Source organism: Capra hircus, chromosome 10, assembly GCF_001704415.2.
Source record: "Capra hircus breed San Clemente chromosome 10, ASM170441v1, whole genome shotgun sequence".
NCBI lineage: Eukaryota > Metazoa > Chordata > Mammalia > Artiodactyla > Bovidae > Capra > Capra hircus.
This window is the reverse complement of record NC_030817.1, coordinates 20,938,732-21,082,910: the sequence shown is the minus strand read 5'-3', so window position 1 is coordinate 21,082,910 and position 144,179 is coordinate 20,938,732. Positions and strand designations below refer to the sequence as shown.

Below are 144,179 nucleotides of genomic sequence, written 5' to 3'. Positions count from 1 at the left end.
AACACCAATTAGCATTCAACCTGAATTTTCATGGCACTTTTTATCCTCATTTTTATTAAGCTACCCATCACTCAGTTCAGTTCAGTTCAGTCGCTCAGTTGTGTCTGACTCTTTGCGACTCCATGAATCGCAGCATGCCAGGCCTCCCTGTCCATCACCAACTCCTGGAGTTCACCCAAACTCACATGCATCGAGTCGGTGATGCCATCCAGCCATCTCATCCTCTGTCGTCCCCTTCTCCTCCTGCCCCCAACCCCTCCCAGCATCAGGGTCTTTTCCAGTGAGTCAACTCTTTGCATCAGGTGGCCAAAGTATTGGAGTTTCTGCCTCAGCATCAGTCCTTCCAAAGAACAGCCAGGACTGGTCTCCTTTAGGATGGACTGGTTGGATCTCCTCAGTCCAAGGGACTCTCAAGAGTCTTCTCCAACACCACAATTCAAAAGCATCAATTCTTCGGCACTCAGCTTTCTTCACAGTCCAACTCTCACATCCATACATGACCATTGGAAAAACCATAGCCTTGACTAGATGGACCTTTGTTGGCAAAGTAATGTCTCTGCTGTTGAATATGCTATCTAGGTTGGTCATAACTTTCCTTCCAAGGAATAAGCGTCTTTTAATTTCATGGCTGCAATCCCCTCTGCAGTGATTTTGGAGCCACCCCCCCCCCAAAAGAAGTCTGACACTGTTTCCACTGTTTCCCCATCTATTTGCCATGAAGGGTTGGGACCAGATGCCATGATCTTCGTTTTCTGAATGTTGAGCTTTAAGCCAACTTTTTCACTCTCCTCTTTCACTTTCATGAAGAGGGTTTTTAGTTCCTCTTCAGTTTCTGCCATAAGGGTGATGTCATCTGCATATCTGAGGTTATTAATATTTCTCCCGGCAATCTTGATTCCAGCATGTGCTTCTTCCAGCCCAGCATTTCTCATGATGTACTCTGCATATAAGTTAAATAAGCAAGGTGACAATACCCATCACTGCAGCCATGTAATTAAAAGACACTTGCTCCTTGAAAGAAAAGCTATGACAAACCTAGGCAGTGGATTAAAAAGTAGAGACATTACTCTGCTGACAAAAGTCCATATAGTCAAAGCAATGGTTTTCCAGTAGTCATGTACAGATGTGAGAGTTGGACTATAAAAAAGGCTGAGTGCCAAAGAACAGATGCTTTCAAACTGCAGTGTTGGAGAAGACTCTTGAGAGTCCCTTGGACTGCAAGGAGATCAAACCAGTCAATCCTAAAGGAAATCAGTCCTGAATATTCATTGGAAGGACTGATGATGAAGCTGAAACTCCCAATACTTTGGCCACCTGATATGAAGAACTGACTCACTGGAAAAAGACCCTGATGCTGGGAAAGATTGAAGGCAGGAGGAGAAGGGGATGACAGAGGATGGGATGGTTGGACAGCATCACCGACTCAATGGACATGACTTTGAGCAAGCTCCAGGAGATGATGAAGGACAGGGAAGACTGGCGTGCTGCAGTTCATGGGGTTGCAAAATCGGGACATGACTGAGAAAATGAACAACAACTCCGCAAATTACTGCAGAGGTTAGAGTACTGGCTTTAAAGTAGGTTTTTTAAACCCACTTTTATTGAGCTGATTTTATGTGCCAGGAAGTGTTCTAAGAAGAGACCCAGAACATGGGAGATAAATACAGGTTCCACATCCTTTGACAGTTAGTAGGAACATGACTGGGCTTCCCTGGTGGCTCAAGCGGTAAAGAATCTGCCTGCAACTGTAGGAGACCTGGGTTCCTCCCTGGGTTGGGAAGATCCCCTGAAGAAGGGCATGGCAACCCACTCCAGTATTCTTGTATGGAGAATCCCCATGGACAGAAGAACCTGTCTAGCTACAGTCCATGGCGTCCAAAGAGTCGGACGCGACTGAGCCTGAGCGACAAAGCACGGACACACAACCAGTCTCAAGTCCCAAGGGGACACCAGCTTGCCGGAACTAAATGGCTCGCACTCGAATTTCCGGGGGGAAGCTAGAGTGTGTTACTACGGATCTATTGCTTTTGCCTGCCGGAGGTCGATCTTAGAAAGAACCGGCACTGGGAGGCCAAGGAAAAGAGGCGAGTCAAGGACGTCTTCGTAGCGGAGCTACTGACATTCGGACGGCCACGCTGAGCTTGTTTGGCGTCTAAACGACTCGGACAGTTCAGTCATGTTCGCCTACGCGGTGAGGCGCGCCCTGCGCAAGAATAAGACCCTTCGCTACGGAGTTCCCATGTTGGTGAGCCCAGCGGAGGGTAAAGTGTGTGTTGGAGGCGGGTGGGGAGGAGGGATTCCGAGAGGGTGGGACCTCAAGATTGGCTGGGACGTGAGTGCGGTGAACCTGTAGTGTGTGAGGCCAGGAACCGCAGCCTGCGCTAGACTGTGGCTGGCCTTTAGGCAGTCCTAGTTTCCTAGTCACTCCCCGCATTGGTAGTTCTATCTCAGGTCCTTGTCTGACCTTTGGTAGTTAACCTGGATGTGCTTCTGAACCAGTTTTTAACCCGAACCAGGCCTTAGCTAGAGCCTGGATGATTACTAAACTCTCATTCCCCGACCCCAACCTCCCGTCTGCCACGCTACAGCTTGGATATAACTCTGATCATTGAAACTAGTTATATTCACTTAATTTAACTACAGTTTTGGGCATCCTCAGGTTTCAGTTTACTAGTGTGAATTGGCTTAATTCTTCCAGGGTTGTTATGAGTTAAAAAAAAAAAAACCTTGTGAGTTAAATGTAGCACAGTGTAGCAGCCCTGCAAAGATAGTCGCTGCATTATGGTTGATATTTTTAAAGCACCTTGCAAGTAGTTTTGGCGTTTCTTTGTTTGTATCCACTCCTACATGGAGTTCTCAGAAGATCCTGTTCGTCTTGAAGAGTCAAGTTAATGCTTAATACTTAACACCAACCGGAGTTGGAATCCAGTGAAACCACACTTTCTTTTCTGTTTGACCTTGGCAAGGTAGTTTGTTTCAACAAGCCTTGATGTCATAGTAAATGAAATAATTTAAATAAAGCAGGTGAACGTTTTTAAATAGTTTATTGCTTTTATGAGAATTTGGTACAGGAAAAGTTACCAGATTTTGCATTTAACCAGGACTAAAGGAAAGTAGCGACCTTAGAAAAGTAATGTGTTTTTTTTAGTTCTTTTTTGATGAATGTGGATTTCTTTTTAATCTTTAAAAACTCCTTTTTATCTTTTTAAACGTTTAAACAAAATCATTTATAAGACAACGCAGAATTATATTTGCGTAGCCAACAGGGACTGTGTAAAAACTATCCTCCTTGTGGATTCCCCTTCCACAAAATAGAGGTCCATTCAGAAACGTGATTGTCCGTGCAAGTTGAGGTCACCTGCATGTCCCACTGGAAGATAGTTTAGTTTTGTTTGTTATCTTTCAAAATCGTCAAAGCTAAGCTCTTAAAACCACTAGTATTAAAGTATAAAAGTACCTTCTAGGGATTCCCTCATTTGTTTTATAAGACAAGACTACCACAGTAGACTTCTTCCTAAGTGTATTTTTCTATACTGGTCTATACTGTGTCTATACTGAATCTGTACTACACTGGACCTAGGTCTATACTGTTTCAAAATGTGGGTCCTCTGTTGACTATATGGACCTTTGTCCACAAAGTGATCTCTTTGCTTTTTAGTACATTGTCTATGTTTGTCGTAGCTTTTCTACCAAGGAGCAAGCATTTTTTAATTTCAGGGCTGCAGTTACCATCGACAGTGATTTTTGGAACCCATGAAAACATCTGTCACTGTTTGCATTGTTTCCCCATCTATTTGCCATTAAAGGATGGGACCAAATGCCGTGATCTTCGTTTTTTGAACAATGTGTTTTGAACCAGTTTATTCACTCTCCGTTTTCACCTTCATCAAGAGGCTCTTTAGTTCTTCTTCGCTTTCTGCTATAAGAGTGGTGTCAACTGCATATCTGAGGTTATTGATATTGGAATAACCTTGATGGAAAAGTCTCATTGGAATATCTTGATTCCAGCTTGTGCTTCTTCCAGCCCGGCATTTTGCGTGATGTACTCTGCATATAAGTTGAATAAGCAGGGTGACAGTATACAGCCTTGACATACTCATTTCCCAATTTGGAACCAGTCTGTTGTTCCATGTCCAGTTCTAACTGTTGCTTCTTGATCTGCATACAGATTTCTCAGGGGGCAGGTAAGGTGGTCTGGTATTCCCATCTCTTGAAGAATTTTCCACAGTTTGTTGTGATCCACACAAAGGGTCCTAGACAAGTAACTAATTCTGTAGGGGAAAATGTTGAACTCAGTTCTCTAAAACCCAACAGTACTAGAGAGAGCTCAGATGATGCATGGTCTTCATCATATATCAGTTGGATATCCCAAATTTACTATATTACTATAGCATACTACTATACTTAAAGTTGAAATTATTTTCACTCTTTGTTGTCATTGTTCATTTGCTCAGTCGTGTCTGACTCTTTGTAACCCCATGAACTGCAGCATGCCAGGTTTCCCTGTCCTTCTCCATCTCTTGGAGCTTATTCAAATTCATGTCCATTGAGTCACTGATGCCATCCAACTGTCTTATCTTCTGTCACTCCCTTTTTCTGCCTTCAGTCTTTCCCAGCAGCAGGGTTTTTTTCCAATGAGTTGGCTCTTCACATTGGGTGGCCACAGTATTGGAAATTCAGCTTCAGCATCAGTCCTTCCAATGAATATTTCAGGGTTGATTTCTTTTAAGATTGACTGGTTTGGTCTCCTTGCTGGACAAGGGACTCTCAGGAGTCTTCTCTAGCACCACAGTTTGAAAGCATTAATTCTTTAATGCTCAGCCTTCTTTATGGTCCAACTCTCACATCCATACATGACTGCTGGAAAAACCGTAGTTTTGACTAAGTGGACCTTTGTCAGCAAAGTGATTTCTTTGCTTCTTAATATGTTGTCTAGGTTTGTCATTGCTTTTCTCCTGAGGAGCAAGCGTCTTTTAATTTCATGACTGCAGTCACTGTCCACAGTGATTTTGGAGCCCAAGAAAATAAAGTCTGTTACTGTTTCCATTTTCTCCCTATCTATGTGACATGCAGTGATGGGACCAGGTGCCATTATCTTAGTTTTTTGAATGTTGAATTTTAAGCCAGCTGTTTTACTCTCTTTTTTTTATAATCTCTTACATAAATGTTAGTGCTTGCTTCATAAGAATATTTATTCAACAACAAACAGAAGAGGACTTAGAGTACCAGGTATAGGCTAACAGTACTCTCCTTCCCTTCTTTCCCAAACCACTTGGAAAAGAGAATATATTTGTTGTTTCAATTTGTGCACTGCCCATTTAGTCCCCAGAATTTACCTTTCTAATCTGACCTGGTTTCTGCATACTAAAATTCCGACCATTTAATGTCTGAAGATGATTTTAGTATATTCATTGTTTGGAAACTATCGTCATAATCTAATTTTAAAACATTTTCATCACCCAGTTCCCTGGTGGCTCAGATGGTAAAGCATCTGCCTACAATGCGGGAGACCCGGGTTCGATCCCTGGGTCGGGAAGATCCCCTGGAGAAGGAAATGGCAACCCACTCCAGTATTCTTGCCTGGAAAATTTCATCGACGGAGGAGCCTGGTTGGCTACTGTCCATGGGGTCACAAAAAGTCGGACACGACTGAGTGACTTCACTTCACTTCAAAGGAATCACCAAACTCACTTGTAGCCACTTCCTGTTCTCCTCTACTCTTCCGTCTTAGGTAACCACTAATCATCTGTCTATAGATGTAATAGAATAGTACAATCTGTGGTCTTTTGTGAGTGACTTTGTTCACTTAGCATAATGTTTTCAAGGTTCATTCATCTAACGAGTATCAAAGTGTCATACCCTTTTAGTGACTAGATAGTATTCCATCAGTTGGAATATTGTCCATTGATAAGCATTAGGTTTTTTTTTTTTCATTTCTTGGCTATTATGAATAATGGTGCTATGAACATTCATGTACAGATTTTTATATGGATGTGTTTTCATTTCTCTTGGATAAATGCCTTCTAGTAGAATTGCTGCATCATATGATAGCTCCATGTTTAGCATTTTGAGGAACTGTCAAACTGTTTCTCAAAAAGTGCATCATTTTACATTCCCCCCAGCAACATATGAGGCTTCTGATTTTTCCACATTCTTATAAACAGTTGTCAGTGTCCACTTTTTAAAAATAATTAAACCCTTACAAGGAGATGTGAAGTGGTTTTGATTTGCATTTCTCTCCTGGTAGCTCAGCTGGTGAAGAATCTGCCTGCAATGCAGGAGACCCTGGTTTGATTCCTGGATTGGGAAGATCCCTGAAGAAGGGATAGCCTACCCTCTCCAATATTCTTGGGCTTTCCTGATGGCTCAGACGGTAGAAAATCTACCTGCAATGTGGGAGACCTGAGTTCGATCCCTGGTTTGGGAAGATCCCCTGGAGGAGGGCATGGCAACCCACTCCAATATTCTTGCCTGGAGAATCCTCATGGACAGAGGAGCCTGGCAGGCTATAGTCCATGGGGTTGCAAAGAGTCAGACACAACTGAGCAACTAAGCACAGCACAATGACTAATGATACAGGACATCCTTTCTTATGATTGATTATTGGTTATCCGTATATCTTTGAGGAACTGTCTATTCAAGTTTTTTGCCCATTTTTAAGAGAATGTGTTTTTCTTTATATTGGGCAGAGGTTTCCTTAAACACCTGGATTCAGTCTTTGTCAAGGGGCTCTATGTGCTAGGGCATTCCTTCAATACTCAGGCAGGTTACAACTCTGCCTTAAAGTTTTACTTATTTGCTCAGAGCCTCAAAGTTAGCCATTGTTGAGTGTGTAGGAAGGATCTTCTCAGAAATCTCCTGAACTTACACACAGCTATTGGCACGTGGACCATTCTGTTCATATGTGTATGTAACCAAAAGTAGGATCTGGCTGCTTGCAGCTCAAAAGCCAATAAAAAAGTAAAGTTAGTGGAAAGGAAATGTTGCTTTATTTTGGATGCCAGCAACATGGGTGAATTATTTCAAGTCCTAAAAGATGATGCTGTGAAAGTGCTGCACTCAGTATGCCAGCAAATATGGAAAACTCAGCAGTGGCCACAAGACTGGGAAAGGTCAGTTTTCATTCCAGTCCCAAAGAAAGGCAATGCCAAAGAATGTTCAAACTGTTGCACCATTGCACTCATCTCACAGGCTAGCTAAGTAATGCTCAAAATTCTCTAAGTGAGGCTTCAACAGTACATAAACCGAGAACTAATAGCTGTTCAAGCTGGATTTAGAAAAGGCAGAGAAAGCAGAGATCAAATTGCCAACATTTGTAGGATCATTGAAAAAGCAGGAGGGTTCCAGAAAAGCATTTACTTCTGCTTTATTGACTACACCAAAGCCTTTGACTGTGTGGATCACTACAAACTGTGGAAAATTCTTCAAGAGGTAGGAATACCAGATCACCTTACCTGCCCCCTGAGAAGTCTGTATGGACGTCAAGAAGGAACAGTCAGAACCAGACATTGAACAGCAGATTGGTTCCAAATTGGGAAAGGAGTGCATCGACACTATATTGTCACCCTGCTTATTTCACTTATATGCAGAGTATGTTATGCGAAATGCGGGGTTGGATGAAGCACAGGCTGGAATCAAGATTGCCATTTAGTTGGTGTGCTTTTACTTTCTCATATACTAAGTGTATAGTCTTCCCTTAGTTCATAGGTCTTTTATAAGAATTAACTGATACAATGATTGTGATCTGGTATTTACATCATAGGATCAAGTACAGGTATAAATTAGTGATTTTGGTATTTGCTAATATGCTAAAATGTTTCCCAGTTATAGTTTATACTACATTTGCTCTGAAAAAATGAATGGTAACTCACCAGGAAAAATAATCTATAGGATTTTGTATAATCTGCCACCCTTGGCATTTAGATAAGTAATATATAGGTATGCTGAATTCTGCCCTTCTATTTTAATTGTTTCTCTGTTTTGTTTCAGTTGCTGATTGTTGGAGGTTCTTTTGGTCTTCGTGAGTTTTCTCAAATTCGTTATGATGCTGTGAAGATTAAAGTAAGAACTCTCATTGGAGTTTGACATGTATATTTGTATATTTTGGTTTATGAGACATGGATACTTAAAATACTAAGCTGTCTGAATTTTATCTCGCTTTTTAAAAAAATATTTATTTATTTGGCTGCACCGAGTTGTAGTTGCAATATATGGGATCTATTTCCCTGAGCAGGGATTGAACCCAGGGCCCCTGCATTGGGAGTGTGGAGTCACTGGACCACGAGAGATGTCCTTTTGCTCTTTTATAAAACATTTCTTTAAAAGTTTTATATATATATATTTTAAATTTTTATGTATGTATTCATTTTGATTGTGCTGTGTCTTCATTGCTGTGCAGGGACTTTCACTAGTTGCAGTGAGCAGGCGCTGCTCTCCAGTTGTGGTGCACGGCTTCTGTTGTTGAGGAGCACGGGTTCTAGAGCACGTGTGGCACATGGCCTTAGTTGCTCCACAGCATGTGGAATCTTCCTGGACCAAGGATTGAACCTGTGTCCTCTGCTTTGGCAGGCAGATTCTTAACCACTGGACCACCAGGGAAGTCCTATGCAATTTTTAAAGATGACTTTCCATTTAGAGTTATTACAGAATATTAGCTATATTCCCCATGATGTGCAATATATCCTTGAGCCTTTCGTACACCCAGTAGTTTATACTTTCCACCACTTTACCCCTGTATTGCCTGTCCCCTGCCCCTACTGGTAACCACTAGTTTCTTTCTGTATTTGTGCGTCTGCATCTTTTTTGTTGGGCTTCCCTGGTGGCTCAGATGGTAAAGCATCTGCCTGCAATGCGTGAGACCCAGTTTTGATCCCCAGGTCGGGAAGATCCCCTGGAGAAGGAAATGGCAACCCACTCCCAATACTCTTGCCTGAAAAATTCCATGGACAGAGGAGCCTGGTGGGCTACAGTCCATGGGGTCGCAAAGAGTTGGACACAGCTGAGCAACTTCACTTTCTTTCACTGTTCCTTTTTGTTATATTTACTAGTTTGTTGTGTTTTTTTAGATTCCACGAATACATGGTATTTGTATGAATATGTGGAGAAAGAGACATAGATAATGGATTTACAGGGGTCTTTTTCATAGTTTGCTTTTATTGTAGGACTAGTTTGTTTGCTGTATTTGTGAGTCTGCTTCTTTTTTGTTACATTTACTAGTTTGTGTAATTACTACCAAATTCAGGTCTGTTGTTACAGAAGAATTCTGGTTAATTCATTCAAAAGTATATAGCTTTAGTTTGTGGCACACATCTGATACTTGTTTTTTTCCCAAGTACAGTTAACTCTGGAACAACAGAGGTTTAGACTGTGCTGCTCCACTGGTACCATGGACTTTTTTCAATAAATACTACAGTACTTTACAATCTGCAGCTGGCTGAATCCATGCTTGTGGAACCCACAGATATGGCAGGCCAAGTGTATATTTATTGAGGAAAATCCTTGTATAAGTGGACTCTCAAAGAACAAACTCGTGTTGTTCAAGAGTCAGCTGTATTTCATTAGCAGACCTCAGTAATGTTGGTGGGTAAGTAGAGTATTGAAAGCTTACTCAGTTTTTTCAATTAATCTTATGGTTTAAGAGAAATACCAATTCTAGCTAGTGTTAAAGACAGTATTAGAATAAATATTAAATTAAAAAGGAATATATGGTTTCTGTGAGGGAATAGACCAGTTATCAACTGAGTTTTAAAGTTTCTGTTACCATCCCAATTATTTTATTAAGGACTTTTTGCCCTTTTGCTCTAAGATGAAAGTTATAGTAATCTGACTTTTGGAAATGGGATGTCATATACGTATTTGAAAAATAATTGCAACTTTGTCATGAGTTTATCATGTCTTATATCCTACCGATAAAGATTCAAGAAACTGGTTCTTATAAAGCTTATAGCATAATCAAGGCTGTGCTGTGCTATACTTAGTCACCCTGTCATGTCTGACTCTTTGCGACCCCATGGACTGCAGCCCACCAGGCTCCTCTGTCCATTGGGATTCTCTCAGCAAGAATACTGGAGTGGGTAGGCTATCCTTTCTCCAGGGGAACTTTTGACCCAGGGATCAAACTGGGGTCTTCTGCGTTGTAGGCGGATTCTTTACTAGCTGAGCTACCCAGAAAGCCCCATAAGCAAGGTTGGGAGACTTCTAATATAAAAATGTATCCAAACATACAATATAGCAATGCCTAGTGAAATGCTAGATTAGAATTTTACATAACACATTGCTAGAACTTCAAGGAGAGATATATAGTTTAGATTTGGGAAAGGGATACCAGAGGTCTGCTAGAGGTATCAACCTTTAAATTAAGGCTTTAAGAATGATAAGAGTTAAATGATAGCTATGATGAAAATGATGAAAATGATTAGTATTATATAACATAGAGGGACTATTGGGCATATGGTCAGATTTTCAGTTTAGAACTCTCTGGCAAGAGTACAGGATGGATGGAGATTAGGGGAGCAAGATAGGAGGGAAGAGAGTGTTTCAGCTGGAGATACACCTGTTAAGATACTTTGGCAGTAATATAGATGAACAGTACTGGAATCTGAAGTAAAACATTGGCAATGACAATAGAAATGAATGGATTCTAAAAGAATTTGTAGCAGCAAGTTGATAGTGATATATACAGTATTAAAATCTAAATAAATATGGGATGACTTGAGGCTTTGGTTTTAAGGACTGGGTAAAGTTTCACAGCAAGGGAGAATGAGGGAGATTGCAATAACAGAAGAGGTCTAGAGGATGGGGTCAGAGTAAAGAGAACAAAATTGAGAGAAATGAGGTTAATTGAGAGGATGAGATTGGTCGAGGTCTGTGGAAGGAGGCTGAGAAGACAAAGATTAGCTGAGCAGGATCAGAGGACAAGACCTACTGAGAGTGAGAGGTCCAGGTTGGTTGATACTGAGAAGTCAGACTCCGGTGAAGTTGAGAGTCAGTGTTTGGGTAAGGTTGAGTTCAAACAAGGTTGAGAGGGTAAGGTGGACTAACTTTGAGAGGAATTGAGAAGATTGGTTGAGGTTGACAGGAATTACAAGGGTTGAGAGGCTGAGATTAAGGGAGAGTCAAGGAGGAAAATTCTTAAAGAGATGGGAATACCAGACCACCTTACCTGCCTCCTGAAAAACCTGTGTGCAGCTCAAGAAGCATCAGTTAGAACTGACATGAAACAACGGACTGGTTCAAAATTGGGAAAGGAGTAGATCAAAACTGTATGTTGTCACCCTGCTTGTTTAACTTAAATGCAGAGTATATCATGTGAAATCCTAGGCTGGATGAAGCACAAGCTGGAATCAAGATTGCTGGGAGAAATATTGATAACCTCAGATATGCAGATGATACCACCCTAATAGCAGAAAGTGAAGAGGAACTAAAGACCTTGGTGAAGGTGAAAGAGCTTGCTTAAAACTCAACATTCAAAAAACTTAAGACCATGGCATCTGGTCCCATCACTTCATGGCAAGTAGATGGGGAAAAAAATGGAAGCAGTGGCAGATTTTATTTTCTTGGGCTCCAAAATCACTGCAGATGGTGACTGCAGCAATGAAATTAAAAGATGCTTACTGTTTGGAAGAAAAACTATAACAAACCTGGATAGCATATTAAAATGGAGAAGCATTACTTTGCCAACAAAGGTCCATATAGTCAAAGCTGTGGTTCATCCAGTAGTCATGTACAGATGTGAGAGTTGGATCATAAAAAAGCTGAGCTGTTAAGAATAGATGCTTTTTAACTGTGCTGCTGGGGAAGACTCTTGAGAGTCCCTTGGACAGCAAGGAGATCAAACCAGTCAGTCATAAAGGATATTAACTTTGAATATTCATGGAAGGACTGATGCTGAAAACAAAGTTCCAGTAGTTTGGCCACCTTACATGAAGAGCTGACTCATTGAAAAAGACCCTGATGGTGGGAAAGATTGAAGGCAGGAGGAGAAGGGGGCAACAGTGGATGAGGTGGTTGGATGGCATCACTGAATCAATGGACATCAGTTTGAGCAAACTGCAGGAGATAGTGAAGGACAAGGAAACCTGGCGTGCTGTAGTCCATGGGGTTGCAAAGAGTCAGACATGACTTAGTGACTGAACAACAGCAACTGGAGGCAGAGGGCCAAGCTTCAAAGCCAAGTTGTGCCTCTTTGACAAGTCATTCAAACTCCCTGTGTTCCATTATCCTTGCTTTGATCAAATAATAATACTTAGGTCATATACTTTTTTGTGAGTTATAGGAAATAATAAATGTCAAAATATGTGGCATATAGCAGGTGCTTGGTAAATTTTTGGCTGCTATTAGTTGTAGTAGTGGTTATAGTACTATTGAGATATTAGTTGTCATACAATTTGATAGACTGTGGGGATTTTCCCACATTTTTGTAATCTGCCATGCCATCTGAGCCATGCTTATATTAACTTTTTAAATTGCAAATGGAATCTAACAAACTTAAGTAACTTATGGCTGCTTTTATTTTTCTACAGATTGATCCTGAGTTAGAAAAAAAGCTGAAAATGAATAAAGTGTCATTGGAATCAGAATACGAGGTATAGTGTGCTAATGTAGCAACATTCCTAGTCTGTGACTGGTTCTATCTGCCTTAAGGTAAATTCAAATTATTACCAGTACAGAAAAAAAATTACCTTAAATATACATTATTGGAACAACTGTGTGATTGTTTGAGAAGGCAATAAACATGGATCTATTTTTCATATATTATGAATAAATTCTGGATGGATCAAGAATTTAAAAATAAAAAAACCCAAAAGCCTAAAAATGAAATTTCTTTTTTGTGTTCTTGAGTCAGAAAAGCCTATTTAAATGTGATGAGAAATAGAGATGCTTTGAAAGTAAATATTCAAAGGTACCACCTAAAAAAAAAAGTGTAATATAAAGTCAGTAGGTAGATGAGAAATCCTAAAAATATTGTTTATCCTTATCATGATGAACTGATTAATTTAAATATAAAGAGCAAATCAGTATACAATTTCAACAACTCAGTTGGCAGTGGAAACATGGGCAAAACATGTAATGAGTTCAGAGACAAAGAAATAAATAGCATTTTTAAAACATATAAAGAGATGCTCAACTTATAATAGGAATATTAATTAACATTATAATGAAGTGTCATTTTTCCAGCTATCTGAGTAACAAAATCAAGGAGTTAATAGCATGTTTAATTATAGGATGTTGGGAAGGAGGACATTCTCCCTCTCTTATCCTATTTTCCCTTTTCTTTTTATGTGTGGTCCTTTTTTATTGAAATGTAGGCATTGGGAATAGTAAATATTGAAGAGACTTGTGAAGAGCGGTTGATTCTCATTTTAGCAGTCCAGTTATTGGCTGGTCATTTTGAGCTTGAATTTACACTCTGTAAGGGAGGATCTGTGGAAAGGCTTTGAGGTTTCCTAAATCCCCTGAACTTTGTGGGACTCCTTCTCTGAATTGTTTTCCCGAGAGGATCTTGTCAGAGCTAAAGACTGGACCACTGTGTCGTTTGCTATTTTTGTTTTAGTTGAGTTTGAAACTGGACCACTTTTGCGTGAAGTAATTCAGTCAGCCTTGCATCCCATCTAACAGTTATTCTTAAATTCTTTTGAGCACATATGTCTTACATTATCTGAGTGAAGGCCATTGTTCTTTCTTAAAAACGTTTTTTTAACTTTGGAGCATTTCATAACTATACTTGAAGATAACTTACTCTCTTCTTGAATTAGTAGAAATTTGTTCACCTTTGTAGATTTAAACTTTTGGTAAAGCTCTAAGAGAAATTTAGAGAATCATTATTCACTATTTCCCCATTATTTTCTCTTAAACTTCTAACTTGGTACCTCTCAGTATATAAGCAGTATATGGGCTATGAAGGGTTTGTCTGGAAGTAGATGTTCCCTATAGTTCTTTTAGAAACCATAGAATGTGAGAGCTGAAGAAGTCATGCAGACCGTTTGGTCTTGTCTTTTCATTATTACTTATGAGAAAATTAGTGCCCAGATAACTCAAATCACTTGCACAGGGTTATATAGCTTATTGGTAAAAGAGTAATGTTAAGTATCCAAGTGTCAAGATCAATTTATATCATTTCCTCTGTCACTGGATGTAAGCTGTCCTGTGTTCTCTGTGTTTCTTTTTCTATCTTGTTCAGTTAATTATTCCAGAATAACCAAAGCACATATATGAAAGTTACTGTCAGAGTGGTGTGAGAGGATAAAGAAATGTTTATGTTCTTCCCTTTTTCCCTGTTTTCATTCCTGTGCTCCAGAGGTACAGCTCACTAAAGATACGGTGATGCAAACTCTACGTGAAACTAGTTTTTATTGCCCCAGAAGGGCTTTGCTCACAGCCGCTATAGGGAATTGCTTTTCATTCTTAAGGCCAGGCTCATTTCTCAGGTGTGGAACAAATCATTGTGATATCTCTCCCTTCTAGCAGACTGTACAGTCTCCACCTGTGGTCTCTTCCTTTCATTTACTGCCAGTACCTGTGCTAATCATTACTCTTCTGGATCAGTGTTGAGGTGGAATTTCGTTTTCTCAGCTTCTTCCCTTTGTGCTCTCAGAAATAAAACATGTAAACTATTCAAGAAATATAAGTCAGAATGACTTGGAACAAAGAGGAACCACCTCACATAGATCAGAATGGTGATCATTAAAAAATAATCTACAGATAAATGCCGAATCTGGTTTAGAGAAAAGATAACCCTCCTGCACTGTTGGTGGGATTGTAAATTGGTGCAGCTGCTATGGAAAACAATATGGAGGTTCTTCAAAAAACTAAAAATAGAGTTCCCATATGATTCAGCAATCCCACTCCTGAATATATATCTGGAGAAAACTATAATTCAGAAAAATATATGTACCCCTATGTTCATAGTTGTATTCACAATAGGCAAGACATGGAAATAACTTAAATGACTATTGACAAATGAATGGGTAAAGACAATGTGGTACATATGTACAATGAAATACTGCTCAGCCATAAAAAAAGAATGACACCATTTGCAGTAACATGGATGGATCTGGAGATCATCATACTATGGGAAGTAAGTCAGAAAGAGAAAGACAGATGCCATATGGTATCACCTATATGTGGAATCTAACATATGACACAAATGAACATATCGACAAAACAGAAACACACTCTGATATAGAGAACAGACTTTTGGCTTGCCAAGGTGGGGGCAGGTGGGGGATGGAAGGGTTGCGAGTTTGAGATTAGCAGATACAAAGGATTATATACAGACCGTGTAAACCAGACCCTACCATATACGCACAGGAACGCGTATTCCATATTCTGTGATAGTCCGTCATGGGAAAGAATATGGAAAAGAATATGTGTGTGTACGTATACATATATATGCATAACTGCAGAACTTTTGCCATAGCAAAAATTAACACAACATTGTAAATCAACTGTAATTCAACAAAATAAAAATTTTTTAAAAAACTTGTAGATTCTGTTCCTTTTTTAATAGTTTTATTCTGATGAGGGGAAAGATAGGCAGTAATTTCAATAGCAAGAAAAATTTCAGATCCTATAAAGAAATATAATATTTCTTTAATTATTAAGCTTGACATGCAGTTGATTTGTTTACTAGAATTATAAGTGGGGGTCTGTTGAATTCTTTCTACTCATTTATTCAGTTAGGTCCTAGCCAAACTCACAGGGCTCCTATACTAATATTTATGCTCTAATTTTTGTGGCTCTGTAGAAAATAAAGGATTCCACCTTTGATGACTGGAAAAATGTTCGAGGACCCAGGCCTTGGGAAGATCCTGATCTCCTCCAAGGACGAAATCCAGAAATCCTTAAGACTAATAAGACAACTTGACCATGTTGATTCTGTTTTTACTTTTTAAATTTTAAATAAAAATGTTATCAACTGGAATTCCAACCATATACTCCTATCCAATGGAGAGAAAATTCCAGACCTGCAGAAGCCTAGATATGAGTAATTTGATAAGTACTCTTGATAAAAAGTCAAGTACAGGTTTGTATAAGGCCCAACTCTTCCATATGCAAATGAAAGTAACAATGTTGACCATATATATTTTACTACTCAATAAACATGTGAATATTGCTACTTAAAGAGTGTCCTTTATTCTACTCCCAACATGCATGCATGCTAAGTCGCTTCAGTCATGTCTGACTCTTTGCAAGCCTAAAGATGATAGCCCACCAGCATCCTCTGCCCATGGGATTCTCCAGGCAAGAATACTGGAATGGGTTGCCATGCCCTCCTCCAGAGGATCTTCCCAACTCAGGGACTGAACCCACATCTCTTAGGTCTCTGCATTGGCAGGCAGGTTCTTTACCACTAGTGCCATCTGGGAAGACTACCCCCTCCCCGCCCCCCCCCCCCCCCAATATTTCTTTTCCACCAGCAAGTAGGATTCCTGCTTGACAATAGTTGGTCTAGATCCAAATTTTAACAGTAATGTCAAGCAGAATTTTATATTAGACCTGTGTGGAAAATGATCAGTGTGGTGAGATTCTTGGTTTTAATTTTAATACCTCACATGACATGCTTATCAGTCTCCGAGGCATCACCTGATGACTGTATTGATACCATTAAAATGTGTTAAGAAACATATATTGTCCCAAGTTAAAGGAAAAATAATGAGGTCTTAACTTCCACCTAATATACAAAAAAAAATTGAAAAACTGAAAATTGATGTTCTTCTATCCATGAGAACGGAGGTACAGGATAAAACCGTCATCTGAAAACTTGAGATACAGACAAATATAGAGAATCTCCTCCAGTTTTCTGGAGGAGAAACCACCTGGAAACCCCTGCTGGGCCCAGCATCAGATAAAATACCTAAAGGGAAATTGACTAATTACTAGAGACTGAGCATGGACTAACTTGAGAGTTAAAAACTCCTGGAGATCAGGACAGGAACAAACTTTGACTTCCAGAAGCCCCACCAGCTTTTCACAGTGAATGTTGGAGAAAAATCTTGTTCTTCTAACAAGGGGAGGGAAAGTAACCATTTTGAAATATGCCCCCCAAATTCTCTTAACAAAATCCTGGTGTCAAAGGGAACTAACTCTTGGTAGAGCCTAATTACACTGGATTTTACCAGAGCATAACCAGCTGGCGTAAGAGAAATACCCAACTCTAGCCCCTACCAGCCTTTCTTTCTCACCTAAATGGGGGGAGAGGAGCATAAGAGAAATACCCAACTCTAGCCCCTACCAGCCTTTCTCACCTAAATGGGGGGAGAGGAGCAGGGAGTAAGACTGAGAAGCAGTTGTGAAGGTTACATACCAGGATCTCATGATTGGTAATAGACTAAGACCTAATCAAAAGACTAGACTGTTGCCATCCCACATTACTGCCACATCATCCGAGGCCTACTCAATGGACTTTGTTTTACCCAGTCCAGCTGGATATCATGACCAACTTTGAACAGCAACAACAAAAACTACACAGCATACTAAAGGACAAAAGGCACAGTTCTAAGAGACAAACCAAGCATGAAATTCAGATACATATATGGCAAGGATTGGAGAATTTAAAATGACTATGGTTAGTATGTTTAGAGTGCTAATGAAAAAAGTATACAACATGCAGTTGGATAATAAGCAGAGAGATGAACGTTCTAGGAAATCAAAAGGAAACTAGAAATCAAAAATGCTATTAACAAATGAATGCTTAGATGGAGTCATCAATAGAGTAGACAGGATTGAGGAGGGAAGGAGTGAAAAGGAGGGTTAGGATCCATATACCATATTAACACTAATCTGAACAAAGCTGGAGTAGCTACATAATTCAGGCAAGTAGACTTTAAAGCAAGGAAAATTATCAGGGATGAATCAGGGAGCACTACATAGTAATAAATGAGTCAGTTCTCCAAAAAGAACAATCTTTAATGTGTTTGTACCTAATGACAAAGCAACAAAATACATGGAGGAAAAACTGACAGAATTGCAAAGAGTAATAGATGAATTCCACTATTTTTGTTGGGGACTTCAACTGCCTTCTGCAGAAATGGACACGTCCAGCAGTCAGGAAATCAGTAAGAACCTACGTTAGCTCAACAGTACCATCAATCAACTGGTCTAATTGAAATCTCTAGAATACTTCTTCCAACAACAGTGGAATACATTCTTCTCAAACACACATGACATTTATCAAGACAACATTCTTGGTCACAAACCGCATGTTAAAAAATTTAAAAGAAGTTATACAAAGCATGCTCTTAAACCACAGTGAAATTAAGTTAGAAATCAGTAACAGAAAGCTACTTGGAAAATCAAATACTTGGAGATGAATTAATACACTTCTGAGAGAGTCAATTCCTAGGTAGGTTGATGATAAGTCCAGGGTTCCCAAGGAGGAGAAAGCAGTCCAGAGTCCTCGAGAAGGAAAAAGGGATCTGGGGCTCTCAAAGAGAAAAGGACATTCTTTTCTATGTTGCTTTGTCTTAGTCAGTATAACAGTGTATCCTGAGGATGTGTTTCTCCTTAGCAAGAACCTTCTGACTTATCCTGTCATCTTAAAGTGTATTTTATGGGAGTGGGTCTGGTAAGATCTTTCTATTCATTCTAATCTTGTTAATTTAAGATGTATGTTGTGGGAGTGGGTCTGAAAAAAGTGTATAAGGCCTTGATAAGACTAGCTAGGGGGCCATTCTCTGTCCCCCTTCTGATGTCTATATCAGAAGATTTCTCTGTCCCTTTTCTTACTTTAATAAAACTGTGCTACACAAAAGTTCTTGAGTGATCAAGCCTGGTCCCTGGACCCGAAGCTAAATCTTCAGAGATCACAAAACTGACATTGTTCACCGTGAGCTATCACTTCTAAATAACATATGTCACAGAAGTCTAAAGAGAAACTTAAAATATTTTGAAGTAAACGAAGCTGAAATACAACTTAACCAAAATTAGTTGGGTATAGCAAAAGCAGAGTTTTGAAGGAAATTAGTATCATTGAATGTGTGTATTAAAAAATCTATTAATCTAATGAAAAAGGAGCAAATTAAATTCAAAGCAAGCAAAAGAAAAGATAATAAATTAGAGCAGAAATCTATTGAGAAAACCAACAAAACCAATAGCTGGTTCTTTAGAAAGATCAATACAATTGATAAACCTCTAGCCAAACAGAAAAAAAAAAGAGAAGACACAAATTACTAGAAATGAAAAAATAGGCCATCAGTATTGGCCCTATAGATATTAAAGAATAATGAATATTATGAACAACTTTATGCCCCCAAATTTGATCATCTAGATGAATCAATTACATTTCCTTTCAATTCCTTGACATTTCATTTCCTTGAAAGACTCAGTCTGCTAAAACACAAGAAGAAATAGGTATTCTGAATAAGGCCACATCTTTTAAACAAATTGAATCAATCATTAATGTTCTAACACAGAAGACACCAAACACAGATGAATTCAGTGGTGAATGCTACCAAATATTTAAGGGAGAACTTATACCAGTTCTCTGCAACTTCTAGGAAACAGAAGCAGAGGAAATACTTCCTAACTCACTCTTTGAGGTCTACATTATTGTAATACCAAAGGCAAAGAAAGATACAACAAGAAAGAAAAACCATAGACCAACATCCCTCATGAAGATAGATGCAAAAGTCCTCAATAAACTATTAGGAAGACAAATCCAACAATGTATAAAAACAATTATATACCACAACCAAGTGGGATTTATCCCAGGTATATCTGGACTGGTATACAAGGCTCTATACAAGGCTCAACTTTGCTCATTATTAGAGAAACACAAATCAAAACTACAATGAGATATCACCTCACACCAGTCAGAATGGCCATCATCAAAAAGTCTACAAACAATAAATGCTGGAGAGGGTGTGGAGAAAAGGGAACCCTCTTGCACTGTTGATGGGAATGTAAACTGATACAGCCACTATGGAAGACAGTATGGAGATTCCATAAAAAACTAGGAATGAAACTACCAAGTGACCTAACAGTCCCACTACTGGGCATATACCCTGTGAAAATCATAATTGAAAAAGCCATATGTACCCCAGTGTTCACTGCAGCACTATTTACAACAGCTAGGATGTGGAAGCAACCTAGATGTCCTTCAAGAGATGAATGGGAAAAGAAGCTATGATACATATATACAATGGAATATTACTCAGCCATAAAAAGAAATGCATTTGAGTCAGTGCTAATGAGGTGAATGAAACTAGAACCTATTATACAGAGTGAAGTAAGTCAGAAAAACAAATATCGTATATTAACGCATATATGTGGAATCTAAAAAGATGATCCTGATCAACCTGTTTGCAGGGCAGCAGTGGAGAAACATACATACAGAACAGACTTATGGAAATGGGGGGTGGGACAAATGGAGAGAGTAGCATGGAAACATACACACTAACATATATAAAATAGAGAGCCAGTGGGAATTTGCTGTATGACTCAGGGAAATCAAACCAGGCTCTCTGACAACCTAGAGGGCTGGGATGGGGTGAGAGGTAGGAGAGAGACTCAAGAGGGAGGGGACATCTGACCCATGTTGATGGATGGCAGAAATCAACAAAAAACTGTAATTATCCTTCAGTTAAAAATTTAAAAAGTCACAGCATAGATAGTATTTTAATAGCATTGCTCAGCATTCTGTTAATAGCAGTTAAGCTTATGTTTCTTTGCTGTTTTTTTCCTGAAATCTTGTTTCGTGTAATACGTATTTTATACTAAAGTTGACTGTTGAAATAAAAGTTTAGAAGGAAATTTTTTAATGAAAAGATTATATCTGAATAATCTTATCTCCTCTGTAGACAGCAAAGTTCAGTGGGAAAGAATGCAAACTGATAGACCTAAATTGGAATCTTGGCTCTGTCAGTTTGTCAGATTACAAACTATGTAATCTTATACAAATTGTATAACCCCCTTGAGACTCCATTGCTTTGTCTGTGAATTGAAGTTTTGTTGTTGATGTCAGTTAACCTAAGTGAAATATGTATAGAACTCAGGCAAGGAAACATAGGTGATAAAAAGAGTGGCTACTACTATTGACTAGGAGGTTAAAAAATAGTCTTTACAGATGACAGATATTCTGTCCTAAATTACTGCTTCCAGTAATTCTCTTTTTAAAAAATTTCTCTAGTTTGTTTTCTGCCTTTTGACCCTTAAATAGTATTTAACTGGCTGGAAGCATCACCAAATGATAGAAGGCAAGTGGACAAAAGTTTTCTGAAATGGGATTTTTTATTTCCTCTAGATTGGGAGGGTGGAGATGAGACTTTGAGGACAAAAAAGTGCTGAGAGGCATAACTGGTCTGTGGTATTTCCAACAGAAATCATCCTAGTGTGGGAAAGCCTTGGAGTCACTGCCTATTACCAGTGGAGGGTGTGCTAAGACCACACAACACTGAATTTGGGGGTTCACCTCTTAATTAAGGGTGCTTCCTAGATGGCGCTAGTGGCAAAGAAGTCAGCTACCAATGCAGGAAACAGAGACACAGGTTTGATCCCCAGGTCGGGAAGACCCACGGGAAGAGAGCATGGCAACCCACTGCAGTATTCTTGACTGGAAAATGCCATGAACAGGAGAGCCTGATCTACAGTCCATAGAGTCACAGAATTGGACATGACTAAAGAGACTTAGCACCGCACACACACTCTTAAGTAAAGCCCAGCTCTGGTGAGGATGCACTCTCTACAGGGCCCCTAGCCTTCAGTTCTGGTTTGTTCTCTCTGCAGTCTCCCTTTACATATTGTGAGACCAGGAGATACCAGACTGGGTGAAACTGCCTTGGCTACTTTAGCTACTACATCCTCCTTGTGCAGAGCTGATGCCTGCAGCCCAGGAGAGCTGCATAAATTCTGGACTCCACAAAGAAGAGATCAAAGAAACTATAGAGGACAACAACTTCCACATCCCGTGCTTCTAGGAGCTGCCCATTACCGCTTTCTGAACTGGGCTTTACTCTCTCTCTTCATCTATATCCTTTTGCCTTCACACTTTGTGCTCACCTTTTTCCTACCCCTTCTCATCTTTTTCCTTGCCACTCAGGCCTCCTCCCATTAAAAAAAAAAAAATCAAATAAGCCTTAATGAAGCTGAAACTCCAATCCTTTGGCCACCTGATGCGAAGAACTGACTCATTTGAAAAGACCCTGATGCTGGGAAAGATTGAGGGCAGGAGCAGAAGGGGACAACAGAGGATGAGGTGATTGGATGGCATCACTGACTCAATGGACATGAGTTTGGGTAAACTCCAGGAGTTGGTGATGGACAGGGAGGCCTGGTGTGCTGCAGACCATGGGGTTGCAAGAGTCAGACATGACTGAGCGACTGAACTGAACTGTGTCATTGAACACTGAGAAAAGACGCACGACTTGGAGAAATTGCAGCACTTCACCAGCAAAGGTTCAGCAGTGAGGTTCATTAAGGCTCATTTGGTGATTTTTATTTCTTAATTGGAGGAGGCCTGAGTGAGCAGAATAATTGGAGTGTGACACTTCCAAACACACAGAAAAAAATCTTGACAAAATCCGTGTACAGGTGTTTACTCCTAACCAATCCTTTGGATATTACAACTCTGAGAAGGCTCCAAGGGCAGCTTTTGCTCCCTTTCCGCTGCCTCCCCTATCCTTCCCCATCAAAGAAGAGCAAGAAGCTACCACAGTTGTCACACTTTCCCCCTTTTTCCTTTGCTGTGCTCTGTTAATTGCTTTTTACCATGAACTTTCTCTGAAGTTCTAGAATGTGAAGGCCAGAGAGGCCTTTACAGATAGCCAAACAATACCATCCCACAGTCTTCAGCCACTGTTTCTGATGCAGCTCCAGAATATATTATCTCCTATCATATACTAGAAGAAAAAAAAATTCAGACTCTTCATCAATTTGCACAGCTAATAACTTTAGCTTTTCTGACAACTGTTGTAGGGCCTACGTTTACTGAAATGTCAGAGAGCTTCCCTGGTGGCTCAGTGGTAAAAAGAATCCACCTACAATGCAGGAGACAGGAGACGTGAATTCAATTCCTGGGTCAGGAAAATCCCCTGAAGGAGGGCATGGCAACCCACTCCAGTATTCTTGCTAGGAAAATTCCAGGTACAGAGGAGTCTGGCAGGAAACAGTCCATGTGGTTGCAAAGAGTAGGACACGACTGAAGCGACTGAGCAAGCAGGCTCACAGAGTTAGAGAATGTGAAGCTGACAAGCTTAAGACCACCCATCTTTGACTAAGATCGTCATTTTACAAAAAGGATAGATGAGGCTAGAGAAGAAAGGCAACATGCCCAATGTCACGTAGCTGGTTAGTGGAAGATTCTGGACTGAAATCCAGTTACCCTTCCAGTTAAAGACAGTCCTTCTGTTTACTTTCAGTTTAAAGGGTGAATGGGAACCATTAGTTTTTCCTAAGGGTGATAAACTCTGCATGTGTCTGTTTATGAATGTAGATGAGGAAACAAGCCTCTGAGAGCTGGTACAGTGTTTTTGACATTTGTAACAATGCGAGGTGAATATGTGCTTAGAATGCTTATCAAATGAATAGATGGATGTGTGTGAACAAGAAGGGGAGAGGCCATATGTGCAGTATTATCTATGACTCAACAAAAACAGACAAGCCAGGGACACATTAATGTTAGGGAGTGTGTTTGTCCCCCGAGTACAAGGCCTGGGTGAGGGAGAGCGTATCTGTGGGTAAGTGACGTCTGTGAGCACCAGGTGTGCGGGGAGTCCAGTCTGTGATCCCAGGATTAGCCTTACCCTCCTGGGGCTCCATTTTATTGTCTTCCTGAACATTAAATGACTACTAGATTAGATCTCTAGGGATTATCTCAGATCTATATCAGATCACAGACCTCAAGGACGGAATGGATTTCATTTTACTGACGTGTCTCGTGGTCTTGTGACACTGTACTCTTTTGTGTGTGTATGTGGAGGGGTGGGGAGAGTCTCTTGCTGAAAATTGTATTGGTTAGAAAAGGAGCATTCCTACCTCTTAACATCCAGTGTGTCTGGCTCCACTCCCAAATCCCAAGACCCGTCTCTCCCTCCTCTGTTCATAAGGAATGAGAACTTGGAAAAAAGCTGGAGGTTTCAATTTTGCACTGCTTGTAGCTGATGAGACAATCTTGAAATAACCTGTGAGCTGTTTAAATTTTTAGCACCTAGCTGGCTATTTATTTCATTTCATATCCCAGTCCATACCTAGTGAAATCAAAGTCCTGTGACTATTTATTCTCTCAACTGTCATGAACAGTAGCCTGAGCCACCAGGGATGCTCCCAACTTACAGACATGAGATTTAAATTCAGGTTCCAGCCCTTCTGCTCAGCTTGGTTCTGTGGTGCATTGCAGGGCACAGAGTCATACCTGGTGCTGGGGACCAGCCTCCTGATAGGCACAAGGTTACAGCGGAAGTATAAGTTCTGTGAAGGAAAAGCAATGGAAACATTCAATCTGAGGCTGCTCAGGATGAGGTGGACTGAAATACGGTCCCCAACTTTGGGAATTTTGCAAAGTAATCACAGATCAGTTTTTTTTTTAATTTATTTTAGTTGGAGACTAATTACAATATTGTAGTGGTTTTGCCATACATTCATATGAATCAGCTGTGGGTTTACATGTGTTCCCCATCCTGAACCCCCCTCCCACCTCCCTCCATATACCATCCCTCTGGGTCATCCCAGTGCATGAGCCCTGAGCACCCTGTCTCATGCACCAAACCTGAACTGGCGATCTGTTTCGTATATGATAATATACATGTTTCAATGGTATTCTCTCAGATCATCCCACCCTCACCTTCTCCCACAGAGTCCAAAAGACTGTTCTATACATCTGTGTCTCTTTTGCTCTCTCACACATAGGGTTATCATTACCATCTTTCTAAATTCCATATATATGTGTTAGTATACTGTATTGGTGTTTTTCTTTTTGGCTTACTTCACTCTGTCTAATAGGTTCCAGTTTCATCCACCTCATTAGAACTGATTAAAATGTATTCTTTTTAATGGCTGAGTAATATTCCATTGTGTATATGTACCACAGCTTTCTTATCCATTCGTTGGCTGTTGGATATCTAGGTTGCTTCCACGTCCTGGCTATTATAAACAGTGCTGCGATGAACATTGGGGTACACATGTCTCTTTCCATTCTGGTTTCCTCGGTGTGTATGCCCAGCAGTGGGATTGCTGGGTCATAAGGCAGTTCTATTTCCAGTTTTTTAAGGAATCTCCACACTGTTCTCCATAGTGGCTGTACTAGTTTGCATTCCCACCAACAGTGTAAGAGGGTTCCCTTTTCTCCACACCCTCTCCAGCATTTATTGTTTGTAGATTTTTGGATAGCAGCCATTCTGACCAGCGTGAGATGGTACCTCATTGTGGTTTTGATTTGCATTTCTCTGATAATGAATGATGTTGAGCATCTTTTCATGTGTTTGTCAGCCATCTGTATGTTTTCTTTGGAGAAATGTCTATTTAGTTCTTTGGCCCATTTTTTTATTGGATTGTTTATTTTTCTGGAATTGAGCTGCAGGAGTTGTTTGTATATTTTTGAGATTAATTCTTTGTCAGTTGCTTCATTTGCTATTATTTTCTCCCATTCTGAAGGCTGTGTTTTCACTTTGCTGATAGTTTCCTTCATTGTGCAAAAGCTTTTAAGTTTAATTATGTCCCATTTGTTTATTTTTGCTTTTATTTCCATTACTCTGGGAGGTGGGTCATAGAGGATCCTGCTGTGATGTATGTCAGAGAGTGTTTTGCCTATGTTTTCCTCTAGGAGTTTTATAGTTTCTGGTCTTACGTTTAGATCTTTAATCCATTTTGAGTTTATTTTTGTGTATGGTGTTAGAAAGTGTTCTAGTTTCATTCTTTTACAAGTGGTTGACCAGTTTTCCCAGCACCACTTGTTAAAGAGATTGTCTTTTCTCCATTATATATTCTTCCCTCCTTTGTCAAAGATAAGGTGTCCATTTATCTCTGTGCTTTCTATTTTGTTCCATTGATCTATATTTCTGTCTTTGTGCCAGTACCATACTCTCTTGATAACTGTGGCTTTGTAGTAGAGCCTGAAGTCAGGCAAGTTGATTCCTCCAGTTCCATTCTTCTTTCTCAAGTTTGCTTTGGCTGTTTGAGGTTTTTTGTATTTCCATACAAATCTTGAAATTATTTGTTCTAGTTCTGTGAAAAATATCGCTGGTAGCTTGATAGGGATTGCATTGAATTTGTAAATTGCTTTGGGTAGTATACTCGTTTTCACTATATTGATTCTTCCAATCCATGAGCATGGTATATTTCTCTGTTTATTTGTGTCCTCTTTGATTTCCTTCACCAGTGTTTTATAGTTTTCTATATATAGGTCTTTAGTTTCTTTAGGTAGATATATTCCTAAGTATTTTATTCTTTTCATTGCAATGGCGAATGGCATTGTTTCCTTAATTTCTCTTTCTGTTTTCTCATTATTAGTGTATAGGAATGCAAGGGATTTCTGAATGTTAATTTTATATCCTGCAGCTTTACTATATTCATTGATTAGCTCTAGTAATTTTCTAGTAGAGTCTTTAGGGTTTTCTATGTAGAGGATTATGTCATCTGGAAATGGTGAGAGTTTGACTTCTTCTTTTCCAATCTGGATTCCTTTTATTTCTTTTTCTGCTCTAATTGCTATGGCCAAAACTTCCAAAACTATGTTGAATAGTAGTGGTGAGAGTGGGCACCCTTGTCTCATTGCTGACTATAGGGAAAATGCTTTCAATTTTTCACCATTGAGGATAATGTTTGCTGTGGGTTTGTCATATATAGCTTTTATTATGTTGAGGTATGTTCCTTCTATTCCTGCTTTCTGGAGGGTTTTTATCATACATGGATGTTGAATTTTGTCAAAGGCTTTATCTGCATGTATTGAAATAATCATATGGTTTTTATCTTTCAATTTGGTAATGTGGTGTATTACATTGATTGATTTGCAGATGCTAAAGAATCCCTGAATTCCTGGGATAAAGCCCACTTGGTCATGATGTATGATCTTTGTAATATGTTGTTGGATACTGTTTGCTAGAATTTTGTTAAGGATTTTTGCATCTATGTTCATCAGTGATATTAGCCTGTAGTTTTCTTTTTTTGTGGCATCTTTGTCTGGTTTTGGTATTGGGGTGATGGTGGCCTCATAGAATGAGTCTGGAAGTTTACCTTCTTCTGCAATTTTCTGGAAGGGTTTGAGTAAGATAGGTGTTAGCTCCTCTCTAAAGTTTTGGTAGAATTCAGCTGTGAGGCCGTCTGGTCCTGGGCTTTTGTTTACTGGAAGATTTCTGATTACACTTTCGATTTCCGTGCTTGTGATGGGTCTGTTAAGATCTTCTATTGCTTTCTGATTCAGTTTTGGAAAGTTATACTTTTCTAAGAATTTGTCCATTTCTTCCAAGTTGTCCATTTTGTTGACATTTAGTTGCTGATAGTAGTCTCTTATGATCCTTTGTATTTCTGTGTTGTCTGTTGTGATTTCTCCATTTTCATTTCTAATTTTGTTGATTTGATTCTTCTCCCTTTGTTTCTTGATGAGTCTCACTAATGGTTTGTCACTGATCAGTTTTTGTGTGTATCACCTATGAGTTAAGGAAAAGCACAAAACGCTTTATTGGCAGCAAAAACATTAGGTTTAGAAAAGACAGAAGAACCAGTGATCAAATTGCCAACATTCATTGGATCATGGAGATAGCAAGGGAATTCCAGAAAAACATGCATTTCTGCTTCATTGACTATGTTAAAGTCTTTGACTGTATGGATCACAATAAAATGTGGAAAATTCTTAGATGGAAATACCAGATCAGCTTTCCTGTCTCCTGAGAAACCTGTATGCTGGTTAAGAAGCAACAATCAGAACTGGATATGAAACAACTGACTGATTCAAAATTTGTAAAGGAGTATGACAGGCTGAAGTTGAGTTGAAGTGGAATCATATAATTAGACTGGATGTTTTTAAGAGGGCAAATAGGGCTCCTGTAAGGGGTCATATACTGTCATCCTACATATTTAACTTATATTCAGAGTACATCTTGAGAAATGCAGGGATGGATGGCTGACAAGCTGGAATCAAGATTGCTAGGAAAAATATATCAACAACCGCAGGTATGCAGATAATACCATTCTAGTGGCAGAAAGTGAAGAGGAACTAAAGAGCCTCTTGATAAGGGTCTTAACCACTGGGCCACCAGGGAAATCTGACTTTGTATTTTTTTCAATGAAAAATTTTCTTGTAGTTTTAAAGAGATATATTTGACTTGCAGTACTGTGTAAGTGTATAGCATAATGATGTAACATATACACATCAAGAAATGATTACCACAATAGGTTTAGTAAACATCCATAGCGTTAAGATACAAAATTAGACAATCAGAAAAAGATATATTTTGCTTGTGATAAGAACTCTTAGGATTTATCTAACAACTTCCATATAAACCACACAGCAATGCTAATTATATTTATCCTGTTGTACATTGCATCTCTGTTTTTATTTACTGTAAAACTGGAAATTTGTACCTTTTAACTACCTTCATCCCTCCCCCAAACCATACTTCTGTTAACCACAAATTTGATCTCTTTTTTTCTATGAGTTTGTCTGTTTTGAGGTATAGTTGACCAACACACAATATTAGTTCCTGGTGTACAGCACAGTGATTCTGAATGTCTGTGCTGTTCTATATGATCAACCTGTTAAGTCTACTTACCATCTGTCACCATACAAAGACATTACATGACTGTTGACTAGATACTCCATGCGTGTCATACCCATGACTCATTTATTTTGTAACTGGAAGTTTCCACTTCATAATCACTTCTTTCTTACCTCCCCTCTCACAACGATCTGTTTGTTCTCTGTATACATGATGATGTTTCTGTTTTGTTATGTTTGTTCATTTGTCTTGATTTTTAGATTTCACATAAAAGTGAAATCATATAGTATTTGTATTTCCCTATCTGACTTATTTCACTTAGCATAATACCCTCTAGGCCCATTCATGTTGCCACAAATGACAAGATGTCCTTTTTTTATGGCTGAGTAATATTTTAGTTTATAGCTATATTGTATTATATATATATGGATACAATATATATACAACATACATGTTGCACCCATAGCTTGGCTGTTGTAAATAATGCTGCAGTGAACACTGAGGTGCATATATCTTTTCTTTTCTTTTTTTTGCATATATCTTTTCAATTAGTATTTTCATTTTCTTTCTTTGGATAAGTACTCAGGAAAGGAACTGCTGAGTTGTTTGGTAGTTTTATTTTTAATTTTTTGAAGGACCACTATAATGTTTTCCTTGTGGATGCACCAATTTATTAATGCATTCCCAACAATGCATAAATGTTCCCTTTTCTCCACATCTTGCCAACACTTGTTATTTGTTGTCTTTTTGATGACAGCCATTCTGACAAATGTGAGGTGATATCTCATTGAGGGTTTGATTTGAATATCCCTAATGATACCTGGGATTTCTTTGGAAGGAATGATGCTAAAGCTGAAACTCCAGTACTTTGGCCACCTCGTGCAAAGAGTTGACTCATTGGAAAAGACTCTGATGCTGGGAGGGATTGGGGGCAGGAGGAGAAGGGGACGACAGATGATGAGATGGCTGGATGGCATCACTGACTTGATGGACGTGAGTCTGAGTGAACTCCGGGAGTTGGTGATAGACAGGGAGGCCTGGCATGCTGCGATTCATGGGGTTGCAAAGAGTTGGACACGACTGAGCGACTGAACTGAACTGAACTGAATGATTAATGATGTTATACACCTGAACCTAATAGACTGTTATATGTCAATTATGCATCAATAAAAATTATTTAAAATATGCTGCTGGTACAAGGGTCAATATCATCTCTAAGTTCAGTTGTGTCTTTCATCTATAGAACAGTTTGATGACACATTGTTACAGACCAGTGTTTCTTAAGAGCTGTGAGGATAATGAGTTCTCTCAAGTAACAGAGGTCAGGGGCTGAATGTAAGAACCGGAATCTAGGGGATCAGAATTAGCATCAAAATTGCCAAGGCTGGAGAGATGACTGAAGGGATTTACCTTTTACCTACGGATTTTGAGGTGTTAACAGATAATGGTATCGCTGACAGTGTGGATCACAATAAACTGTGGAAAATTCTGAAAAAGATGGGAATACCAGACCACCTGACCTGCCTCTTAAGAAACCAATATGCAGGTCAGGAAGCAACAGTTAGAACTGGACATGGAACAACAGACTGATTCCAAATAGGAAAAGGAGTACCTCAAGGCTGTATATTGTCACCCTGCTTATTTAACTTCTATACAGAGTACATCATGAGAAACGCTGGGCTGGAAGAAGCACAAACTGGAATCAAGATTGCCAGGAGAAATACCAATAACCTCAGATATGCAGATGACACCACCCTTATGGCAGAAAGTGAAGAGGAACTAAAAAGCCTCTTGATGAAAGTGAAAGAGGAGAGTGAAAAAGTTGGCTTAAAGCTCAACATTCAGAAACTAATATCATGGCATCCGGTCCCATCACTTCATGGGAAATAGATGGGGAAACAGTGGAAACAGTGTCAGACATTATTTTTCTGGGCTCCAAAATCACTGCAGATGGTGACTGCAGCCATGAAATTAAAAGACGCTTACTCCTTGGAAGAAAAGTTATGACCAGCCTAGATAGCATATTGAAAAGCAGAGATATTACTTTGCCAACAAAGGTCCATCTAGTCAAGGCTATGGTCTTACCTGTGGTCATGTATGGATGTGAGAGTTGGACTGTGAAGAAAGCTGAGCACTGAAGAATTGATGCTTTTGAACTGTGGTGTTGGAGAAGACTTGAGAGTCCCGTGGACTACAAGGAGATCCAAGCAGTCCATTCTAAAGGATTTCAGCCTTGGGTGTTCTTTGGAAGGATTGATGCTAAAGCTGAAACTCCAATACTTTGGCCACCTCATGTGAAGAGTTGAGTCATTGGAAAAGACTCTGATGCTGGGAGGGATTGGGGGCAGGAGGAGAAGGGGACGACAGAGGATGAGATGGCTGGATGGCATCACTGACTCGATGGACGTGAGTTTGAGTGAACTCTGGGAGATGGTGATGGACAGGGAGGCCTGGCGTGTTGCAATCCATGGGGTCGCAAGAGTCGGACACGACTGAGTGACTGAACTGAACTGAAGGAAAACAGATGAATAGCCAAAAAGAGTGCTACTTAGCATCTACAATCAGAAGAAGGCAAAACTGGAGGAGCAGGAAACTGAGAAAGGTTGCACTCAAAAAAAAGTCATGATGCCTATTCAGTTCTTAGAGCAAAGCAGATTTTCAAATACAGAGTCTGTTGAATAAAGAGACTGCTGGGTCCCCAGGAGGAAGGATGTATCAACATTATGACAAATATATCATGTAGTGATTCTCTCAGTCCTTTACCCAAGAAACCTAAAACCATTTCCTTAGGAGACACTGTGGTAGGGATAGAGAAATGAGTAGAATTGAGAAGATTATTGGACACAGTACCTGCACTGATATTGATGCTCAGATTCCAAAGCATTATTGTGGACCCTGAAATAGTGGGAGCTTATGACATCAGGAAAAAAGTGGAGTTCTAGCTGGCATACGTTTTACAATGGGTTCTGTGCCCTGCAGTCCAGCCTAGCGGTCACATGTCTGAGTCCTCAGGTATGTAATTGGGATTGGTATCTTAAGTAGTGGGAATAATGTCCATATAAAGTTGGCATGTGGAATAAGAGCTATCATCATTACTATGCAGGTGGATGCCTCTGCCTCTGGCCAGGATAGTGAATCAAAGTCAATACTATGTTCATGGTGAGAAGGTAGACACAAGTGCACTATTCAAGCCTAAAAGAAACAGCAGCAGTTGTATTTATCACATCTCCATAGAAATCACCAATCCAGCCGTTACAGAAACTGTATTGATCCTAGTGAGTGATTGTAGACAACCAACGCTCAGAATGTCTTATTGCTGCTGCTGCTGCTAAGTTGCTTCAGTCGTGTCCGACTCTGTGCGACCCCATAGACGGCAGCCCACCAGGCTCCACCGTCCCTAGGATTCTCCAGGCAAGAACACTGGAGTGGGTTGCCATTTCCTTCTTCAATGTGTGAAAGTGAAGTTGCTCAGTCATGCCTGACTCTTAGTGACCCCATGGACTGCAGCCTACCAGGCTCCTCCGTCCATGGGATTTTCCAGGCAAGAGTACTGAAGTGGGTTGCCATTGCCAGAGGATATTAAATGGCATCAGGTGCATGGTGGCATCAGGTGCATCAGTCATTGATTTGCTAAACTTGTTAATTTCTATTTTGATCAGAAAAGAGCATCCAAAAAGAGTGTAGCATTCATATGTCATGGATAACCATGTATATTTTGTATATTTGCCTCCAGAGTCGTGTTCACCTTCCTGCATCTGGCATATTATCTGAACAGGTTTAGACTGTCTGGACATTGCAGAAGACATTGAACTGAATCATTATATCTACAGCATCATGAGGATGGGCCCAGGCAAACATGAGTTGGTTAGTTCATTGGAGGTCTTATCAGGAGATATACATTCTAAGGTTAGGAGACGAACCTTATAAAGATTCAGGGACAATTCGTATTATTGGAGTACTTCAGATTACAGGATGTAGCTCATGTTGGGAAATAGCTGAAGAGTAAAGGCAAATTGCTTCACAATGCCTTCCCTACCACAAAGAAGGTGATGTCTGATATATGCTGCTTTGGGTTATTGAAGCAAACATTTCACACCTGTGAATATGATGCTGGATGATAATAAAAGTGGCCAATTTTGAGGAAGAATGCAAGGCCAGAAAAGGTCCTGGTTTCTTCCTTGCCCATTGAAAACCTGAAGCCATAATTAGAGCTGTCAAGTATGGCACAGCTGATGTCTTTGACCCTGTTGGAAACTGGTGGTAGTGGTAGATGTGATGTGAAATCTATGACAAGCAGCCCCGAAAAGAATCACTATATAGGCCCTGGGGTTTTGAAACAAGGCCATGTCCTCTGCCTGTGAAGAAATAGCTCTTAGTGTGTTAGTGGATCCCAGGCAAAATGGGAGTTTTGTCCATGTGGCTCCATATGAGCACATATACTGAATCATTGAGTATCAGCTAGGTTTCTTTGGGTCTGTTAACTTACAAAATCAAAAGGTTCTGGCAGCAATTCACAGAAAACTCAAAACGGAACATCCAGTCTCAAACTCACACAAGAGAAGACATCTGTAAATTGTATGAGCAGGTATTTGAAGTCATCATACCACTCATCATTGTTACACCAGTGCACTTCACTCAGCTTCCCATGTGTGGGGTTTGCTCAGTCAGCAAAAGGAGGAATAAAATGCCTGACTTTGGTATATGAATGGGTAGGCTTGGTATCTGAGTTCAAACCAAACATGCAAGATTACTGCATAATATTCCTCTTCAGAGATGATTCTAAAAGGAGAGAAATAACAAAAAATCATATTCTCGGGCAGTTTTATGGCTAGTAATGTTGATTGTCTACCCTATGTGGAAAGTCCCTAATTTGACTATTTCAGGTGGCCAAGATATTACATAATATCATTTGGTATGATATTCTTTATTTCCATCCATGTTGTTGCAAATGGCAACAATTCCTCTTTTATGACTGAGTACTATTCTAGTGTATGTATATATACCACATCTTTGTTTTAAAGCTTTTTATTTTGTATTGGAGTATAATTGATTAACAATATTGTGTTAGTTTTAGGTATACAGCAAAGTTATTCAGTTATATGTATACATGTATCTATCCTTTTTCAAATTCTTTTCTCCATTAGGTTGTTATGGAATATTGAGCAGAGTTCCCTGTGCCATGCAGTATGTCCTGTGTACTTGTCAATCCCATACTCCCTAACTATCTCTTCCTCCCTATCATTCGCCCCTGGCAACTATAAATTCATTCTCTAAGTCTATGAGTCTGTTTCTATTTTGTAAATAAGCTCATGTCTATCATTTTTTAAAGATTCTGCATATAAGTGATATCATACGATCTTTCTCTTTCTCTGTCTGACTTACTTCACTCAGTATGACAATCTCCAGATCCATCCATGTAGCTGAAAGTGGCACTGTTTCTTCTTTTCAAAGGCTGAGTAAAATTCTGTTGTATATACTTACCATCTCTTCTTCATCTGTTCTTCTGTTGATGGACATTTCTGTTGCTTCCATGTCTTGACTATAATAAACAGTGCTGCAATGAACACTGAAGTGCATGTATCCTTTTGTACCATGTTTTTCTCCAGGTATGTGCCCAAGAGTTGGATTTTAGGATCATATGATAGTTCTATCTTCAGTTTTTTAAGGAGGCTCCATGCTGTTTTCTGTAGTGGCTATACCAATTTACAGCTTCATCAACAGTGTAGGAGGGTTCCCTTCCCTCCACAACCATTCCAGCATTTATTATTTGTGGATTTTTTCTTTTTATGATAGTCTTGCTGACTGGTGTGAGGAGATATCTCATTGTAGTTTTGATTTGCATCTCTCTAATAATTAGCAATTTTAAAACAGTTTTTCATGGCCATCTGTATGTCTTCTTTGGAGAAATGTCAGTTAGCTTTTCTGCCTGTCTTTTCACTGGATTGTTTTTGTTTTTCTGAAGATACCACGTTGCATTCAGCTTTGTTTGTATATCTTGGAGACTAAGCCCCTTGTCCATCACACAATTGGCAAATATTTTCTCCCAATCTGTGGGTTGTCTTTTTGTTTTATTTATGGTTACCTTTGTTGTACAAAAACCTCTGAGTTTAATTAGGTTCCACTTGCTTATTTTTGTTTTCATTTCGATTAAACAAAGAGATGGATTGAAAAATACAGTGCTGCGATGCAATTTTTATTTATTTTATTTATTTATTTTTAAAATTTTTATTTTTACTTTATTTTACTTTACAATACTATATTGGTTTTGCCATACATTGACATTTAAATTTATTTTTAATTGCAGGATAATTTCTTTACAATGTTGTGTTAGTTTTTGCTGTACAACGTGAATCTGGTATCAGGGTACATATATCCCCTCCCTTTTGAAGAGAGTGATGAGCTGGTCCCTGTGCTGCACAGCTGCTTCCTGCTAGCTGTCTGTGTTACACATGGGAGTGTATATGTGTCAGTGCTACTCTGTCAGTTTGTCCACCCTCTCCTTCCCCCACTGTGTCCACAAGTCCCTTCTCTGTGTATGTGTCTCTACTCCTGCCCTGCAGGTTCACCAATACTATTTTCTAGATTCCATATATGTGTATTAATAGACAATATTTGATTTTCTCTTTCTGACTTACTTCACTCTGTATAATAGGCTCTAGGTTCATCCACCTCATTACAACTGACTCAAATTCATTGCAGTTTATGGCTGAGTAATATTTAATTGTATGTATGTTCATAACTTCTTTATCCATTCATCTGTCAATGGATATCTATGCTGCTTCCATGTCCTAGCTATAGTTCTGCTATTAACATTGGGATATATGTATTTTTGAATTATGGTTTTCTCAGGGTATAAGCCCAGAAGTGGGATTGTTAAGTCATATTATAGTTTTATTCCTAGTTTTTAAAGAATTCTCCATACTGTTCTCCATAGAGGCTATATCAATTTACATTCCCACCAACAGTGCAAGAGGGTTCGCTTTTTTCCACATCCTCTGCAGCATTTATTGTTTGTAGATTTTTTTGATGGTGGCCATTTTGACTGGTGTGATGTGATACCTCATTGTACTTTTGATTTGCATTTCTTTAATAATGAGTGACGTGGAGTATCTTTTCATGTGTTTCTTAGCCATTTGTATGTATTCTTTGGAGAAATATCTATTTAGGTCTTCTGCTCATATTTTGAATGGCTTCTTGTTTTTTTTGATACTGAGCTGCATGAACTGCTTATATCCTTCAGAGATTAATCCTTTGTCACTTGCTTCATTTGCAAGTATTTTCTTTCATTCTGAGGATTGTCTTTTCATATTGTAGTTTCCTTTGCTGTGCAAAAGCTTTTAAGTTTAATTAGCTCCCATTTGTTTATTTTTGTTTCCATACTCTAGGAGGCAGTCAAAGAGGATTTTGCTGTGATTTATGTCAAAGAGAATTCTATCTGTGTTTAGAATTTTCTATGAATGGTATCAAAGTAAAGTAAAGAAAGTATAAAGTAAAGTCGCTCAGTCGCGTCTGACTCTTTGCTACCCCATGGACTGTAACCTATCAGGCTCCTATATCCATGGGATTTTCCAGGCAATAGCACTGGAGTGGATTGCCGTTTCCTTCTCCAGCGGATCTTCCCGACCCAGGAATTGAACCCAGGTCTCCCACATTGTAGACAGACGCTTTACCATCTGAGCCACCAAGTCATCTGCAAGTAGTGACAGCTTAATTTTTTATTTTCAAACTTGGATTCCTTTTATTTATTTTTCTTCCCTGATTACCCATAGCTAAGATTTCCAAAATTACATTGAATAAAAGTGATAACAGTGGACTCTTTCTGTCTTGCTCCAGATCTTAGAGGAAATGTTTTCAGGTTTTCACCATTGAGTGTGATATTAGCTATAGGTTTGTTATATATGGATTTTACTATGTTGAGGTGTGTTGCCTCTGCCCACTGTCTGCAGAGTTTTTATCATAAATAGGTATTGATTAATTTCAAGTTTTTTCTCTATTGAGATGATCATATGGTTTCTATTCTTCATTTTGTTGATGTGGTATATCACACTGATTAATTTGTGAATATTGAAAAACCCTTGCATTCCTGGGATAAATCTCACTTGATCATGGTGTCTCATCCTTTTAATGTACTGTCTTGGATCATTGTGCTTTTGTTTTCATTTGTCTCTAGGTGTTTTTCAGTTCCTTTGTTTTCTTCATTGATCCATTGGTTGTTTAGAAACATGCTGTTTTTTCTTCATGTTTATGTGGTTTTTTTATAGTTTTTTTCTTGCAGTTGATTTCTAATCTCATAGCATTTTGGTTAGAAAAGATACCTGATGTGATTTCAGTTTTTTCAAATGTGCTGAAACTTGCTTTGTGGACCAGCATGTGATCAATCCTGAAGAATGTTCCATGTATACATGAGGAGAGTGTGTATTCTGCTCCTTTTGGATGGAATGCTCTATAAATATCAATTAAGTCCATCTGGTCTGATGTGTCATTTAAGGCCTGTGTTTCCTTACTGATTTTCTGTCTGGATGATCTGTCCATTGATGTAAGTGCAGTGTTAAAGTCCCCTACTCTAAAAACAAAAATAATAATAAATAAAATAAAGTCCCCTACTCTTACTGTTTTACTGTTGGTTTTTCCCTTTATGGCTATTAGTGTTTGCCTTGTATATTGTTGTGCTCCAGCATTGGGTACCTATATATTTACAATTGTTTTACCTTCTTCAGTAGATCCCTTGACCATTATGCAGTGTCCTTTTTTTGTTTTGTCTCTTGTGAAAAACTTTATTTTAAATTCTATTTTGCCTGATATGAGTATTGTTCCTTCAGGTTTCTTTTTATTCCCATTTTCATGGAATATCATTTTCCATCCCCTCTCTTTCAGTCTGTATGTGTCTCTAGGTCTGAAGTGGGTCTCTTGTAGACAGCATATACACAGGTGGTCTTATTTTTGTATCCATTCATCCAGCCTGTGTCTTTTGCTTGGAATGTTTAATCCATTTGCATTTAGAGTAATAATTGGTATATGTTCCTAGTGGCATTTTCTTAATTGTTTTGGGTTTGTTTTGTAGGTCTTTTCCTTCTCTTGTGTTCTCTGTGTAGAGAAGTCCTTTTAGCATTTGTTATAAAGCTGATTTGGTGGTGCTGAATTCTCTTACATTTTGCTTGTTTCGAAAGCTTTTGATTTCTCTATTAAATGTGAATGAGAGCATTGCTGGGAAGAGTATTTTTGGTTGGAGATTCTTCCCTTTCATCACTTTAAATATATCATGCCACTCTCTTCTGATGTGCAGAGTTTCTGCTGAAAAATCAGCTGGTAACCTTATGGGAGGTCCCTTTTATGATCTTTGTTATTTTTTCCCTTGTTGCTTTTAATATTTTTTCTTTGTCTTTAATTTTTGTTAATTTGATTTCTGTTTGTCTCAGCACAAATTTATCCTACCTGGGACTCTCTGTATTTCCTGGAATTGGGTGATTGTTTCCTGTCCCATGTTATAGAAGTTTCCAGCAATTATCTCTCCAAATATTTTCTCAGGTCCTGTCTTTCTTTCTTCTCTATCTGGAACCCGTATAGTGGAAATGTTGGTGCATATAATGTTGTTCCAAAAGTCTCTTAGACTGTCTTCTCATCTTTTCACTCTTTTTCTTCATTCTGTTCTGGGGCAATGATTTCTACCATTCTATTTTCCTGGTTACTCATCAGATCTTCTGCCTCAGAACCTATTGATTCCTTTCAGTGTATTTTTTCTTTTCAGTTATTATTTTGCTCATCTCTTTTTTTTTTCTTTAGTTATTCTAGGTCTTTGTTAAACATTTCTTGCATCTTCTCAGTCCTTGCCTCCATTCTTTTTCCAAGATCCTGGATCATCTCCACTGTCATTATTTTGAAATCTTTTTCCAGAAGATTGCCTATCTCCACTTAACATAGTGTTTTGTTTTGTTTTGTTTTCTGGGGTTTTATCTTGTTCCTTCTTCTGGGACATATACTCCTGCCATTTCATTCTGTCTGACTTTCTTTGACTGTGGATTCCATTCTGCAGGCTACAGGATTGTAGTTTTTCTTGCTTCTGCTGTCTGCATTCTGGTGGAATGAGGCTATCTAAGAGGCTTGTGAAGGCTTTCTAATGGGAGGGACTAGTGTTGAGTAGAGATGGGTCTTGTCTCTCTAGTGGACGGGGTTGTGCTCAGTAAAACTTTAATCTGCTTGTCTGCTAATGGGTGGGGCTGTGTTCCCACCCTATTGGAGCCAAAGGCTGTTTGGTGGGGTTAATGGCAGGCTCTTGGGAGGGCTCATGCCAATGGATACTTCCCAGAATTGCTGCTTCCAATGAGTGTCCTTGACCACACATTGAGCCCTAGTCATCCCCACCTCTACAGGAGATCCTTCAATACTAGCAAGTAGGTCTGGCCGAGTCTCTTATGGGGGTCACTCCTTTTCCCCCCTGGGATCTAGCGCACATGAGAGTTTGTGTCCTCCCCCTCCAAGAATGGAGTCTCTATTTACCCCAGTCCTGGGAGTATCCTGTGATCAACACCCACTGGGCTTCAAAAGTAGATTCTCTGGGGACTCCTCCTCCTGCTGCTAGCCTGAGAAACCAGATGTGGGGCTTAGAAATTTCACTCCAGTGGGAAAACTTCTGTGGTATAATTGTTTTCCAGTTTGTGGGTCCTGGAATTTAAGTTTATCACAATTGAGTCCTTCTTATTGTCTCTCTTTGTCTTTGGATATAGGGTATCCTTTATTAGTATGTTCCAGTATTTTTTTTGTTGATGGTTGTTCAGCTATTAATTGTGATTTGGTGCTTTCATAAGAAGGGGATTATCCTGCATCCTTCTACCCTACCAGCTTGAGCTAATCTCCTACCACATCTTCTTAAACCAGTCATCTGTTGATGAGCACATGGGTTGTTTCGATGTCTTGGCTACCGAAAATAGTACTGCTATGGACACTGGGGTGCATGTATCTTTTCAAATTAGTGTTTGTTTGAATACCCACTAGTGGAATTACTGAATCATGTGGTAGTTCTAATTTCAGTTTTTAAAGGAACCTTCATAGTATATTCCATGGTGGGTGCAACCACTTACAGTGTACAGGGGCTCCCTTTTCCTTGCCTCTTCTCTAGCATTTATCATTTGTGGACAATCTGATGATAGCCATTCTGACAGTTGTGAAGTGAAACCTTTTTGCAGTTTTGATTTCCATTACTCCAGTACTTAGTGACACTGAGCATCTCTTCATGGGCCTGTTGGCCATCTGTATGTCTTATTTGAAAAAATGTTCATATAGGTGTTCTGCCCATTTTTTTGTTGGATTTTTGCAGCAGAGGTTCATGCTTGTCAAGAAGCATTCATCCTGGAAAAGGCGTGAACAACCAAGTAGGCAAAAGGATTTGGCCAGTCAACATTAGGCAGACTTTACCAGTGACCATCATGGAACTGGCACAGTGGGTACAAGAACAGAGTGGCCATGCTGGCAGAAGTAGTGGCTACACTGGGCTCAATAGCGTGGACTCTCATTTGCCAAGAAAGTCCAGTCTCTAAATGTCCAACTTGCCAACAACAGAGATCATTGCTGAGATCCTGAGAAGTCACTGTTTCTCAAGAAGACCTGGCAACTGATCCGTGGAAAGTCAACTGCTGTGGGGCCCTTTAATCTGGAAGGGCCAGCATTTGGTCCTCGCAAGAATAGATAGCTATTCTAGTTGTGATAAGTGGCCTTTTGTGCCTGCAGAGTCACAGCCAACATCTGTACTAAGGGCTTGCTTAGAAATGTATGATCTTTAACCATGGAATCCCATGTGGCTTAGCATGTAAACAATTTCATGACTTCCATGACTGAGGCACAGAAATAGGTCCATCCCAATAGTATCCATTGTTTGCATCACGTATCAAATATTCACTAGCAACCACATGCACACTGTGGTGCAACAACCTACAGAAGACACAGCAGAAAAACCAGCTCAGAAACAATATCCTGGAAGGATGAGTGCCGTCCTTCAGGGTACAGTGTCTATACTAAATCAAAGACTGCCATATGGTACTGTATATCCATTATGAGGAATATATGAGATCAGAAAGCAAGGAATAGAAGTTGGGTGGCCCTCCTTAACATAACTCTTAGTGAGCCACTGGTTGTTTTTCTACTTGTCCTCCCAGCAACTGGGTGTTCTCCAGGGCTTTAGGAAGTCCGTGGGCCACAGAAAATGTACTTTTGCCAGAGACACAGCATGAGTGCCATGGAACTGCAAGGTAGTGCCGTAAAAGCCTAGTCTGTAGGAGGAGGAGTCACCATTTTGGATGGAGTCATTGACCCTGAGTAGCAGGGGAGTTAAGGCTACTAATCCTCAGTAGAGGCTTGGAAGATTACCTGTAGAACCTAAGTAATACATTTGCCAGACTCCTGGGGCTCCCTTGCTTGGGGAATGGTGTGACTGGACTTGTGCAGCAATCTTCACCTGAGGGGTCTCAGAATCCTGAGAATAAAGATGCAAAATTTTTAAACAAACAATATGGAGAGTCCAGTGTTTTTTCACCATATATTCTACTCTGCTCCCTCTACTTTCTCCTTTCTTATACTCATACCCCGTGGGAATCTAAAACTACTAAAAGGTTGGCAGAAACAGTTCTCAGCAGTAGTGTTATATTGCTTATCAGGACTCCTCCAAGGTATGGGATAATAGAAAACAGCCTCATGCATGAGTTTTTGTTAAAAGAGAAACTGTGGCTAAAGTTTAAACATAGAACTGCTATTCCAATTCTTCCTCTTCCAAAAACCTGACCCTGTTTCATCTGGAAAGTGACCTGGTCTGCAGATGTTCTGTGATACACCTCAACACAATGAAGTCTTTACCATCTAAATTTTGATTCCATTGTTTGGGAGAAGTAGAAAAATTTCCAACACTGCCTAGCAGGGTCAAAAACAGAACCAGTACAAAAGACTTGTATACAGAAAATTATAAGACACCGATGAATGAAATCAAAGATGACACAAACAGATGGAGAGATAGTCCATGTTCCTGGGTAGGAAGAATTAATATTGTGAAATGATTATACTACCAAATGCAATGTATATATTCAATCAAGTCCCCATCAAACTACCATTTTTCACAGAACTAGAACAAAAAATTTCACAGTTCATATGGAAACACAAAAGACCCTGAATAGCCAAAGCCTTCTTGAGAAAGAATGGACCTGGAGGAATTAATCTTCCTGACTTCAGATTAAACTACAAAGCTACAGTCATCAAGACAGTTTGGTACTGGCACAAAAACAGAAACATAGACCAATGGAACAAGATAGAGAACCCCGAGATAAACCCATACACCTGTGGGTACCTTACTTTTGACAAAGGAGGCAAGAATATAGAATGGGACATAGATTGTCATTTCAAAAGTGGTGCTGGTGAAACTGGACAGCTACATGCAAAAGAATGAAATTAGAACACTTCCTAATACCATAAACAAAGATAAACTCCAAATGGATTAAAGACCTAAATGAAAGACCAGAAACTATAAAACTCTTAGAGGAAAGCATAGGCAGAACACTTAATGATGTAAATCAAAGCAAGATCTTCTATAACCCACCTCATAGAGTAATAGTAATAAAAACAAAGAAGTGGGACCTAATTAAACTTAAAAGCTTTTGCACAGCAAAGGAAACTACAAATAAAATGGAAAAAACAACCCTCAGAATGGGAGAAAATAATAGCAAATGAAACAACTGACAAAGAATTAATTTCCAAAATATAGAAGCAGGTCATACAACTCAACACCAGAAAAACAAATAGCCCAATCAAAAGTGAGAAAAAGACCTAAAAAGACATTTCTCCAAAGAAGACATACAGATGGGTAACAAACACATGAAAAGATGCTCAACATCATTCATTATTAGAGAAATGCAAATCAAAACTACAGTGAGATACCACCTCACACCAGTCAGAATGGTCATCATCAAAAAGTCTATTTAAAAAAAAGTCTACAAACAATAAATGCCAGAGAGGGTATGGAGAAAAGAGAACTCTCTTGCATTGCTGGTGGGAATGTAAACTGATACAGCCACTGTGGAGATTCCTTTAAAAGCTAGGAGTAAAACCACCATATGATCTAGCAATTCCACTCCTAGACATATACCCTGAGGAAACCAAAACTGAAAAAGACACATGTACTCCAATGTTTGTTGCAGCACTATTTACTATAGCTAGAACATGGAAGCAACCTAGATGTCCATTGACAGATAATGGATAAAGAAGCTGTGATAAATATGTACAATGGAATACTACTTAGCCATAAAAGGAAGACATTTGAATCAGTTCAAGTGAGGTGGACAAACCTAGAGCCTATTATACAGAGTGAAGTAAATGTAAATATCGTATACTGACACACACATATATATAGAATGGTGGAATATATGTGAAATCTTTTATATACCATAAAAGATAGTACTGATGAATTTATTTTCAGGGCAGCAATGGAGAAATAGACATAGAGAACAGACCAATGGACACGGAGGGAGGGGAAGAGGGAGAGGATGAGATGTATGGAGAGACTAACATGGAAATTTACAATACCATATGTAAAATAAAGAGCCAGTGGGAACTCACTGTATGACTTAGGGAACTCAAACAGGGACTCTGTGACAATCTAGAAGGATGGGATGGGGAAGGAGATGGGAGGGGGGTTCGGGATGTAGGGGACATTGGTGTATCTATGGCTGGTTCTTGTTGATGTATGACAGAAAACCACAAAATTCTGTAAAGCAATTATCCTTCAATTTAAAAAGTTAAATTAAAAAAACAGAACCAGTCAAAAACCCCTATTTTTTTCTTTTTGGTGTGGAGGTAAGTCCTCCTCCTGTTCTCATTTTTTTGCTTGTTTCTTTTTTGGTGTGTTTGTTTATTTATAATTTGGAGTTGGGGGGGCTGTAAATCTCTTGATTTTTTGGAGCCCCCCAAAATAAAGTCTGACACTGTTTCTACTGTTTCCCCATCTATTTCCCATGAAGTGATGGGACCAGAGACCACGATCTTAGTTTTCTGAATGTTGAGCTTTAAGCCAAATTTTTCACTCTCCTCTTTCACTTTCATCAAGAGGCTTTTTAGTTCCTCTTCACTTTCTGCCATAAGGGTGGTGTCATCTGCATATCTGAGGTTATTGGTATTTCTCCCGGCAATCTTGATTCCAGCTTGTGCTTCTTCCAGCCCAGCATTTCTCATGATGTACTCTGTATAGAAGTTAAATAAGCAGGGTGACAATATACAGCCTTGACATACTCCTTTTCCTATTTGGAATCAGTCTGTTGTTCCATGTCCAGTTCTAACTGTTGCTTCCTGACTTGCATATAGGTTTCTCAAGAGGCAGGTCAGGTAGTCTGGTATTCCCATCTCTTTCAGATCACTGCATATGGTGATTGCAGCCATGAAATTAAAAGATGCTTACTCCTTGGAAGGAAAGTTATGACCAACCTAGATAGCATATTGAAAAGCAGAGATATTACTTTGCCAACAAAGGTCCATCTAGTCAAGGCTATGGTTTTTCCAGTGGTCAGGTATGGATGTGAGAGTTGGACTGTGAAGAAAGCTGAGCACTGAAGAATTGATGCTTTTGAACTGTGGTGTTGGAGAAGACGCTTGAGAGTTCCTTGGGCTGCAAGGAGATCCAAGAAGTCCATTCTAAAGGAGATCAGTCCTGGGTGTTCTTTGGAAGGACTGATGCTAAAGCTGAAACTCCAATACTTTGGCCATCTCATCAGAAGACTCTGATGCTGGGAGGGATTGGGGGCAAGAGGAGAAGGGGACGACAGAGGATGAGATGGCTAGATGGCATCACCGACTCGATGGACATGAGTTTGGGTGAACTCTGGGAGTTGGTGATGGACAGGGAGGCCTGCAGTGCTGCAATTCATGGGGTCACAAAGAGTCAGACATGACTGAGCGACTAAACTGAACTGAACTGAACTCTCTTGAAGGTCAACCTTTTGTCACACGGAGGTCAGTATTTTTCTTTTGCTTTCTGAAGATCTTTGGACTGGCAGAAAAATAGGTATCTTTCCTAAGGTAGATCATGTGCCTCCTTTTACTTCAGACTTCTTTTTTTTTTTTACCAGAGAAACTCCTATTTTATTCAAACTGTTTGTCACATTTGCTCTAGATATATGATCTGCCAGAAAGACCCTTAGTCTGTTAATATCTTCTCAAAGTAGTATAGTCTTATTGAGTAAGATCTGGAATTGTAGTGGCCCTCTCTGGCTTCTTGGGGATGTCAGAGTTGTGAGTGTGGCCCCTTAAGAAGAAAGGTCATTAGAATTGCCATCACACCATGGGCATTCTACCTCAGTTTGAGGTAGGAGATCGATGGGCCTCTGGTATGGACAGCTGGTATTTGTCAAATGGAGTAAAACCGAAGCTTTGTTTTCTCCAAGCCAACCCAAGGAGAAAGCTAGTGGCAGAAGCTGAACTCTGCTGAAGTAAAGAGAAAAGGGGACCACTCCTGAAGTCAAGGAAAACCTCCCTGTCTGCACATGTGCAGGAAGGCTCCTTAGGGGTCAAAAAGGGTGGAGGTGCCACTCTGTAATAAGTGTGGACATACCCCCACAGGCGTGAGGAGTGGGATCCATCTTAGCAAAAACTTGCACAAGCATGCTGGAGAGGGTCCTAGGGCAGGTCAGGTATGAAAAAAGATAACTGGCCAAAAGTAAACAAGGACCCAGAAGGACTGTCTCACTTAAGTGATTTAAATCTCCTCTTACTGCGGTCTTCCTCATCAGAGAGGACAACCTCACGCTTTCTCTCTTTTCTCTCCCTGTGTGTATTTCTGCTTTGTTTCTGTCTTAAATAAACAAACTGTTTCTCTGTGTGCTCTCCCACTTATGCTGTGTCTCTAAGAATAAACTTTGTACGTGTGTTTGTATTCTAGAAGCATTCTTGCTTTCAAATGAGGGCTAGAGCCAAGGGGTCATTGCTTCTAGCCTCTAGTCACTGGTGGTCCAGTGGTGAAGATTTCTGGTTTTTCACTCAGGTTACCCAGTTTCAGTTCCTGGGCAGGGAACTAAGATCTCTTAAGACCACTCCCTGCTATCTCTCCAAAATCAAGCTGGTGAAAAGAAGCCAAGAAATGAAAGATTTTTGAGTAGATTCTAATATTCTGTGGCCTCTATTATATAACTTTCACCTTGCTGCTGTTTCTTCTGCTTTTTCCGTAGAAAAAGACCTTGTCTTTCTATGTCTTCATATGTTTATGTGTCTCACAACCCCACTCTTTTCTCAGCTTTCTCCTATCCTTACCTCTGTTTTCCTTTCTGCCCCCTTGATTCTCTTCTTTATTTTGTGGCACTCCCTCTTCCTTTTGTTCTGGAACTCGACCCTTTCTTGATATGCCACAGCCCTAGAAATAGGAAAAAAAAAATTTCTAGGGCTCTTTCCAGGTGTTTCTGCCCTTGTTTGCCTGGGAATAATCCAGCTAACTGTGTTAACTTGGCTGCAGTGACTTGATCTGACAGGTCTGACACCAATTAGAAACTGCTTTTAAGGAATACACATGTTGGGCCTTAACACAGGACAGCCATTTAAAAGTATGGCCTATACCTAAAATATCTAATGCTGTTCAGAAACAAAATAGACGGGAGATCACGCCTGTCCTCAATGTAAAACACTTTTGGTCAACATTTCTGGAGATAGCATGGTAACCGAAGAGAAAACCATACACCACTGAGTGTATGGTACCACAAATTAAACACCTTGAGAGAAGCAAAAGGTCTTCCACCAGTACAAAAAATCACTAAGATTATAAGTAGATCAGAAAAATAGAATTAAGAGAGGAAAAAGTGACAGGGACCACAGCTATCATGTTTTGGCAAATTCAGTTCAGTTCATTCGCTCAGTTGTGTCCGACTCTTTGTGACCCCATGAATCACAGCACGCCAGGCTTCCCTGTCCATCACCATCTCCCAGAGTTCACTTAGACTCACATCCATCGAGTCAGTGATGCCATCCAGCCATCTTATCCTCAGTCGTCCCCTTCTCCTCCTGCCCCCAATCCCTCCAAGCATCAGAGTCTTTTCCAATGAATCAACTCTTCGCATGAGGTGGCCAAAGTACTGGAGCTTCAGCTTTAGCATCATTCCTTCCAAAGAAATCCCAGGGTTGATTTCCTTCAGAATGGACTGGTTGGATTTCCTTGCAGTCCAAGGGACTCTCAAGAGTCTTCTCCAACACCACAGTTCAAAAGCATCAATTATTTGGCTCTCAGCCTTCTTCACAGTCCAACTCTCACATCCATACATGACCACAGGTAAGACCATAGCCTTGACTAGACAGACCTTAGTTGGCAAAGTAATGTCTCTGCTTTTGAATATACTGTCTAGGTTGCTCATAACTTTTCTTCCAAGGAGTAAGCGTCTTTTAATTTCATGGCTGCAGTCACCATCTGCAGTGATTTTGGAGCCCAAAAAAATAAAGTCTGACACTGTTTCCACTGTTTCCCCATCTATTTCCCATAAAGTGATGGGACCGGATGCCATGATCTTTGTTTTCTGAATGTAGAGCTTTAGACAACATTCACTTTAGACAACTTTTTCACTCTCCTCTTTCACTTTCATCAAGAGGCTTTTTAGTTCCTCTTCACTTTCTGCCATAAGGGTGGTGTCATCTGCATATCTGAGGTTATTGATATTTCTCCCGGCAATCTTGATTCCAGCTTGTGTTTCTTCCAGCCCAGCGTTTCTCATGATGTACTCTGTATAGAAGTTAAATAAGCAGGGTGACAATATACAGCCTTGATGTACTCCTTTTCCTATTTGGAACCAGTCTGTTGTTCCATGTCCAGTTCTAACTGTTGCTTCCTGACCTGGATACAGATTTCTCAAGAGGCAGGTTAGGTGGTCTGGTATTCCCATCTCTCAGAATTTTCCACAGTTTCTTGTGATCCACACAGTCAAAGGCTTTAGCATAGTCAATAAAGCAGAAATAGATGTTTTTCTGGAACTCTCTTGCTTTTTCCATGATCCAATAGATTATGACAATTTGATCTCTGGTTCCTCTGCCTTTTCTAAAGCCAGCTTGAACATCCAGAAGTTCACGGTTCACATATTGCTGAAACCTATCTTGGAGAATTTTGAGCATTACTTTACTAGCATGTGAGATGAGTGCAATTGTGCAGTATTTCGAGCATTCTTTGGCATTTCCTTTCTTTGGAATTGGAATGAAAACTGACCTTTTCCAGTCCTGTGGCCACTGCTGAGTTTTCCAAATTTGCTGACATATTGAGTGCAGCACTTTCACAGCATCATCTTTCAGGATTTGAAACAGCTCAACTGGAATTCCATCACCTCCACTAGCTTTGATTGTAGTGATGCTTTCTAAGGCCCACTTGACTTCACATTGCAGGATGTCTGGCTCTAGGTGAGTGATCACACCATCGTGATTATCCGGGTTGTGAAGATCTTTTTTCTACAGTTCTTCTGTGTATTCTTGCCACCTCTTCTTTATATCTTATGCTTCTGTTAGGTCCATACCATTTCTGTCCTTTATCGAGCCCATCTTTGCATGAAATGTTCCCTTGGTGTCTCTAATTTTCTTAAAGAGATCTTTAGTCTTTCCCATTCTGTTGTTTTCCTCTATTTCTTTGCATTGATCGCTGAAGAAGGCTTTGTTATCTCTTCTTGCTATTCTCTGGAACTCTGCATTCAGATGATTATATCTTTCCTTTTCTCCTTTGCTTTTTGCTTCTCTTCTTTTCACAGCTATTTGTAAGGCCTCCCCAGACAGCCATTTTGCTTTTTTGCATTTCTTTTCCATGGGGATGGTCTTGATCCCTGTCTCCAGTGAAGGGATGGAGCCAAAGCAAAAACAGTACCCAGTTGTGTATGTGACTGGTGATAGAAGCAAGATCCGATGCTGTAAAGAGCAATATTACATAGGAACCTGGAATGTCAGGTCCATGAATCAAGACAAATTGGAAGTGGTCAAACAAGAGATGGCAAGGGTGAACTTCGACATTCTAGGAATCAGCGAACTAAAATGGACTGCTGCTGCTGCTGCTGCTATATCGCTTCAGTCATGTCTGACTCTGTGCGACCCCATAGATGGCAGCCCACCAGGCTCCCCTGCCCCTGGGATTTTCCAGGCAAGAATACTGGAGTGGGTTGCCTTTTCCTTCTCCAAATGGACTGGAATGGGTGAATTTAACTCAGATGACCATTATATCTACTACTGCGGGCAAGAATCCCTCAGAAGAAATGGAGTAGCCATCATGGTCAACAAAAGAGTCCCAAATGCAGTAGTTGGATGCAATCTCAAAAACGACAGAATGATCTCTGTTCATCTCCAAGACAAACCATTCAATATCACAGTTATCCAAGTCTATGCCCCAACCAGTAACGCTGAAGAAACTGAAGTTGAACGGTTCTATGAAGACCTACCAGACCTTTTAGAACTAACGCCCAAAAAAGATGTCCTTTTCCTTATAGGGGACTGGAATGCAAAAGTAGGAAGTCAAGAAACACCTGGAGTAACAGGCAAATTTGGCCTTGGAATGCGGAATGAAGCAAGGCAAAGACTAATAGAATTTTGCCAAGAAAATGCACTGGTCATAGCAAACACCCTCTTCCAACAACACAAGAGAAGACTCTACACATGGACATCACCAGATGGTCAACACCGAAATCAGATTGATTATAGTCTTTGCAGCCAAAGATGGAGAAGCTCTATACAGTCAACAAAAACAAGACCAGGAGCTGACTGTGGCTCAGATCATGAACTCCTTATTACCAAATTCAGACTCAAATTGAAGAAAATAGGGAAAATCACTAGACCATTCAGGTATGACCTAAATCAAATCCCGTATGATTATACAGTGGAAGTGAGAAATAGATTTAAGGGCCTAGATCTGATAGATAGAGCGCCTGATGAACTATGTTTTGGCAAATGGACTGCTACTTACAAACAAAATCACCCTGTCCACACCCTTATCCCCAGCCCACCTATTTTCATCAAGTGTCTTTGGATCAACAAGAAGTTACCAGGTTAGCAAACCGTTATCCAACTCAATTTTAATAGATATTTGTGCAAAGAACAAATGCAAACACATGTTTGACAAGGGTATAGTAAACTGATTCTCAGATTTGTCATGGATTAAAATCCAGATTTCTCTACCAGATGAACCTCATGGATGAGAAGTGCTGCCTAAGAGAACTCTGTAAAAGTTGGGCAAATTATGATTAAACAACAATGTCCTATGTATAGTATAGAGAGCTATATTCAGTATCCTATGATGAGTCCTAATGGAAAAAATATTTTAAAAGAATATATATATATGTATATATATTACTGAATCACTTTGCTGTATGGCAGTAATTAACACAGCATTGTAGATCAGCTATACTTCAATTAAATGGAAAAAAGTGGATAAATGAAAGTGTCACAGGGTGGCTATCCCATTGATTCTCTACTGCTATATCCATCCTTCCTCTACCCCTAGGTAGCTACATCATCTGGATGCCAGATATTTTCAGAAAGGGATTTGATATAAGATCTGAGATATATAAATAGCATGAATGTAACACATCTCACTTATGAGACCTGCTTCTAACAGTCTCTTATGAAGCAATTGCATCCTATTTCCTTTTATGTAAATTTTTGTTTCTGTATATACATCAGGCACTCAGTTCTACCTGTACTTTTTAGACAGGTCATGCTTAGCCAAGTCCTATGATTTAATGTGAGATGCTATGACATTACTAACTAGGGGCTGCAAGAAGTAACATAGCAGTGATCAATGGCTTCTTGGTTGATGGTTTTACAATGTGTGAAGTCGCTCAGTCGTGTCCGACTCTTTGTGACCCTGTGGACTGGAGTCTGCCAGGCTCCTCTATCCATGGGATTCTTCAGGCAAGAATACTGGAGTGGGTTGCCATTTCCTTCTCCAGTGATCAGTGGCTTCTTGGTTGATGGTTTTACAATAAGAGATATCAAACGCCGAAGTCATTATACTTGAAACACTTCTGTTTTAGCACAACCCAAGAGAACAATGAGAATGATAGCGTCAGCATTTTTTAAGTGTCTAACGTATTCCAGGCCCCACTTAGGTCCTTTCTTTGGACCATCACAAAACTCCAGGAAAGTACATTTCATCTCTCAGTGTAAAATGTCAGATATAACCTTGATCCTCTGAAAGCCTATGACTTTGGGCAAGATCAAATACTTAGGGCTTCCGTGGTGGCTCAGTGTTAAAGAATCTGCATGTCAGTGCAGGAGACCCGGGTGCCATCCCTAATCTAGCAGGATCCCACATGACATGGAGCACCTAAGCCCTTGCACTAAAACTATTGAGCCTGTGCTCTAATAGAGCCCTGACACTGCTGCTGCTGACCCCACGCGCTCTGTGCTCCACCACAAGAGAAGCCGCTGCAATGAGAAGCCTGTGCACCACAGCTAGAGTGTAGCCCCCACTCTCAGCACCTCAAGAAAAGCCCGTGAAGCAACGGAGACCCAGCACAGACAAAAATAAACAAACATAATTATCTACTTAGCAGGCTGTTGAACTGCTGTTGATATTCATATGCCAATGACGCGGAATTTTTGATCTTCCTACTGTATCAGTGTGTCTTTTATTGGTATCTTTTATGTTTGGCTTGTTTAACACTATCAAAAACATGAACCAGTAACAAAAATTTGTACATAATCAACTAAAGAAAAGTCTAATAAACTACTAAACAAAAGTGCATACCAGTTCAAACAAGATGTGCTACAGGCACATCCATGAAACATTAGCAACCACAACATAAATAAGCACAGGACCTCTTGTTGGTGATTCTAACAGTTCCCATTATCACTGACCGGGATAGTAAGAGTATGACCAGATATAAAATATTAAATGTATATAACCACACAGACCCCTTTTAAATTGCCAAGTCATTTTATTTTAAAATAATAACTTCAGAAAAGTTACAGGATTTTGTAACTATCAGAGTGATTATCATTCATTTCTTCCAGTAGGTGCCAATGTGAGTTTCTCCATTTTGTGTCCTCTAGTCTGTATTTATTTGGCTTCAAGGGATTATTTTTCCAACAGTTTATTCTTCAGTTTCTCCTTTCAAAATATCTTTTACATAGTAAAGGACACCTATAACTGCTGTAAGCAAAAAATAAAAAAGAAACATGCGTAAAAGCAATAGAACAACTATTAAGTTTACAGTCTGTAGTTCCAAGGCTCGAATACGTAGTTTTGTGTCAGGTGGAGGGCCACTGTCTACACTGCTGCCTGGTCCTCTCTCAGTACAATTTGGTGGTTTCCAACCTCGCTGACAGTGACAATTTTTGTTATTGTTGCACACCCCTCTCTAATTGCATTTCTTGACATCGCAGTCAAAACCCTGGTCTTGAAAAAAGTACAGTTTTGGTCCTTACAGTATGCTCCTGGGCCACATGTTGCACCATCCACTACAAGCCCCATTTATGGCACGTCTGTCCCGAAGTGGGCATCATACCCAAAGCAGGTTTGTGGTGTAACATCCTTTACTACCAGAGAAGGCGATGGCACCCCACTCCAGTACTCTCGCCTGGAAAATCCCATGGATGGAGGAGCCTGGTAGGCTGCAGTCCATGGGGTCGCTAAGAGTGGGGCACAACTGAGCGACTTCACTTTCGCTTTTCACTTTCATGCATTGGAGAAGGAAATGGCAACCCACTCCAGTGTTCTTGCCTGGAGAATCCCAGGGACAGAGGAGCCTAGTGGGCTGCCGTCTATCGGGTCATACAGAGTTGGACACGACTGCAGCAGCAGCATCCTTTACTATTACTTGATGAAATGCAGTGTGCTCCCCACCACCAGGAATCTCCTTCACATTGCTACAGTGTAGCAGTCCACACAGAACATCATCTTGTTCACATTGTACAGGTTTTCCTCCTTCTCAAATCACCCTCACACCACAGTTTCCGACTTGGTCACCCCTGACATTCAATACGTCATAGCATGCTGGGACAGCATCTTTTATGTCATAGCCAAAGGAGGGCTTGACAGTGTAAATCACAGTCACTACAGTTTCCCCTCACACAAACAGCTGATGCTGTTCCTTCCTGTATATAAGTGTCAGCTGGACATGGGATTCCTTCCTGTATGTAAGTGTCAGCTGGACAGTCATGTGTCTTCCCATTACAGTATTCTGGTAGATCACAAATACCAAGAGTATCTCTGTACATATATCCAGGTTGAGCATATTTACACTTCATGCAGCAATCTCCATGATCACAACCACTGCCAAGGCTGAGGATACAACTGGTTTCGCAACATGAAACCTTACTACAGTCTTTTAAGGTGCCACAGTCACATTCTTCAAAATTATCTATTATCTTGTCACCACACCATCTAGCTACATAAGGAAAATTATTATATGCTATATTTAATGAGCTCAAACAAGGATCCCACATATGCAACCACTGATGAATAGCCTCAAAAGTACAATTGCTCATCATGTCTAGAAGACCAGGATTAGGAGCTATGAGGCACTGATATCTTTGAAAACACCGACAACCTGGAACATCATGAAATGCACCCATAAGACCTATTGCATGTGCTCCAACAGTAGCAGCTAAAAATATGTGATATCTTACAACATATAAATATGATACTCGCCAATTGGGGTTGCATATTCCATTATGGCTGCTATAATAGGAGGTCCCAGTGATCTTATGTCCTGTTAAAAGCAATGAAGTATCACGTGGTACATTTGCATAAAAATTCTGAGAGTTCCATAAACCAAACTGAGTCTTTGCCTCTGCAGTGCTTCTAAACCTTTGGAGATTCATCTGATCCCTCTGACTCCATATTGCACAGAGCACATATGAAAACCTGAAGTTGACCCTGGTAATAAATGGTGTGCAATATGTTGTTTATAATCACTATATTCTCTTATTACACGTGTCTCATTACTCTTCTGAACAACTAATGAGTTTGAAACTGTGTAGTGAACTTATAAGGCTTTCTGTGTGGCCACCACAAATACACAGCGCCTGCTCTAGGCATTTCAGAAATCATTGCCTCCTCATACTCTTGATTTGTATCTTTCTCTTCAGCCTCACATTTCTCATCCTCTGCTGCTGTTTTCTGTGTCACAAGCTGAGAAATCAGATGCTCAAATTTGGAAGAAGCCTCCAATGGTTTGATTTCGTAAGTGAAGTCATCCAGCTGCAGCATGCCACGCAGACCCCCATGGCAGGTGTCCAGGGTGCCCGTGGACCCAGGAACCCCTTCCAGGTAGCTAAAGTAGTAACAGTCTCGGGGGATATAAGGGTGGTTCTCCTGCATGGCACCTTGGTCGTTATCGGTGATAACAGGAAAATGTCTGGGCAGCAAGTTCTTCTTGACTCTCAAGTGAACCACATGTCTTTGGCCGCTGAAGCGAATCTTGTAGGAGAGCTGGCCTTGTCTCTCAATTCCACTCACTCTGTGGGACACCTTCCTGGGAATCACAATTTCAGAAGAAGTGAAGCGCCATCCTGGTGGGTCATGGGAACAGCAGGTTGGAGACAGGAAAAGCCAGAGCAGAGGCAGCCAGAGATCACCTCTCAGGTGGGCCTGGGTCCAGGCACGCCCCATGAGTGAGGAAGTGCGTGACCAAGGAAAGTGCACTGCGGTGGGAGGCAGGCAAGACTATCCCTGGAGCAGCAACTTTTAGACAGCAGGCTGGTCCTGAGGAGAGCAGAGGCAGACTGGAGGCTGGACAGCCCCAGAGAGGTGGGGGAGGGGGCGCAAGCTCTTACATAACAATGTGTCCTCATGAAGGGGAGGGGCCGTGCCAAGTGGTCCTAGGGGTCCTAACACAGGGGTGTTAGGGAAGATGAAACACAGCAGAAATGAGGGAAAACAGAGTGCATATCTGGGCTGAGTGGTTCCGTGGTCCTTCGGAAAAGCCACAGGGGAAGAATCAGGGGGCTTGGTGCAATTTTGAGACAGTGATTGACTTTTTGCCCTCAAACCAAAATGAGACAAGGCTTCAATTTGTAATGAAAATATGAAATGGAGAAGAGAGTGGAAGCTTCTTTTAGTCAGACTTTTGAGGAGAGAATCAAATTCTTTCATACTTTACAAACGTGGGATATGTTGAGGGTGATGAGTGGAACAGAACAATAGTGTCATGAGTAGAAATGTTAGGGTGGACAATAATAGTTCCTTATAAAGTTAAAATGATGCCTGCCCTGTGTCTTGGTGATTCTAGCCATAGGAAGTTGCCACAATGATTCTATATACATATTCATAACAGCATTATGCTTGAATTTATTCCACAGACTGGGAACAAGCAAACAGTACTGGACAGATGGATGACACACAAAGGGCCTATTCACTCAGTGGGAAAATCCTCAGTAAGTCTGATCAAGTTTCTGGTATGTGTACGATCATGGATGTATCTCATAGATAATATGATAACAGAAAGAAAGCAGACCAAAGAAGCTTTACATAGGACTTCCTTTGTACGATGTTCTGGAATAGTTCAAAACAATGTATGGGGAATAGAATTTTAATCAGTGCTTTCCTGATGTGAGGGAATGGAGGGAACTTCCTGGAGTGATGGGAAACTTCTGAATCTTGATTGGAGTGTGTTCAAGATGAACGTTTCCCTCCAGAGTCCACATGTTGAAATCCGACCCCCCACCCCAGGTGATGGTATTAGCAGCTGGGGTCTTTAGGAGGTGATTGGTGCTTTTACAAAGAGGCCTCCGAGAGATCCTTCAACCCTTCTGCCCTCTGTGTTTACAGTGAGAAGGTGCCATCGATGAACCAGGAAAGGGTTCTCCAGACACTAAATTTGCTGGCGTCTTGATCTTGGTCTTGCTAGCCTTCAGAACTATGAGAAATATTTTTGTTTATTAACCACCCAGCCTAAGGTATTTTGTTATATAGTATTCTCAACACCCTAAGACTGGACGGTACTTACAAGTCAAACCTCAACAAGCTGCATCATTAAATCTGAATATTTTATTGTATATGCTGAGTATACCTCAGAAAGTTGATTTACTTAAAAAGTTCTGACTTGAGCTTTTTTTAGTTCCTTACAGAATAATGAATCATAATCTGATCATCACTGTTTCATACATCTTTCTGCTTTCAAAAATCATTTCTGCATTGAATTGCCTGTAAATGAACTCAACTCAAACTAAGGAAGTTACCATGAGCAATTTATCTCGCCTGATTTCTCTTTTTGTGGATCATATCTTTAAGTTGGAACCAGTAATAAGGACATTAACATTTAGAAAAGAAGAATGTCCTATTGCATAAATGTGATGTATGCAACACTGAAGGATTTTTTAAAAATTAGTGCACTGTCTTGCCTGGAAAATCCCATTGGATGGAGGAGCCTGGTAGGCTTCAGTCCATGGGGTCGCTAAGAGTCGGATACGACTGAGTGACTTCACTTTCCCTTTTCACTTTCATGCATTGGAGAAGGAAATGGCAACCCACTCCAGTGTTCTTGCCTGGAGAATCCCAGGGACGGGGGAGCCTGGTGGGCTGCCGTCTATGGGGTCGCACAGAGTCGGACACGACTGAAGTGACTTAGCAGCAGCAGCAGCACCAGGAATATTCAAAAAGATACAAGTATGCTTGAACTCAGCTTGAAGTCAATTCACCATGAAAAGAATAGGTAACTTCCTATTTTTTAACTGAAGTGTAATTGATTTATAATATCGTACTGTTTTCAGGTGTACAACATAGTGATTCAGTATTTTGATGGATATATTCATTGGAAGTTGCTACCCTTTAAATATCCAATGCCAGATGCCACTCCCTTCTGGCACCAAAGTTTCCACAGAAAAGTCAGCTGATGGCCGTTTGAATTAGTGTTTTCCTTTTCCTCTTCTATATACCCAGGTGTGGAGTTTCTGGGTCATGTGGTGAATTCACTTTTAATTTCCTGGTAATCCTCCCTGCTGTTTCCCGTAGTGTGCCGGCTTACATTCCTAACAACAGTGCACAACAGTTCCCTTTCCTCTGTATCCTCACTAACACTTGTTGTTCCTGGTCTTTTTGCTGATAGCTCTTCTGAGAGGTTCATGAAGTCATATCTCATTGTAGTTTTGATTTGAATTTCCTTAGATTAGCGATGTTCAATACCTTTTCATCTGCATGTTGGCCATTTGTGTGTCTTTCTTGGAAAAATGTCTATTCGGGTCTTCTGCCCACTTTCTAATTGGGTCATTTCGTTTTCTATTTGATGTTGAGTTATTATATACTTTGCATGATAATCCCTTATCCATCATTGCATCTCCAAATAATTTTTCCCACTCAGTAGACTGACTTTTAGTTTTGTGAATAGTTTACTGCGCTCTGCAAAAGCTTTTAAGTTTAATTAGGCCCCATTTACTTATTTGTGCTTTTGTTTCTTTTGCCTTAGGAGACAGATTCAAAAGAATACTGCTGTGATATATTTCAAGAAGCGTTATGCCCATGTTCTCTTCTAAGTGTTTCTGTTTCTGGTTTAGGTCTTTAGTCCATTTAGAGTTTATTTTTGTATACGGGATAAGGAAATGCTCTTGTTGGTGTACAGACAGAAAAGTCGCTCAGTCATGTCTGACTCTTTGAGACCCTGTGGACTATACAGTCCATGGAATTCTCCAGGCAAGAATACTGGAGTGGGTAGCCTTTCCCTTCTCCAAGGGGATCTTCCCAACCCAGGGATCGAACCCAGGTCTCCCGCATTGCACGCGGATTCTCTACCAACTGAGCTGTCAGGGAAGCCCATTGCCAAAGCCCTTGACAAAAGTTTTGCTCTGCATTACTCCTGGAGGCCTCAATCCTCAGGAAAGGGAGAAAGAGCCAATCATTTTCTCAAAAACATTCTCGACAAACAAATCCAGGAAACTTCACAAGTCTGGGTAACCCTGTTATCTATTGCCCTCCTTAGCAGTAGAATAACTCCAAAGGATCCCTCGGTTTGAGTCCATATACATTCTTTCTAACATCAGACCTCCTTATGGACAGGGAAGCCCTAGGGCTACAGTAGTATGTAACCAAACTCTCAGTGTTCTCACAGGCCTTTAGGGAATTTGGCCCAGAAACCAACCCTCCCAGCCCTCATTCAGCCATACTATATCAACTTGGGGATAGAGTCCTTAACAGAACTTGGATGGACAGTTCTCCCAAGTCCCAGCTGGTTCCTATTTGAAAGGGACTTCTTCCAGTCTTCCTTTCCTCACCTACAGCCATCAAAGTTTCAAGAATCTCTAGCTGGATTCACCTCTTCAGGGGGGAGCCTTGGAAACTGCCCTCTGAAGACTCAAGCACTCCAGCATCCTACACCTCTGAACCACTTGAAGACCTTAAATTTCTCTTCAAAAGGACCAAAGACAAGTAACAATCGACCTCTTTAAAAAGATCCATGATCAACTGCCCATGTTGTGCTGCTGATATCGTGATTGTCCTTTCTTTCTTCCAGTCTCGTGCCCTCCTGTGGATGATCCTATCTCACACCTGTGGTACCTAACCTTGGTTGTCCGGTCTTCCAGAGGCCTGCACCAGGCATCATTCTTGACCAAATGCCCCTCAAACTCACTCTTGGGCTCCAGAATCACCGAGGATGGTGACTGCAGCCATGAAATTAAAAGACGCTTGCTTATTGGAAGAAAAGCTACGACAAACCTAGACAGTGTATCAAAAAGCAGAGGCATCACTCTGCCAACAAAAGTTTGTATAGTCAAAGCTATGGTTACTCCATCAGTCACGTACAGATGTGAGAGATGAAACATAAAGAAGGCTGAGCGCCGAACGCCTGATGCTTCTGAACTGCGGTGCTAGAGAAGACTCTTGAGAGTCCCTTGTTCAGACCAGTCAGTTCTAAAGGAAGTCAACCCTGAATAGTCACTGGAAGGATGCTGAAGCTGAAGCTCCAGTACTTTGGCCACCTGACATGAAGAGCCGACTCACTGGAAAAGACCCTGATACTGGGGAAGATTGAGGGTAGCAGGAGAAAGGGGTGACAGAGGGTGAGATGAGATGGTTGGATGGCATCATTGGCTCAATGGACGTGAGGTGAGTTTGAGCAAACTCTGGGAGATAGTGAAGGACAGGGAAGCCTGGTGTGCTGCAGTCCATGGGGTCCCAAAGAGTTGGACATGACTGAGCGACTGAACACCAACAAGCTCACTCTCACTCTCACCTTACCCTTCCTCTGTTCCACCACACAAGCTAAACCCTCCCAACATTCCTTAGACCCAGAGGAGTATTTATAGACCCTAGCTACTGCCCACAACCCATCCTTCTACTGGCTATGCATCTCTGGAACTAGCCTTCAGACAGTATTACTCTGGCCAATAGGAACTCAGTCCAATGTCTCAGCTTACCCAGATGCATCATTTGATTCTAGGACCACAAGCTTTAAGTTAGATCACATAGAGTCTATCTTTCTTCAGGTCCTACAAGAATGCCTAAATTTTATTCCTGTCATTCTGTCAACCCCACAACCCAGAAGCATCCTAATGAACCTAACCGAGGCTTTCATATACCCCATCTCCTTTCAGGGCAGTCACCGATGGGGGTATTCTGCCGGTAACATCTCCAACCATGCAACCATACTTTCATCTTGACTTTTCCCCCAGTGAGTGAACAACATTGGAAGAGCACCAACCAAACTATCCAAGCAGCAGTTAAACACAAAAAAACCCAGTCCTCCGAAATATCTCAGCTTTTTGGTCTTCAAAATACAGATGCCAGACAAACCCCTCTTTAATCATAGATACTGACAATACTTTCATTTCTACAGGATGGGTCTCACTAAATATCTCTGGTCACTCCTCACTTGTTGCACAATTACTGGTCTAGGGACCAAAAAAACCCACTTTTTAAAATTCTATGCTGTTGCCAGCATCCACAGGGGCAAATTGGGAGCCTCTGATCCATGTGGAGTCCGGCTGGGAGTCCCAGTAGCCGGTAACACCAACCCCCGAATTACACTCCACTCTGACTCATATGGAGCCAGCTTACCCCCATCTCAAGACCTCTTTTCCATGTGTGTGAGCTCAGCATACACGCGCCTGCCCCCACAGTGGAAAGGAAAATGTTCTTTGGGTTACATGCATGAAAATCTTTACCTGAAAATGTCTAATCATCTGAAGGCCTGATAGCCAGTTTTTTGTTTTGTTTTTATTTTTCTTCTTTCCAGAGCACACTGCCTTATTTCTGATTTCCACTTTGAGCTCCTTTCAGGAGGTGCTGAAGGTTAGCAGCTGCAGTGGCTATGATTTAATTCTTTTAGAGGCAGACAGCACGTGCCAGATTCCAGTTGGCAGGGCCCCTTCATGGCCAAAAATTTGACCATGGTTGGGGGCGTTTTATGGCCGTTTTGTCCTGTGGTGCTGGGAATGCGCATCTGCTGGTTTGGCAGAGGTCCCGCTGATAGGCAGCTCAGAGTGCTGTTCCCGGAGGAGGCCATGGGAGCAGCACAAGCTCTGGCCCATACCTGTCTCACTAGTGATCTCTTAGGGCCCAAGAGGACGTCCCCTCCGCTGCTGCTTCCCATGTCTGCACTCACATTATTACAATCAGTGACCCCATGTTTATTGTTTAATCCCTGTGTTGTGCCCAACTCTTTTGTGACCCTTATAGACTGTAGCCCACCAGAGGCCCCTCTGTCTATGGCGTTTCCCAGGTGGGAATACTGCAATGGATTGATATTTCCTTCTTGGGGAACTTCCCAACCAGGAATTGAACCCTTGTCTCTTGCACTGGCAGGCAGATTCTTTACCACTGAGCCATGTGTCTATCTATCTATCTATCTATCTATCTATCTATCTATCTATACATCATCATTTTATCAGAGGCTCAGTCACACACACTTGGTAGTGCAAGCAACAATTTTGCAAAACAGGCAATAAAAAGAAGTGAGCTAGCAGTAGTAGTAAGGTAAGAAGTAATAATTTAAGAATTTTATTAGGTATAGTCCAGGATACCCTAGGTCATCTAACTTAGTCTGTTAAGTAACTATTCAGTTCAGTTCAGTTCAGTCACTCAGTCGTGTCCAACTCTGTGACCCCATGAATTGCAGCACACCAGGCCTCCCTGTCCATCACCATCTCTCAGAGTTCACTCAAACCCACGTCCATCGAGTCGGTGATGCCATCCAGCCATCTCATCCTCCATTGTCCCCTCTTTCTCCCGCCCCCAATCCCTCCCAGCATCAGAGTCTTTTGCAGTGAGTCAACTCTTTACATGAGGTGACCAAAGTACTGGAGTTTCAGCTTTAGCATCAGTCCTCCCAAAGAACACCCAGGGCTGATCTCCTTTAGGATGGACTGGTTGGATAACAGACTCTCTCAAGAGTCTTCTCCAACGCCACAGTTCAAAAGCATCAATTCTTTGGCGTAAGTAACTGTAGCCTGGTGTTAATCTCCTGGTTGTAAATCGTGAAGCATCTGCTTTTACCCGAAGGTTGATGATGAAGTTAGGCTTTAGGGAAAAAAACACAAACAACCACAACTTAGAGTATCCCTTTAATAATGTAGTTAAATCTTGTTAACAGTATAACATAACAGCAAAGGACTGCCTGGGAAGTGAGTCTTAGTAGCACAGACCTTAATTAATAAAACTAGAATTTAATATTTAGTGAAACATAATTATTTCTAAAATTATGCTTTTTTATTAATCATAGCCGACTAGTTTGTTCTTAAAATAAGTTTGGTCCACTGACCATATGGGCTTTTTTTGTATTGACTCTGTCATAATTTTTCAGGAGTCTCAGACTAAATTCCCAAAGGCCTCTGAATGCCAAGAAGGTCATGCCAAAGGCCTGCCATCACATTTTTCTATCGGTCCCCCAAATATTTTGAGATATCTGTATTTTTTTAGGAGATGGTCTTTTTATTTATTTGATGAGGTTGTTCAGAACCCAAGTGTCTCCAGTTTCTGGAGGGACAAGGCAGAGAGTAAAGGAAAATGTTTGAATTTTACCCATAGGTGTAAAATACCAAATTGTTTTAAACCATAAGTAACTTGAGGAGAAGAGCTTCTTCATATCTGAAAGAAAAAAAGAAACCCACAAAGTTTATAAACCAGTAAAATGTCAGACAAAAGTCATGAAAGTTGCAACCATATTTAGCAGTTCATTTAATCCCCTGTAATTAATCTTTGTTCTGTCTATGGGGTCGCACAGAGTCAGACACGACTGAAGCGACTTAGCAGCAGCAGCAGCAGCAGCAGCAGCAGCAGCAGCAGCAGCAGCAGCAGCTGTTGCCCTTGCCTGATAATTGAGGATGATAGTCTAAAGAAGTTTGTAAAGTTTGTGTTAAGGCTTGTGTGATTGGTCCAGAGAAGTAGGTGCCTTGCTTACTGGAAATTATAGAAAGCATATCCCAAGCGGAAGACACATTGTTAAACATTTTGTCTGCGTCAGGGCATTAACCCTGTGCAGGCAAATTAAAAAAAAATTAAAAAATTAAAAAACAATGAGGTTCATCAGGGAGCTGGGAAAAGCCAAGCAGCTGTCTTAGATTTCCCATAACCCTGACTGTTTGATTTACCATTTTAAAATTCCTGATTTAGGAGTAGACTGTTGCCATGTTCTAAAGACATCAATACGACAAAAGTCTTAATTTTTGTAGAAGCAGAATGAACTTTATCCACATGTGCCATAGTCTTCATAGACCATTGTGAAATAATGCTTATTTACTTTACAAAGTAACAAAAGATTTTAAAAACAAATATAAATGGCTTAAAGGTAAGGAAATTCACATAGTCTGTTATCAAAAGCCACATTCCGAGAAAACTTTCTTCTCTTAGGAGAGTGAAAACCAAATTCCAGTCTGATACCAGGTTATATTCACTGTGATAACAATAGTTATTCACTTAGTCAAAGTAACAAAAGATTTCAAAGGCAGTCAACATCTTAAGAAAACTGTACCATGCACCCAACTTTTCTTAAGCAACCACAAACTGTTCTTTATATTAGCACTCTGTAGTTGGTAAACATAAATCACCCAGAGCTCTTCATTTTATTTTCATTTTTTTTCCTTAAAAGTTTCTTCACGTAAAGTGACTTTCCCTGTTGACAAATTTGCAATAGATGTAAGAAGAATGTTATACTTACTGTTGATGATTCTTAAGACCTGCCCATATTAATTAGATTAACTAACATTAATAGCAGGTCTTAATTTAATATTGACTATTTCCCAGTTCATGTGAACGTAAAATTCATTCAGTTTAATTTCCCTGTATTTAGAATTGTTTGATTTGTAAGCACTTTTCTTTAGGCCCATTAAATTAGAACTCATTTACAAAATAACCTCAGCAATAGGATTCAAAGACAAAGACACACACTGAGACGTAGATTACTCCACACAGAAAGAGATCTCATAGTTTTCCACTTGAGATTTTGTCTCTTTGCACTTGTATTTTCTTCCTTGGCTTAAAGTTCTACTAATCTGTCCAAGGCTGAAGTCTCAGGCAGTGGGGGCCGTGTATGTCAAGGATGTGATAACAGTTAACTTCAGGTTTTTCCCTAGGCATGTTTCTCAAGCCTGAAAGAAGCATTTTAACAAGCTAGCTTTCTCTAATTGCACATGCAAAAAGAACCGGTTTTGTAATTTCAAAAAGGTTTCATTTTGGCCAGTTTTCTCCAGAGTCTGAAGAATATTATGACCAGTCTTTTTCTTTCTGCATCATAGCCTCATAGCTAAAATTTAAATCAGAAAGTGCGGAAATTGGTTCAGATGACAGGTGCAGACTGACTGATAAGATGTTGTCCCCGGAGGGTTGACTCTCTGGGGAGGTGGGGGCTTAGTCCGATCAGAAGAATTGGAAGGAGTAAGAAACCATGAAGGAGTGGGGGCAGCTTGGTTTCCCTTCCTTCCTCACCACATGCCCTGAGAGGTAGGAGAAGTTAGAAGGAGACTTTTTTAGGATGTTCAGAGAGCTTTTTCAGGCTTCTGATTACAGACGCAGTAGGGGATGGGGAGATAAGGCAGCAACAGAAAGACACATACAGAAAGACACATGAGTCTTTCAGGTTTGGACTCTGACTTCCCGCCATGAAGGAGTTTAGTGTGCCAGTAAGAGGCCATTTTTCTTTGGCCTCTCAATTTGTGTTGGGGCTAGGAAAAGAAAATGAGCCTTTTCTTTTTGAGGTTTCCAGCATCAAATTTTTTTCCTGTTCCCCAGCAGCAGCAGAGTGTAGCTGAGAGGTGAGTCTGAGGGAGTCTCCCTGCCTCTCCAAAACCCATTCTTAGCCTATATGCCCTAGAATGGGGGTGCTGAGAGTCACCAGCCATAGAAAGGAATCCCTTTTGTCCCAGGGAGCCCTCCCTGAAACTGAGACACCATGTGACTAATGGCACAAATGGCCGATTATCCCAACAATCGTGTCAGACAGTGAGAGGTAGCTCCTGAGTGTGCAGCTAAGGCACAGACTGTGAGACAAGATACCATGCAACTCGGGCAGGAAAAGATAGGAGAGAAAGAGATTACCAGAACCAACCTGGTGCCTCACCCTTTGGCAATTCCCTGAAACATGGAGGCACTTTTTAGAATGACTCAGAGGCAACTCCCAGACTCCTGTGTATCAATCCAGACCAACGGAGGAAAAGTGAAAGTAACAGGGAAGACAGGCTGAGGGATCTGCTTTGTGGCTGTGCCAGGAAGGCAGCAGTCAGGGGTGAATGGGCTCAGTGTTTTGCTTGAACCCATATGTGCCTGACATTGCACAGAAACTGTCTATCTGGGGGCAGATGTCCTAGTAGCCTTGTCCATTCTGTGACCCCCTTATCTTGTCATGGGAGTATTCAAGTGGCAGGTGCACTAATGGCTTTTAAGTGCCTGAGCTGTGCTTGCAATTTTAATTGGCCTGGTCCTCAGCTTAAGGGAGAATGGGGAAAGGAGGAAAGGAGGGCCCTCACCCTTTTAGGTGGCAGTTACTGGGGCATAGTGGACTTGGGGCCTTTGGAACATGCCAGAGAGTACCCCTGGCCAGAGTTCCTCAATTGCTTCCACAGACACTAGCCTATTCACAAGGGGTTTGAAGAAAAAGAAATGAGAGAAGAAAGGAGAGTAGGGGAAAACTCCCCTGAGAATCCCCCTATGGGCCACTCAATGTTGTGATCTGTGCCTGGGCTGGAAAAAAATTTCCAAATACAGAGTATTTTAGAAAGGAATGAGTTCGTTAAGGAAAAGAGCAGAGAAAACGAGGGTGCTGCAAGCACACCGGGTGGCCTCCTGCCAGACCAGGGAAAGCTAACGCTTTTCGTAGGTTAGTAGCCAATTGTCATAGTCTCAAGACAGAGAAAATTCCTGCCAGAAGGGTGGCATTAGAGAATTGCTCAGGATGGGTATTTTTGTCTGTTATGGGGTCAGAGGGCTGGCTGGTTTGCATCAGGAGAGCTCTTGCAAAGTTTGCTATGTGACTCAGTCACGTCCCCATGACCATGGTGCAGGGCTCCTCACCTGTGGAACCTATAGCTTTCCACAGATAGCAATAATTAACACAGCATGAAAAAATTATATTTCAATTAAAAAAGGAGAAAAATTTGGACAAATCAATATGTCATAGGGTGGCTATCCTGTTGATTCTCTACTGCTACATCCATCCTCTTCCCTTAGGTAGTTACCCTCATCTGAACTTTATATTTATAGAAATGGATTTTCCCCAAGGACTGAGACATTTAAATACCATGAATATAACATATATCACTTATGAGACCCGCTTCTAACAATCTCTTATGAAGCAATTGCTTCCTGTCTCCTTCTGTGTAAATTTTGTATCTGTACATACAAAAGGCACTCAGTTACACCAGTACTTTATAAACAGGTTGTGCTTAGGCAGTTCCTATGATTTTAAGTATGAGATGCTATGACATTAATAACTGGGGACCACAAGTAGTGATAGAGCAGTTGCTCCTTGTGTGTTGGTTTTAAATTAAAGATAGCAAATGCCAAAGTCATTATACTTTGAATACTTCTGTTTTCGCACAACCCAAGAGAACAATGAGAATGGCAGACACAGCATTTACTAAGTGGGTAACATATTCAGGGCCCCTCTTAGGTCCCTTCTTTGGACCATCACAAAACTCCAGAAAGGTACATTTCATCTTTCAGTGTAAAATGTCATATATAACCTTGATCCTCTTAAAGCCTGTGGCTTTGAGCAAGATCATACTTAGCAGAGTGTTGAACTGCTGTTGATATTCACATGCCTGTAACATGGAATTTTTTATCTTCCTACAGCGTCAGTTAAGGTATCTTTTATGCTATCTTCAAGTTAGGTTTATTTAACGCTAGCAAATACATGAACCGGTAACAAAAACCTAGTACATAATCAACTAAGCAAAATCCTAATAAACTACTAAACACATGCATACCAGTTCTAACAAGATGTGCCACAGGCACATCCATGAAACATTAGTAACCACAACATAAATAAGTAGAGGTCCTCTTGTTGGTTGGAATCTAACAGTTCCCATTATCATTGAGAGGAGTAGTAAGACTAAGACCAGATATAAAATAGTAAATGCATTTACCACACAGACTCCTTTTAAATTGCCAAGTCATTTTATTTGAAGATAACAACTTGGGAACTAGTGTGATTATTGATCATTTCTCCCAGTAAGTGCCAATGTGATTTTCTCCATTTTGTGAAATCTAGTTTTATTTACTTGGGTTCAAGGGGTTATTTCTCAACACTTTCATCTCCCTCTTCAAGTTTATCTTTTACATAGAAAGTGGCACCCACAAATGCTGAAAGGGAAAGAAGGCAAAGGCGAAGAAGCAGCAGAGCTAATGCTCCGTTTAGACTCAGCCTTAGACTGGCTCGAATGCCTAGTTCTGTGTCAGGTGGAGGACCACTATCTACACTGCCACCTGGTCCTCTCTCAGTACAATTTGGTGGTTTCCAACCTCGCTGACAGTGACAATGTTTCTGGCTGTTGCACACCCCTCTGTAATTGCATTTCTTGACATCGCAGTCAAAATCCAGGTCTTGAAAAAAAGTACAGTTTTGGTCCATACAGTATGCTCCTGGGCCACATGTTGCACCATCCACTACAAGCCCCATTTCTGGCACATCTGTCCCGAAGTGGGCATCATACCCAAAGCAGGTTTGTGGTGTAACATCATGTACTATTATTTGATGAAACGTAGTGTGCTCCCCACCACCAGGAACTTCCTTCACGCTGCTACAGTGCAGCATTCCACACTTAACATCATCACGTTCACATGGAACAGGTCTTCCTCCTCCTTTAGTCACCCTCACACCACAGTTTCCAAATCGGTCACCCCTGAGATTCAATACCTCGTAGCATGATGACGCAGCCGCTTTTATCTTAAAGCCAAAGAGGGCTTGACACTGTAAATCACGGTCGCTACAGTTTCCCCTCATACAAACAGCTGATGGTGAACACGGGGTTCCATCCTGGATATAAGTGTCATCTGGACAATCATGTGTCTTCCCGTCACAGTATTCTGGTAGATCACAAATACCAAGAGTATCTCTGCAAATATATCCAGGATAAGCATATTTACAGTTTCTGCAGCAACCTCCATAGTCACAATCACTGCCAAGGCTGAGGCCACAATTGGAATTGCAACATCGATCCCCACTACAGTCTTTCAAGGTGCCACAGTCACATTCTTCATTGGGATCTACCTTCTTGTCACCACATCGTCTTGATATATAAGGAAAATTATCGTATGGTACATATGGAACACTCAAACAAGGATCCCACATATGTAACCGTCGGTGAATTTTCTCAAAAGTACAATTGCTCATCATATCTAGCAGACCAGGGTTAGGACTCATGAGACAGTGTCGTCTCCGAAAACACTGACAACCTGGAACATCATGATTACAACCCAATACATGACCCATCGCATGTGCTCCAACAGTTGCAGTTAAAAATAGGTGGTATCTTGCAGCAAATACATATGATGCTCCCCAATTGGGATTGCACACTCCATCAAAGCTGCTACTATAGGAGGCCCCACCAATCTTATGTCCTGTTATAAGCAATGAAGTATCATGAGGAATTTGATAATACCATCCCCAATATTTCCATAAACCAAAGTCAGTTACTGCTTTACTAGCTGAATTAAATTCATACAAATTCATCCTATCCATGCCATCCCATATGCATAAAACACGTATCAAAACCTGAAGTTGACCCTGGTAATAAATGCTATGAATTATGTTATTCAAAATCACTACATTCTCTGTTATACGTGTCATATTATCGTTCTGAACAACTAATGAGTTTGAAACTGTGTAGTGAACTTTTAAGGCTTTCCTGTGTGGCCACCACAAATACACAGCGCCTGCTCTAGGCATTTCAGAAATCATTGCCTCCTCATACTCTTGATTTGTATTTTTCTCTTCAGCCTCACATTTCTCATCCTCTGCTGCTGTTTTCTGTGTCACAAGCTGAGAAATCAGATGCTCAAATTTGGAAGAAGCCTGCAATGGTTTGATTTCGTAAGTGAAGTCATCCAGCTGCAGCATGCCATGCAGACCCCCATGGCAGGTGTCCAGGGTGCCCATGGACCCAGGAACCCCTTCCAGGTAGCTAAAGTAGTAACAGTCTCGGGGGATATAAGGGTAGTTCTCCTGCATGGCACCTTGATCGTTATCGGTGATAACAGGAAAATGTCTGGGCAGCAAGTTCTTCTTGCCTCTCAAGTGAACCACATGTCTTTGGCCGCTGAAGCGAATCTTGTAGGAGAGCTGGCCTTGTCTCTCAATTCCACTCACTCTGTGGGACACCTTCCTGGGAATCACAATTTCAGAAGAAGTGAAGCGCCATCCTGGTGGGTCATGGGAACAGCAGGTTGGAGACAGGAAAAGCCAGAGCAGAGGCAGCCAGAGATCACCTCTCAGGTGGGCCTGGGTCCAGGCACGCCCCATGAGTGAGGAAGTGCGTGACCAAGGAAAGTGCACTGCGGTGGGAGGCAGGCAAGACTATCCCTGGAGCAGCAACTTTTAGACAGCAGGCTGGTCCTGAGGAGAGCAGAGGCAGACTGGAGGCTGGACAGCCCCAGAGAGGTGGGGGAGGGGGCGCAAGCTCTTACATAACAATGTGTCCTCATGAAGGGGAGGGGCCGTGCCAAGTGGTCCTAGGGGTCCTAACACAGGGGTGTTAGGGAAGATGAAACACAGCAGAAATGAGGGAAAACAGAGTGCATATCTGGGCTGAGTGGTTCCATGGTCCTTCGGAAAAGCCACAGGGGAAGAATCAGGGGGCTTGGTGCAATTTTGAGACAGTGATTGACTTTTTGCCCTCAAACCAAAATGAGACAAGGCTTCAATTTGTAATGAAAATATGAAATGGAGAAGAGAGTGGAAGCTTCTTTTAGTCAGACTTTTGAGGAGAGAATCAAATTCTTTCATACTTTACAAACGTGGGATATGTTGAGGGTGATGAGTGGAACAGAACAATAGTGTCATGAGTAGAAATGTTAGGGTGGACAATAATAGTTCCTTATAAAGTTAAAATGATGCCTGCCCTGTGTCTTGGTGATTCTAGCCATAGGAAGTTGCCACAATGATTCTATATACATATTCATAACAGCATTATGCTTGAATTTATTCCACAGACTGGGAACAAGCAAACAGTACTGGACAGATGGATGACACACAAAGGGCCTATTCACTCAGTGGGAAAATCCTCAGTAAGTCTGATCAAGTTTCTGGTATGTGTACGATCATGGATGTATCTCATAGATAATATGATAACAGAAAGAAAGCAGACCAAAGAAGCTTTACATAGGACTTCCTTTGTACGATGTTCTGGAATAGTTCAAAACAATGTATGGGGAATAGAATTTTAATCAGTGCTTTCCTGATGTGAGGGAATGGAGGGAACTTCCTGGAGTGATGGGAAACTTCTGAATCTTGATTGGAGTGTGTTCAAGATGAACGTTTCCCTCCAGAGTCCACATGTTGAAATCCGACCCCCCACCCCAGGTGATGGTATTAGCAGCTGGGGTCTTTAGGAGGTGATTGGTGCTTTTACAAAGAGGCCTCCGAGAGATCCTTCAACCCTTCTGCCCTCTGTGTTTACAGTGAGAAGGTGCCATCGATGAACCAGGAAAGGGTTCTCCAGACACTAAATTTGCTGGCGTCTTGATCTTGGTCTTGCTAGCCTTCAGAACTATGAGAAATATTTTTGTTTATTAACCACCCAGCCTAAGGTATTTTGTTATATAGTATTCTCAACACCCTAAGACTGGACGGTACTTACAAGTCAAACCTCAACAAGCTGCATCATTAAATCTGAATATTTTATTGTATATGCTGAGTATACCTCAGAAAGTTGATTTACTTAAAAAGTTCTGACTTGAGCTTTTTTTAGTTCCTTACAGAATAATGAATCATAATCTGATCATCACTGTTTCATACATCTTTCTGCTTTCAAAAATCATTTCTGCATTGAATTGCCTGTAAATGAACTCAACTCAAACTAAGGAAGTTACCATGAGCAATTTATCTCGCCTGATTTCTCTTTTTGTGGATCATATCTTTAAGTTGGAACCAGTAATAAGGACATTAACATTTAGAAAAGAAGAATGTCCTATTGCATAAATGTGATGTATGCAACACTGAAGGATTTTTTAAAAATTAGTGCACTGTCTTGCCTGGAAAATCCCATTGGATGGAGGAGCCTGGTAGGCTTCAGTCCATGGGGTCGCTAAGAGTCGGATACGACTGAGTGACTTCACTTTCCCTTTTCACTTTCATGCATTGGAGAAGGAAATGGCAACCCACTCCAGTGTTCTTGCCTGGAGAATCCCAGGGACGGGGGAGCCTGGTGGGCTGCCATCTATGGGGTCGCACAGAGTCGGACACGACTGAAGTGACTTAGCAGCAGCAGCAGCACCAGGAGTATTCAAAAAGATACGAGTATGCTTGAACTCAGCTTGAAGTCAATTCACCATGAAAAGAATAGGTAACTTCCTATTTTTTAACTGAAGTGTAATTGATTTATAATATCGTACTGTTTTCAGGTGTACAACATAGTGATTCAGTATTTTGATGGATTATATTCATTGGAAGTTGCTACCCTTTAAATATCCAATGCCAGATGCCACTCCCTTCTGGCACCAAAGTTTCCACAGAAAAGTCAGCTGATGGCCGTTTGAATTAGTGTTTTCCTTTTCTTCTTCTATATACCCAGGTGTGGAGTTTCTGGGTCATGTGGTGAATTCACTTTTAATTTCCTGGTAATCCTCCCTGCTGTTTCCCGTAGTGTGCCGGCTTACATTCCTAACAACAGTGCACAACGGTTCCCTTTCCTCTGTACCCTCACTAACACTTGTTGTTCCTGGTCTTTTTGCTGATAGCTCTTCTGAGAGGTTCATGAAGTCATATCTCATTGTAGTTTTGATTTGAATTTCCTTAGATTAGCGATGTTCAATACCTTTTCATCTGCATGTTGGCCATTTGTGTGTCTTTCTTGGAAAAATGTCTATTCGGGTCTTCTGCCCACTTTCTAATTGGGTCATTTCGTTTTCTATTTGATGTTGAGTTATTATATACTTTGCATGATAATCCCTTATCCATCATTGCATCTCCAAATAATTTTTCCCACTCAGTAGACTGACTTTTAGTTTTGTGAATAGTTTACTGCGCTCTGCAAAAGCTTTTAAGTTTAATTAGGCCCCATTTACTTATTTGTGCTTTTGTTTCTTTTGCCTTAGGAGACAGATTCAAAAGAATACTGCTGTGATATATTTCAAGAAGCGTTATGCCCATGTTCTCTTCTAAGTGTTTCTGTTTCTGGTTTAGGTCTTTAGTCCATTTAGAGTTTATTTTTGTATACGGGATAAGGAAATGCTCTTGTTGGTGTACAGACAGAAAAGTCGCTCAGTCATGTCTGACTCTTTGAGACCCTGTGGACTATACAGTCCATGGAATTCTCCAGGCAAGAATACTGGAGTGGGTAGCCTTTCCCTTCTCCAAGGGGATCTTCCCAACCCAGGGATCGAACCCAGGTCTCCCGCATTGCACGCGGATTCTCTACCAACTGAGCTGTCAGGGAAGCCCATTGCCAAAGCCCTTGACAAAAGTTTTGCTCTGCATTACTCCTGGAGGCCTCAATCCTCAGGAAAGGGAGAAAGAGCCAATCATTTTCTCAAAAACATTCTCGACAAACAAATCCAGGAAACTTCACAAGTCTGGGTAACCCTGTTATCTATTGCCCTCCTTAGCAGTAGAATAACTCCAAAGGATCCCTCGGTTTGAGTCCATATACATTCTTTCTAACATCAGACCTCCTTATGGACAGGGAAGCCCTAGGGCTACAGTAGTATGTAACCAAACTCTCAGTGTTCTCACAGGCCTTTAGGGAATTTGGCCCAGAAACCAACCCTCCCAGCCCTCATTCAGCCATACTATATCAACTTGGGGATAGAGTCCTTAACAGAACTTGGATGGACAGTTCTCCCAAGTCCCAGCTGGTTCCTATTTGAAAGGGACTTCTTCCAGTCTTCCTTTCCTCACCTACAGCCATCAAAGTTTCAAGAATCTCTAGCTGGATTCACCTCTTCAGGGGGGAGCCTTGGAAACTGCCCTCTGAAGACTCAAGCACTCCAGCATCCTACACCTCTGAACCACTTGAAGACCTTAAATTTCTCTTCAAAAGGACCAAAGACAAGTAACAATCGACCTCTTTAAAAAGATCCATGATCAACTGCCCATGTTGTGCTGCTGATATCGTGATTGTCCTTTCTTTCTTCCAGTCTCGTGCCCTCCTGTGGATGATCCTATCTCACACCTGTGGTACCTAACCTTGGTTGTCCGGTCTTCCAGAGGCCTGCACCAGGCATCATTCTTGACCAAATGCCCCTCAAACTCACTCTTGGGCTCCAGAATCACCGAGGATGGTGACTGCAGCCATGAAATTAAAAGACGCTTGCTTATTGGAAGAAAAGCTACGACAAACCTAGACAGTGTATCAAAAAGCAGAGGCATCACTCTGCCAACAAAAGTTTGTATAGTCAAAGCTATGGTTACTCCATCAGTCACGTACAGATGTGAGAGATGAAACATAAAGAAGGCTGAGCGCCGAACGCCTGATGCTTCTGAACTGCGGTGCTAGAGAAGACTCTTGAGAGTCCCTTGTTCAGACCAGTCAGTTCTAAAGGAAGTCAACCCTGAATAGTCACTGGAAGGATGCTGAAGCTGAAGCTCCAGTACTTTGGCCACCTGACATGAAGAGCCGACTCACTGGAAAAGACCCTGATACTGGGGAAGATTGAGGGTAGCAGGAGAAAGGGGTGACAGAGGGTGAGATGAGATGGTTGGATGGCATCATTGGCTCAATGGACGTGAGGTGAGTTTGAGCAAACTCTGGGAGATAGTGAAGGACAGGGAAGCCTGGTGTGCTGCAGTCCATGGGGTCCCAAAGAGTTGGACATGACTGAGCGACTGAACACCAACAAGCTCACTCTCACTCTCACCTTACCCTTCCTCTGTTCCACCACACAAGCTAAACCCTCCCAACATTCCTTAGACCCAGAGGAGTATTTATAGACCCTAGCTACTGCCCACAACCCATCCTTCTACTGGCTATGCATCTCTGGAACTAGCCTTCAGACAGTATTACTCTGGCCAATAGGAACTCAGTCCAATGTCTCAGCTTACCCAGATGCATCATTTGATTCTAGGACCACAAGCTTTAAGTTAGATCACATAGAGTCTATCTTTCTTCAGGTCCTACAAGAATGCCTAAATTTTATTCCTGTCATTCTGTCAACCCCACAACCCAGAAGCATCCTAATGAACCTAACCGAGGCTTTCATATACCCCATCTCCTTTCAGGGCAGTCACCGATGGGGGTATTCTGTCCGGTAACATCTCCAACCATGCAACCATACTTTCATCTTGACTTTTCCCCCAGTGAGTGAACAACATTGGGAGAGCACCAACCAAACTGTCCAAGCAGCAGTTAAACACACAAAAAACCAGTCCTCCGAAATATCTCAGCTTTTTGGTCTTCAAAATACAGATGCCAGACAAACCCCTCTTTAATCATAGATACTGACAATACTTTCATTTCTACAGGATGGGTCTCACTAAATATCTCTGGTCACTCCTCACTTCTTGCACAATTACTGGTCTAGGGACCAAAAAAACCCACTTTTTAAAATTCTATGCTGTTGCCAGCATCCACAGGGGCAAATTGGGAGCCTCTGATCCATGTGGAGTCCGGCTGGGAGTCCCAGTAGCCGGTAACACCAACCCCCGAATTACACTCCACTCTGACTCATATGGAGCCAGCTTACCCCCATCTCAAGACCTCTTTTCCATGTGTGTGAGCTCAGCATACACGCGCCTGCCCCCACAGTGGAAAGGAAAATGTTCTTTGGGTTACATGCATGAAAATCTTTACCTGAAAATGTCTAATCATCTGAAGGCCTGATAGCCAGTTTTTTGTTTTTTGGTTTTTTTTTTTTCTTCTTTCCAGAGCATACTGCCTTATTTCTGATTTCCACTTTGAGCTCCTTTCAGGAGGTGCTGAAGGTTAGCAGCTGCAGTGGCTATGATTTAATTCTTTTAGAGGCAGACAGCACGTGCCAGATTCCAGTTGGCAGGGCCCCTTCATGGCCAAAAATTTGACCATGGTTGGGGGCGTTTTATGGCCGTTTTGTCCTGTGGTGCTGGGAATGCGCATCTGCTGGTTTGGCAGAGGTCCCGCTGATAGGCAGCTCAGAGTGCTGTTCCCGGAGGAGGCCATGGGAGCAGCACAAGTTCTGGCCCATACCTGTCTCACTAGTGATCTCTTAGGGCCCAAGAGGACGTCCCCTCCGCTGCTGCTTCCCATGTCTGCACTCACATTATTACAATCAGTGACCCCATGTTTATTGTTTAATCCCTGTGTTGTGCCCAACTCTTTTGTGACCCTTATAGACTGTAGCCCACCAGAGGCCCCTCTGTCTATGGCGTTTCCCAGGTGGGAATACTGCAATGGATTGATATTTCCTTCTTGGGGAACTTCCCAACCAGGAATTGAACCCTTGTCTCTTGCACTGGCAGGCAGATTCTTTACCACTGAGCCATGTGTCTATCTATCTATCTATCTATCTATCTATCTATCTATCTATCTATACATCATCATTTTATCAGAGGCTCAGTCACACACACTTGGTAGTGCAAGCAACAATTTTGCAAAACAGGCAATAAAAAGAAGTGAGCTAGCAGTAGTAGTAAGGTAAGAAGTAATAATTTAAGAATTTTATTAGGTATAGTCCAGGATACCCTAGGTCATCTAACTTAGTCTGTTAAGTAACTATTCAGTTCAGTTCAGTTCAGTCACTCAGTCGTGTCCGACTCTGTGACCCCATGAATTGCAGCACACCAGGCCTCCCTGTCCATCACCATCTCTCAGAGTTCACTCAAACCCACGTCCATCGAGTCGGTGATGCCATCCAGCCATCTCATCCTCCATTGTCCCCTCTTTCTCCCGCCCCCAATCCCTCCCAGCATCAGAGTCTTTTGCAGTGAGTCAACTCTTTACATGAGGTGACCAAAGTACTGGAGTTTCAGCTTTAGCATCAGTCCTCCCAAAGAACACCCAGGGCTGATCTCCTTTAGGACGGACTGGTTGGATCTCCTTGCAGTCCAAGGGACTCTCAAGAGTCTTCTCCAACACCACAGTTCAAAAGCATCAATTCTTTGGCGTAAGTAACTATAGCCTGGTGTTAATCTCCTGGTTGTAAATCGTGAAGCATCTGCTTTTACCCAAAGGTTGATAATGAAGTTAGGCTTTAGGGAAAAAAACACAAACAACCACAACTTAGAGTATCCCTTTAATAATGTAGTTAAATCTTGTTAACAGTATAACATAACAGCAAAGGACTGCCTGGGAAGTGAGTCTTAGTAGCACAGACCTTAATTAATAAAACTAGAATTTAATATTTAGTGAAACATAATTATTTCTAAAATTATGCTTTTTTATTAATCATAGCTGACTAGTTTGTTCTTAAAATAAGTTTGGTCCACTGACCATATAGGCTTTTTTTGTATTGACTCTGTCATAATTTTTCAGGAGTCTCAGACTAAATTCCCAAAGGCCTCTGAATGCCAAGAAGGTCATGCCAAAGGCCTGCCATCACATTTTTCTATCGGTCCCCCAAATATTTTGAGATATCTGTATTTTTTTAGGAGGTGGTCTTTTTATTTATTTGATGAGGTTGTTCAGAACCCAAGTGTCTCCAGTTTCTGGAGGGACAAGGCAGAGAGTAAAGGAAAATGTTTGAATTTTACCCATAGGTGTAAAATACCAAATTGTTTTAAACCATAAGTAACTTGAGGAGAAGAGCTTCTTTATATCTGAAAGAAAAAAAGAAACCCACAAAGTTTATAAACCAGTAAAATGTCAGACAAAAGTCATGAAAGTTGCAACCATATTTAGCAGTTCATTTAATCCCCTGTAATTAATCTTTGTTCTGTCTGTGGGGTCGCACAGAGTCAGACACGACTGAAGCGACTTAGCAGCAGCAGCAGCAGCAGCAGCAGCAGCAGATGTTGCCCTTGCCTGATAATTGAGGATGATAGTCTAAAGAAGTTTGTAAAGTTTGTGTTAAGGCTTGTGTGATTGGTCCAGAGAAGTAGGTGCCTTGCTTACTGGAAATTACAGAAAGCATATCCCAAGCGGAAGACACATTGTTAAACATTTTGTCTGCGTCAGGGCATTAACCCTGTGCAGGCAAATTAAAAAAAAATTAAAAAATTAAAAAACAATGAGGTTCATCAGGGAGCTGGGAAAAGCCAAGCAGCTGTCTTAGATTTCCCATAACCCTGACTGTTTGATTTACCCATTTTAAAATTCCTGATTTAGGAGTAGACTGTTGCCATGTTCTAAAGACATCAATACGACAAAAGTCTTAATTTTTGTAGAAGCAGAATGAACTTTATCCACATGTGCCATAGTCTTCATAGACCATTGTGAAATAATGCTTATTTACTTTACAAAGTAACAAAAGATTTTAAAAACAAATATAAATGGCTTAAAGGTAAGGAAATTCACATAGTCTGTTATCAAAAGCCACATTCCAAGAAAACTTTCTTCTCTTAGGAGAGTGAAAACCAAATTCCAGTCTGATACCAGGTTATATTCACTGTGATAACAATAGTTATTCACTTAGTCAAAGTAACAAAAGATTTCAAAGGCAGTCAACATCTTAAGAAAACTGTACCATGCACCCAACTTTTCTTAAGCAACCACAAACTGTTCTTTATATTAGCACTCTGTAGTTGGTAAACATAAATCACCCAGAGCTCTTCATTTTATTTTATTTTTTTTTTAAATTTTTTTTTTTTTAAAATTTTAAAATCTTTAATTCTTACATGCGTTCCCAAACATGAACCCCCCTCCCACCTCCCTCCCCACAACATCTCTCTGGGTCATCCCCATGCACCAGCCCCAAGCAAGCTGCTCCCTACGTCAGACATGGACTGGCGATTCAATTCTTACATGACAGTATACATGTTATAATTCCCATTCTCCCAAATCATCCCACCCTCTCCCTCTCCCTCTGAGTCCAAAAGTCTGGTATACACATCTGTGTCTTTTTTCCTGTCTTGCATACAGGGTCGTCATTGCCAACTTCCTAAATTCCATATATATGTGTTAGTATACTGTATTGGTGTTTTTCTTTCTGGCTTACTTCACTCTGTATAATTGGCTCCAGTTTCACCCATCTCATCAGAACTGATTCAAATGAATTCTTTTTAACAGCTGAGTAATACTCCATTGTGTATATGTACCACAGCTGTCTTATCCATTCATCTGCTGATGGACATCTAGGTTGTTTCCATGTCCTGGCTATTATAAACAGTGCTGCGATGAACAGTGGGGTACATGTGTCTCTTTCAATTCTGGTTTCCTCGGTGTGTATGCCCAGAAGTGGGATTGCTGGGTCATAAGGTAGTTCTATTTGCAAATTTTTAAGGAATCTCCACACTGTTCTCCATAGTGGCTGTACTAGTTTGCATTCCCACCAACAGTATAGGAGGGTTCCCTTTTCTCCACACCCTCTCCAGCATTTATTGCTTGCAGATTTTTGGATCGCAGCCATTCTGACTGGTGTGAAGTGGTACCTCAGTGTGGTTTTGATTTGCATTTCTCTAATAATGAGTGATGTTGAGCATCTTTTCATGTGTTTGTTAGCCATCCGTATGTCTTCTTCGGAGAAATGTCTACTTAGTTCTTTCCTATACACGAATAATGAGAAAGTAGAAAAAGAAATTAAGGAAACAATTCCATTCACCATTGCAACGAAAAGAATAAAATACTTAGGAATATATCTACCTAAAGAAACTAAAGACCTATATATAGAAAACTATAAAACACTGATGAAAGAAATCAAAGAGGACACTAATAGATGGAGAAATATACCATGTTCATGGATCGGAAGAATCAATATAGTGAAAATGAGTATACTACCCAAAGCAATTTACAAATTCAATGCAATCCCTATCAAGCTACCAGCCACATTTTTCACAGAACTAGAACAAATACTTTCAAGATTCGTATGGAAATACAAAAAACCTCGAATAGCCAAAGCAATCTTGAGAAAGAAGAATGGAACTGGAGGAATCAACTTGCCTGACTTCAGGCTCTACTACAAAGCCACAGTCATCAAGACAGTATGGTACTGGCACAAAGACAGACATATAGATCAATGGAACAAAATAGAAAGCCCAGAGATAAATCCACACACATATGGACACCTTATCTTTGACAAAGGAGGCAAGAATATACAATGGAGTAAAGACAATCTCTTTAACAAGTGGTGCTGGGAAAACTGGTCAACCACTTGTAAAAGAATGAAACTAGATCACTTTCTATCACCGTACACAAAAATAAACTCAAAATGGATTAAAGATCTAAATGTAAGATCAGAAACTATAAAACTCCTAGAGGAGAACATAGGCAAAACACTCTCAGACATAAATCACAGCAGGATCCTCTATGATCCACCTCCCAGAATTCTGGAAATAAAGGCAAAAATAAACAAATGGGATCTAATTAAAATTAAAAGCTTCTGTACAACAAAGGAAAATATAAGCAAGGTGAAAAGACAGCCTTCTGAATGGGAGAAAATAATAGCAACTGAAACAACTGACAAACAACTAATCTCAAAAATATACAAGCAACTTCTGCAGCTCAATTCATTTCATTTTCATTTTTTTTCCTTAAAAGTTTCTTCACATAAAGTGACTTTCCCTGTTGACAAATTTGCAATAGATGTAAGAAGAATGTTATACTTACTGTTGATGATTCTTAAGACCTGCCCATATTAATTAGATTAACTAACATTAATAGCAGGTCTTAATTTAATATTGACTATTTCCCAGTTCATGTGAACGTAAAATTCATTCAGTTTAATTTCCCTGTATTTAGAATTGTTTGATTTGTAAGCACTTTTCTTTAGGCCCATTAAATTAGAACTCATTTACAAAATAACCTCAGCAATAGGATTCAAAGACAAAGACACACACTGAGACGTAGATTACTCCACACAGAAAGAGATCTCATAGTTTTCCACTTGAGATTTTGTCTCTTTGCACTTGTATTTTCTTCCTTGGCTTAAAGTTCTACTAATCTGTCCAAGGCTGAAGTCTCAGGCAGTGGGGGCCGTGTATGTCAAGGATGTGATAACAGTTAACTTCAGGTTTTTCCCTAGGCATGTTTCTCAAGCCTGAAAGAAGCATTTTAACAAGCTAGCTTTCTCTAATTGCACATGCAAAAAGAACCGGTTTTGTAATTTCAAAAAGGTTTCATTTTGGCCAGTTTTCTCCAGAGTCTGAAGAATATTATGACCAGTCTTTTTCTTTCTGCATCATAGCCTCATAGCTAAAATTTAAATCAGAAAGTGCGGAAATTGGTTCAGATGACAGGTGCAGACTGACTGATAAGATGTTGTCCCCGGAGGGTTGACTCTCTGGGGAGGTGGGGCCTTAGTCTGATCAGAAGAATTGGAAGGAGTAAGAAACCGTGCAGGAGTTGGGGCAGCTTGGTTTCCCTTCCTTCCTCACCACATGCCCTGAGAGGTAGGAGAAGTTAGAAGGAGACTTTTTTAGGATGTTCAGAGAGCTTTTTCAGGCTTCTGATTACAGACGCAGTAGGGGATGGGGAGATAAGGCAGCAACAGAAAGACACATACAGAAAGACACATGAGTCTTTCAGGTTTGGACTCTGACTTCCCGCCATGAAGGAGTTTAGTGTGCCAGTAAGAGGCCATTTTTCTTTGGCCTCTCAATTTGTGTTGGGGCTAGGAAAAGAAAATGAGCCTTTTCTTTTTGAGGTTTCCAGCATCAAATTTTTTTCCTGTTCCCCAGCAGCAGCAGAGTGTAGCTGAGAGGTGAGTCTGAGGGAGTCTCCCTGCCTCTCCAAAACCCATTCTTAGCCTATATGCCCTAGAATGGGGGTGCTGAGAGTCACCAGCCATAGAAAGGAATCCCTTTTGTCCCAGGGAGCCCTCCCTGAAACTGAGACACCATGTGACTAATGGCACAAATGGCCGATTATCCCGACAATCGTGTCAGACAGTGAGAGGTAGCTCCTGAGTGTGCAGCTAAGGCACAGACTGTGAGACAAGATACCATGCAACTCGGGCAGGAAAAGATAGGAGAGAAAGAGATTACCAGAACCAACCTGGTGCCTCACCCTTTGGCAATTCCCTGAAACATGGAGGCACTTTTTAGAATGACTCAGAGGCAACTCCCAGACTCCTGTGTATCAATCCAGACCAACGGAGGAAAAGTGAAAGTAACAGGGAAGACAGGCTGAGGGATCTGCTTTGTGGCTGTGCCAGGAAGGCAGCAGTCAGGGGTGAATGGGCTCAGTGTTTTGCTTGAACCCATATGTGCCTGACATTGCACAGAAACTGTCTATCTGGGGGCAGATGTCCTAGTAGCCTTGTCCATTCTGTGACCCCCTTATCTTGTCATGGGAGTATTCAAGTGGCAGGTGCACTAATGGCTTTTAAGTGCCTGAGCTGTGCTTGCAATTTTAATTGGCCTGGTCCTCAGCTTAAGGGAGAATGGGGAAAGGAGGAAAGGAGGGCCCTCACCCTTTTAGGTGGCAGTTACTGGGGCATAGTGGACTTGGGGCCTTTGGAACATGCCAGAGAGTACCCCTGGCCAGAGTTCCTCAATTGCTTCCACAGACACTGGCCTATTCACAAGGGGTTTGAAGAAAAAGAAATGAGAGAAGAAAGGAGAGTAGGGGAAAACTCCCCTGAGAATCCCCCTATGGGCCACTCAATGTTGTGATCTGTGCCTGGGCTGGAAAAAAATTTCCAAATACAGAGTATTTTAGAAAGGAATGAGTTCGTTAAGGAAAAGAGCAGAGAAAACGAGGGTGCTGCAAGCACACCGGGTGGCCTCCTGCCAGACCAGGGAAAGCTAACGCTTTTCGTAGGTTAGTAGCCAATTGTCATAGTCTCAAGACAGAGAAAATTCCTGCCAGAAGGGTGGCATTAGAGAATTGCTCAGGATGGGTATTTTTGTCTGTTATGGGGTCAGAGGGCTGGCTGGTTTGCATCAGGAGAGCTCTTGCAAAGTTTGCTATGTGACTCAGTCATGTCCCCATGACCATGGTGCAGGGCTCCTCACCTGTGGAACCTATAGCTTTCCACAGATAGCAATAATTAACACAGCATGAAAAAATTATATTTCAATTAAAAAAGGAGAAAAATTTGGACAAATCAAAATGTCATAGGGTGGCTATCCTGTTGATTCTCTACTGCTAAATCCATCCTCTTCCCTTAGGTAGTTACCCTCATCTGAACTTTATATTTATAGAAATGGATTTTCCCCAAGGACTGAGACATTTAAATACCATGAATATAACATATATCACTTATGAGACCCGCTTCTAACAATCTCTTATGAAGCAATTGCTTCCTGTCTCCTTCTGTGTAAATTTTGTATCTGTACATACAAAAGGCATTCAGTTACACCAGTACTTTATAAACAGGTTGTGCTTAGGCAGTTCCTATGATTTTAAGTATGAGATGCTATGACATTAATAACTGGGGACCACAAGTAGTGATAGAGCAGTTGCTCCTTGTGTGTTGGTTTTAAATTAAAGATAGCAAATGCCAAAGTCATTATACTTTGAATACTTCTGTTTTCGCACAACCCAAGAGAACAATGAGAATGGCAGACACAGCATTTACTAAGTGGGTAACATATTCAGGGCCCCTCTTAGGTCCCTTCTTTGGACCATCACAAAACTCCAGAAAGGTACATTTCATCTTTCAGTGTAAAATGTCATATATAACCTTGATCCTCTTAAAGCCTGTGGCTTTGAGCAAGATCATACTTAGCAGAGTGTTGAACTGCTGTTGATATTCACATGCCTGTAACATGGAATTTTTTATCTTTCTACAGCGTCAGTTAAGGTATCTTTTATGCTATCTTCAAGTTAGGTTTATTTAACGCTAGCAAATACATGAACCGGTAACAAAAACCTAGTACATAATCAACTAAGCAAAATCCTAATAAACTACTAAACACATGCATACCAGTTCTAACAAGATGTGCCACAGGCACATCCATGAAACATTAGTAACCACAACATAAATAAGTAGAGGTCCTCTTGTTGGTTGGAATCTAACAGTTCCCATTATCATTGAGAGGAGTAGTAAGACTAAGACCAGATATAAAATAGTAAATGCATTTAACCACACAGACTCCTTTTAAATTGCCAAGTCATTTTATTGGAAGATATCAACTTGGGAATTAGTGTGATTATTGATCATTTCTCCCAGTAAGTGCCAATGTGATTTTCTCCATTTTGTGAACTCTAGTTTTATTTACTTGGGTTCAAGGGGTTATTTCTCAACACTTTCATCTCCCTCTTCAAGTTTATCTTTTACATAGAAAGTGGCACCCACAAATGCTGAAAGGGAAAGAAGGCAAAGGCGAAGAAGCAGCAGAGCTAATGCTCCGTTTAGACTCAGCCTTAGACTGGCTCGAATGCCTAGTTCTGTGTCAGGTGGAGGACCACTATCTACACTGCCACCTGGTCCTCTCTCAGTACAATTTGGTGGTTTCCAACCTCGCTGACAGTGACAATGTTTCTGGCTGTTGCACACCCCTCTGTAATTGCATTTCTTGACATCGCAGTCAAAATCCAGGTCTTGAAAAAAAGTACAGTTTTGGTCCATACAGTATGCTCCTGGGCCACATGTTGCACCATCCACTACAAGCCCCATTTCTGGCACATCTGTCCCGAAGTGGGCATCATACCCAAAGCAGGTTTGTGGTGTAACATCATGTACTATTATTTGATGAAACGTAGTGTGCTCCCCACCACCAGGAACTTCCTTCACGCTGCTACAGTGCAGCATTCCACACTTAACATCATCACGTTCACATGGAACAGGTCTTCCTCCTCCTTTAGTCACCCTCACACCACAGTTTCCAAATCGGTCACCCCTGAGATTCAATACCTCGTAGCATGATGACGCAGCCGCTTTTATCTTAAAGCCAAAGAGGGCTTGACACTGTAAATCACGGTCGCTACAGTTTCCCCTCATACAAACAGCTGATGGTGAACACGGGGTTCCATCCTGGATATAAGTGTCATCTGGACAATCATGTGTCTTCCCGTCACAGTATTCTGGTAGATCACAAATACCAAGAGTATCTCTGCAAATATATCCAGGATAAGCATATTTACAGTTTCTGCAGCAACCTCCATAGTCACAATCACTGCCAAGGCTGAGGCCACAATTGGAATTGCAACATCGATCCCCACTACAGTCTTTCAAGGTGCCACAGTCACATTCTTCATTGGGATCTACCTTCTTGTCACCACATCGTCTTGATATATAAGGAAAATTATCGTATGGTACATATGGAACACTCAAACAAGGATCCCACATATGTAACCGTCGGTGAATTTTCTCAAAAGTACAATTGCTCATCATATCTAGCAGACCAGGGTTAGGACTCATGAGACAGTGTCGTCTCCGAAAACACTGACAACCTGGAACATCATGATTACAACCCAATACATGACCCATCGCATGTGCTCCAATAGTTGCAGTTAAAAATAGGTGGTATCTTGCAGCAAATACATATGATGCTCCCCAATTGGGATTGCACACTCCATCAAAGCTGCTACTATAGGAGGCCCCACCAATCTTATGTCCTGTTATAAGCAATGAAGTATCATGAGGAATTTGATAATACCATCCCCAATATTTCCATAAACCAAACTCACTTACTGCGTTTCCAGCTGAATTAAATTCATACAAATTCATCCTATCCATGCCATCCCATATGCATAAAACACGTATCAAAACCTGAAGTTGACCCTGGTAATAAATGCTATGAATTATGTTATTCAAAATCACTACATTCTCTGTTATACGTGTCATATTATCGTTCTGAACAACTAATGAGTTTGAAACTGTGTAGTGAACTTTTAAGGCTTTCCTGTGTGGCCACCACAAATACACAGCGCCTGCTCTAGGCATTTCAGAAATCATTGCCTCCTCATACTCTTGATTTGTATTTTTCTCTTCAGCCTCACATTTCTCATCCTCTGCTGCTGTTTTCTGTGTCACAAGCTGAGAAATCAGATGCTCAAATTTGGAAGAAGCCTCCAATGGTTTGATTTCGTAAGTGAAGTCATCCAGCTGCAGCATGCCACGCAGACCCCCATGGCAGGTGTCCAGGGTGCCCATGGACCCAGGAACCCCTTCCAGGTAGCTAAAGTAGTAACAGTCTCGGGGGATATAAGGGTGGTTCTCCTGCATGGCACCTTGGTCATTATCGGTGATAACAGGAAAATGTCTGGGCAGCAAGTTCTTCTTGACTCTCAAGTGAACCACATGTCTTTGGCCGCTGAAGCGAATCTTGTAGGAGAGCTGGCCTTGTCTCTCAATTCCACTCACTCTGTGGGACACCTTCCTGGGAATCACAATTTCAGAAGAAGTGAAGCGCCATCCTGGTGGGTCATGGGAACAGCAGGTTGGAGACAGGAAAAGCCAGAGCAGAGGCAGCCAGAGATCACCTCTCAGGTGGGCCTGGGTCCAGGCACGCCCCATGAGTGAGGAAGTGCGTGACCAAGGAAAGTGCACTGCGGTGGGAGGCAGGCAAGACTATCCCTGGAGCAGCAACTTTTAGACAGCAGGCTGGTCCTGAGGAGAGCAGAGGCAGACTGGAGGCTGGACAGCCCCAGAGAGGTGGGGGAGGGGGCGCAAGCTCTTACATAACAATGTGTCCTCATGAAGGGGAGGGGCTGTGCCAAGTGGTCCTAGGGGTCCTAACACAGGGGTGTTAGGGAAGATGAAACACAGCAGAAATGAGGGAAAACAGAGTGCATATCTGGGCTGAGTGGTTCCATGGTCCTTCGGAAAAGCCACAGGGGAAGAATCAGGGGGCTTGGTGCAATTTTGAGACAGTGATTGACTTTTTGCCCTCAAACCAAAATGAGACAAGGCTTCAATTTGTAATGAAAATATGAAATGGAGAAGAGAGTGGAAGCTTCTTTTAGTCAGACTTTTGAGGAGAGAATCAAATTCTTTCATACTTTACAAACGTGGGATATGTTGAGGGTGATGAGTGGAACAGAACAATAGTGTCATGAGTAGAAATGTTAGGGTGGACAATAATAGTTCCTTATAAAGTTAAAATGATGCCTGCCCTGTGTCTTGGTGATTCTAGCCATAGGAAGTTACCACAATGATTCTATATACATATTCATAACAGCATTATGCTTGAATTTATTCCACAGACTGGGAACAAGCAAACAGTACTGGACAGATGGATGACACACAAAGGGCCTATTCACTCAGTGGGAAAATCCTCAGTAAGTCTGATCAAGTTTCTGGTATGTGTACGATCATGGATGTATCTCATAGATAATATGATAACAGAAAGAAAGCAGACCAAAGGAGCTTTACATAGGACTTCCTTTGTACGATGTTCTGGAATAGTTCAAAACAATGTATGGGGAATAGAATTTTAATCAGTGCTTTCCTGATGTGAGGGAATGGAGGGAACTTCCTGGAGTGATGGGAAACTTCTGAATCTTGATTGGAGTGTGTTCAAGATGAACGTTTCCCTCCAGAGTCCACATGTTGAAATCCGACCCCCCACCCCAGGTGATGGTATTAGCAGCTGGGGTCTTTAGGAGGTGATTGGTGCTTTTACAAAGAGGCCTCCGAGAGATCCTTCAACCCTTCTGCCCTCTGTGTTTACAGTGAGAAGGTGCCATCGATGAACCAGGAAAGGGTTCTCCAGACACTAAATTTGCTGGCGTCTTGATCTTGGTCTTGCTAGCCTTCAGAACTATGAGAAATATTTTTGTTTATTAACCACCCAACCTAAGGTATTTTGTTATATAGTATTCTCAACACCCTAAGACTGGACGGTACTTACAAGTCAAACCTCAACAAGCTGCATCATTAAATCTGAATATTTTATTGTATATGCTGAGTATACCTCAGAAAGTTGATTTACTTAAAAAGTTCTGACTTGAGCTTTTTTTAGTTCCTTACAGAATAATGAATCATAATCTGATCATCACTGTTTCATACATCTTTCTGCTTTCAAAAATCATTTCTGCATTGAATTGCCTGTAAATGAACTCAACTCAAACTAAGGAAGTTACCATGAGCAATTTATCTCGCCTGATTTCTCTTTTTGTGGATCATATCTTTAAGTTGGAACCAGTAATAAGGACATTAACATTTAGAAAAGAAGAATGTCCTATTGCATAAATGTGATGTATGCAACACTGAAGGATTTTTTAAAAATTAGTGCACTGTCTTGCCTGGAAAATCCCATTGGATGGAGGAGCCTGGTAGGCTTCAGTCCATGGGGTCGCTAAGAGTCGGATACGACTGAGTGACTTCACTTTCCCTTTTCACTTTCATGCATTGGAGAAGGAAATGGCAACCCACTCCAGTGTTCTTGCCTGGAGAATCCCAGGGACGGGGGAGCCTGGTGGGCTGCCATCTATGGGGTCGCACAGAGTCGGACACGACTGAAGTGACTTAGCAGCAGCAGCAGCACCAGGAATATTCAAAAAGATACGAGTATGCTTGAACTCAGCTTGAAGTCAATTCACCATGAAAAGAATAGGTAACTTCCTATTTTTTAACTGAAGTGTAATTGATTTATAATATCGTACTGTTTTCAGGTGTACAACATAGTGATTCAGTATTTTGATGGATTATATTCATTGGAAGTTGCTACCCTTTAAATATCCAATGCCAGATGCCACTCCCTTCTGGCACCAAAGTTTCCACAGAAAAGTCAGCTGATGGCCGTTTGAATTAGTGTTTTCCTTTTCTTCTTCTATATACCCAGGTGTGGAGTTTCTGGGTCATGTGGTGAATTCACTTTTAATTTCCTGGTAATCCTCCCTGCTGTTTCCCGTAGTGTGCCGGCTTACATTCCTAACAACAGTGCACAACGGTTCCCTTTCCTCTGTATCCTCACTAACACTTGTTGTTCCTGGTCTTTTTGCTGATAGCTCTTCTGAGAGGTTCATGAAGTCATATCTCATTGTAGTTTTGATTTAAATTTCCTTAGATTAGCGATGTTCAATACCTTTTCATCTGCATGTTGGCCATTTGTGTGTCTTTCTTGGAAAAATGTCTATTCGGGTCTTCTGCCCACTTTCTAATTGGGTCATTTCGTTTTCTATTTGATGTTGAGTTATTATATACTTTGCATGATAATCCCTTATCCATCATTGCATCTCCAAATAATTTTCCCACTCAGTAGACTGACTTTTAGTTTTGTGAATAGTTTACTGCGCTCTGCAAAAGCTTTTAAGTTTAATTAGGCCCCATTTACTTATTTGTGCTTTTGTTTCTTTTGCCTTAGGAGACAGATTCAAAAGAATACTGCTGTGATATATTTCAAGAAGCGTTATGCCCATGTTCTCTTCTAAGTGTTTCTGTTTCTGGTTTAGGTCTTTAGTCCATTTAGAGTTTATTTTTGTATACGGGATAAGGAAATGCTCTTGTTGGTGTACAGACAGAAAAGTCGCTCAGTCATGTCTGACTCTTTGAGACCCTGTGGACTATACAGTCCATGGAATTCTCCAGGCAAGAATACTGGAGTGGGTAGCCTTTCCCTTCTCCAAGGGGATCTTCCCAACCCAGGGATCGAACCCAGGTCTCCCGCATTGCACGCGGATTCTCTACCAACTGAGCTGTCAGGGAAGCCCATTGCCAAAGCCCTTGACAAAAGTTTTGCTCTGCATTACTCCTGGAGGCCTCAATCCTCAGGAAAGGGAGAAAGAGCCAATCATTTTCTCAAAAACATTCTCGACAAACAAATCCAGGAAACTTCACAAGTCTGGGTAACCCTGTTATCTATTGCCCTCGTTAGCAGTAGAATAACTCCAAAGGATCCCGCGGTTTGAGTCCATATACATTCTTTCTAACATCAGACCTCCTTATGGACAGGGAAGCCCTAGGGCTACAGTAGTATGTAACCAAACTCTCAGTGTTCTCACAGGCCTTTAGGGAATTTGGCCCAGAAACCAACCCTCCCAGCCCTCATTCAGCCATACTATATCAACTTGGGGATAGAGTCCTTAACAGAACTTGGATGGACAGTTCTCCCAAGTCCCAGCTGGTTCCTATTTGAAAGGGACTTCTTCCAGTCTTCCTTTCCTCACCTACAGCCATCAAAGTTTCAAGAATCTCTAGCTGGATTCACCTCTTCAGGGGGGAGCCTTGGAAACTGCCCTCTGAAGACTCAAGCACTCCAGCATCCTACACCTCTGAACCACTTGAAGACCTTAAATTTCTCTTGAAGAGGACCAAAGATAAGTAACAGTCGACCTCTTTAAAAAGATCCATGATCAACTGCCCATGTTGTGCTGCTGATATCGTGATTGTCCTTTCTTTCTTCCAGTCTCATGCCCTCCTGTGGATGATCCTATCTCACACCTGTGGTACCTAACCTTGGTTGTCCGGTCTTCCAGAGGCCTGCACCAGGCATCATTCTTGACCAAATGCCCCTCAAACTCACTCTTGGGCTCCAGAATCACCGAGGATGGTGACTGCAGCCATGAAAATAAAAGACGCTTGCTTATTGGAAGAAAAGCTACGACAAACCTAGACAGTGTATCAAAAAGCAGAGGCATCACTCTGCCAACAAAAGTTTGTATAGTCAAAGCTATGGTTACTCCATCAGTCACGTACAGATGTGAGAGATGAAACATAAAGAAGGCTGAGCGCCGAATGCCTGATGCTTCTGAACTGCGGTGCTAGAGAAGACTCTTGAGAGTCCCTTGTTCAGACCAGTCAGTTCTAAAGGAAGTCAACCCTGAATAGTCACTGGAAGGATGCTGAAGCTGAAGCTCCAGTACTTTGGCCACCTGACATGAAGAGCCGACTCACTGGAAAAGACCCTGATACTGGGGAAGATTGAGGGTAGCAGGAGAAAGGGGTGACAGAGGGTGAGATGAGATGGTTGGATGGCATCATTGGCTCAATGGACGTGAGGTGAGTTTGAGCAAACTCTGGGAGATAGTGAAGGACAGGGAAGCCTGGTGTGCTGCAGTCCATGGGGTCCCAAAGAGTTGGACATGACTGAGCGACTGAACACCAACAAGCTCACTCTCACTCTCACCTTACCCTTCCTCTGTTCCACCACACAAGCTAAACCCTCCCAACATTCCTTAGACCCAGAGGAGTATTTATAGACCCTAGCTACTGCCCACAACCCATCCTTCTACTGGCTATGCATCTCTGGAACTAGCCTTCAGACAGTATTACTCTGGCCAATAGGAACTCAGTCCAATGTCTCAGCTTACCCAGATGCATCATTTGATTCTAGGACCACAAGCTTTAAGTTAGATCACATAGAGTCTATCTTTCTTCAGGTCCTACAAGAATGCCTAAATTTTATTCCTGTCATTCTGTCAACCCCACAACCCAGAAGCATCCTAATGAACCTAACCGAGGCTTTCATATACCCCATCTCCTTTCAGGGCAGTCACCGATGGGGGTATTCTGCCGGTAACATCTCCAACCATGCAACCATACTTTCATCTTGACTTTTCCCCCAGTGAGTGAACAACATTGGAAGAGCACCAACCAAACTATCCAAGCAGCAGTTAAACACAAAAAAACCCAGTCCTCCGAAATATCTCAGCTTTTTGGTCTTCAAAATACAGATGCCAGACAAACCCCTCTTTAATCATAGATACTGACAATACTTTCATTTCTACAGGATGGGTCTCACTAAATATCTCTGGTCACTCCTCACTTGTTGCACAATTACTGGTCTAGGGACCAAAAAAACCCACTTTTTAAAATTCTATGCTGTTGCCAGCATCCACAGGGGCAAATTGGGAGCCTCTGATCCATGTGGAGTCCGGCTGGGAGTCCCAGTAGCCGGTAACACCAACCCCCGAATTACACTCCACTCTGACTCATATGGAGCCAGCTTACCCCCATCTCAAGACCTCTTTTCCATGTGTGTGAGCTCAGCATACACGCGCCTGCCCCCACAGTGGAAAGGAAAATGTTCTTTGGGTTACATGCATGAAAATCTTTACCTGAAAATGTCTAATCATCTGAAGGCCTGATAGCCAGTTTTTTGTTTTGTTTTTATTTTTCTTCTTTCCAGAGCACACTGCCTTATTTCTGATTTCCACTTTGAGCTCCTTTCAGGAGGTGCTGAAGGTTAGCAGCTGCAGTGGCTATGATTTAATTCTTTTAGAGGCAGACAGCACGTGCCAGATTCCAGTTGGCAGGGCCCCTTCATGGCCAAAAATTTGACCATGGTTGGGGGCGTTTTATGGCCGTTTTGTCCTGTGGTGCTGGGAATGCGCATCTGCTGGTTTGGCAGAGGTCCCGCTGATAGGCAGCTCAGAGTGCTGTTCCCGGAGGAGGCCATGGGAGCAGCACAAGTTCTGGCCCATACCTGTCTCACTAGTGATCTCTTAGGGCCCAAGAGGACGTCCCCTCCGCTGCTGCTTCCCATGTCTGCACTCACATTATTACAATCAGTGACCCCATGTTTATTGTTTAATCCCTGTGTTGTGCCCAACTCTTTTGTGACCCTTATAGACTGTAGCCCACCAGAGGCCCCTCTGTCTATGGCGTTTCCCAGGTGGGAATACTGCAATGGATTGATATTTCCTTCTTGGGGAACTTCCCAACCAGGAATTGAACCCTTGTCTCTTGCACTGGCAGGCAGATTCTTTACCACTGAGCCATGTGTCTATCTATCTATCTATCTATCTATCTATCTATCTATCTATACATCATCATTTTATCAGAGGCTCAGTCACACACACTTGGTAGTGCAAGCAACAATTTTGCAAAACAGGCAATAAAAAGAAGTGAGCTAGCAGTAGTAGTAAGGTAAGAAGTAATAATTTAAGAATTTTATTAGGTATAGTCCAGGATACCCTAGGTCATCTAACTTAGTCTGTTAAGTAACTATTCAGTTCAGTTCAGTTCAGTCACTCAGTCGTGTCCGACTCTGTGACCCCATGAATTGCAGCACACCAGGCCTCCCTGTCCATCACCATCTCTCAGAGTTCACTCAAACCCACGTCCATCGAGTCGGTGATGCCATCCAGCCATCTCATCCTCCATTGTCCCCTCTTTCTCCCGCCCCCAATCCCTCCCAGCATCAGAGTCTTTTGCAGTGAGTCAACTCTTTACATGAGGTGACCAAAGTACTGGAGTTTCAGCTTTAGCATCAGTCCTCCCAAAGAACACCCAGGGCTGATCTCCTTTAGGATGGACTGGTTGGATAACAGACTCTCTCAAGAGTCTTCTCCAACGCCACAGTTCAAAAGCATCAATTCTTTGGCGTAAGTAACTGTAGCCTGGTGTTAATCTCCTGGTTGTAAATCGTGAAGCATCTGCTTTTACCCGAAGGTTGATGATGAAGTTAGGCTTTAGGGAAAAAAACACAAACAACCACAACTTAGAGTATCCCTTTAATAATGTAGTTAAATCTTGTTAACAGTATAACATAACAGCAAAGGACTGCCTGGGAAGTGAGTCTTAGTAGCACAGACCTTAATTAATAAAACTAGAATTTAATATTTAGTGAAACATAATTATTTCTAAAATTATGCTTTTTTATTAATCATAGCCGACTAGTTTGTTCTTAAAATAAGTTTGGTCCACTGACCATATGGGCTTTTTTTGTATTGACTCTGTCATAATTTTTCAGGAGTCTCAGACTAAATTCCCAAAGGCCTCTGAATGCCAAGAAGGTCATGCCAAAGGCCTGCCATCACATTTTTCTATCGGTCCCCCAAATATTTTGAGATATCTGTATTTTTTTAGGAGATGGTCTTTTTATTTATTTGATGAGGTTGTTCAGAACCCAAGTGTCTCCAGTTTCTGGAGGGACAAGGCAGAGAGTAAAGGAAAATGTTTGAATTTTACCCATAGGTGTAAAATACCAAATTGTTTTAAACCATAAGTAACTTGAGGAGAAGAGCTTCTTCATATCTGAAAGAAAAAAAGAAACCCACAAAGTTTATAAACCAGTAAAATGTCAGACAAAAGTCATGAAAGTTGCAACCATATTTAGCAGTTCATTTAATCCCCTGTAATTAATCTTTGTTCTGTCTATGGGGTCGCACAGAGTCAGACACGACTGAAGCGACTTAGCAGCAGCAGCAGCAGCAGCAGCAGCAGCAGCAGCAGCAGCAGCAGCTGTTGCCCTTGCCTGATAATTGAGGATGATAGTCTAAAGAAGTTTGTAAAGTTTGTGTTAAGGCTTGTGTGATTGGTCCAGAGAAGTAGGTGCCTTGCTTACTGGAAATTATAGAAAGCATATCCCAAGCGGAAGACACATTGTTAAACATTTTGTCTGCGTCAGGGCATTAACCCTGTGCAGGCAAATTAAAAAAAAATTAAAAAATTAAAAAACAATGAGGTTCATCAGGGAGCTGGGAAAAGCCAAGCAGCTGTCTTAGATTTCCCATAACCCTGACTGTTTGATTTACCATTTTAAAATTCCTGATTTAGGAGTAGACTGTTGCCATGTTCTAAAGACATCAATACGACAAAAGTCTTAATTTTTGTAGAAGCAGAATGAACTTTATCCACATGTGCCATAGTCTTCATAGACCATTGTGAAATAATGCTTATTTACTTTACAAAGTAACAAAAGATTTTAAAAACAAATATAAATGGCTTAAAGGTAAGGAAATTCACATAGTCTGTTATCAAAAGCCACATTCCGAGAAAACTTTCTTCTCTTAGGAGAGTGAAAACCAAATTCCAGTCTGATACCAGGTTATATTCACTGTGATAACAATAGTTATTCACTTAGTCAAAGTAACAAAAGATTTCAAAGGCAGTCAACATCTTAAGAAAACTGTACCATGCACCCAACTTTTCTTAAGCAACCACAAACTGTTCTTTATATTAGCACTCTGTAGTTGGTAAACATAAATCACCCAGAGCTCTTCATTTTATTTTCATTTTTTTTCCTTAAAAGTTTCTTCACGTAAAGTGACTTTCCCTGTTGACAAATTTGCAATAGATGTAAGAAGAATGTTATACTTACTGTTGATGATTCTTAAGACCTGCCCATATTAATTAGATTAACTAACATTAATAGCAGGTCTTAATTTAATATTGACTATTTCCCAGTTCATGTGAACGTAAAATTCATTCAGTTTAATTTCCCTGTATTTAGAATTGTTTGATTTGTAAGCACTTTTCTTTAGGCCCATTAAATTAGAACTCATTTACAAAATAACCTCAGCAATAGGATTCAAAGACAAAGACACACACTGAGACGTAGATTACTCCACACAGAAAGAGATCTCATAGTTTTCCACTTGAGATTTTGTCTCTTTGCACTTGTATTTTCTTCCTTGGCTTAAAGTTCTACTAATCTGTCCAAGGCTGAAGTCTCAGGCAGTGGGGGCCGTGTATGTCAAGGATGTGATAACAGTTAACTTCAGGTTTTTCCCTAGGCATGTTTCTCAAGCCTGAAAGAAGCATTTTAACAAGCTAGCTTTCTCTAATTGCACATGCAAAAAGAACCGGTTTTGTAATTTCAAAAAGGTTTCATTTTGGCCAGTTTTCTCCAGAGTCTGAAGAATATTATGACCAGTCTTTTTCTTTCTGCATCATAGCCTCATAGCTAAAATTTAAATCAGAAAGTGCGGAAATTGGTTCAGATGACAGGTGCAGACTGACTGATAAGATGTTGTCCCCGGAGGGTTGACTCTCTGGGGAGGTGGGGGCTTAGTCTGATCAGAAGAATTGGAAGGAGTAAGAAACCATGAAGGAGTGGGGGCAGCTTGGTTTCCCTCCCTTCCTCACCGCATGCCCTGAGAGGTAGGAGAAGTTAGAAGGAGACTTTTTTAGGATGTTCAGAGAGCTTTTTCAGGCTTCTGATTACAGACGCAGTAGGGGATGGGGAGATAAGGCAGCAACAGAAAGACACATACAGAAAGACACATGAGTCTTTCAGGTTTGGACTCTGACTTCCCGCCATGAAGGAGTTTAGTGTGCCAGTAAGAGGCCATTTTTCTTTGGCCTCTCAATTTGTGTTGGGGCTAGGAAAAGAAAATGAGCCTTTTCTTTTTGAGGTTTCCAGCATCAAATTTTTTTCCTGTTCCCCAGCAGCAGCAGAGTGTAGCTGAGAGGTGAGTCTGAGGGAGTCTCCCTGCCTCTCCAAAACCCATTCTTAGCCTATATGCCCTAGAATGGGGGTGCTGAGAGTCACCAGCCATAGAAAGGAATCCCTTTTGTCCCAGGGAGCCCTCCCTGAAACTGAGACACCATGTGACTAATGGCACAAATGGCCGATTATCCCGACAATCGTGTCAGACAGTGAGAGGTAGCTCCTGAGTGTGCAGCTAAGGCACAGACTGTGAGACAAGATACCATGCAACTCGGGCAGGAAAAGATAGGAGAGAAAGAGATTACCAGAACCAACCTGGTGCCTCACCCTTTGGCAATTCCCTGAAACATGGAGGCACTTTTTAGAATGACTCAGAGGTGATCCAGGGATCATTACATCAGTTTCAGAGGAGGGGTCTCTAGTGCCTGCAGGATCTTGTCATGCCCTGTCAGAGTTGCCTCACTCCTAGGCTCCTCCACCCTCCCAGCAGGACAGACACCAGTAGCCGCCCTTCTTTAAGGTACAGGCAGCTGCCTTTGGCAGTGTCCATACTGGGCAGTCTCCATCGATGTGCAAATTCCACCCAGATTTTGAAGGATGGAGATTATTGGAGCCAAGGGCCCATTACCTTGAGAAGCAGGGCTCCATAGAGAATACACAATAGGGCACTGCCCAGCAGAGCCATGAAGGCAGGCCACTTCAGAACCCCAGACTAGTAGAACCATTGCACATTTTCTCAGTCACGGGCATTCGGCTGTAGACCATGAGCCTACAGTGTAGGCTACGCTCTGCAAAGTGATGGGGTAGGCCTCCAGGAGTTGTGGGTGTCCAACCCAGAACTGCCACGCCAGTGTGTCTGGAAGGCAAGACCTCCACTCCAGTGGGTCAGGGAGTGGGACAAAATCCCCAGTGTGCCTGGAGGGAGGAAAGAACATGGAACCAAAAAGGATTAATTATTCTGTTGCTTTAAGATTTTAGACACATGTGGAAACCATCACTCCTTTCTTCCCTCCCGTTTCTCCCTTTTGGAATGGGAGTGTCTATCTTATGCCTGTCCCACCATTGTATTTTTGAAGCATATAATTTTGGTGACTTTTTACAAAAATTATTCAGGAAGTTCCCTGGTAGCCTAGTGGTTAGGATTCTAGGCTTTCACCGCTGTGACCCGGGTTCAATCCCTGATCAGGGAAATGAGATCCTACAAGCCACGCTGAGTGGCCGAGAAAAAATTATTCAGGAATATCCATATATAGTTGAAAGATAAATATTGAGGCTTTGACAGAAGGTGGTTTGAATTTATCTGGGCCATTATGTGACTGATGTCATCTTTTAATCATCTTTTCTTCCTATTCCCGTCAGGATCTCCTAATGTCCAGTGTAGCATCTCACTTATTTTTGAGTGATATAAAGTTCTGGAGACTTATAAGTCTGAGATAAGGATGCCATCATGTTTCAGGTTCTGACACGCACTGTCTTCAGGGTTGCCGGCTGCCGAATCCTCCTTGTATCTCTGCATGGCTTAAAGAGACGTGTGTGTGTGTCCCATAATTTATTGCACCTTGAAGATCCTACAGCGTAGACTCCTCTCACAGGGAAGTATCTTTCAGAGAACCATTATCTGTATGACTTGTTCATTTCCATTAACAGTGGAATCTTCCTCTTGGATTTCTCATTCTTGACTTCCCATGTGTACATATGGTAAAACACTGTACGTGGTGATGTGATGTGAGGGCTAGACACCCGAGGGCAGCATAACACGTTGAGGCTGCCCTTGTTAAAACACTTCAGGAAGCATGCTGCAGGAGAAGACCCCAAGGCCATAACATGATGCACCCCCATCAGATTTCCAAACTGGCAGTGACTCAGGCACATACCCACTACAGTCATGGGAAGTCACCCACAGTTTTAAAAAATATTTTCTTTTCTGCTTCCAAGGTAATCAAGGGAGGAAAAAGAGAAGTTACTATGTTATCAGAGAGTGGAAGATATTTTGTTGAATAATATAAAGCATTTACAGTTTGGCACTGTGTCACCTTATATATGACAGGATGTTGTAATGAGACATATTGAATATTCCAATAAAACTGTTGTGATTATAGTCTCTTTCTCCTAATAGACCCCCACATTTTTTCCAAATAAAAACTAACAGTATTTGAATATTGATGTTTTTATTCCCATTTTGCCAAAAAGGAAAAATAGAACACAAATAATCTACCTGGTCAGAAAAAAAGTTTATAACCAAAAAAAAAAAAATCACTAAAGAAAACAATAAGTCTTTATTCACCAAGAGCTGCTGCTGCTGCTAAGTTGCTTCAGTCGTGTCCGACTCAGATGGCAGCCCACCAGGCTCCCCTGTCCCTGGGATTCTCAAGGCAAGAACGCTGGAGTGGTTTGCCATTTCCTTCTTCAGTGCATGAAAGTGAAAAGTGAAAGTGAAGTCGTTCAGTCATGTCCAACCCTCAGCGACTCTTAGCAACTCCATGGACTGTAGCCCACCAGGCTCCTCCATCCATGGGATTTTCCAGGCAAGAGTACTGGAGTTGGGTGCCATTGCCTTGTCTGTCACCAAGAATTGTTGACTGCTAAAATCACTTAAGTTGGATATGTCAGTGGGATTTTACCAATAAAGTAATTCCTACAGTTACAGAATATTAAAAACATACAAAAGTGCCATTTTTATATACAGCGTAACTGAAATATAGTTTAACCAATGTTTACAAGGTAGTCAAATACCACAACAGCAAACCATGGAAGGAGTCATAAATTATGTATTTTCTACACGTCTGAAAAGCTTTCAGCTGGGACCAATCTTGTGTTTTTATCTTTGAAGGATGACTGCTGTAAAATGACGATATTCATTAGCCTGCCCTCTAAAAGGCAATAAGCTTAATTTATAGAATGAACAAATGGACAAATTTTCTATTGTTCTTAAAGTATAATACAATTCCTTTGTTTAAGTGGATGGTATAGGAAGTGAAAACCCATTGTGTGGATCTGCCTCTTACTTCAGGGATGAGGGTACTGAGGCCCAGAGAAGGGCAGTAATTTGGTCAACTCAGCAAGGTCTCTGATTCCTAGTTCAGAGAGTCCAGGGCCTCTGGGATGGTCCTTTCCCCCTGAGTCATAACATTGTAACAGACTTGCTCTGGATGAGTATGCGATGAGTATGTAGAAGTTTGGAACTCTTGGATCCTATCTATACCTCAGGTCATTTTCTCTTCTTTTCCGGGAGATAAGGGTCATTTGTGTTGAATGGCTTTCCAGGGGATTGATCTCCGTACAGCAACTCTGAGATGCGCTCTTTGCACCTTCACCAAAAATCTCCCTGCACTGTCCATCATGGCTGTTGCAGCTCTTCTGATAGCAAAAGGCACTGTCACTACAGGGAATCCCGTCCTGCACATGGACATCTTCTGGGCACTGATGAGATGTCCCATTGTACCATTCCAGAAGGTCACATTCATTGATCTGAGGTCTACAGAGCTCCCCTGATGGCATGAACTTGCAGTCTTTGCAACAAAGCCCAAAAGCACAAGCAGCCCCAGGTCTTAGAGTGCAGTTCAACAGACAACAGGGATCTTGTTCACACTGCTTTATTGATCCACAGTCACACTGCTCTTCTTCAATCACACCATTCCCACAGTGCTTCAGCATGAAGACTGCCCCTGGAATTGGCAGATTGTGCAGACATGATCCCTGATTTAAAATGGTCTTTGTATATTCTGCATAGCTACAATTCATGAATCTCTCTGCTGGCAACCTGATAGCATTCATGATGCAAACACTTTGTCCACACAGAATTCTTCATCATGCTGCATACCCAGTTCAGTTCAGTTCAGTTCAGTTCAGTCGCTCAGTCGTGTTGGACTCTTTGCGACCCCATGAATCGCAGCACGCCAGGCCTCCCTGTCCATCACCAACTCCCGGGGTTCACTCAAACTCAGTCCATCGAGTCGGTGATGCCATCCAGCCATCTCATCCTCTGTCATCCCCTTCTCCTCCTGCCCCCATCCCCTCCCAGTATCAGAGTCTTTTCCAATGAGTCAACTCTTCCCATGAGGTGGCCAAAGTATTGGAGTTTCAGCTTTAGCATCATTCCTTCCAAAGAACACCCTGGACTGATCTCCTTTAGAATGGACTGGTTGGATCTCCTTGCAGTCCAAGGGACTCTGAAGAGTCTTCTCCAACACCACAGTTCAAAAGCACTGGAAAAACCATAGCCTAACTCATGAGCTACAGTGAGAGCACACCAGCGGTCTCCTTTGAAATTATTAACTCTACAGTTGAGAAAAGGACAACATATTCCTGCCACATATGCTATAGCAAGGACACTAAGAAGTGAACCCTTAACGAAAATATGTACAGCATCATACTGTGGCTGGGAAAGACTGCTTTGTTTTCTCTGTCTTTATTAGTAATTTGTGTCATATCTCTCTGTTTTTAGTGTGGAAAGTTTATAAGTTCTACTGATATTTTCAAAGAACCAGCTTTGGTTTCATTGATTTTTCTCTATTAATTTTCAGTTTCATTATTTTCTGCTTTAATTTCTTCTCTTCTGCTCACTTTGGGTTAAATTAGGTAGCAGATTAGTACAGACCTTCTTTCTAATATATGCAGTCAGTGTTATAAATTTTTGTAAATACTAAATACTGCTTTCACTGCACCCCATTAATTTTGAAAAGCTGTGGGATTTCCATCTTTGGAATTTGTTATGTTTCAGAATGTGTTCTACTTGGTAAATGTTACATGTGAGTTTTGGAAGAATGTGTTCTGTTGTTGGATGAAATATTTTATAAATGTCAGTTATATCCAGTTGATTGATGGAGTTGAGTTCATCTATATCCTTCCTTACTAATTTTCTGCTTGCTGGGTCTGTTGTTGTTGTTCACTTGCCCAGTCCTGTCTGACTCTTTGTGACCCCATGGACTGCAGCATGCCAGGCCTCCTTGTCCCTCACCATCTCCCCAAATTTGCCCAAGTTCATATTCATTGCCTTGGTGATACCATCCAGCCAGCTCATCCTCTGACACCTCAGTCTTTCCCAGAATCAGGGACTTTTTCAATGAATCATCTGTTCACATCAGATGACCAAAATACTGGAGCTTCAGCTTCAGCATCAGTCCTTCCTGGTTTGATTTTTTTGCTGTCCTAGGGACTTTCCGGAGTCTTCTCCAGCATCACAGTTCGAAGGTATCAATTCTTTGGTGTTCTGCCTTCTTTATGGTCCAGCTCTCACAACCATATGTGACCACTGGGAAGACCACAGCCTTGACTATACGGACCTTTGTTGGAAGAGTGATGTCTCTGCTTTTCAACACACTGTCTAGATTTGTCATCGCTTTTCTGTCAAGAAGCAATTGTCTTCTGATTTCACGGATGCAGTCACTGTCTGCAGTGATTTTGGAGCCCAAGAAGAGGAAATCTGCCACTGCTTCTACCTTTTCTCCTTTAATCTGCCATGCAGTAATGGGGAGAGATGCCATGATCTTAATTTTTTTTAATATTTAATCTTAAGCCGGCTCTTTCATTCTCCTGCTTCACCCTCATCAAGAGGGTCTTTTGCTGGGTTTACCAATCACTAATAGAGAGTTGACATCTCCAAATATAATAATGCATTTGTCAGTTTCTTCTTGCAGGTTTATAATTTTTTTCATTTAAGTATTTTGCTGCCCTGTTATTAGGGACATACACATTAAGGATTGTCATGCCTTTTGGAGAACTGACCACTTTATCATTATTTAGTGCTCCTTTGTATACCTGATCATTTTCCCTGCTCTGAGTTCTGCTTTGTTTGAAATTAATATAGCTATTCCAGCATAGTTTTGATTAGTGTTAGCTTAGTATCATTCTTCATCCTTTTACTCTTTATCAGTGTCTTAAAGTATGTTTCTTGTAGACAGCATATAGCTGAGTCTTGTATTTTATATACTCTGATAGCTTCTTTCTTTTAAAATGTATATTCACATTTAAAGTGATTATTGATACATTTGGTTAATATCTACCATATTTATGTTTTCTGTTTATTGCTCTTGTTCTGTTTTGCCTTTTGTGGTTTTAATTTGAAAAATTTTCTCATTCAAATGAAACCTACAAAACTTAGTTCCCTTGAGCCATTTTCCATCCCCTTTACAGTATAATTGTGTTAAATATTTCTTCTCTGTATATTGAGAACTACATTAGACAATATTATATTTGCTTTAGCTACTAAATATAATTTATAAAATTCAAGAGGAAAAAGAAAGTCCATTGTATTTACCCATATTTTAACTCTTCCATCATCCTTCTTCCTTCCTGATATTAAAAGATGTCTTGTTTTATAATTTCTGTTCTATTTCAAAAATTTTCTTTAGCCATTGTTTCAGGCAGGTCTGCTAGTGACAAATTCTCTTAATTTTCCTTCATCTGAGTATGTCTTGGTTTCCTTAGCATTCCTGATGAGTAATTTCAGTGGATATAAAATTCTGTATTGATATTTTAATTCTTGTGAAATATTTTGCTATTTCCTTCTGGCCTATGCGGTTTCTAACAAGAAATCTGCTATTTTTCAAATTGTTTCCCCCCTGGGAAGTAAGATTAGGCAATATAAAGTTTCTCTCAAAGTACTTTCAAGATTTTTTCTTTGTCTTTTAGTTTTCACAATATGATTATGATGTGTCCCGGCATGTTCCTTGGGTATATCCTGTTTGTGATTCTGAGCTTCTTAAATCTGTAGGCTATGACTTTTGCCAACTTTTAGAAATCTTCAGTCATTATTTGAGTACTTGGAATCCCTGCCCTATTCTTCTCTCCTTCTGCAACTTGGATAACATGAATCTTATGTCTTTTGTTATAGCCCTAGAGGTTACACATTTTTTTCCACTTTATTTTTTCCTCTCTGCTTTTCAGATTTAGTAGTAATTCTTTCTCTGTGTTCAGTTTCACTACTTATTTCCTCTGTTATTTTCCAGCCCATCCATTGACTTTGTGCCTTCAGATTTTGTATTTTTTAGTTATAAATTTCCATTATTTTCTTTTTAAAAATATCCTACACTTCTTTGGTAGGACTTTATTTTCCTGAAATTTTCTACTTTTTCCAATTGTTTTGATCATCCTTGTCATTGTTCATTGGAACATTTTTGTGTTGGCTACTTTAAAATTCTTACCAGGTAATACCAACATCTGCATCATCTCAGAGTTGGCATCTGTTGATCGTCTTTTCTCCTTCAAGTTGAAACTTCTATACTTCTTTATATGACAGGTGAATTTTCATTGTTTTCTGAACATTTTGGCTATTATATTTTGAGGCTTTATATCTTCTATAAATACCAGGACCCCTCTGACAGTGCACTAGCAGAAGAAGAGAAGTATTTCATTGTTATTGCTATGATGATATATGCTCAGGTCTCCATTCTGTTTCTGTTGATGTGCTGAGGAGAAGGGGAACCTCATATTGTTAAAAGTATGGAGCACATTAATTTCCCCTCTTGGTCTCTGCTGACAGCACCCTGACTGGGAAATTTAAGACTTCCACTGCCCAAGTGGCCTCCAGAAGCACTGTAATATAAGAGTCTCATTACTACATGGTGAGAATGAAAGTCCCAGAAGTCTATTTGACCTTCCCTGACATCACCCCAATAAGGGGCGGTGGCTAAGGCACGTCATGAGCTGGGTGAGACTGGATATCTAATCTCCTCACCTGGCCTTTGCTTATGAGGATTCATGTGGGACTACAACTTTTCCCATTACATTTGGTTGGAGTAGGATGGTTATTTTCTATTAATGGAAGGTTTCTGTCTTTCCAGGCTGCTCATGTCTTGTTTCTTTGGCTAGAGAGAACAGACTTGCTTGGGCCTTTGGTTAGTTTGTGTCTATTGCAGTCTAGCACTAACAGCCTTTTCCACACTACAATGAGGGCAGAAAAAACTAGAAAGAAAGCATCACCATGCTGTTCTTGGGTTCCAGCGTTACTAGCTGGTCCATCATCTTTGCTCCACCTTTCTGAACCTTCTTATGTATGTTTTATATGTAAAGTACAGTGCTTTAACCAGCACTGAGCATAAGCAATAGGGAGACAAGTGTTTATTCTACCTTTTCTGGAACCAGAAGTCCTTAATACTATTTTAAAATGCATTACTCCCTGTTAAAGCAAGCAAGACCAAGTCAAAACTACTTTGGGAGATTTGAATTCTTTCTCACCTCTCAATCTCCTGGGATATTTTCTATTTGAAGCAGGTGCTCTAGTCTTCTTTCCTGAGTTGAATTTCTTTGCTCTGCTTACAGGTCCTACTTGTTTGTTACTAAAACATGATTGACTGTCTATAGTTTCCTACTTTCTTATCTCTTGGTTATATTTTCTTCATTGTTAATTACCTCATGCATAGGAGCAGACTTAATCCACTGAGTTTAGCTGTAGACAAACTCTTTTTTGTAATCTTCCCTTCCTAAGAAAGGGATATCTCCAGTTCTGTGTGGTTGAATGAAACAGTTTTATGAAAAGAAACATCTCAAACAGATTTCTGAGGAAATCAGCACGGCTAGAAAGGACTTTTCCTGAGAGTAAACAGAAGGGGACTGTCACTAAAAATGCTTCTAATTGATAATTATTTCATAGAGCTCTGAATCCAGTTAAATTAGGAGGTGGCAAGACTCATTTATCCAATAATCCTCTTAAAATAGGATCTACCCAGATTTAGTATTTTGACTCAGTTTTTTCTATGCAATATTTATAGAGTTGAAACCATTTTAGAGATGATCTATTTTGCCAAATTTTATACTCTAAATTATCTACCAAATCATTTTGAATGTTTTTTTATCAAAATATTACAGTTTAATAGGAGATGCAACTTTTAAAACTTGTATACAAAACAAAAATAGCAAAGTTATAAATTATATAATTTAAAAATATGTTGAATATGGTAATTATAAGGAGAATTATAGAATATCAATGTTGTCTATATTATTTAGAAAATATGTAATATCTTGACCTACAATGTTAGTATAATTTAACCCAACAGTGAAAAGTGATTAGACAATCTGGCCAATACAATAGCATGGGTAAAACGATGAAGCAGAAATGAATCTACACAAATTGGAGGTGAAGAGGCTATCTAATTTCAATTATAGTGAAGTCAGACATAAATTTGTATAGAAATGGTGGGGCCAGAGCAAGACATTCTTGAGAGCCAGTTGTTTCTGGAGAAGTGAAAGATCCTTGTTGCTAAGCAGCTAAATCTAGAATTTTGTCACCTGAGAGACAAGAGCGGCAAAGCTTATGTTTCCCTTTGTTATGTGAGGTCTCAACTACCTATCTTGGTTCACTGATAAGTCTGGTACAAATTATCTTGAAGAAAAAAAGCATGGAAGCTACTGTTACTTCTGTTGGTAAGTCATTTATCAAGTTTGCCTCTAAGCATAATTTGGTAATCAGAATAGTATGTCAAATAATGTAAAGATTCTTAACTTTGGGTGTTTTTCCTTTTAAAAGATGCTAGAGACTTTAGCATGAGAAGGTGGGGCTATGTTGCAGCTAGGATTTGCCTAAGACTGAGGGGGTTGCTGTGATGTGGGACTTTCAGTTTATAAACAAGATAGTACTGGGCAAAGCAGGATAAGTTGATTACCCAAGTTGCTAGTAAAGAACAGGAAAATAGGAAAAAGTAAAGTTGAGAGTAGGAAAAATTTATAGACTCGGTGCTTTAGTAGATAGGAGATATGATCTGGAATAGAAGATAAGGGCTAATACCTGAATCTCAGGCAGGATCACTCTTCCAATATGACTGGAATATGGAGTAGGGTAGAGAAGCAAAAGAAATGGGCATGCATTCATATAGGTGTGTAACAGTGAAAATCCTAAAAATCATTTTGTCTTTGAATTTGGCATCAGTATGAATATTTTTTTTCACTCTGTTCTGGAGTAAGAAATTCATTTTGTATTATGAACCAGTGGCCACACATATAAAAATACCCACAAAATGTGTGCATCATTCGCGTATGAATTGCTAAGGAACTTCTAGGCGTGTCCCCTGATACTTTAACTCAATTTTCTAAAAGATAAAAACTTCATGTCAAGAACCATTTAATTGACTTCATGACTCTAATGAATCAGTGACAGAGTGTATTCAAGCATAATAGAGTAAGAGAAGTGATGGGTAGGTAAAGGTTTTCAGAAATTTGAAATAGCTGTGGGGAAAAATTAAGAGATGATAAAAATATATGGAGGAGGGCTATTGTCTACTCCAAGTTTCCAATAATTATAGAGAATATGGATTTTTAATGGCACCACTTCACAGTATTAAACATTTAGAATGATGTTTGTTATGCACCGAGCCCATCTCTCCAAACCAACCGAGAGAGGGAACAAGTCCACCGTGGTGATGCAAAGGCAAGAAGGGAGTCTTTATTTCTAGCGCGCTAGGGCTCAAGCCTCATGCGACGCAGCGGAATCAGACGAGAGCCCCGAACAAAGCAGTATGGCGGTTTATATACAGTCAGCTCTTTGTCTCAGTTACAGGGTACTTGGCGATACCTGATTGGACAGGCAGAATGAGCCCATGCAACGCCTTCCTTATGCTATCGCATATAGAAATCTTTCCTTATTTGGTTAAGGAATGTTCTTCAAGAAAACAGGAAACATGACTCAGGTCCCCGGTGCTGTTATGCACCTCATTGAGCCAACCACCCTGCCTAACATTCCCCCCTGTTCTTAGATCATGCAGAGGAATCCTCCTCTGGGTCCTGAGATACTGTTTGATATTGCTGCTGAAGCACGAACAGCTGTACTGTATTAATGCGCTCTTTTACAAGGCTACAAGTCTATTGATAATATAAGGACCAAACGTAAGCATTATTAGAAGGATTATCAGGGGTCCTAGCAGGGTAGAGATTTAAGTAGTCAGCCAGGGGGATTGTTGAAACCAGGACTCAAACCATCCCTGTTGAGCCTCACACTCTCGTTTACGCTGGGCTAGCCCCTCTCTCACTTTGGCCATGGATTCCCTAACTATTCCAGTATGGTCTGCATAAAAACAACATTCTTCTCCTAGGGCGGCACAAAGTCCCCCCTGTTACAGAAATAGCAGATCTAGCCCTCTTCTATTTTGCAAAACTACTTCAGACAGGGAAGTTAAAGATGACTCTAAATGACTAATAGACCGTTCTATACGAGTGATCATATACTGATCTATACGAGTCTTCATCTATGGCTGCTCTTAAAGAGTTAAATCCTTGACTTTGCATGGACAAAGCTGTTATTCCAGTTCTGGCCCGGCTATTCCCAGACCGAATATAGTTGCTATGGTTATGGCAGTAATGGGCTCTCTCTTAACTTTATAAGCTCTTTCTTGTTGATTAAGAGTCAATTTGTGGGCCCAATAATCATATACAGCTTCTTCTGGTTGATACAGTATCTTTGGTATCACAGCCACCATAACACAAAATTCTTTTTTAGGATCAAAAATGGAGCTGTGTACACAGGGAGTCAACCCAGTGTGAGAGCACACCCACCATCCTCCCATCTGTGGAACTGACCACCTGGCTACAGGCAGACTCATGAGTTCAACAGTAAGGGCACACACTGAGGATCTGTCTGGCGGCACTTTGCCCATACATAGTCCCTTTCCCCACACTTCTCTCATTGTAAGGCCTACTTTTCGTTCTCCCCATCGACATTGGGGAGGATCGGTGCCGTTGGCCAGGTCGTAAGAGGCGTTGAGGCCTACTGCCTCGTAATAAGGGGGAATTAAGTTGTAACATAACCAACAGGATTTAGTTGCCTCAGGATGGGTTTGATTTAAGGTAGCATAAGCTGCCTTTGCTAATTTCCATAGTGGATCTGTTTGTCCAAGTTTAGCAAGGGGGCCCACCTCTGGGTCTTTTGTTGGTCCCTGGGATGTAGGTAGGGAGGTTGTCGGGTAGAGAGTTGCATGGACCTGTTCAACGGGGTTTGGACCGATACTATACATTTGTACCGGTTCTAAAACTTGACTCACAACAATGATCCCGTTATAAGTAGTCAGGTCATTTCTGGTCTGAAGTCCCCATGATATCCCATTGACCCAGGTCTTCTCTTTTTTTTTTTTTTTTTCCTTTGTCAATGTTAAACCTTATTTTTACCTGGGCAAAGTTATGATCCTTTTCCCAATCAGAGTACGGAGGTACGGGTCCTACAAATGAGAAGTTAAGCAAGTCCCGATTTCCTACATCCCACCGTCTATACCCTGGAGTCTCCGACCCATCATTAGAAGTTACACAGTCCTAAGATTTACAATAAGAGTCCTGTATCCCCCCACAGATCTTCCAGTTGTGCCTGGGTGCACCTGGACATGCCCAGAATGCATGATTCCGGAGGTAGCCCCTTTTCCAAGGTACATATACCACCGGCTTAAGGTCAAAGTATAAGTCTGGCCACCAAGTATTTGGTGGATGTATTGCAGTGGTGGAGTTAACGTTAACCATCTCACGTGTTAGTCCATTTTGCAGTTTCCAGGAGATTTTGACGGGTTGGTGCGGGTTCACGCTGGCAGCTTCGGAGCAGAGTAACGTGGTCATCCATAAGATGGTCCAGACGAGTTGCCTTGGTCCTGTCGACGACGCCGGAGCTTCAGCCTCAGGGGGTTGGACGGGTGCAGAGACGCTTCACATTCTTTTTTAGCGTCTTCCTGCTCTGCTGAAGTAGCTGGGCGTACGTGGTTGCAATGCACCCAAGACCCGATACTGTCGACCTTTAGGGCAGTTGGGGCGGTAAGAAGAACAACATAAGGACCCTTCCATTTAGGTTCTAGTGCCTTGGTGTGGTGCCTTTTGACCCACACCCAATCTCCAGGGCCGATGTTATGTGAGGGGATAGTCCCCTTGTTTTGACCCTCATGTATTTCCCGGAGCAGTTTCCAGACGCAAGAATGCACTTTGCCCAAAGCCATCAAAGCCTCCTGGAATTACCCCAAAGTAGGAGGTGGAAGTTTCTTTCCTTCAAATATTGGACATACAGGGGGAGGTTGCCCATACAGAATTTCAAATGGGGTCAGATTAAGCTGATAAGGAGTATTATGTGCGCGAAAGAGGGCGAAGGGAAGGAGAGTCACCCAGTCCCCGCCAGTCTCTATAGCCAATTTAGTTAAAGTTTCTTTTAGGGTCCGATTCATTCTTTCAACTTGCCCCAAGCTCTGTGGGCTGTATTCACAATGTAATTTCCATTTGGTCCCTAGAGCCCGGGCAAGGTTCTGAACTATTTGGCTCACAAAAGCAGGTCCATTATCAGAGCCAATAGTCACCGGCAGGCCAAACCTGGGAACTATTTCTTCTAAAATCTTTTTAGCCACTACCATTGCAGTTTCTACCCACCCTGAGAAGGTATCTACCAACACTAACAAGTACCGGTAACCATACTTGCCTGGCCTTACCTCGGTGAAATCTATTTCCCAGTGCTGCCCTGGCCCTTTTCCCTGATACCTCAGTCCTGCGTGTTGCCTCTTTCCTGGCCTCATCTGTTGACATGCCTTACAAGCATGTACTATGTTCTTCACAGTTGTTTGGTGCTGGGGAAATCGCAGGCGCGCAGTTTGAAAAAGCATCAGAGTCTTTTTCTCTCCCAGATGAGTAGACGAGTGTAGATGCTCACACAGTTGCCGTCCCAACTGAGCAGGGAGTATCAAGTAACCATCAGAGTCTCGGTACCATCCATCCTCTCCTTGTTGGAGGTAGGGACGTTCCTGGATCCAGGCAAGGTCTGTGGATGAATACTCAGGGGTTGGGGGAAAAGTTCCCATACCTGGGGGTGGAAGTCCGATCGCCAACACCGGAGCGATGAAATCTTCATCAGCCGCTTTTCGAGCCACCAGATCTGCGCCACGATTTCCTCGTGCCGTGGGGCTGTCCCCTTTTTGATGTCCAGGTACATGTACTATTGACACAGCCCGAGGCAACTGCACAGCCTCCAGAAGTCGACGGATTTCTGGCAAGTTTTTAATCTCTTTTCCTTCAGCTGTCAAAAACCCCCGTTCCCGATATATCGGGCCCTGGATGTGTACCGTGCCAAAAGCATAGCGACTGTCAGTAAAAATAGTTATTCTTTTTCCTTTGGCTCTCTCTAATGCTTGAATCAGGGCAATTAACTCTGCTCTTTGTGCTGAGGTGTCTGGGGAAAGAGTCTCCGCCCATATCGTCCGTCCAGAATCATCTACCACTGCGGCCCCCGCCCGTCTCTGTCCATCTTTTACATAACTGCTTCCATCTGTAAACCATATTAGCTCACTGTTATCCAGTGGCGTATCTGTTAAGTCCTTCCGTATTGCCGTTACCCCGGCCAGTATCTCATTGCAATCGTGGAGGGGGCTATCCCCCTCCGGATTGGGCAAAAGAGTAGCTGGATTTAGAGTGCAGAGCGTTTGAAAATGAATCCATGAGGTGTCAAGTAGCAGGGCCTGGTAGTGTGTCAGGCGGGCATTGGAAATCCATTTACCCGGGGGTTGTTTCAGAACTCTCTCTATAGCATGAGGAGTGTAGACCAAGAGTCTCTGTCCATAAGTCAGTTTATCAGCATCATGGACTAGGAGCGCGGTGGCCGCGATGATTCGGAGGCAAGGTGGCCATCCGGCTGCCACTGGGTCCAATTTCTTGGAAAGGTATGCTATAGGACGCTTCCAAGGTCCCCACTTCTGTGTTAGTACCCCTTTTCCTATCCCTCGCCTTTCATCTATAAATAATTGGAAAGGCTTAGATGGGTCAGGAAGGGCAAGGGCAGGAGCTTCCAGCAAGGCACACCTGAGCTCCTGAAAGGCCGTTTTCATTGACTCAGTCCATTTCCAGTTTTTGTTTTCTTTGGTCCCTTCATACAGGGGCCTGGCCTTTTCTGCAAACCCCAAGATCCATAATCGGCAATATCCCACAGTTCCCAGAAATTCTCTCACTTGTCTAGGGTTGGCCGGCTCAGGGATCTGGAGGATGGTTTCTTTCATAGCCTGTGTTAGCCACCTCTGGCTCTGTTTTATCTTATAACCGAGGTATGTAACCTCTTGCTTAGCAATCTGGGCCTTTTTGGCACTGGCCCTGTAACCTAAAGTCCCCAAGGTTTGGAGAAGGTCACCTGTTGCCTCTTGGCACTCTTTTTCCGTAGTCGCTGCCAGCATAAGGTCATCAACATATTGTAATAAAACAGTGGTAGGGTGTTCAACCCGATACTCATGGAGGTCTTCATCCAAGGCCTCGTTAAACAACGTGGGTGAGTTTTTGAAACCCGTTTTTGAAACCCTGTGGTAAGCGAGTCCACGTCAGCTGCACAGGAGTCTGACCACTGTCTTCCTGCCATTCGAAGGCGAAGATCTCTTGGCTTGCAAGGGCAAGAGGCAGACTGAAAAAGGCATCTTTTAAATCTAAAACAGTGTACCAAACGTAGCTTGGTGGCAAGCTGCTTAGCAATGTATAAGGGTTAGGAACCATAGGATGAATGTCACTCACCCGTTTGTTGACTTCTCGCAGGTCTTAAACCGGTCTAAAATCAGTTCCCCCAGGCTTCTTTATGGGAAGCAGGGGAGTGTTCCATGGGGACCGGCACTTTCTCAAGACCCCAGCCTTCTATGAGGCGTTGTATGTGAGGAGTAATTCCTTGCCGAGCTTCTTGACTCATGGGATACTGCTGCACTCTCACCGGTGTGGCACTGGCTTTCAGTTCCACAATAATAGGGGGCCTCTGTTTGGCCAGTCCCATTCCTGCTGTTTCAACCCAGGCCTGAGGGTATCTCCGAACCCATGGCTGTACTTCGGGACTTATTGTCGCTGGGGCCTCTGGCAAGTACAGTCTGTATTCATCCTTTAATGCCAGAGACAAGACCTGAAGAGGATGCCGGGTTCCATCTAAAACTGACACTTGCCCATGGTCAAAATGAATTTGGGCATTTACTTTAGACAGTAAATCTCTTCCCAGCAAGGGCGCTGGACACTCAGGTATCACCAGAAAGGAATGGGTCACTTGGTGGGTCCCCAAGTTCACATGCCATTTTGTAGTCCATCCATATCACTTAGTCCCGGTTGCTCCCTGCACCCAGCTACTTTTCTTAGACATGGGTCCATCTCTTTGGTTTAAGACTGAGTATTGAGCTCCTGTATCCACCATGAAGCCAACCAGTTTCCCCTCCACATTTATAGTTACCCAGGGCTCGGGGAGGGGCGTCGAGCCCTGACCCCCCTAGTCACTATCCTCACCCGCATAGAGGATATGACTGTCAGGAGAGGGAGTCTCGTTCTTGGGATTTTTGGGCCCCTCTTTTAGGTTTTTCTTGGGGCATTTATCTTTCCAATGTCCAATCTCCTTACAAAACGCACATTGGTTTTTTCCAAGCTTGCGCCTTGCAGGTTTTTCCTCAGTCCTTGAGTCTAGCTTTTTCCCTTTTTGGAACCTATTTTTGTTTTCAATTCTGGCGAAAAATATCTGAGCCAGCTCTTGTTGGTTCTTACGGTTTTCTTCAGCTCTAAATTCTCTTTCTTCCCTTCTAATGTGGCCCTCTCTCTCCTCTGGGGTCTCTCTATGATTGAAAACTCTATCTGCTGCCCTCACTAGATCTTACAGGGACTGTTCACCCAGCCTCTCTATCTTTTGTAACTTTCTCCTAATACCGGGGGCTGCCTGATTCACAAATGCTAGCATAACTGCTGCTCGAGACTCATCTGCCTGTGGGTCCATAGGAGTATACTGTCTAAAAGCTTCCATTATCCTTTCAAGGAAGGCTGCCGGGCTCTCATTTGGCTCTTGCCTCACTGAATTTACCTTGGCCAAATTAGATGGCTTTCTGGCGGCCGCTCTAAGGCCAGCCATGAGAGTCTGACGGTACACTCGGAGATGCTCCCTACCTTCAGCGTGTTCAAAGTCCCAGTTGGGTTGCACCAAGGGGAACCCCTCTTCAATGAGGTGAGTCTGTATTGTGGGCCTCCCATCCAACCCTGGCACATTTTTCCGGGCTTCTGACAGGATCCGTTCATGCTCTTCTGTAGTAAAAAGTACCTGTAACAGTTGCTGACAATCATCCCAAGTGGGATTGTGAGTAAAGAGGATAGATTCTAAAAGATCAATAAGACCCTGCGGTTTCTCAGAGAAAGAGGGAGTTTGAGCCTTCCAATTGTACAAATCACTAGTGGCAAAGGGCCAATACTGATATGTCCGTTCCCCACCCTCTCTGGCTGGCCCCGCCCGGACCGGAAACGCATGAACAGTGGAGGAGGGAATTTCCAGGCCTTCTTCTTCCGCTGCACTGGCCATTTCCCTTGCTCTTCCCCGAGTTCCCTGGGCGGGGCCCCCTTCTCTAGGAGGAGCCGAGGGCTCGGCCCTCCTCCGGGCTTCTCCCGATGAAACTTGTGGAACCTGTGGAAGCAAGGGCGGATGTGGATCCACGTACGGGGGTGGGAACAACTCAGTTTCCAGGTCAATCAGATTAGGATACAGAGAAGAAGATTCCTGGAACACCAGCTTAGGTCGTTTTTTGTCCTGTTTTTCTTCTTTTTCTTCAGAAGCTTTCATGACTAGCACCTGTGGGTTTAGCGAGGTTGGAGTCGGGGAAGAGGGACGGGGAGGTTTAGGAGGTTTAGAAGGAGTGAGAACAAAGGGTTTAAGCCATTCCGGCAGGTTTCTCACTAGATCCTGCCAGACCAGAATGTAGGGAGTCTGGTCTGGGTGCCCGGCAGGACTAGGGGTAAGCACCCTCTCTTTAACTGCCTGGATAAATTGGGGACTGAAGGTTCCCTCTTGTGGCCATCCGACGTCAAAGGTGGGCCACTCGGCGGAACAGAAAGTCACCAGTTTGCTCTTCTTTACCAGTAACGAAAGATTCTGAGCTCTAGACTTAAAATCAGAAAAACGGTCAGTCATCAGAGACAGCGGAGTAGAAGTAGATTGTCCCATGGGTACAGAGAACACGGACAATGACAACAAGACTCACACAGACAGTGCCGGCACACAGAGTCACAAAAATGACACAACAAACAGATTCCAACTCTCAATATTACTTTCAGTCTCCTTTATAGCACTAGAGACCCCTTCTCTATTTGCAAGTGTCTTACCGTCAGGACATCCTCAGTGCCAGCTGCCCTCCCGGTTTGCTACCAGGGACCCAGCCTTACGCTGGGCTTGCCTCTTCACCTTACACCTAGATGCCTCCCCAGTATGATACTGGGCCCCGGACTTAATCTAGGCCTCTGCACTGCTAGCACCGGTGCTCAGAGCTCTCAACTCCTAACGAGATTATTCCCTTCTACCAGGAGAGTTGTCCTCCCCGGTAGGCCGGAGATCCCAGACGAGCCCCCAAATGTTATGCACCGAGCCTGTATCTCCAAACCAACCGAGAGAGTGAACAAGTCCACCGTGGTGATGCAAAGGCAAGAAGGGAGTCTTTATTTCTAGCGCGCTGGGGCTCAAGCCTCATGCGACACAGCGGAATCAGACGAGAGCCCCGAACAAAGCAGTATGGCGGTTTATATACAGTCAGCTCTTTGTCTCAGTTACAGGGTACTTGGCGATACCTGATTGGACAGGCAGAATGAGCCCATGCAACGCCTTCCTTATGCTATCGCATATAGAAATCTTTCCTTATTTGGTTAAGGAATGTTCTTCAAGAAAACAGGAAACATGACTCAGGTCCCCGGTGCTGTTATGCACCTCATTGAGCCAACCACCCTGCCTAACAATGTTCTTTTAGGAGTTTGGGTCTATGAGGTCCTAGAAATAATGAGGACAAGGATTATGACAAAGATACTTTGAAGAGTTTTCCTATGCCCTGCTCTCAAGATGAGCAGAATAAGACGTAGGTTGTTTGTTCAGCCTCAGTTCAGTTCAGTTCAGTCGCTCAGTAGTGTCCAACTCTTCGCGACCCCATGAATCGCAGCACGCCAGGCCTCCCTGTCCATCACCAACTCCTGGAGTTCACTCAGATTCACGTCCATCGAATCAGTGATGCCATCCAGCCATCTCATCCTCTGTTGCCCCCTTCTCCTCCTGCCCCCAACCCCTCCCAGCATCAAAGTCTTTTCCAGTGAGTCAACTCTTCGCATGAGTTGGCCAAAGTACTGGAGTTTCAGCTTCTACATCAGTCCTTCCAAAGAAATCCCAGGGCTGATCTCCTTCAGAATGGACTGGTTGGATCTCCTTGCAGTCCAAGGGACTCTCAAGAGTCTTCTCCAACACCACAGTTCAAAAGCATCAATTCTTTGGCGCTCAGCCTTCTTCACAGTCCAACTCTCACATCCATACATGACCACAGGAAAAACCATAGCCTTGACTAGACGGACCTTAGTCGGCAAAGTAATGTCTCTGCTTTTGAATATGTTATCTAGATTGGTCATAACTTTTCTTCAGGGCAGCTCAATATAAAAAAAAGTAACAATAAAAAATGAATGGAAGATCTAAACAAATACTTCTCTAAAGAAGACATACAAATGGCTAAAAAGCATATGAAACGATGCTAAAAGTGAAAGTCCCTCCGTCATGTCTGACTCTTTGTGACCCCATGTATGGAATTCTCCAGGCCAGAATACTGGAGTGGGTGGCCTTTCCCTTCTCTGGCAAATCTTCCCAACCCACGGATCAAACCCAGTCTCCCACGCTGCAAGAGGATTCTTTACCACCTGAGCCACAAGGGAAGCCCTGAAAAAATGCTAAACATCAATAATTATTAGAGAAATAAAACTCAGAACGACAATGAGGTGTAATTTCACACTGGTCACAATGGTCATCATCAAAAAAATCTACAAACCGTAAATGCTGGAGACAGTGTAGAGAAAAGGGAATCCTCCTACACTGTTGGTAGAAATGTACATTGGTACAGACACTATGGAGAACAGTACAGAGTTCATTAAAAAACTTAAAATAGAGCTACGGTATGATCCAGCAAGCCCATTCCTGGGTATATATTTTGGGAAAAAAACCCTAATTTGAAAAGACACATGCACTTCAATGTTCATTGCAGCACTATTTACAATAGCCAAGACATGGAAGTAGCCTAAATGTTCATCAAGAGAGAAGTGGGTAAAGAAGATGTAGTATACATATATATATATATATATATATATATACAGAATGGGATATTACTCGGCCATAAAAAAGAATGAAGCAATGCCATTTGCAGCAACATAGATGGACCTAGAGATTATCATACTAAGTGAAGTAAGTCAGATAAAGACAAAAATCGTATAATATCACTTGTATGTGGAATCTAAAAAGTAGTTAAAATGAACTCATTTACAAAACAGAAATAGACTCACAGACTTTGAAAACAAACTTATAGTTATCAAAGAGAAAACATGGCAGGGCTGTAAATTAAGAGTTTGGAATTAATATATATATATGCTATTATATATAAGGGTTTCCCTCATAGCTCAGTTGGTAAAGAATCCATCTGCAATGAAGGAGACCCCAATTTGATTCCTGGGTCAGGAAGATCCACTGGAGAATTCTTGTGGATTCTTGGGCTTCCCTTGTGGCTCAGCTGGTAAAGAATCCACCTGCAGTGTAGGAGACCTGGGTTCAATCCCTGGGTTGAGAAGATCCCCTGGAAAAGAGAAAGGATACCCACTCCAGTATTCTGGCCTGGAGAATTCCATGGACTGTATAGTCCATGGAGTCCCAGAGAGTCAGACACAACTGAGTAACCTTCACTTTCACTTACTATATAAAATAGACAACTAAAAGGACCTATTGTATAGTACAGGAAACTCTACTAAATCTTCTGTAATAACCTATATGGGAAAAGAATCTGAAAAAGAATGGATGCATGTATATATATATATATATATATGTATATATATATATATAAATGAATCACTTTGCTATACATCTGTAACTAACACAGCCTTGTATATCAACTATACCCTATTATAAAATAAAAATTAAATCAAGCAAAACCAAAAAGAAAAAATACTGAGTAGGTGACAATATTTGCAAATGATATGACCAATAAGGGATTAATTTCCAAAGTATATAAACAACTCATACAACTCAGCATCAAAGAAATAAACAATTTAAAAATGGGCAGAGCACTAAACAGACATATTTCCAAAGAGGAAAGGCAGATGGCCACAGGCACATGAAAAGATGCTCAACATTGATAATGATTAGAGAAATGCAAATCAAAACCACAGTGACATCACACTAGTTTGACCAGCTATCATCAACAGAAGACAAATAACTAATGTTGGTGAGCATGTGGATAAAAGGGAACCTTCATACACTGTTGGTAGGAATGTAAATTGGTGCAACTACTGTGAAAACAGTATGAAGGTTTCTCAAAAACTAAAAAATAGAACTTCCATATGACCCAGCAATGTACTCCTGGGTGTATACCTTAAAAAACCACAACCATTAATTTGAAAAGATACATGCACTCTATTGTTAATAGCAGCACATGGAAACAACAGAAGTGTCCACTGACAGATGAATGGATAAAGAAGATGTGCTATATACTTATAATGTAATATCACTCAAGTATAAAAAAGAATGAAATTTTGCCACTTGCAGCAACATGCATGGACTTTGAGTGCTTTACCCTATGTGAAGTCAATCAGAAAGAGAAAGATATATATTGCATGATATCACTTGTAAGTGGAATCTAAGAAAACACCAAACTAGTTACTATAAAATAAACAGACTCACAGATATAGAGAACAAATGGGTGGTTATGAGTGTTGGATGGGAAGGAGGGATTTAGAGGAACAAGGATGTGTGAAGTACAAACTATTCAGTGTAAGACAGGTTCAAAGATGCCTTGTACAACCCAGGAAATATAGCCAATATTTTACAATAACATTAAATGAAAAGTAACCTTTTAAAATTATATAAAAATAAAAAAAATTAATCCAATGACCCTTGATTCAAACTGATATTTGCTCAAACTCTTAAAATTTAACAAAACAGATAATTCAATGTCTAAAATAAATAAATAGCAGATTAAGTGATAAAAACACATAAGTGATCTGGAAGATAGAATAATGGAAATCACCCAATCAGAACAGCAGACAGAAAGAAAACAAAACAAAAGCAATCTATGACATCGTTTGAAGCATCACTACCAACAAAGCTAGTGGAGATGATGGAATTCCAGCTGATCTATTTCAAATCCTAAAAGATGATGCTGTGAAAGTGCTGCACTCAATATGCCAGCAAATGTAGAAAACTCAGCAGTGGCCACAGGACTGGAAAAGGTCAATTTTCATTCCAATCCCAAAGAAAGGCAATGCCAAAGAATGCTCAAACTACCTCACAATTGCACTCATTCCACACACTAGTAAAGTAATGCTCAAAATTCTCCAAGCCAGGCTTCAACAGTACATGAACCGTGAACTTCCAGATGTTCAAGCTGGATTTAGAAAAGGCAGAGGAACCAGAGACCAAATTGCAAACATCCACTGGATCATCGAAAAAGCAAGAGAGTTCCAGAAAAACATCTATTTCTGCTTTAGTGACTATGCCAAAGCCTTTGACTGTGTGGATCACAAGAAACTGTGGAAAATTTTTAAAGAGATGGGAATACCAGACCGCCTGACCTGCCTCCTGAAAAACCTGTATGCAGGTCAAGAAGCAACAGTTAGAACCGGACATAGAACAACAGACTGGTTCCAAACGGATAAGAATATGTCAAGGCTGTATATTGCCACCTTGCTTATTTTACTTACATGCAGAGTACATCATGCAAAATGCCAGGCTGGATGAAGTACAAGCTGGAATCAAGATTGCTGGGAGAAATATCAATAACCTCAGATATGCAGATGACACAACCCTTGGAACTAAAGAGCCTCTTGATGCAAGTGAAAGAGAAGAGTGAAAAAGCTGACTTCAAACTCAACATTCAAAAACCTAAGATCATGGTATCTAGTCCCATCACTTGATGGTAAACAGATGGGAAACAATGGAAACAGTGACAGACTTTATTTTGGGGGGCTCCAAGATCACTGGGGACGGTGACTGCAGTCATGAAATTAAAAGACGCTTGCTCCTTGGAAGAAAAGCTAAGACCAAACTAGTCAGCTCAGCTCAGTCACTCAGTCATGTCCAACTGTTTGAGACTCCATGGACTGCAGCATGCCAGGTCTCCCTGTCAATCAGCAACTTCCAGAGTTTACTGAAACTCATGTCCATTGAGTCAGTGATGCCATCCAACCATCTCATCCTCTGTCATCCCCTTCTCCTCCTGCCATCAATCTTTCCCAGCATCAGAGTCTTCTCCAGTGAGTCAGTTTTTCACATCAGGTGGCCAAAATATTGGATTTTCAGCTTCAACATCAGTCCTTCCAATGAATATTCAGGACTGATTTCTTTTAGGATGGACTGGTTGGATCTTGCAGTCCAAGGGACTCTCAAGAGTCTCTTCCAACACCACAGTTCAAAAGTATCAGTTCTTCGGTGCTCAGTTTTCTTTATAGTCCAACTCTCACATCCATACATGACTACTGGAAAAACCATAGCTTTGACTAGATGGACCTCATCAACAGGTTCTTTAGTTCCTCTTTGCTTTCTGCCATTAGAGTGGTATCATCTGCATATCTGAGGTTGTTTCTCCTGGCAATGTTGATTCCAGCTTGTGATTCATCCAACCTGGCATTTTGCATGATGTACTCTGCATCTAAGTTAAATAAGCAGGGTGACAACATACAGCCTTGCAAAGTATAGAGAAATACAAATGAAAACCACAATGAAGTATCACTTCACACCAGTCAGAATGGTTATTATCAAGAAGTCTACAGATAAAAAAATGCTGGAGAGGCTGTGAAGAAAAGGGAACACTCCTATACTGTTGGTGGGAATGTAAAGTGGTTCAGCCACTATGGAAAACAGTATGGTGTTTCTTTAAAAAAAAAAAAAAGAAACTAAAAATAGAACTACCATGTTATCCTGCAATCCCACTCCTAAGTATGTATCCAGAAACACCAATTCAAAAAGATACATGCACCCCAATGTTCATAGCAGCAGTATTTACCATAGATAAGACATGGAAGCAACCTGAGGACACATCAACAGATGGCTGGCTTAAGAGGATGTCATATATATATATATATATATATATATATATATATATATATGCATGTGTGTGTGTGTGCGTGTACACCCACACACAATGGAACACCACTCAAGCATAAAAAGAATGAAATATTGCCATTTGTAGCAACACGGATAAACCTAGAGAATATTATATTTAGTGAAGTAAAGCAGACAGATAAATACTGTATGGTATTACTTGAAAGTGGAATCTAAAAAACAGAATAAACGAATCTATGTACAAAATGTAAACAGACTCACAGAGATAGTAAACAAACTTATGGTTACCAAAGGGGAATGAAAGTGGAGAAGGATAAATCAGGAATATGGATTAATAGATACAAACTACTATACATAAAATAGATAAGCAACAATGATCTAGTGTATAGTATAGGGAACTATATTCAATATCCACTTGTAAACTACAATGGAAAATAAGAAAATAATCTTAAATATCTATCTATCTATCTAAATCATTTTGCTGTACACCTGAAACTAACACAATGTTGTAAATCAACTCTACTTCAATTTTAAAAGCCTGACTTAATTTTAATTAGATCCCATTTGTTTATTTTTGCTTTTATTTCCAGTATTCTGGGAGGTGGATCATAGAGGATCCTGCTGTGATTTATGTCAGAGAGTGTTTTGCCTATGTCCTCCTCTAGGAGTTTTATAGTTTCTGGTCTTATGTTTAGATCTTTAATCCAGTTCATTGCAGCACTGTTTATAATAGCCAGGACATGGAAACAACCTAGATGTCCATCAGCAGATGAATGGATAAGAAAGCTGTGGTACATATACACAATGGAGTATTACTCAGCCATTAAAAAGAATACATTTGAATCAGTTCTAATGAGATGGATGAAACTGGAGCCGATTATACAGAGTGAAGTAAGCCAGAAAGAAAAACACCAATACAGTATACTAACACATATATACGGAATTTAGAAAGATGGTAATGATAACCCTGTATGAGAGACAGCAAAAGAGACATAGAGGTATAGAACGGACTTTTGGACTCTGAGGGAGAGGGAGAGGATAGGATGATTTGGGAGAATGGCACTGAAACATGTATACTATCATGTAAGAAACGAATTGCCAGTCTGTGTTCGATACAGGATACACAATGCTTGGGGCTGGTGCACGGGGATGATCCAGACAGATGATATGGGGTGGGAGGTGGGAGGGGGGTTCAGGATTGGGAACTCATGTACACCCGTGGCAGATTCATGCCAATGTATGGCAAAACCAATACAGTATTGTAAAGTAAAATAAAGTAAAAATTAAAATTAAAAAAAAATACACTGAGTTAAAAAAAAAATCAAGTTGGTGTTAAAATGTACAATTTGCATAACTTAGAAATGTACTGACATTAAATAAACCAAATGGAATATTAAATAAAATAAATAAAAAGCTTGACTTAAATAACAAATACAAAAACAAAAAAAACACATTGAAAAATCCTCCTGGTTTTCAGATGGGTTGTCTATATGCTTGCTAGCATTAGTTATGATGAAGGTAGGGTTTTTGATGGCGAATAATTCCATCAGTCAGGTGTCAAACTCTTTGAAGTTTGTGCAAGAATGATAGGGGCTGGTTGATGGCAGAGTGAGAAAGAAAGGTTAAAACTTACTGTAGTTGGAAGCAGTTGGATAAATGGTTTGGATTTGACTTGGTGAGCTGTAGGCAACAGGAACCCAGCTTATGGACCACAAAGACATATGACTTCTATGATATGGGTTTCTCTAGAGTGAGTTTTAGGGCAAGCAGTAAACTTGAGGAAGTTTAAGCAGGTAAGTATATGTAGGGAGCTTTGTGAAGGGGGGGGGTTGATTTTGGTTGTCTCTGTCTGTCTGTCTGCCTGTCTTTTTCAACAAATGAAAACTGCAGAAGTAATAGGGGAAGTTGTATGTAGGGATGATATAGAGGAATTCGAATTAAAGTAAAAGAAGTATTGACTAGGAATGGATTTAGAATCCAGGAGATGACTGGTACTGAGTCAGGCATCTTCATTTTCATACCAGCTATGAAAGGCTTCTTAGATTAGCTTGGCTTAGTTGCTCTTCATAAGAAATTGAACTTACCTTGGCAGTACATTTATCACAGTCATGGATGAAATCAGATTTTTGAGCCTGAAGCATCTACAAGAGGAGAGGCCACTTTAAGAAAAAGAATAGAAAATTACAATAAGGATAAAAATGAACATTTATTTAGCATGGGAAGAAATCACAACAAACAATATCTTTCAAAAGTTTGAAAATAACCGTAAACATCACAAAAATATTCAAAAACCCAATAATTGCATTAACTTCCTAAAACACTTCTGTTTCCCTCAGTTCAGTTCAGTCGCTCAGTCGTGTCCGACTCTTTGCGATCCCATGAATCGCAGCACGCCAGGCCTCCCTGTTCATCACCATCTCCCGGAGTTCACTCAGACTCACGTCCATCGAGTCCGTGATGCCATCCAGCCATCTCATCCTCAGTCGTCCCCTTCTGCTCCTGCCCCCAATCCCTCCCAGCATCAGAGTCTTTTCCAATGAGTCAACTCTTCACATGAGGTGGCCAAAGTACTGGAGTTTCAGCTTTAGCATCATTCCTTCCAAAGAAATCCCAGGGCTGATCTCCTTCAGAATGGACTAGTTGGATCTCCTTGCAGTCCAAGGGACTCTCAAGAGTCTTCTCCAACACCACAGTTCAAAAGCATCAATTCTTCAGCGCTTAGCTTTCTTCACAGTCCAACTCTCACATCCATACATGACCACAGGAAAAACCATAGCCTTGACTAGATGGACCTTAGTCGGCAAAGTGATGTCTCTGCTTTTGAATATGCTATCTAGGTTGGTCATAACTTTTCTTCCAAGGAGTAAGCGTCTTTTAATTTCATGGCTGCAGTCACAATCTGCAGTGATTCTGGAGCCCCAAAAAATAAAGTCTGACACTGTTTCCACTGTTTCCCCATCTATTTCCCATGAAGTGATGGGATCGGATGCCATGATCTTCGTTTTCTGAATGTTGAGCTTTAGGCCAACTTTTTCGCTTTCCTCTTCATCAAGAGGCTTTTTAGCTCCTCTTCACTCTCTGCCATAAGGATGGTGTCATCTGCATATCTGAGGTTATTGATATTTCTCCCGGCAATCTTGATTCCAGCTTGTGTTTCTTCCAGTCCAGCGTTTCTCATGATGTACTCTGCATAGAAGTTAAATAAGCAGGGTGACAATATACAGCCTTGACGGACTCCTTTTCCTATTTGGAACCAGTCTGTTGTTCCATGTCCAGTTCTAACTCTTGCTTCCTGACCTGCATACAGATTTCTCAAGAGGCAGGTCAGGTGGTCTGGTATTCCCATCTCTTTCAGAATTTTCCACAGTTTCTTGTGATCCACACAGTCAAAGGCTTTAGCATAGTCAATAAAGCAGAAATAGATGTTTTTCTGGAACTCTCTTGCTTTTTCCATGATCCAGCGGATGTTGGCAATTTGATCTCTGGTTCCTCTGCCTTTTCTAAAACCAGCTTGAACGTCAGGGAGTTCATGGTTCACGTATTGCTGAAACCTGGCTTGGAGAATTTTGAGCATTACTTTACTATCATGTGAGATGAGTGCAATTGTGTGGCAGTTTGAGCATTCTTTTGCATTGCCTTTCTTTGGAGTTGGAATGAAAACTGACCTTTTCCAGTCCTGTGGCCACTGCTGAGTTTTCCAAATTTGCTGGCATATTGAGTGCAGCACTTTCACAGCATCATCTTTCAGGATTTGAAACAGCTCAATTGGAATTCCATCACCTCCACTAGCTTTGTTCGTAGTGATGCTTTCTAAGGCCCACTTGACTTCACATTCCAAGACGTCTGGTTCTAGATTAGTGATCACATCATCATGATTATCTGGGTCGTGAAGATCTTTTTTTGTACAGTTCTTCTGTGTATTCTTGCCACCTCTTCTTAATATCTTCTGCTTCTGTTAACTTCCTAACACACTTCTATGTTTCCCTACAGTTTTATAATTACTTCCTCTTTAGCTGCCTCCCTCATGAGTATTATTTTGTTATATTTTCTCTGGAGAGAACAGAAAGTAATTGCATGTCCCTAGTATATTCAACCAAAATTTATTTTTTATTATTGATATTTAGAAAAATTTAGCTTTACAACTTGTTACTGGTAAAACAATAAAAATTACCTAAGTTATTGAATTTCAGGAGACATTTATTATGTCTTTAATATATGAACCATTTTATTTCAGGGCACTTCAAATTTTCTTGTGTAGTAACTAATTTTGAACACTCTTACATGGATGACATTACTAAGCACCTCCTAGGGGTTTATGGAGGTCTATACAATGAGGGTCCCTGAATCATTAACTTTATTACTCAGATTAATGTGATTCAGATCCTATTATAATAATCTGATTATCTGTCTTTTTTCCACAGGTTCAGTGATTCTTAGCCTCTTTTTTGTCATTTAACTGAGACTATGATGATGTCTATGGACACTCTCCTCAGTCATAGAAAAGGGCACATAATATATAAAATATTGACTACAATGTTATAGAGCCTTCTGAAGTTATTCTTGCTCCTGCCACATATTTCTGCACTAAATTGATCATCTGCTTAATGCACTGTATTTTAATTTTATTTCCCTAGTATCTAGCACAATGTCCTATATTTTGTATGCTCCAGACATAAATTAAAGAAATTAATGAATGTTGCCAGGCAGATTGTATGCCAGGTAATATAGAAATTCTTCACTTTCAAAAACTGTTGGTAAATACATTTTAGCAGACATTGGGAATTTTCCCCTGCAGTCCTAAAGTACCAGGCACTCTGATGCCTTTGCCCCTAGAAGACAGAATTCCTTTTCTCAGACTTTTAAATTTCATGAATTCTTATTATCCCTTCTGAAGTTATTTCCTCTTGTATTTCTTATTCTCCTACAGGTAACCGGGAAGAACAACCTTGTTTTCCTCATTCCTTTAGAAGATGTCAGTATTTATGATTTTTTCTCTTATAAAAATTATGAATATGTATATTAATACATTTTAAGTGGCATTCATCTATAACCCAAGTACTTCACCACCCACTGTTTCCATTTTTCACTGTATGGAGGACTATACTAGGTCCTAGTATATAGGGGATATTATAATATAGGGGATATTAAAATGAGTTAAAATCATAAACCTTGCACTGACTCAATGAGTGAAGGAGAATATCACAAGGAGACAAGCAAATAACTTGAGATAAATAGTCTAAAGTAAATCATAAGACGGATGCAAATTGACATATAAGGATTGTGATGGTCTCTGACCTCTCCAGTTTTGACAGGAGAAAGTAACAAGAGTTATGCAAGGGCAATAGGCACAAACCAACACAGTTTTGGACAAATTGAGATACAATGTCACTGTACTCTGAAGTTTCTTTAGTTTTGCTTTAACATTATATTGAGGAGATTTTTATACCACCTATATGTGTTTGAGATAATTGTATAATGAAGACCCAAGTGCCTAGCATCCGGTTCCAACAACTATCCACTATCGATAGGGCCAGTATTGTTTTATATTTGTCCCCTCTAACTTTACATCCCCAGTTATTGAAAGCATATCCAAAGCTTTTTGCTGCATTAATCACTCTTGACACATTCAAATTCTTTCTCCTATTTTCCTTACCCAATCCCACCACCATCCCCCACCCTTCTTTTTATTTTCACTTTTCAGCACTGCCCGCTCTGATGGTCACACTCTCACAGGACGCAGATCCTTAAAGTTCAGCTCAGAGGGAGGAGCCAGGTCAGCAGTGCCTGATAAGTTCTTCTCTGGACAGATGGCTCCATAGTGGCTGCTCCATCATGGTGACTGGTGAGGCAAGAGTGTCCAGGCAGGTTGTTGGACTGCTCTGGCTTGAGGTGTCTCTGTTCTCTTCTGGTCTCTCCCAGGAAAGGAGCTCTCAAAGCCTCAACTCCCCAGACGTGGTGATTCCCTTGAAGGTTACCAACGGGGGCAGAGGTCCAACTGCTCCAGGTTGGCTCTCCTACAGCCTGCAGTTTGGGGGTCAGAGACATGTTGTCTGCATAAGAGCTAAGAAGATCTTGATTTCCAAACCCCTCCCAGTGTTCACCTACACGGACCAGTACGCCCTTCAGCAGGATCAGCCTTTTGTTCCTAATGACTGCTATTATCATGGTTATGTGGAGGGGGTCCCCGAGTCCCTTGTTGCCCTCAGTACTTGTGCCGGGGGCTTTCAAGGAATGCTGCGGATAAATGACTTTACCTATGAAATCAAGCCCATCAGGCACTCTACTACATTTGAACACCTGGTATATACGATAAACACTAAAGAGACACAGTTGTCACCTATGAGATGTGGCTTAACAAATAAAGCAGCACACCAGCAGCTGGAATTCGAAGAGGCTGAGAAATTAACTCTGAAACAAAATTCTGCTTATAACCGGTGGGCCCATTTGTGGTTTCTGGAGCTGGTTGTGGTGGTAGATCACAATTTCTTCATTTATTCTCAAAGTAATTTCTCAAAGGTGCAGGAGAATGTTTTTGTTGTTGTCAACATAGTGGATTCCATTTATCAGCAGTTGGGTACCTATGTGATTTTGATGGGGATTGAGATTTGGAATCATGGAAATGTTTTCCCACTGATAAGCATAGAACAGGTTCTGGAGGACTTCTCTCAGTGGAAACAAATCAGTCTTTCCCAGCTACAGTGTGATGCTGCACATATTTTCATTGAAAATTCACTTATAAGTGTCCTCGGTATAGCCTATGTGGCAGGAATATGTCACCCTCCTCTCGACTGTGGAGTTAATAATTTCAAAGGAGACCCCTGGTCTGTTTTTGCTCTCACTGTAGCTCATGAGTTAGGTCATACTCTGGGTATGCAGCATGATGAAGAATTCTGTGTGTGTGGACAAAGTGCTTGCATCATGAATGCTATCAGGTTGCCAGCAGAGAGATTCACGAATTGTAGCTATGCAGAATTTACAAAGACCACTTTAAACCAGGGATCATGTCTGCACAATCTGCCAATTCCAGGGGCAGTCTTCATGCTGAAGCACTGTGGGAATGGTGTGATTGAAGGAGAAGAGCAGTGTGACTGTGGATCAATAAAGCAGTGTGAACAAGATCCCTGTTGTCTGTTGAACTGCACTCTAAGACCTGGGGCTGCTTGTGCTTTTGGGCTTTGTTGCAAAGACTGCAAGTTCATGCCATCAGGGGAGCTCTGTAGACCTCAGATCAATGAATGTGACCTTCCAGAGTGGTGCAATGGGACATCTCATCAGTGCCCGGAAGATGTCCATGTGCAGGACGGGATTCCCTGTAGTGACAGTGCCTTTTGCTATCAGAAGAGCTGCAACAGCCATGATGGACAGTGCAGGGAGATTTTTGGTGAAGGTGCAAAGAGTGCATCTCCAAGGTGCTATAAAGAAATCAACTCCCAGGGAAACCGTTTTGGCCACTGTGGTGTAAATGGCACAGCATACCTAAAATGCCCTATTTCAGATAGCTTTTGTGGGAGAGTTCATTGTGAGAATGTGGGGAACATCCCCCACCTGAGAGATCACTCAGATTTGCAATACACTCACATCAATGGTGTCACCTGCTGGAGTGTAGACTATCACTTAGAGATGAGTACACCTGATGTTGGTGAAGTGAAAGATGGCACCATGTGTGGTCCAGGAAAGATCTGCATACACAAGAAGTGTGTCAGCCTCTCTCTTCTGTCACAGTTCTGCTTGCCTGAGACCTGTAACATGAAGGGGATATGCAACAGCAGACATCACTGCCACTGCAGCTCTGGGTGGTCCCCGCCCTACTGCCTACACAGAGGCACTGGAGGTAGCGTTGACAGTGGCCCAGCATCTGCCAGAAGAGTTTTCTTGCCAATAGTTGTCCCTCTTGGTTTGTTTGTTTTGCTTTTACCTTTAATTGCTGTATTTATGCATCTTCAAAAATGTTTTAGACCCAAGAAGACTAAGACTCACTCTCCCAGTTAAGAATATGACTGTAACACAATAGCCTATACATTAAGTTTTAGTCTATTGGCAGGAGAAAGATTCCAACATGCCTGTTCAGGAACACATTTCTGACAGTTTGTAGAAAAATGTGGACACCTTGCCTTCTGTCAATATCAAAGATATTGCCATCAAGCAAAGGTAATTCCTAATGTTTTCCTATCTACTGTTCATGGATTTAAGAGGCAAATAAAATTCATTTCCCTGCAAGTGAGTTCTCTTTGTGTTTCTTGAGCACAGATATGACTCAGGAAAGGCAGGAGATAGACATCTGGGGACCCAGGGATGAGTCTCGCCTCTTTTCATTTCTTCCCAAAGTAACTTCTCAGAGTTACACAGGGATGTATTTGCTGTTGTCAGCCTAGTGGATTCCATTTATCAGCAGTTGTGATTTTGATTGGGACTGAGATTTAGAATCATGGAAATGTTTTCCCATTGAAATGCACAGAACAAGCAAAGACTGCAATGCAATTCATGCCATCAGTGGAACTTTGTAGATATAAGGTCAGTAAGAGTGATCTTCCAGAGTGCTGCAATGGGACAGCTCATCGGTGCCAGAAGATGTACATGTGCAGGACAGGTTTTCCCTGTAGTGACAGTGTCTACTGTTACCAAAAGTGAAATAATAAAGTTGCAAAATTACTTAATTTTCTAACACTGTGATCCAAAATCTGAAAAGAAGGGTAACAATAATGCTTTCCCATCCAACCTCTAGGGGTTATTAGGTAAACTAAAGAGAGAAAGGAATGGTTTCTTATTAAAGTATAAACATTGTTTTTAACAAAAATTCCTGACACTGTTCCTTCTGCTTCCTAGCCAAGCTTATCTGCTCTAACACTTTGCCTTAATTTGGCAGTTTGCATATCCTCTTTGAGGATTTTCTTTGAATACCAGAATATGATCTTCATGAGGGCAGAGTTGTTTTAACTGTTTTCTGCTCACTGTTGTGTCCCAATAGCTAGAACAGTGCCAGATAAACAATAAATGTTTAAATGGACTATTACTTGCATAAAATTAATTAGGAAATGAAAAAAAATAATTTGGTCCTGTTTTAAAAACTACTATAGCTCTTCTTCAAAATTGAACTTTGAATATTTAAAATGTGTATTTATAATGCTCTTTTTGTACTTGTCCTTCGCTATCTTTTAGTCCCCAGTTTATGATCTCCTCAGTCTATTCTCAGTATAGCTAGAAGTCTTGTCTCTTGAAAACACATTTCTATATCAGATACTCTCTGTATATGGTCCAGACAACTTCTAAATGCCTCTTTTTGTCAACTGAATTAAACTTTTTGATATGATTTTCCACTATCCTTTGCACATTTTGTATCCTCCAGCTATTTTCTGTTTTAAATATACTTAGCTGTGTCATACCTCTGCGCATCTGTACATCAATTCCCATTCCCCAAATTCTGTTTACCACCCTCTCCAACCCCCTTGCCTTGAAAAACTCCCATTTTCCTCTCAACAGAGGTTAAACAAAACATCTTTGGAAAAGCATTTCCTTGTGAAATGCTTGTTCTACCTGTGTGCTTCTGTCACTTTGTGCTCATTGCTTGGAGGCATTCTAGGAACAGATGAGGAATAGACGGTAACAATGGATCACGCAGAAACAGAAAGAAGAAACCGATGTTTAGTGGAGTCACAGAAACAGGGAAGCAAGAACCAAGGAGATAAGCTAATAAAATTAGTTTTAGAACATAAATCAGAGATTTACTCACACATTTTCAGTATACATAATCATATGGAGACAAAAGGCAGCTGCTCCAATTTATTGTTTCTCTTTTGAAATTATTTTGTGTATGTTGTTGTTTTTCAGTTGCTAGGTCATATCCAACTCTTGCAACCCCAAGGAGCCCATTAAGCTCCTCTGTCCATGGGGTTTTCCAGGCAAAAATACTGGAGTGGGTTGACATTTCCTTCTCCAGGGGATCTTCCCAACCAGTGATGGAACACACATCTCCTACACTGGCAAGTGAATTCTTTACCATTGAACCACAAGGTAAGCTCCTGTTTTTGTATAAAAATATTAAACTTGGTTACAGTCAAATTTATCAATCTAATATTATTTACATTCACTGGGTTTTACATTTTTCACTTGCGGTAACTTTGGGATAATCCTTTTTATTCTCTGGGATTATGCTGACATCAGTTTTCATGCTCAAATTTGGACTTTATTTTGCTATAAGAAATGAAATCTTCAATTATTTACTAAGAAAAAACCCCCCTCAAATTGTCAGAGAGCAAAGAGAATCATCAAGAAGTAAAATTCCTTAAATATATTAAAAAATTAAACAGATATCCATTGTAGCAATGGACATGCAAAATATAATTTGCATAATTGAGAGTGTCTTTCTATAGATCAGAATCAAAAAGTAGAAACAATGAAAAAAAACAGAATGCTCAATTATTTTTCCTTTAAACTTCTTTATGACTTAGCATGGCTAGATTAAGGAATTAGAAAACAAAACATATCCTTACCTAGGAGTGCCACCAGGGTTAGCAGAATTGCAATGTGTTTCATTCCTTTTCTTTTATGGAAATACAGGAGAATGCAGAAAATTAATATTTCTAAAACCTAAAAAGGGAAAAGATAGGAAGAGTAAAGTGTAAATTATTCTACACAAAGTCTTCAGAATGCCACACTTCTCTTTTTTGATTTTGCAACGATTACCGTATGAGGGTTGAGGGTGACTAGAGTTCCCAAGAACAATTCTAAATATATGAGAACAACATAAGGAGCCTCAGCCATCCAGACTCAGAGTTCTAACGTCACCTGCAGGGTAATGACACCTAGCTCTAGATCTCCAGTTCTCCCTGCAGCTCCACTCTCATTTAACCAGTTGTCTACCAGACATTCCCACATGCATGTTCAAAAGCCATATCATATGAATATGGGCAACACTTAACTCTTTTTGAGAGGGAGGGGCTGTACCATGTGGCATGTGGGATCTTGGTTCCCTGACCAGGGATGGAACCTGTGTACCCTTCACTTGAAGTGTGGAGACTTAACCACTGGACTACCAGAGAAGTCCCAATACTTAACTCTTTTTCCTCCCCCTCTCCATCAGCAAGGTTTAATTGTTAAGGCTCTTTCCCAATGGTACAACAACAATGACAAAAAAAAGAAATGAAATAGAAACCCAACCATATTTTTTTTCTCAAATGGCTATCCAGTTGTTCCAATGTTTTACTAACAAATTAAGATTCTGTATTATATTTTAATTTGTTAGAGTCATATTATTTTCCTTGCAAAATTTTTTCAAGAAGTTGTAATGTTTGCAATATTTCTAATTTTAGGAAAAGCTGCATTGTTATTTTATGTTGGCTGAGTTAATTAGGGCTGAATCTGTCAATTATATCAAGATCAGTGGTTAAAATTAACCTCCTCATAATGAACATAGAGTCATAATTGGAGTTCCCTAAAATGTATGCACTGAGATCAGGGTTTAGGTGGAGTTAATTTACATGGGAGGCACAAAATTGAGTATATTATGGGCAAATTTCCACTGTGGGCTACTGGAGCCATTCCCTGTAAACTCTCTAAGTCATGTGAAACACACTCTAGAATATCCCTCCATGTTGTAGGAGAAAGCTGTCAGAAAAAGAAGTGAGATACAGCATTTGAAGTAGGAAACTGCCCAGGATGGAAAATTGTCACAGCAGGAAACTGCCTCCTGCACAGTGAACTTAGGTGGAACAGGGAGGCGCAGGGTGGGCCATCAGCTACTGCACCCAGGTTCCCTAGAAAATAGATGCTGAGCCAAGGATTACATGCATTTGACCTTCTGTGGTATGATGACAATTTATACAGACTAGTGGCTTCTGACTTTACAGCAGTGTATTTGGCCCATCCACGGAGCAGGCTAGAAGCAAAAAGGAGTTAATACATCTGGAAGCAACTCTTAATCAATGAGAAAGATTTTGAGAATAAATCGCAGTTTCCCGAGTCCTCATGGAACAATTCTGAGGTGTCTGACAGTGTCTCTCAGAGAGTCCACAGTAGAACTGTGTCCTAGTTGCTCACGTGGTCACTCACTAATGTATGCTTGATTTACTTTTATCCCTTCCCTGTCTCAGTTGTAAAGTTGGGCATGGTATGAAAGTCCCAAGACCTCTAAATGTTTACAGAGAATCAGCCTACAGACTGTGCTGAAAATAATACCCAAGATTTGTCACACATCTGCAAAATTATAAAGATTTAGATCTCTGGTATGTTTCCTATGTAAAAATTAAAGGTCCTCCTAGGAGAGAAGTGTTACCTTAAGATTTGGGATGAGAACATTTGAGGGGGTGCTTTTGAAAACTTGAATCGGGAGATTTTCTTGAACACTCTGGGCCAGCAGAACTCATTTCTTAACGCTTGCTATAAGAGAGCAGCCTCTCATTACCTGGAGACCAGGCTTCACCAAAGATTATGCTTCACTCCTGAAGATCTGTCCTTAATTTTCCCTCATAGCATCTAGACCAATAACTAGCATCAGTCCTCAAAATGGTCCAAGCGGGGCTGTACAGTTCTTGGTATGAGAGGAACTGGATCATTGCTCAAAAGAACTATGGGAAGTGGCTAATATATGACCTTAGGAGTCAGGTAGAGTGCCTGAATAACTATGGATGGAGGTTCATAACATTGTACAGAGGAATTGATCAAAACTATTCCCAAGAAAAAGAAATGCAAAAGGGCAAAATGGTTATCTAAGAAGGCTTTGATGGAGCAAGATGGAGCTCCATCAAATCAATGGAGCAAGATGGTGGAGTAGAAGGACGTGTGCTCATCTTCTCCTGCGAGAACTTCAAAATTGCAACTTGCTGATGAACAACCATTGACAGGAGAATGTTGGATCCCACCAAAAAAAGATGCCCACATCCAAGGGCAAAGGAGAAGCCCCAGCAAGATGGTAGGAGGGGCAAAATTATGTCTAGAATCAAACCCCATACTCACCAGAGATGCTTGGAGGGCTGAAACAAAATCTTGTGCACACTACACCCAGAGATGCCACAGAGACTGAGCTAGACCAACCTTGGGGTGTTTGAGTATCTCCTGTGGAGGCACAGGTCAGCGGTGGCCTGCCGCAGGGGCAGTGGCTCTTGCTGCAGCAGACCTAGGTCACACAGCATGTGGCATAAGCCCTCTTGGAGGAAGTCACAATTAACCCCACCATAGAGCCACCAAGCAGACAACTCACAAACTGCAGAACAATTATACCAAATAAATTCTCACACTATTAAGAAAGTTCTAGGAACCACAACAGATTTCCCAACCTGGGAGTCTGGCAAAGGGACTGAGAATCCCCAGGGAATTTGACTTTGGAGGCCAGTAGGATTTGATTACAGAACTTACACAGGACTGGGAAAACAGACTCTTGGAGGGCACAAACAAAACCTTTTGTGCACCAGGACCCAGGAGAAAAGAGCAGTGACCCTACAAGAGACTGACCCAGACTTGCCTGTGATTCTCCAGGAGACTCTAGTGAAGGCATGGATCAACAGTGGCCTGCTGCAGCATCAGGGACACTGAATACAACAGTGCATGCAGAAGACCTTCTGAAGGAGGTTGCCATTATCTTCATTCAGTTCAGTTCAGTCGCCGAGTTGTGTCCAACTCTTTGCAACCCCATGGACTGCAGCACACCAGGCTTCCCTGTCCATCACCAACTCCCAGAGCTCACTCAAATTCATGTCCATCGAGTCAGCAATGCCATCCAACCATCTATCTAACCCTCTGTCATCCCCTTCTCCTCCTGCCTTCAATCTCTCCTATCATTGGGGTCTTTTCCAATGAGTCAGTTCTTTACATCAGATGGCCAAAGTATTGGAGTTTCAGCTTCAGCATCAGTCCTTCCAACGAATATTCAGGACTGATTTCCTTTAGAATTGACTGGTTGAATCTTCTTGCTGTCCAAGGGACTATCAAGAGTCTTTTCCAACACCACAGTTCAAAAGCATCAATTCTTTGGCCCTCAGCTTTCTTTATAGTCCAACCCTCACATCCATACATGACTACTGAAAAAACCATAGCTTTGACTAGATGTACCTTTGTCAGCAAAGTAATGTCTTTGTTTTTTATTTTTTTAATTTTTATTTTTACTTTATTTTACTTTACAATACTTATTGGTTTTGCCATACATTGACATGAATCTACCACGGGTGTACATGCGATCCCAAACATGAACCCCCCTCCCACCTCCCTCCCTAAACATCCCTCTGGGTCATCCCCATGCACCAGCCCCAAGCATGCTGTATCCTACATCGGACATAGACTGGTGATTCGATTCTTACATGATAGTATACATGTTTCAATGCCTTTCCTCCCAAATCATCCCACCCTCTCCCTCTCCCTCTGAGTCCAAAAGTCCGCTATACACATCTGTGTCTTTTTTGCTGTCTTGCATACAGGGTCATCCATTGCCATCTTTCTAAATTCCATATATATGTGTTAGTATACTGTATTGGTGTTTTTCTTTCTGGCTTACTTCACTCTGTATAATTGGCTCCAGTTTCATCCATCTCATCAGAACTGATTCAAATGTATTCTTTTTAATGGCTGAGTAATACTCCATTGTGTATATGTACCACAGCTTTCTTATCCATTCATCTGCTGATGGACATCTAGAGTGTTTCCATGTCCTGGCTATTATAAACAGTGCTGTGATGAACATTGGGGTACATGTGTCTCTTTCAATTCTGGTTTCCTCAGTGTGTATGCCCAGCAGTGGGATTGCTGGGTCATATGGCAGTTCTATTTGCAATTTTTTAAGGAATCTCCACACTGTTTTCCATAGTGGTTGTACTAGTTTGCATTGCCACCAACAGTGTAGGAGGGTTCCCTTTTCTCCACACCCTCTCCAGCATTTATTGTTTGTAGATTTTTGGATCGCAGCCATTCTGACTGGTGTGAAGTGGTACCTCATTGTGGTTTTGATTTGCATTTCTCTAATAATGAGTGATGTTGAGCATCTTTTCATGTGTTTGACCTGACAAAGATACTACAAAAAAAGAAAACTACAGGCCAATATCACTGATGAACATAGATGCAAAAATCCTCAATAAAATTCTAGCAATCAGAATCCAACAACACATTAAAAAGATCATACACCATGACCAAGTGGGCTTTATCCCAGGGATGCAAGGATTCTTCAATATCCGCAAATCAATCAATGTAATTCACCACATTAACAAATTGAAAAATAAAAGCCATATGATTATATCAATAGATGCAGAGAAGGCTTTTGACAAAATTCAACATCCATTTATGATACAAACTCTCCAGAAAGCAGGAACAGAAGGAACATACCTAAACATAATAAAAGCTATATATGACAAACCCACAGCAAACATTATCCCCAATGGTGAAAAATTGAAAGCATTTCCCTTAAAGTCAGGAACAAGACAAGGGTGTCCACTCTCACCGCTACTATTCAACATAGTTCTGGAAGGTTTGGCCACAGCAATCAGAGCAGAAAAAGAAATAAAAGGAATCCAAATTGGAAAAGAAGTAAAACTCTCACCGTTCGCAGATGACATGATCCTCTACATAGAAAACCCTAAAGACTCCACCAGAAAATTACTAGAGCTAATCAATGAATATAATAAAGTTGCATGATATAAAATCAACACACAGAAATCCCTTGCATTCCTATACACTAATAATGAGAAAGTAGAAAAAGAAATTAAGGAAACAATTCCATTCACCATTGCAACAAAAAGAATAAAATACTTAGGAATATATCTACCTAAAGAAACTAAAGCCCTATATATAGAAAACTATAAAACACTGATGAAAGAAATCAAAGAGGACACTAATAGATGGAGAAATATACCATGTTCATGGATTGGAAGAATCAATATAGTGAAAATGAGTATACTACCCAAAGCAATTTACAAATTCAATGCATTCCCTATCAAGCTACCAGCGATATTTTTCACAGAACTAGAACAAATAATTTCAAGATTTGTATAGAAATACAAAAAACCTCGAATAGCCAAAGCATCTTGAGAAAGAAGAATGCAACTGGAGGAATCAACTTGCCTGACTTCAGGCTCTACTACAAAGCCACAGTCATCAAGACAGTATGGTACTGGCACAAAGACAGAAATATAGATCAATGGAACAAAATAGAAAGCCCTGAGATAAATCCACACGCATATGGACACCTTATCTTTGACAAAGGAGGCAAGAATATACAATGGAGTAAAGACAATCTGTTTAACAAGTGGTGCTGGGAAAACTGGTCAACCACTTGTAAAAGAATGAAACTAGATCACTTTCTAACACCGCACATGAAAATAAACTCAAAGGGGATTAAAGATCTAAATGTAAGACCAGAAACTATAAAACTCCTAGAGGAGAACATGGGGAAAACACTCTCCGACATAAATCACAGCAGGATCCTCTATGATCCACCTCCCAGAATTCTGGAAATAAAAGCAAAAATAAATGGGATCTAATTAAAATTAAAAGCTTCTGCACAACAAAGGAAAATATAAGCAAGGTGAAAAGACAGCCTTCTGAATGGGAGAAAATAATAGCAAATGAAACAACTGACAAACAACTGATCTCAAAAATATACAAGCAACCTATGCAACTCAATTCCAGAAAAACATACGACCCAATCAAAAAATGGGCCAAAGAACTAAATAGACATTTCTCCAAAGAAGACATACAGATGGCTAACAAACACATGAAAATATGTCTTTGTTTTTTAATATGCTGTCTAGGTTGGTCATAGCTTTTCTTCCAAGGAGTAAGCGTCTTTTAATTTCATGGCTGCAGTCACCAGTGATTTTGGAGTCCCCCCAAATAAAGTCTGACACTATTTCCACTGTTTCCCCCTCTATTTGCCATCAAGTGATGGGACCAGGTGCCATGATCTTAGTTTTTTGAGTGTTGAGTTTTAAGCCAGGTTTTTCACTCTCCTCTTTCATTTGCATTAAGAGGCTCTTTAGTTCTTCTTAGATTTCTGCAATAAGGGTGGTGTCATCTGCATATCTGAGGTTATTGATATTTCTCCCAGCAATCTTGATTCCAGCTTGTACTTCATCCAGCCTGGCATTTTGCATGATGTACTCTGCATCTAAGTTAAATAAACAGGGTGACCATATACAGCCTTGATGTACTCCTTTCCCTATTTGGAACCAGTCTGTTGTTCCATGTCCATTCTAACTGTTGCTTCTTGACCTGCATACACGTTTTGCAGCAGGCAGGTCAGGTGGTTTGGTATTCCCATCTCTTGAAGAATTTTCCACAGTTTGTTGTGATCTATACAATCTAAGGAATTTAGCATAGTCAATGAAGCAGAAATAGATATTTTCCCAGAATTCTCTTGCTTTTTCAGTGATCCAATGGATGTTGGCAATTTGATCTCTCTGGTTCCTCCGCCTTTTCTAGATCCAGCTTGAACATCTGGAAGTTCTAGTTCACGTACTGCTGAAGCTTAACTTGAAGGATTTTAAGCATTACCTTGTTAGCATGTGAAATGAGTGCAATTGTATAGTAGTTGGAACATTCTTTGGCATTGCCCCTCTTTGCAATTGGAATGAAAACAGACCTTTTCCAGTCCTGTGAGTTTCCCAAATTTGCTGGCATATTGAGTGCTGCACTTTAACTGCATTGTCTTTCAGGATTTGAAATAGCTCAGCTGGAATTCCATCACCTCCACTAGTTTGGTTCGTAGTGATGCTTCCTAAGGCCCACTTGACTTCACACTTCAGGATGTCTGGCTCTAGGTGAGTGCACACCATTTTGGTTATTTGGATAGTTAAAATCTTTTTGTACAGTTCTTCTGTATATTCTTGCCAGCTCTTCTTAATTTCTTCTGCTTCTGTTAGGTCCATACCATTTCTGTCCTTTATTGTGCCCAAATTTGCATGAAATGTTCCCTTGGTATCTCTAATTTTCTTGAAGAGATCTCTAGTCTCTTCCATTCTATTGCTTTCCTGTATTTCTTTGCACTGTTCACTTAAAAAGGCTTTCATTTATCCCTGCTATTCTTTGGAACTGCATTAAGATGGGTTTATTTTTCCTTTTCTCTTTTGCCTTTCGCTTCTCTTCTTTTCTCAGCTATTTGTAAGGCCTCCTCAGACAACCATTTTGCCTTTTTGCATTTCTTTTTCTTGGGGATGGTTTGATCACTGCCTCCTGTACAATGTTACAAACCTTAGTCCATAGTTCATTGGCACTCTGTCTATCAGATCTAATCCTTTGAATCTATTTCTTACTTCCACTGAATCATAAAGGGATTTGATTTAGGTCATACCTGAATGTTCTAGTGGTTTTCCCTATTTTCTTCAATTTAAATCTGAATGTTGCAATAAGTAGTTCATCACAGTCAGTTCCCTGTTTTGTTTTTGCTGACTATATAGAGCTTCTCCATCTTTGGATGCAAAGAATATAATCAATCAGATTTCAGTATTGACCATATGGTGATGTCCATATGTAGAGTTGTCTCTTGTGTTGTTGCAAGAAGGTGTTTGTTGTGACCAGTGTGTTCTCTTGGCAAAACAATTAGCCTTTGCCCTTCTTCATTTTTCAGTCCAAGGCCAAACTTGCCTGTTACTCCAGGTATCTCTTGACTTCCTACTTTTGCATTCCAGTCCCCTATGACGAAAAGGACCTCCTTTTTCGGTGTTAGTTCTAGAAGGTCTTGTAGGTCTTCATAGAACCGTTCAACTTCAGCTTCTTCAGCTTTAGTAGTTGGGGCATAGACTTGGATTACTGTGATATTTAATGTTTTGCCTCGGAAACGAACTGAGATCATTCTGTCATTTTTGAGATTGCACCCAAGTACTGCATTTCAGAGTCTTGTGTTGACTATGAGGGCTACTCCATTTCTTCTAAGGGATTCTTGCCCACAGTAGTAGATATAATGGTCATCTGAATTAAATTTGCCCATTCCTTTCCATTTTAGTTCACTGATTCCTAAAATCTTGATGTTCAATCTTGCCATCTCCTGTTTTGACAATATTTTAACATAAATCAACATGCCTTAAAATAACTTTTGGGTAACAGGACAAATCATGAGAGATATTAGAAAATATTTCAACTGCATGAAAATAAACTTACTACATGTCAAATTTATATATTTATTCAAATAAAATATGTAATATGCAATTACTGTAGAATATTGCCTATTCTAGAATCTCACATAAATTTCAATAGTATGCATTCTTTTGAGAATTGCTTCTTTCACTCAATATATTTTTGGAGATTCATCCATGCTACCTATTCATGAAGTCTTGATGGTATTGGCATAAGAAAAGATATATAGATCAATGGGACAGAATAGGGAGTCCAGAAAGAGTTTTTTTGCTTTGTTTTCATGATAGTTCATTATTAATGTGTAGAAAAGCAACAGATTTCTGTGTATTAGTCTTATATCCTACAACTCTATTGAACTTATTAATTAGTTTCAATCATTTTTTGCTGGAGACCTCAGGATTTTCTCCATATATTACCATATCATCTGCAAATAGTGACAGGTTACTCTTTCTTGGATAACTTTTATTTCTTTTTCTCATCTGACTGCTATGGCAAAGACTTGCAATGATGTGTTAAATACAGTTGGTTAGAGTGAGTATCCCTGTCTTGTTCCTGATTTTAGAGAAAAAGTTTCAACGTTGAGTATGATGTTAGTGTGGGTCTGTCATAATGGCCTTTATTATGTTGAGATACATTCCTTTTGTACCCACTTGGATGAAAGTTTTTATCCTGAATGAGGTTGAATTTTGTCAAATGCTTTTTCTGTGTCTATGGAGATGATTATGTGCTTTTTATCCTTCCTTTTGTTAAGGTGGTATATGACATTGATTTTTTTCAAATGTTGACTCATCCTCACATCTCTGGACTAAATCCCACTTGATCATGGTATTTAATCCTTTCTACATATTGTTGAATTTTATTTTTTTAAACTTTATTTATACATTTTCAATTAAAATAGAATAGGCATAAACCCAAGGAGAGGGAAAAAAAAGATCAGGATGATGTACCACTGTCATTCTGTGAGCAGGGAGGAGGCAGGAAATGGAACAGATGAGCAGAACAATGTCCTGAGACTAGGCTACATAACGTGTAAATGCCTCGATCAAGTCTTAGCCAGCTTAATCTACACTTGAAAAAAGGAGCCAAGGTTCATCTTATTTAGTTCAAGAATTTTTACACTGAATATATAGTGCTTCATTTCTCAGAAAATGATTCTAGTTACTATTATAAGGAAGAAGTTCCCATTACACAAGGACTGCTGCTGCTGCTAAAAAACCTCAATACCGTCAGACTGCGGAGCTTGTGTACATCTCCTTTGAATGCAGAACTGCATCTGGGTTTAGAAAGGCAGCAATCATTACATCTTGGCTTTTATCCTAAATGCTTAACATAGTTAAGGTGACAATTCAAGCACATTAAGTAGTTAAAATGTAATGATAATCAATACAGTCTCTTACAGCTACACACATTCTCTAATAATGCTTACATGGAATAAAACCAGTGTTACTTAATTGGTGTGTGACACACAGAACTGAAAAAAGTAATTATAAATGTACTACAGTGACACGGTAAAAATGCAAATACACCACAGAACTAAAGGGATCCGACAGCACTTCTTGATACCCAGGGTGAAGGTGATGGGTCTAACACAGAGCTGAGCCTATATCAGTCATTCCACTCACAAAGCTTGTGAAAGATTCAGTTTAGATCAGTTCAATCACTCAGTTGTGTCCAACTCTTTGCGACCCCATGGACTGCACCATGCCAGGCGTCCCTGTCCATCATCAACTCCTGGAGCTCGCTCAAACTCATGTCCATCCAGTTGGTGATACCATCCAACCATCTCATCCTCTGTCATCCCCTTTTCCTCGTGTCTTCATTTTTTCCCAGCATCAGGGTCTTTTCAATGAGTCAGTTCTTCACATCAGGTGACCGAAGTATTGGAGCTTCAGCATCTGTCCTTCCAATGAATATTCAGGACTGATTTCCCTTAGGATAGACTGGTTTGATCTCCTTGCAGTCCAAGGAACTCGCAAGAGTCTTCTCCAACACCACATTTCAAAAGCATCAGTTCTTTAGCACTCAGCTTTCTTTACAGTCCAACTCTCACATCCATACCTGACCACTGGAAAAACCATAGCTTTGACTAGATGGACCTTTGTCGGCAAAGGAATGTCTCCGCTTTTTAATATGCTGTCTAGGTTGGTCATAGCTATTCTTCCAAGGAGCAAGCATCGTTTAATTTCATGGCTGCAGTCACCATCTGCAGTTATTTTGGAGCCCAGTGATTTTGATCCTGGGATCAGGTTCCCAGGAAAGAAACTAGTCTGTGAAAGTCTTTTTCAACTGTAAAACCAGGATAAGAGTACAACTATCTTGATGTCTGAACAAGATACCAGATTGTACAGTAAGATTCCCAGCCCTACTGGTGGACATGAAGGTCCTCACACAGCAAATGCTCGCTGGCTCCTGGAAGGCTTCATGTGCATAATATAAGGGCAAGTTGCTGAAGACTTACAGGTGAACTTCTGGGAAGTTTCCACTGTGCCCTGAATTTTAAACCTCAGGAATGATGTGATCCATCAAGCTTCTCATGATGCTTGGAGGAATGGTGTGATCCAGCAAGCTTTTCATTCTGCTTGGCACCATCTGTTTAATAATGTGTCCAAAGATAAAAGCAGACATGATTATAATAGAACTATACTTAACTATATTTCCAGCTGTGGACAGTACATCTGCGATTCAAGAGTCCTTCAGTCCAATGACATGCTGTCCATTGACCTCACAGGTGTTGTGTTCTGAGAGAAGACCATTTCTAGCTGAAGAACTATCTTTCACAATGGACGTGATTTTTCCATTTTTTGAAGACAAAGTCGACCTGTCCAGTCCTATCCTTATTCAAGGTAATTGTCCATTCAAAGGGCCTGTCACGAATGGTCATGGTGATCTTCTCCCCAAAAGCCTGTTTGAACACCCTGAGTGCCTGATCTGAGCTCCAGCCCACTCAGTTCTTGATCTGCAGCGCCTGGTTCCCAAACCGCAGACCCACCAGGGAGGACCTAGACTAGGCCTGGACAAGCTGAACAAATGCACCATTGTCTATGGATTTCAGCCTGAGCCCAATTTTTTTTTTTTCTGTTCTAATCCTTACACAAGATGACTTCCCAGATTCCTTACATAATCCCTGCTCTGCAGATTCCCATGTCACCACCAGTGACTGGAAGTCCATGCCAATCAACTGCCCCTGACTTGGTGTTCCAGGAACCATGGCCCTATTTGCACATATTTCTTCTTCTTATTTAAACTCAGGCCCATGTACTGAGAGAACTCTGGATATAGTTTAGGACAGAGATTTCCATCTGGAGAGACAGGAGCAGAGGCTTCGGATAAAATCGCTGGGTTGGCAGGGTTTGCGGAAAAGGCAGCCTGAGCCTGAATCACCTTGTCTGCCTTCAGGTCTTCAGGCGACGGGTACAGAGACATTTTAGCAGGATTCTGCGAGCCTGCTGAGACCTGCTCACTGCCGCTGCTGCTGCCAACCACTGGCTCAGACTTCTGAGACCCCCGGTTGGCTAATATTTTCTAGAGGATTTTTGCATCTATATTCATCAGAGATATTGGCCTGTAATATTCTTTTTCTGTAGTGCCTTTGGTTTTGGTGTCAGGGTAATGGTGGCCTCGAAGAATAAATCTGGAACTCTCTTCAGTGTTCTTTAATTTTTTGGAATAGTTTGAGGATAGGTAAAGATTCTTTGTTTGTTAGAATTCCCCTGTGAAGGCTTCAAGTGTTGGACTTTTGTTTGCTGGGAGTTTTTGGATTACTAGTTCGATTTTACTACCAGTGATCAGTCTGTTCAGATTATCTGTTTCTTCCTGATTCTTTCTTGGAATATTGTAGAAATTTAATATCTAGAAATTTATTCACATCTTCTTTGGTTGTTGGTTTGCTGGCATATATCTGTTCATAAGATTCTCTTATGATTGAGTTTCTGTCGTACTGGTTTTATCAACCTGCATTTTTAATTTTGCTTATTTGGGTCCTTTATCTCTTTTCTTCTGGTTAAAAGCTTATCAATTTGCTTTTTCTTTTCAAAAATCTAGCTCTTTGCTTCATTGGTCTTTTCTATTAGTGGTTTGTTTGTTTTGGTCTTTATTTCCTCTCTGATCTCTACTATTTCCTTCCTTTTGCTGACACTGGGCCTTGTTTGTTCTCTTCTAATTCCTTCAGATGGTCAATTAGGATGGTTATTTGAGATGTTTCTTGTTTGCTTGGTAGGCCTGTATCACTACAAACATCCCTGTTCAAATTGCCTTCAGTGCATCCCACAGACTTTTGAAAGTTCTAGTTTTATTTTCATTTTTCTTGAGGCATTTTCTGAGTTTCTATTTTCTGAGTTTCTATTTCTTCATTGACACATTGTGTTTTTAGTAGTGTGCTTATTTAGTTCTGATGTGTTTGTGTTTTCCCCATTTTTCTTTCTGTAATTAATTTCTAGTTTCATACCATTGTGCTGGGGAAAAGAGCTGATATAATTTCTATCCTCTTAAACGTGTTGAGGTTTGTTGTCTAGTGTGTGATCTATCCGGAAGAATCCTCAATATGCACTTGAAAAGAATACATTCTGCTGATTTTGGATGGAATTTCCTGTGTGTGTATACATATATATAAATATATATACACATATATATATATTAAGGGCAACTGGTCTAATGTGTCATTTAAGGGCACTGTTTCCTTATTAATTTTCTGTCTGGATGATCTGTTCCTTGATTTAAATGGGGCTGTTAAAGTCCCTTACTATTAATGTACTATTGTCAATTTCTCCATGTATTCTTTGAATGTTTTCTTTATATATTCGGGTGCTCTCATTTAGTTGCACATATGTTAACGAATGTTATATCCTCTTCTTGTACTGATTTATCATTATATAATGCTATTCTTTGATTTTATTATAAACTTTGTTTTAAAGTCAGCTTTGTCTGATATGAATATTATTACCCAAGGTTTCTATCTCCATTTGCATGAAATATCTTTTTCCATCTCCTCACATTTAGTCTGTGTCTTTAGATCTGAAGTGTGTCTCTTGTAGGCAGCATATAGATCGGTCTTGTTTGTTTTTTTTAAATCCAGTTAGCCGCCTATGTCTTTAAGATTTGCTTATTTGGAGCTGTGCTGAGTCTTCACTGCTGTGCATGGGCTTCCTCTAGTTTCAGTGAGCAGGAGCTACACTCGAGTTGTGATGTGTGAACTTCTCATTGTGGTGGCTTCTCTTGCTGTGGAGCTTGGGTTTAGGCATGCGGGCTTCAGTAGTTCTGGCGTGTGGGCTCAGTAGTTGTGGCTCATGGGCTCTAGAACACTGGCTCTGTAGTTGTGGCGCACAGCATTCGTTGCTCCATGGCAAGTGGGATCTTCCTGAACCAGGGATTGAACCTGTGTCCCCTGCAATAGCAGGTAGATTCTTAACTACTGGGCTACCAGGGAAGCCCAACTGCCGTGGTCCAGCCCTGGTGGATCCAGGGAATTCGAAGGGTGGACAGCGTTGGCGAGGAAAGACTTATTTATTGATTGATATAAGATTAGATTAAGAAACAACAGTGTAGTAGGAAAATTAAGTGGAGGAAGAGGGCTGAATAACTTGGATTACACGGAAGACCAATAAAATTCCAGACAAGGAACTTGCACCATCTATGTTGGGCCACCGGCCCTCGCTTGAATATCTAAGGGTGCCTCGCCTTAGGCTCCCTTTCACGCGGGTCTTAACAGCCATGGCAAGCAAGTAGACTTGGCGAGCCTCCACGCCCCAGATGGGAATTCAGCCTGAAATTAAAGTAAAGAGGAAAAAGAGAGAGATACAGGGGAAACCAGTCCAGCAACTGGCTCCGGCCCCTATTGTTCAGAAGGCCTTTTATACTTTCGATAAAACATGGAGATCAGTGGGTAACACAGTTATGCAGTGTTAGCAGTCCAGACTCTTATCAAAACCAGGCTTTTCTCTCTGCATACCTAATTGTATACACAAGTCTTAGGTGATTTACATCATCTTCTGGCTAACAAGGGCCAATTAACATTTTACAGCCTTTCTTCTGATAAGGGTTTGTTAACTAGAAGACTTATTTGTGTTGATCTTCCCAAAGTCTGGTGCCATTCTCAGAAAGCACTAAATAAAGTTACATTCTTACATAGCAAGGACACAAGAGGAGTGCAGTGATATATAACAAAGAAGTAATTACCTCAAAAGTCTAGCGTTGCTAACATTGAAACTACTATATATCTTTTTCCGTATCCCGTTTACATTGACTAACATCCTCCCAGGTGCCTAAAAGATAAAGAATATGGAGGCCTGGCAGCAGTCATTGAATCAACAGTGAAAACCCTCTACCAATATAATTTTTAACTCTTTAGAAAAGGCTCTGTATCTTTAAGATGCTTTTAAGCTTTGTGCCTCTTGCAGTTGGGGGGCTGTAAGCAATTCACAAGCTGTAAGAGGTCTGGGGAACCTGTTAGGCAAGCTAGAGAGTTATCAGAGGGGGTTTAACTGAAACATCCCTTTCAAATGCAGAAGACTAAAGCCCTGAGTTGACTTTTTTCCAGAGAATGTCAGAAAAGTGGAAAAGCAGAGTACAAACGCCAGCAGATTTTTGGTTTTGTGGGTACATGCTCAGGAAATGCCAGGGGGAACTCCTGAAGTCTGATCACGACCTATGTCAGCTTCCTTCCTCATGACCTTGTCAAGGGCGGAATTCCTCATGCTGGCTCCCGGCACCCAACCCTATGTCTTTTGATTGAAGCATTTAACCCATTGACACTTAAAATGATTATTGATAGGCATGTACATATCGCCATTTTGTTCCTTACTGGCTTTTTTTTTTTTTTGCAGTTTTTCTCTGTTCTTCTTTCCTTGTCATTTGGTTTTCTTGAGTAATAAACTTGTCTTTCTATCTCTTTAGTTTTATGTATCTATTGTGTATAGAATTGGGGTTTTTTTTCCCTAGATTTTAAAGTACAGTTGATTTATA

General features: G+C 41.0%; 3 protein-coding genes, 2 long non-coding RNA genes and 1 pseudogene across 5 annotated transcripts; 4 read left to right on the top strand and 2 right to left on the bottom strand.

Moving 5' to 3' along the window:
- LOC102178735 (cytochrome c oxidase assembly protein COX16 homolog, mitochondrial) lies at positions 2,027–16,123 on the top strand. The gene is made up of 4 exons (XM_005686028.1): positions 2,027–2,245; positions 7,990–8,061; positions 12,522–12,584; positions 15,746–16,123. The coding sequence occupies exons 1-4, from the start codon at positions 2,177–2,179 to the stop codon at positions 15,863–15,865; spliced, it is 324 nt and encodes a 107-aa protein (XP_005686085.1). The 5' UTR covers positions 2,027–2,176; the 3' UTR covers positions 15,866–16,123.
- LOC108636945 lies at positions 53,707–68,035 on the top strand. Its single transcript, XR_001918650.1, has 3 exons — positions 53,707–53,877; positions 54,909–54,983; positions 67,966–68,035. It is a non-coding gene; the product is annotated as an uncharacterized LOC108636945 (long non-coding RNA).
- On the top strand, positions 68,085–85,418 carry LOC108636944. The gene is made up of 4 exons (XR_001918649.1): positions 68,085–68,146; positions 69,178–69,252; positions 84,132–84,312; positions 85,344–85,418. It is a non-coding gene; the product is annotated as an uncharacterized LOC108636944 (long non-coding RNA).
- On the bottom strand, positions 97,388–108,068 carry LOC102179204 (disintegrin and metalloproteinase domain-containing protein 21-like). Its single transcript, XM_018053759.1, is given in 7 exon segments — positions 97,388–97,992; positions 97,995–98,023; positions 98,413–98,597; positions 105,820–105,894; positions 106,286–106,335; positions 106,688–106,770; positions 107,968–108,068. Coding segments are annotated over 7 exon segments (1,128 nt in total).
- ADAM21 (ADAM metallopeptidase domain 21) lies at positions 108,737–126,189 on the top strand. Its single transcript, XM_018053758.1, has 4 exons — positions 108,737–108,792; positions 110,945–111,071; positions 123,106–123,154; positions 123,934–126,189. The coding sequence occupies exons 1-4, from the start codon at positions 108,737–108,739 to the stop codon at positions 126,165–126,167; spliced, it is 2,466 nt and encodes an 821-aa protein (XP_017909247.1). The 3' UTR covers positions 126,168–126,189.
- On the bottom strand, positions 139,719–140,645 carry LOC102179774 (annotated as a pseudogene).

What these genes read in the sequence shown, in the direction of transcription:
- LOC102178735 (XM_005686028.1), top strand. Translation starts at nt 2,177, where the DNA reads ATGTTCGCCTACGCGGTGAGGCGCGCCCTGCGCAAGAATAAGACCCTT. An exon ending in GCTACGGAGTTCCCATGTTG is followed by an intron (nt 2,246 to 7,989) that starts GTGAGCCCAGCG and finishes GTTTTGTTTCAG; the next exon opens with TTGCTGATTGTTGGAGGTTC. An exon ending in CATTGGAATCAGAATACGAG is followed by an intron (nt 12,585 to 15,745) that starts GTATAGTGTGCT and finishes GTGGCTCTGTAG; the next exon opens with AAAATAAAGGATTCCACCTT.
- ADAM21 (XM_018053758.1), top strand. Translation starts at nt 108,737, where the DNA reads ATGATTCGGAGGCAAGGTGGCCATCCGGCTGCCACTGGGTCCAATTTC. An exon ending in GGGAACCCCTCTTCAATGAG is followed by an intron (nt 111,072 to 123,105) that starts GTGAGTCTGTAT and finishes ATTCTCCTACAG; the next exon opens with GTAACCGGGAAGAACAACCT. An exon ending in CATTCCTTTAGAAGATGTCA is followed by an intron (nt 123,155 to 123,933) that starts GTATTTATGATT and finishes CTTAAAGTTCAG; the next exon opens with CTCAGAGGGAGGAGCCAGGT.